The sequence below is a fragment of the Nyctereutes procyonoides genome, unplaced genomic scaffold (assembly GCF_905146905.1).
Source record: "Nyctereutes procyonoides isolate TBG_1078 unplaced genomic scaffold, NYPRO_anot_genome, whole genome shotgun sequence".
NCBI classification, from domain to species: domain Eukaryota; kingdom Metazoa; phylum Chordata; class Mammalia; order Carnivora; family Canidae; genus Nyctereutes; species Nyctereutes procyonoides.
The window spans coordinates 3096989-3240353 of NW_026575131.1; the positions used below are offsets into that span (position 1 = coordinate 3096989).

A 143365-nucleotide genomic window follows, 5' to 3' on the forward strand; every position below is an offset into this window, starting at 1 on the left:
GTCCTCCTTTTTAGTGACAAAGCTTTTATATTTTCAGGAGACTTGTTTAGTAGATTTGGTTAGTGTTCAGACACCAATTTTACTTCTAATAAAAATCGGACTGAACTAGGCAAAGATTTCTTAGTCATAGCACAAAATGAATGGTCCAAAAAGGAAAAAAAATCAATCAATTTGAAACTTTTGCACTTCAAACAGCAGTGGTAAAGACACCCTTAAGAAAGGGAAAGGACCCAGAGGAGACCAGAAAATGTTTGTAAAACATAGGTCCAGTAAAGGACTTGTATTCAGACTTTACAGATAACTCCTACAGCTCAGAAGAAAAACAACCCAATCAAAAAGGGGGCAAAAGAGAGGAACAGATGGTTTACCAAAGAGGATATATGAATTGCCGATAAGTCCATGAAAAGATCTCAGTATCATTAGTCATTAGGGAAATACAAAATAAAACCTCAATGGGATGCTATTTCATACTCATGAGGATTCGTAATAAGTTAGACCCACAATAAATGGTTTCTGGACGACATGGAGACAGGAACCCTCATACTATGATGGTGGGAATGTGAAATGGTGCAGCTGCTTTGGAAAACAGTTTGACAATTTCTCAAAAAGAGCAAGTGTGAAACTGCTGATGTGGAAATATTGGAGTTTAGGAGTGAATGGCCAAGAAAGACGTCTTTGGTGCAAAAAGGTGGTTTTATTAAAGCACGGGGACAGGACCCGCCCCCCACCCCCCCACCCCCGGCCCCCGTGGACAGAAAGAGCTGCATTTGAGTTGTGATGGGTGACTGATTATATACTTTCAAGATGGGAGAGGGGTTAGGGATAGCATAAGTCTCTAAGGGTTTTGGAAACAAAGTTTCTAGGACCTTGCAGGGTGGGGGGTGGGGGGTGGGAGTTAGCTTTTATAAGGAAAAGGTGGTTTATTACTGTCTAGTAAAACCTTAGTGGTGAGACCCTTCGGATGTATATCAGTGCAGCACATGCTTGCAGGATGATTGCCAACATGTATCTTGGGGGTGGAGGGGATGGTAAAGGAAGTTTCCAAAAGGATTTTTATATGTTAAAGGAGACTTTCAGGGTCCTGGAGGTTCGGACTAATATTAAGCCAGGATTGCTTTCTGCCTCTAGCAAAGTGTCTAGAGGCAGCTGAGTTCCTAGAGGAAGATCACTCTGCATGTCTCAAGGACTTGTCAATGGGCTGTAAGTAGTAAAGAAATTTAATTCTTTTTCTTTTGCCTTTGTTCTCTGCATCACTACCGCCTCATTACCGCATGACCCAGCTATTTAACTCTGAGTGTCTACCCAAGAGAATGAACACATTTGTCCACGCAGAGACTTTTTGTGGGTATGTTCATGACAGCATTTTTGATAAATATCTAAATGTTCAACCTCAATGTCCATTAACTGATGAACAGATAGGCAAAATGTGCATCACACAATGAAGCATTATTCAGCCATGAAAAGTAATGGAGTATTGATTAATACTACAGCATGAATGAACTTCAGAAACATTATGCTAAGCGAAAGAAGTCAGTCACGAAGCAAAGCCATATATCACATGACTCCATCTATGTGAAATGTCCAGAAAAGGGATAGGAAGTAGATTAGTGGTGACCTGGGGCTGGGGCTCAGAACAGAGATTAATCGTAAATGTGTATGAAGGGTCTTATTAGGAAGATAAAAATGTTCTAAAACTTATTTGTAGTGATGGTTTTGTCACTTGGTAAAGTCACTAAAAATCATTAAATTCTATACTTGAAATGGATGAATTTTGTGATATAAAATATACCTCAGTACAGCTATTAAAAAGGGGGGTTAGAGATGGCGAGGAGAAGACGGATATAGCTGTTCCCCAAATATGCATCCAGCTGCCAGAGGCTTGGGAGAACTTCAGAAAGCCTCAGGTGCCCATGGAAGCTTTGGCGCTCCCCTACCCTGCGAGGAAGAAGGACACAGTGATTGAATCCCTTCAGATTGCTCTGCACCGTGGCTTTGCCCTTCCTCCTATCCAGATGTGGAGTCTGTTCTTCATCCCCTTGGGTCTTGGCTGGCCCTTGTGACTTGCTCTGGTCAATGGATATGGTGGAAGTGATGCTGTGCCATTTTCAGGCCTAGGTGACAAAGGGCCTTGTAGCGTGCACCCCTGCCCTGAGAATGCCATTGGAGGAAGCCAGTCCAGCCAGGTGGAGCATGAAGGGTGGTCATGGTGGGGACGGAGGATTAAGGTACCCCAACTGCCATTTTGGAGCTTCCAGCCCTATTGATACAGATGATGCAGCCCAGTGAGTGAGTCTGACCCCCACCAGTGGTTGTCCAGCTGATCCACAGAACTGTAAAAAAATAATAAGTGGCTGTTGTTTTAATGCTGTTAAGTTTTGGGATGTTTTGCTATGCAGCAACAGACAACTGGAACACATGCCCTTTCTTCTTTACATGGACTTTGCCTGTCCTGAAGCCATCTTTGCTGACGGAGGTGTGATTTTGGATCCACCTTTCACAGCTGAGCGCCAGGTAGCACACCTTTGCCCTCACTCCATCCCATGACACGCTGGATCTTGACCTCGACACCATTTCTCTCAGGGTAGTGGTTCTAATCCTTGACTGTGGAATAGAGTCTTGGTGGAGGTAATTTTGAAAAATATGGGGGTCTGTTCCAGTTGTTTATTATCATGCAACAAATCATCTTAAACCTTAGTGCCTTTTTTTTTCCTTAGAGCCTTTTTTTTTAAAAAAGATTTTGTTTATGTATTCATGAAAGACACAGAGAGAAAGGCAGAAAGAGAAGCAGGCTCCTCACAGGGAGCCCGATGCAGGACTCAGTCCTAGGACCGAAGGATCACTCCCTGAGCCGAAGGCAGATGCTCAACCACTGAGCCACCCAGGTGCCCCTAAACCTTAGTGGCTTAAGACGAGAATAATTTATGTTGGTCATAAATCTGCAGTTTGGGGTGAACTTGGTGATAACAGCTGATTTTTGCTACACATAGTGTCAGTTGGGGGTGGCTTAAAGGCTGGGAGCTGGAATCTTTGGAAACCTGGCACTCTTGCATGTTTGGTGCTTGGGGCTGGGAGTCAGCTGGGAGCTCTGCTGGTGCTATGGCCAGCACATCTCCATGTGGACTTGCCATGTGGCTGCTTGTGCTTCTTCACAACATAGTGACTGAGTTCTTAGAATGAGCTCCCCAAATGGACAAAACAGAAGTAGATGGAGTTTGTATAAGCTGGCCTCAGAAGTCAGAGTGTCACTTTGGCTGAGATGATCACAAAGGTCTATCTGGGTTCAAAGGGGAAGGGACTAGGCCCACCACTGGATGGGAGGAGTGCCAACATCACTCTAGAAGAAGAATGTGTGGGAAGGAATCTATTGAAGTGACTCTCTTCAGAAAATACCCCGTGTTTACTGGTTCCTAAGCCCCACTGCTGGAGAATCAATGCTGCAGGTCTGGAGCGAAGCCTCAGGATTGAAGTTCTGACATACTCCCTGGTGATTCTGATGCATATTCAGGACCAGGCAATGGTGCTTTGTCTAAGACCTGTGGCCCCTCAATTCTGAGCTCAGAGCTGTCCCCACAGGAGATGCTGCAGAGGTTGCTGCGGTGAGTGGTCATGTGGTATGCTGTTCCCTCTGCTTGGAATACTTTCTCTTGCTTTCACTGCTTGGCAAGCCCCAAAGTTTGGCTTTTGTCACCTCCTCCATGAAACCTGTCCCTGGCTCCTGCCCCCTCTTGCCAGTCACCTTTGTGGTGTGTCCCTGCACGCCAGCGCCTTGGGCATTACATAGTCTATGTAGGGAGCAGAAGCCAGCCTCTCTCACCTGGGGGTTTGGGTGGGCGGGTATTCGCAGACTTTGGAGTCAGTCTGGACTTCAGTCCAGCGCTGCCAGGACACACTCACCCCTGTGGCCTCAGGCAGGTCGTGCCACTAGTCTAAGACTCAGTTTCCTCATCTCTTTAAGGACGTCAGCAACAGAAGCAGAGAGTGTGTGCGAAAGAGGTTCGGGGTAGGGTAGGGTTATCAGAGTTTTCAGAGCCCATGGCTTCTGCTGCCTTTATCAAAGAATGGGACGCAGGGGCTGCTGGCGGTATAAGGGGGAGCCCAAACCCCTGTCCCCTGTACTGTAGGGAAGGGCGAGGCATATAATAGGTGCTCACGTTCAGAGCAGGAATTCCTTAAAGGCTGAATGAATGAGTGGATGAAAGGAGGCCACTAGCTTCTGAATTTGGATACACCTTTTTTGCCAGACCTTGTCTGTGCACCTGGTGGGAGGGGCGGGAAGCCCCAACCCCCGGAGCCCCGCCCCGGAGCCCCGCCCCCGAAGCCCGGGCCGCGCCCGTCTCCTAGCAACTGTCCAACACAATTGCGCTGCGGCGTCCCGCGGGCCTCCCTGCGGCGGTGCGCCGGGCGGCTGTAGGGCAGGTGTGCGAGCGGACTGACGCCCGGGTCTGAGCCCAGGTTGCTGCCCAGCGCATCCCCCTGCAGGTACGGAAGGTCCCCCTCTATCTGCTGCTCCACCTGGGCACCCCTTTCTAAACAAAACCTTAGCTCGGGTTCCTCCTCCAGGGACCCTGAGGCCAGCACTCAAGGCCCACTCGAGTCTCGCCTCGGGGGTTCTCGCCCTCTTCGACCTCTCCAGGCTCTTGCACGTGCTGTCCCCTTGCCTGGTTCGCAGGTCCCCACATTGCAAACCCATCCTGTGCTCTCGCCCGAGGCTTCTCGAGGGGAAGCACCGGCTTCTCTCCCAGCCTTGCGGGTCTCCGTAAGTGCACTTACCTGGAGCTGGCGTTCCAGAGGGCCAGTGATTGATTTGTGAAAGGAGGAGCGGCTGGGGCGGGGAGGATAGACTCAAGTTGGAGAAACTGGGGATACTTATGATTACTGCCAGCCATCATGCTCTGTGGTTCATTGTTGAGTGCCTACTGTGTGCCAGGCAGTGTCCCAGGCCTTGACCCTTCAACCCAGGACAGGGAAGGGAAGGAGGGGAAAAGTGAGTCATCTTGAAAGAGGTGAAGCTTACCTCCTGGGAACAGAGGGAGGTGACAGCAGTGCCTTTATTTTCTTGCAGCCAGGAGTGCCACGCCTGTGGGTGCTCTTCAGAATGTCGCTGCACGCCTGGGAGTGGGAGGATGAGGACAGGGTGAGCATGGGGCCCATGTCCTCCATGGGCAGCTTTTACCAGTCTGGGAGTGAGTGTGATATGGAGGAGTACCTGAAGGTCAAAGCCCAAGTCCAGGAGTCAGACTCTGAGCACCCATTCAGCAGCGAGTCCTCATATGGGCCCGCCAGCACCTTCAACTCTGATGTGCCCCAGGTGGTTCCCTGCAAATTCATCATCTCACTGGCCCTCCCAGTGAACACTGGTAAGTGCTAGAGCTGAATCCCAACACCCACTCAAAAAGGGAGTGCACAGATGACCTTCTCCCAGAGGTTTGGGGCACCTAGGCTCCGTCTACTGTCTCCCCCAAGTGGGGTGCCCAATGCCAGCAGCAGAGCTCAGGAAAGAAACTGCAATTTTAGGGGGTCCACTGTGGGCTAGGCAAGTGAGTGATTAAATACACTCCATGTGCTTAATCTATCGGGCCTAGCAACTGTCAACAACCCTAATTATTCTATTTGTGGATGAATGAATGAGAAAGAGGTTAGGGCATTTCTTCCCATAAACTGGCTATCCATCACCAGGTTCCGTGTTTAAATTCTCAGATGTGCTGAATTAAAATCTCTGAATGTATAGGCATATCAGTTACCTTTTGCCCCCCAAATCCTGTGTAACAAATTTGAACAACTCCCCAAGCCCAGGGCTCCAAATGCAAATCCCTTGTTCTCCTGGATGGGCAGGTGGGGGGATCCAGGCTAGGCTCCCTGTGGTGGCTCTGCTCTGCTTCATGTGTGCCTCTCATCCTTCTGCTGGACATGTGGGTCGGCCAGACACATTCTGTGTGTCTCTGCTTTTCCTTAACAAGAGGGCAAGCCCAAACATCCAAGAACTCTTCAGGTCTTTGGGCACCTCCCGCACCTGCTAACATTTTTTGGGCCAGAGTGAATCACATGATTGAACGCCAAGATTAGGGGCAGAGTAAAGAACTCTTTTAGAGTTCTTTCGAATTGACCTATCTTCTGGGGAACTTGAACTTTTTTACTGCCAAGACCGGGGAAGGCAGGTGAAGCACCTCAGGTGAAAAATTTAAAGAGACACTCCCTCTCAGAGTCATGCACTGAATTTTTGTGCCCTGATGTCCAGTGCAGACCCTGTTAACTCTACTGGCTAGACGGACTGGACCTGCATCTCAGCCCCCAAGCAGGGCAAGCAGCACAGGAGTGGATGTTCTTCCACAGCATCAGGCTCTTTCTTGGTTCTAGAGAACTGTGGAGATGGGTGTACTTTGCCATGTGAGGTTCAAACAAGACTCATTAAATCCATGTCTTCTAGGTTATAAAGGAAAATATACAATTTTGATAGAAAAATATAGGAAACACCCTAAAATGGACAAACCTACTGCAAAGTATCGCCGTTACTACCACATTGAGTATTTCCTTCTGCCAGATGATGGGGAGCCTAAAAAAGTTGACATGGTGGTATTTCCAATGGTGGCCAAAGTGTTCCTGGATTCAGGAATTAAGGTGTGTGTGTACCTTGTATATAGTCTAATACTGCATAAGGTGTGCTTGCTTCCCCTGGAGCTTGCTAGAAATGCAGAATATTGGGATCCCTCCTGCCAGACCTACTGAATGAGAATCCACACTGACCTAAAAATACCAATTACTGAGCTTTCTATTTACATATCTTTATCTAGTAATTTCTTTGGTGGTTCAAAGTTTTTGCTCCTTTTGTGATTTCCTTCTCTGTATGAGTACCTGTGTATATCCATGTGCGCACACACGCCTGCCCGCACATACTCCCACCCTCCTGCCTGTGATCTGACTCTGGGTCAGTGTTTGGAAGTCACCAGAAAGGGCACGGTTTGCAGGTAATTGCTTTGTCTTTTCTGATGAACCCAGAAGTGTGATGGGCTCTAGCTGGGACACTTGTTTCCTGAGTGAGGTGGGAGCTGGGGGCGGGGTTGGGGGGAGCGCTGGGTACAAAAGGCAGGCAGGTGGAGAGCAGGGCTCAGAAGGCTGAGGCTGGCGGGGGTGAGGAATCTCAGGCTGCTGAGCCTCCCAGTCCTGCACACTTAAGGCCTCTCGGTGTTCTTTGACACAGACAGTAAGGCCTTGGCAAGAAGGGGACAAAGTCTGGGTGTCATGGACGCAGACTTTCAACATCAACATGACGAAGGAATTACTAAAGAAAATTAATTTTCACAAAATAACCATGAGGGTCTGGGACACCAAGGACAAGGTTTCGAGAAAAGTCAAGTATTACCGGTTAAAGACAACTGGGTATTCAGAAGATACAGGATGTTGTGGTGAGTCGAGTATTTGTGTTTTATTTGAAACATTGCTAGAGGTGCGTGACTTCTCACCAGTAACAGGAGCAGAGCCACTGTCCCCTCGTTTACTTCATCTCATCTTCCCCAGGGCACATGTTGATTTGTGTGTCCGTGGTGCACCATCCGTCCAGGACAAGCTTGAGCATCAGGAAGTAGCGCCTCATGGAGTTGTGTCTGTGGGTGGGCAGTGTCTGTGCATGCACATTGGTCACCACCTCTGCCTCCACCACATTTCTGGACTTCTGTTCCCAGGAAGCACTCACATGTCTCCTGACATGGGTGTTAGCTACTATCAAAAAAAAAAAAAAAAAAGACACCAAGAAACAAGAGAAAACTTTAAAATCCCATGATCCTGAGACAACCGTATTAGACCTTCTAGATTCTTATTTGGGTAAATATTTTATCAATACCAGAAAGTCTCCTCTTTAGCTCACTTCCAAGGAGAGAGCTAGGAGGAGTGGAAAAATCCAGGCTTTGAAGTCAGCCAGCTTAATCCAACCTGTCTCCCATCTTGAACTAGCCAGTGGCCTTGGGCACCCTTCCACTTCCTCTGGTTATATGCACCTGGGGCACAGGGATGGGAATGTCCCCCTACCTCCAGCAATAAAGAGGGTGTGTGTTGTCGCTAAAGAATTTAGAAGCTGTACTAAAATGCTATCAATTAAACTAGGCCGTGGCATTAATTTTAAGATGTATCCAGTTTTTAGAGATGTGAAAAGGTCATGGCAAGGTGCATCCGAGAATGGATGGAGTATGGTGCTATTATCACTATTGTTGGTGGCTTCAGACAAGTATAGTTACCCCCCAATTTACAGTGAGCAAAGAACACTGACACCTGCCTGAAGGGTGTGAGTCGGAACCCGTTTTTTGTGTGACTAGAAACCCTCTGCTTTCTCGGGCATTCCAGCCTGCCTTCTCGAGGAGCCTTTCTGGCCCTGGGGGCTTGCTGCTTCTGACTGTTCATCTTTCACTTATACCTGAGGTTTCCTGGTGCTGTTGGCATTTTGGGTCAGACCATTCCTTGTTGTGGGGGCTCCCTGTGCTTAGCAGCACTCCTGGCCTCCACCTGCTAGATGACAGGAGTAGCCTCCCAGTTGTGACAACCAAAATTTTCTTCAGACGTTGCCAAATGTCTCCTGGGGAGAGAAGCAGACTCACCCCTGGCTGAGAATCACTTGTTTATATCTACACTACTCATTGTAGGGTTTCTGTGTGAGAAAATGGCATTCAAGGTGACTTTTCTTTTTGGACCAAAGGAAAGACCCGCATCTTCAAAGTGTGGCATTCAAAATCACCTCTCTTAGATGTATTTGGAGTGTGCCTAGATGTAGGTTCCAGGGCCTACCCCAGAGCTGCTGAGCCAGAATTTCTGGTAAACATCTGCCCTGAAGTGAGCTCACATTGGAGCAGGGGTGTTGGGGCGGGTCTATCAGGAAGGCTTCCCTGAGAAGGGGCCAGAGGAGCCGAGTCTGGAAGGGTAAATGGAATCAGCTGGTCAGAAAAGGAAGGAGGCCTTGCAGGGAGGGCCATGGGCCTTTGTGAGTATTCTTGAAATGACAGCACTTGCTCTTCCTCAAACCCCATCTCAAGCCTGGCATCACTGCCTCTTATGTTAAATCATTTTTCCATAAGCTGTGAATGTTCACTTTGAAAAACAATTTAGAAATGACTAGCACCGGGGTGCCTGGGTGTCTCAGTGGCTGGGTGTCTGACTCTTGATTTCAGGTCAGGTCATGATCTCGGGGTTGTGGGATGACAGTCTCTGTGCTCACTGTGGAGTCTGCTTCTCACTCTCCCACTGCCCCTTCCCCATGCCTTTTTTTTTTCCTCTCTCAAATAAAGCAATCTTAAAAAAAGAGAGAGAGAGAAATTGACTAGGACAAGAGAGAAAGAAATAAGATCCCATGATGCCGGACCAGAGATAGTCATTGTTAACATTTCCCTGTGTGTTTTATATGTAAGGAGAACATTTTTAAAAAGATTTTATTTATTTATTCATGAGAGACACAGAGAGGGAGGCAGAGACATAGGCAGAGGGAGAAGCAGGAGGGTCCCCTGTGGGGACCCTGATGTGGGACTTGATACCAGGACCCCGAGATCATAATCTGAGCCAAAAGGAGATGCTCAACTACTGAGCCACCAGGTGCCCCAGGAGAACATTTTGATGAAAATGCATCTGGTGCACGTGTCATCTTAAGCCCTGCCTTTTTTCACTTTTAAAGCTATTTTCTTGATACTCCTGTCTCTCGGGAAGCCAGAAATGGCATGAGAGGTTGGCTCATGTTACAAAGAGGATAGGAAACATATTTGGGTGAACCATAGTTCCCATGTCATAACTTGTCAGTTTTTGGCTTGCTGGTCTTGAATGGAACATCCCATCTATTAGCCTGTCTCCTCTATTAAATCTGCTCAACTTCTTGGTTTCTCAGTCCTGGACAAAGACTATCATTTGTGAAGCCTTGAAGTCATGTGTGGCAACTGCTATGCCCTCAGCTCTTGGCTGTCTCTCTCTCCAACACTTGGTTGGTGCCCTGCCTGTGTTGTGTCTTTTGGGACTTTCTACCCCTTCAGCTGGCTCCTCCCTCTGCATCCAGGTTTCTTCCCTATCTCCTCTCTCCTACCATTGACTTGTCTATATCACTGCTTTGACCTTGGCACTTCATTGCTCTGCACCTTTTTATATTGGTATCTGTCCTTCAACACTGAATCCAATTGCACCTCCTTTTTTTTCAACTCTTTCCTGCATCTTCTATTATCTGCATTCATTCGTTCACTCCCTCGGCGCGTTCATTATTCCTCACCTAGTGGTTGCTGCTACAAACATGCAGAGTCCTGTATTGATAGAAATGAAAGATAGAAGGCTCATCTCCCTAGCTGACTGCAAGGAGTAGTTTTGACTTAATAAGTACCAGCTCTCTGGTAGTTTTGACTTAATAAGTACCAGCTCTCTGACCACAGGAAAGTTATAGAAGTGTCATACTCCCCATCTGTAAAATAGGGCAAGTGGAAGTGCCTTCCTTCAAGTGAAGTGTGGTGCTTAAATGGAACCACACAGGTCAAGTACTTAGTGGTCTCGTTTGGAAGAAGCCATTGCCAGTTAGTATTTTGAAGCAGCCTCCTGTGCAACTACTCCTGGTGGGCAGTGGCCCTGCCTGTCTTACCCACATGCTCCATCTCCGGCACCAGGAGAGTGCCGTACACATGGAAGGTGTTCTGTAAGCATTTCTGATTAACCTAGTCAATGATTCTTCTCCTGCATTCTAGAAGAAGTGAAAAATTTGGTTTTAAGTCAGAGAAGATTGTCTGCACAGGGTCCACACATCAGAGGGGAGTGGAACCAGGAGGATGCACGAGAGAAAACAGAAAAAGCAGGAAAGCACACAAAGTCTTTGCATGGTGAGTGGAGATGATCCCTGCGGACAAGTTAGGTGTGAATCTGGGGCAGGGACAGGGTTGGATTGGTGTTGCTGGTGCCGTGCATGTATACTGCTGTCCCTCGTGTGTATCAGCATCTCCGGCTGGTGCTAGCTCACTCTGGGAAAACAGAGCTGCTCTCAATGCGATCACTTTTTGTCACTGAACCTTTTTCTTTGCTTAATTTTTATTTTATGACTTATAAGACTTTTCTATATATGTGGGGTTTTTTTAGAAAAATTAGTGAAGGACAGCCTGGGTGGCTCAGCGGTTTAGCGCTGCCTTCAGCCCAGGGTGTGATCCTGGAGACCCAGGATGAGTCCCACGTCAGGCTCCCTGCATGGAGCCTGCTTCTCCCTCTGCCTGTGTCTCTCTGCCTCTCTCTCTCTGTGTGTCTCTCCTGAGTGAATAAATAAAACTTAAAAAAAAGGAGTAAGAAAAATTAGTGAATATAGAAAGGTATAAGACAAGCAGAAAAAACAATCTATAGGTCCATCACCAGGAACAAGCATTGCAATATTTGAGTTATTATATAATTTTGGCCAATTCCTTTGTTGTAAGGTTCTTTTTTTTTTTTTTACACAGATGATCTTGTCCTGGATACATAATTTTGTTTTCTGAGATTAATATGTCACCATGTACAGTTTCCTATTTACTTAAGAACTTGGCATAAACTCCATTTATGGTGACTACATAATTTTTCATTTGCTGGTAGCACTGTAACATTCCTTATAGGTGGGAATGTAGAGCTCTTGGGAGTGTTTTCAGTACTAATATAAACAGTGATGAATTGGACACTGGATAAATAATAGACTTTTTTCTTTCTTTCCCCCCCATGTGGATTGTTCTATAAGAAACTAGAGGCCTCCTCTTGCCTCCATTTGTCCAAATAATCATCAAGTCTGTATATTCATTTACTCATTAAAAATTAACCAATTTTTTTATGCTTACCACACACCCATCCCTCTGTCTGGTGACTGGCATTACAAAATGGGTAAAGGGCCCTCGTTTTTCAATGAACTAGAATGGAACAAGAAGTCCATTTGCTAATAAATATTATCAGATTCTCACCCAGCAGAGTCTGAAACTTTTTCCAAGATCTCCGAGGAATATGAAAAGATACTCAAAATGGAAGATCTTACTACAGTTCGGTAAGGATGGACCCATGTTATTTTGGGGAGTGGGAGCAGAACCCCTTCTTGTACAAGCTGTACAGACTCTCACCAAGAATCATGTGGATTTTTAGTAACTTTACTTAAGTCTGAGCTCATGCAATCCAGGTGACATTAAAGGAAGAGAGAAAGGAATGCTTGTGTTTATGAAGGCAAACATGCACCATGCTTTTGCACGTGTTGGTTTATCTCACTTAATCCTCATCATGGACACTCTGTGAAGTGGTGTTACTATTTCCGTTTTCTTCACAACATAACAGAGTGGTTAGCGATTTGCTCAAGGTTTTAAAACTGGAATTCTTGGGAATCTTGGGAGTGTAGGTAAAGCCAGGACTCCAACCCATATCTTTGGATCACCAAGTCCACAGCCTTTCCTGCTGTGAATGCATTTGCTTTTGGAGCCTAAGAAGGACCCGGAGAAAGAGATTCCTTGGATGCTGTGGGGACCAGAGGTAGAATGGAGGCCCAGCTGGTGGCTTGGGAGAATGGGATGTGGAGAACAAAGAGGCTATGTCATTAAAAAATCTTGACTTTTAAAAAATAGTTTTTGTGTTGATTTGAGAAGAATTGACCTTCTTACATTGTGAAGTTTTCCTATCCATGATTATGGTATATCGTTTCACCTAATTCAGCTTTGCCTCTATGATTTTAATAATTATTTTTTTTTCTAGATGTTGGATTGAATTTTGACTGCTTTTATAAAATATATATTATTTTCCATAATATTTCTAGTTGGCTAGAAATTGATAGTACAAGTGTGGTCTGCAGAGCAATAGCATTAGTATTACTGGGAACTTGTTAAAAATGTGGAATGTCAGCTCCACCCCAGGTTACTAAGCCATAACCTGAATTTTATTTAACGGCATTTCCAGGTGATTCGTATGCACACTGCAATTTAAGAAGAATTGGCTCGAGGAATGCAATGTCATTAAAAAAAAAAACAACTTCTCACATTTAGTCCAGTGAATACATTCTTAGATCTGATCTCTGATTTTTTTTTTTTACCTTCATTTATTTTTCTCTTTGGGAATTTTCTAGATGGAGTATATCAAGAGAAACAGCTGTTTCTTTGGGAGCAGTAGCTGGGACGGAGGTGAAGGAATTAACTGAAAGATCATCATTTAGCAGCTTAACAAACATGTTAGAAAAGCAAAAATTTCAAAGTAAGTTAGGATGGGATTTTGGAATTTTATAATATAACTAGACTTGGAAGAATTATGAAATATTTCAAATTCAGAATACTTTAGAAAGATTCTTTGATATCTGACCCAATGTTACTCGAAATTGAAAGAACACTCCATCTCACCTCATCCAGCCATCCCCACCACCCACCCATCCATCCATTTCATCCCATTCACTTACCCACTTCATCCCACCCAACCACACTACATCCCTCCTCACTCCATCAATGTTTCTGTGCTCCTGACTCATGGTGTCATGAACACGGGGAGCATGAAAATCTCTAATGTTGGCTGTAGACTTTCAAATAAATAACTACTGTCCTATTTGACAGATACTAATGTTGGGGAAGCACTAACGAGGTTATGGAAAGAATCTTGGAAGATAAGTTATTTGCTTTCTTTAAAAAAAGAATTTATTTATTCATGAGGGACACAGAGAGAGGCAAAGACACAGGCAGAGGGAGAAGCAGGCTCCGCATTGGGAGCCTGATGTGGGACTCAATCCCAGGACCCCAGGATCATGACCTGACCAAAGGCAGACACTCAACCACTGAGTCACCCAGGTGCCCCAAGTTATTTGCTTCTTATGGTGGAATGAGGGAAATGGCGTCCCACTTTGCAGGAGTCACTCACACAGAAGCTTACAGTCATAGCAACAGACCGAGGGGCAATGGTCCTCATAAGCCACTACATTGATGTCTTCATTCTTTTTTTTTTTTTTTTTAAATTTTTTTTAAATTTATTTATGATAGTCATACAGAGAGAGAGAGAGAGGCAGAGACACAGGCAGAGGAAGAAGCAGGCTCCATGCACCGGGAGCCCGACGTGGGATTCGATCCCGGATCTCCAGGATCGCGCCCTGGGCCAAAGGCAGGCGCCAAACCGCTGCGCCACCCAGGGATCCCTGATGTCTTCATTCTTGACCTTGTTCTCCTCACCAGTTTTTTAGCAAGCAATTAGGTTTCCAGTATGGGGTGGAATATTCTAGAGCTGGTGCACTTGCTGCCTCCTGGGGTGGCCCACTTCCTGTTTGTACAGCTGTAACTGCTACAAATCATTTCCTTAACTCTCTATCAATTAATCTGCTTTTCCTGGTTTGAGTTGAACATTGGGAAACTGCAGAGAGAAGTGACTGCTTGCCGCGGGCTCTCTGCCAGGCTTCACAAACACAGTTGCTCACATTCCTATTCTTAAGGCCCTAAAAGACTAGTTCATACTTTCATATCTGCACACCTTCAACCCTTTCTGAGTTTTCTCTTTTCCAGATTAAACAGCCTTGCTTGGGATCCCTGGGTGGCGCAGCGGTTTGGCGCTTGCCTTTGGCCCAGGGCGCGATCCTGGAGACCCGGGATCGAATCCCACGTCGGGCTCCCGGTGCATGGAACCTGCTTCTCCCTCTGCCTATGTCTCTGCCTCTCTCTCTCTCACTGTGTGACTATCATAAATAAATAAAAATTAAAAAAAAAAAAAGATTTAAACAGCCTTGCTTTTCAAAAAAGTTCCATAAGCATTTTAATGAGCTATTCAAACCATCCTTTTTATTTTGAAACAAATAGAATACACAGAAAATACAACAATGTATTACAATTTAGGTGTTAATATTTTGCCATATTTTCTTAATTTCTTTCTTGCTCTTTTTTTCCTTGCTCTTTCCTCATCTTTTCTCCTTACCCTTCCCTCCCCTCCCTCCACCTCCCTCCTCCTTCCCTCCTTTCCTTCCTTCCTCTCTTCCTTCCTTCTTTTTGAGAAAGAAAAGCTTACAGATACAGTTTGTTTCCTTTGTACCCTGTGCTTTTAAGGAGCATACCCTAGGGTGCCTGAGTGGCTCAGTTGGTTAAACATCTGCCTTTGGCTCAGGGCCTGATCCCAAGGTCCTAGGATCCAGCCTGTGTAGGGCTCCCTGCTCAGTGAGGGGTCTTCCTTTCCCTCTGCCCTTCCCCCTACTTATGCTCTCCTTCTCTTTCTCTTAAATAGTCTTTTTTTAAAAAGCATATCCTTTTTTTTTTAAAAAAAGATTTTATTATTTATTCATGAGAGACACAGAGAGACAGAGAGGCAGAGAGATAGGCAGAGGGAGAAGCAGGCTCCATGCCAGGAGCCCGACGTGGGACTCGATCCCGGGACTCCAGGATCGCGCCCTGGGCCAAAGGCAGGCGCTAAACCACTGTGCCACCCAGGGATCCCTGAGGGATCCTTTTTAAAGCATATCCTATCCTGCATAGAAATTGGTGTGACCCTTCGCTGCCACCCTTTTCTTTCTGACACATCCATACAACATTGTATTGATTTTTGTTTTTATGAGTTACAGAGATGATTTCATACTGTACGTACCTTCCTGCAACTTACTCTTTGCTTTAAGTTTGATTCTGAGATTTATTTGTGTTTATATATGTAAGACCAGCTCCAGCAGCTCCTTCTTTGTAACTTCTGTAGATGCCCCATTAGATGGATGTGCCATCCGTCACCCGTGGACTCCCCACTGAGGGACATTTGGGTTGTCTCCAATTTCCCACTGTCACCAACATTGTGATAGTGAGCGTCCTTGTGCAGGTCTCTATTTGCATGTTCCAGAGAGTCTAGGGCATTTGTCCAGTGGGATCACAGGGCCTGGGAAACGCACCTTGACCCTTCAGGAGATACTGCTGGTTTACTCTCTGGTTGTACCTATTTGCCTTCCTGACAGAAGTCCTGAGAATTCCAGCTTTTTCACGTTATCAGCCATGCTTGGCATGGTCAGGGGCTTACTTCCTGATTCCTCGTGGGGTTGATAGCATCTCATACGCTTATTTGGTCACAATCCTATGTGATTTGCCTGTCCTGTTTCTTTGCTTATTTTTCTGTTGGGTTTTACACTTTTTTAAAAAGATTGTTTGTTATTTATTTATTTATTTATTTATCAGAGCAAGTGCACAAGTGGTATAGGGGAGGAGGAGTAGAGGCAGAGGGAGAAGCAGAGGCCCTGCTGCGTAGGGAACCCGACTGAGGGCTCAATCCCAGGACCCCAAGATCATGACGTGAGCTGCAGGCAGACGCTTAATGGACTGAGCAACCCAGGAGCCCCTGGGTTTACATTTTTTCTCGCTGTTCCATAAGCTCTATTTTTCACATCTTCTGGATAATTACGCATTGCCACTTAGATGCCTGTAAACATCAGAGGCCAGGGTAACTTTTACTTTATGTACGCTGTCTTGTTTTTCACACCAGTCATTAACTATTCCTATTTTGTACTTTTGATAGAGTTTAAGAAATCCTTCCTCATCCAGACATCAGTAGAGCTGATGTATTCTTCTAATGATTTTGAAGTTTTTTGTTTTCCACTGTTAGTCTGCCATTCATTTTGCATATGGCATGAGGTGCCAAGTAATTTCCTTTGCCTCCAAATGGATAGCAGTACAATTAACGGACTAGTCCATCCTTCCCTCTGATCTGAAACACCACCTCTGGCATCTACTGAGTCCCCCTTATGCATGCAGTATATTTCTGGGCTTTTGATAGTCTGTTCCATTGGTCTTTATATATATCACGGAACAACTAGCTCATGGCTTTAATTACCATAGACATATAGATCTTATTGTCTCTTTTTTTTTTTCTGGATCTAAGCTGAGTATTTATGTAGCTTTGCTCATTTACTTCTCTCACACCCTAAAAATTGCTGTTGCCTCCATTCTCCAGATAAGGTGATTGAGGCTCAGAATGGGTAAGGGGGGAGATGTGGTTCTGGAACCTTGTGATTCAACTCCAAAGCCTGAACCTCAGCCCTACACTGTGGTTAAGAGCTGACTTGAGGGAGAAATTTGGCATCTGGTGGTGCTGTGATCATCATCCAACCTCAGCCCCCTCTGCCTGTTAACTGACAACCAGTCAGCTGTCCATATTTAGACCTCTTCAGGGTGCTGGGGCAGGGCAGCAGCACAAAGGCACCTTTCTGAATCTCTGCAGCATGTGTGCATTCACATATGGTAGCTTGTATATGAGCTCCTTTGAACACTTATTTCCTTCCTTTGATTGCACAGTTAAACAGAAGGAGTCAGAGGGGAGAAAGAAGAGCCAGAAGAGAAGGAAAAGATCTCAGGAGGAGGAAGTTGACCTCAAGGTGGAAGGACATTGGAAGCATGGTGCCTTCTCCACTGAGCTGGTGGTGATGCCACTCCTCGCAGGTGGTTACCCCTGGTCCCAACAGGTTTTGGTCATCTTGTCACATATGGCCAGGATGTCCATAAACAGGATGCTTGCGTTGACCAAGCCTCTGTTCCGCCACCTAGTTTCACGTTCACAGTCACTTCAGCAAAGTGGAGGTAAGCGTCTCCACTGTACAGAGGAGAAAAGGGAGGCACAGAGAGGTCACGTGTATCGCTCAAGATCACACAGCAAGTAAGGGTGAGGCCAGGATTTGAACTCAGGACTGATTCCAAAGAAACCTGTGAGAATAACTGTCCTGATCCTGTTTGCTAAAATAAGATGCCGCTTTTTATAAACACCTTCCTGCAGATTGTTATGCAAACATCTAGTGGAGGAAATGGGGAAAGGAGTCAGTATTTCTGCCATCATGTCATTTACTGCTCGAGACAAACTTGGAATCTGCCAGCGAACTCATAGGGGTGCTGTTGGGGTGCCTGTCCCTTGCTCTGGGAGGACTCAAGTCCCAGAAGGCAGAGCAACTCACCTGAGGTCACATAGGTCTGGGACAGAACAGGAGTTTCGTTCTTTTGCTTTGTAAGATCTATCACAATTTAGAAACTAGATTTTCTATGGTTTGACAAATAATAAGTAGGTTTGCATGTTGTATCTGTACGTTTTGATAATGGAAAGCTCAATATATTTTGGGTAAAATTATGTGACTTCATCTTAAAAATAGTAATATGGGGGGAGACCCTTTTTTTCTTTTCAGAGAAAATAATTGCCTGCCTGCTTCCTCGTAAGTGAGTTTGCTTGGGCCATCAGGGTGGATGTGTGCCCTCTGCTGGCCAACCTGCAGAAATTTAGGCTGCTGTCGAGATGGGCAACCCCTGCGGCCACTTGTGATTTTACCTCATAGAAGTTGTCCCGCAGGTGCTGGGAAAAATCACAATTTTCACAAGTTCTTGTGCTGATGTTGATACGTTTTGATAAATACTATTATCTTTTTAGTTTTCACTTTTTTTTTTCAGATCTTATTTATTCATTTGAGAGAGAGCGCGAGCTAGAGAGAGAGGAAACACTACCAGGGTCAGGGCAGAGGCAGAGGGAGAAGCAGGCTCTGCACTGAGCGGGGAGCCTGATGCTGGACTCCATCCTAGGACCCTGAGGGCATGACCTGAGCCCAAGGCAGATGCTCAGCTGGCAGAGCCACCCAGGCATCCCTCTAGTTTTCACTTTTAAATGGATTTTTGAAAATCAGTTTTTACCTAAAGTTGGGCCTTTGAGGCTGTCTTAGCTTTTCACTGACACAGGAGTCTTTTCTGGAGAAGTGAATTTTCAGAGGCTCTTGCCCACTCTGAGGCTGTGCTCCAGGAGGACTCAGCGTCTCCAGCAGTGGTTGCATGCTCCTGCTGGGAGCAGACATCTCCGGGGGATGCTTTGTGGGCTGAATCCCCAAGAGAAACCCCTGCCTTTGGGTGGATGAGCTCCAGATGACCTGCTAACTTTGCATTAAGGTGACTTTGCTTCTTAATTTTGTTGTGAGAGGAAGGAGCAGTTCAGATGGTCTCAACCGGTTTGGTATGACCATTTCCAGCAGGGTGAAGCCAAGAGTTGTCTGGGTCTCCCTTCTCTCCAATTTGTGCCGTCCTGGCCCTGACAGTTATTCCTAGAGCACCAGTGACAAACAGACTTTGAACAAGTTGCCCACTTTCTCTGAGTCCTTCAACTCGCGTTCTCATCTGTAGAAGAGGGGTGAGAATTCCCACCCTAGAGGGCTGCAGGAAGGGTCACGGGAGATGGTGTGTATGAACTGCTTAGCAGGGACTCTTGCACACAGTAGGACTCAGAGAGGTCACTGGTGTGGAGGTGGTAGCTGTCTCTGTCAGAACATTTGGGTGGGCTGGATACAGGGCGCTGGGCGTCCAGCAAGGAAGACAGAAAGATAAACCTCCTCCCTTGTACTGATATCATGGTTTATGGTCAAAAGCAAAGAAGGACCTTGGCTTGGCAGGCTAACTGTATATTTGTTTTTGCCATAAAATAATAGCGTAAGATTATTCCAAAACCAGCATGATCACTTTTGGTAATCATCTTCAATTTCAAATTAGGCCCTTGGCGTTGTATCCCTTAGTGGTGTGTACTGATTGGCCAGGAACCCATTAAGATTCCAGAAAGATTCTGTGTTTGGAATGAACTCTTGTTTTTACTGCTTAGTGGAGAGGCCAAGTATAGGTGGGCAGGGCTGGTTTGGACATGGATTCCATGGCTTATTGACCAGGAGACCTTGGATAATTTCTTAACATCTCTGGATCTCAGCTTCCCTAAGTTTCTGAATGGTGATTTTTTTTTTTAAGATTTTCTTTATATGGGACACCTGAGTGGATCAGCCAGTTGGGTGTCTATCTTCAGCTCAGATGTGATCCCAGGGTCCTGAGATCAACTCTCCCATCAGGCTCCTTGCTTGGCAGGGAGCCTGCTTCTCTCTCTGCCTGCCATTCCCCCTGCTTGTACTCTTGCGTTCTCTCTCTCAGACAAATAGATGAATAAAATCTTAGGAAAAAGAATATTTATTTATTTGAGAGAGAGAGCCCAGGCAGGGGGAGCGGCAGAGGAAGAGGGAGAAGCAGACTCCCCACTGAGCAGGGAGCCTGACATGGGGGGGGTGGTTCGGTCCCAGGACCCCGGGATCATGACCTGAGCCAAAGGCAGGTGCTTAACCCACTGAACCACCCAGGTGACCCCTGAATGATGACTGAGTGCATGTTTGCACTTGAAATTTCTTCTAAACTGGGCAGCCTTTCCCATGAAAATATTTACAACATTCTAGAATACAAATCATGGTTAGTTATGGCCTTAATGGGTTAGCTTTGTTGGAGAGAAAGACATGGGAGCACTGAGGGCTGTCCCCAGGAGCTGCACATGGCCCCATGCTCACGGCCTGTGCACATAGCTGCACACCACTGGCCCATGACTTGTTTTGGAAGGGACTCTTCATTCTGAGCGTGAGTGACTGGGCTTTTGTGTGCTTTAGGAATATGTTCACAAGCATCGTGAAGGGAATAGATCTGGTCTTTTTGAGCATGCACTATGTGCTGGATGGTGTTCCCAGCACCTTTGCAAACATCAACCCTCTTAATCCTCTTCACCCTAAGAATGGCAGGATCTCTGCCCATTTTGCACTTGAGGAAATTAAGCCTCAGAGAGCTTCTAAGAGGTTCAGGATGTGAGCCCAGGCCTCTCTTCTTGAACAGCTGGAGGGTTTTACCTACCCCCATCCTGTCCCACACCAATAGGTCTCTACCTGGTAAAATGCATGGACCCCTTTCATGAGAAAAATATTCTCACAGCTACCTGTGTGCCATGCAGTGGCTCCATTCACCCACCCCTTTCCCTAGTTGTGCTATATAACAAAACTGTCATAGCAGGAGGTGACCGTGCTTGATTTGGCTCCAATGTCCCAGTTCCATTCTACATCAGTACCTATGCTTTTCTCATTGGACCACACCAGTTAAAGTAGCACCATTGGCCACCGTAGCAGAGACACTGGCATTATGTGTTTTTGAATGTGTTCTGTTCTAAAATAATTGCCTAGAGCAGCACTCTCCAATAGAGCTTTCTGCGGTGATGGGACTACTCTAGCTCTGTGCTGTCTGGTCCAGTAGCTCATAGCTACACATGGCTACTGAGCATTTGAAATATGACTCATGTGATGAAGGAACTGCATTTTGAGTTGTCCTTCATTTTAATTTAAAGTTAAGTAGCCACACATGGCCAGTAGTTACTGTACTAGAATGATGGTTCTAAACTGCCTGGGGAGCTTTTAAAAACCCTTGGAGTGGAGGCTATGTGCCAGACTAAGTAAATCAGACTGCTTGAGGGTACCATCCAAGCATCGGTATTCCTGTAGATGATTCAGGAAATGCTTATAATATTACAAGATGATCATCAAAATTAAATCACCACAATTGAATTCTCTTAGGTAACTTACAGGACCTCAGTTTGAGAAACTGGCATATATATAATGTTGCCAGTAGGTGTTTGCCAATTCTATTAATTTTTTTTTTTTTTACGTTTTCTTCTTTTGGTTATAATTTATCATTGGCTCTTCGCAGGTTGTCTGATCCCTCTGTGCTTGTCTTGGGGCTGTCATGAGTAACAGTCTAATGCTGTGTGTGTTTTCCTCCCCACCCCCCAGGATGGCAAACTGTTGTGAGTCGTGGCAGAGGGAAGTCTGCCAGCATTTTAGATTGTTTTCTGACTTTAAAAACAGAAGTTCCTATCATGACCGAGGAGCAAAAGCAGGACTTAAACCCCCTGACCATAAAGATCAAGTGTGTTTCCTGTCTTCCATCACAACCTGTTCCCCACCATGAACTAGAGGTAAGAATGAGCCAGAAGAACTGATTTGAGAGCATTTTTCCCCATCCAGTTGCCCATTACATGTCATCTCTAAATCCCTCCAATGGCCTTATGTGAGATGTATCGTCATCTCCATTTCACCATGTAGGATCTCACAGTGAGACATGACAGATTAGGTTCCTGGGTTTAGGAGCTACCAATTCTTTTTTTTTTTTTAAGATTTTATTTATTTATTCATGAGAGACACACAGAGAGAGGCAGAGACATTGGCAGAGGGAGAAGCAGGCTCCCCGCTGAGCAGGGAGCCCCAGGTGGGGCTTAAACCCAGGACCCTGAGATCATGCGCTGAACCAAAAGCAGATGCTCAACCACTGAGCCACCCAGGTGCCCAGGAGCTACTAATTCTTGATGCCTCCTCACTACACTGCAGGTGTCCTTCAAATGCAGGTAGTAATCCTCCCTTCAGAAGGAGCACCCAGGCTTCATGAACACAGCAAGAGTGCTCCCATAGGAGCTCACTATTTTGAACCAACCGGGTTCAGCACTGATGTTTATCCTGGGAGTTTCCTTTTTCCTCTTCTGGTGGGATCCTTGTCTCCTGGATTCTGTGCTCCTCATGCTTGGTTTGCTATCTGGTTTTGCTGGACCACATCTTCCTGTGGCTTCCTGAGAAACAGTTAAGCTGAGCCACCCAGGGATCCCCCATGTAACTGTCACTGTACTCCAGACACAGAACTCAGGCAGCCCGGGTGGCTCAGTTGTTTGGCGCCGCCTTCAGCTCAGGGTGTGATCCTGGAGACCCAAGGATTGAGTCCTACGTTAGGTTCCCTGCATGGAGCCTACTTCTCCCTCTGCCTGTGTCTCTGCCTCTCTTTCTCTCTACATCTCTCATGAATAAATAATTAAAATCTTAAAAAAAAAAAAAGACACAGAACTCTTCCATCACCATAAAGATCTCTCATCCTACCCCTTTATTGTCACAATTACTTCCAAACCTAGCACCATCCTTAACCACTGTGTTTTCCATCTCCATAATTTTGTCAGTTTGAGAATGTTATTGTTGTGGGTTGAATTGTGTTCCCTCAAAAAGGCATATTGAACACTTAACTGCCAGAACTCAGAATGTGACTTAATTTAGAAATTAGGTTTTTACAGAGGTAATCAAGTTAAAATGTGGTCATCAGGATGGGCCCTAATCCAATATGACTGATGTCCTTATGAAAAAGGGAAATTCAGATGTAGAGACGTAGACAGAATGAAGACTATATGAAGAGATGTAGAGAGAATGCCATGTAATGAAGAATTATGCTGTCTTAAGGCAGGAAATGTCTGGGCCTACCAGAAGCTGGAAGAGGCAAGGAAGGATCCTTCCTTAGCACCCTCAGAGGAAACATGGCCTTGCTGACACCATGATTTTGCACTTTTAGCATTCAGAACAATGAATTTCTGTTGTGCTAAGCTGCTCAGTTTCTGGTAATTTATTATGGCAGTCCCAGAAAATGAACAGTTATATAAATGGAAACACCCAGCATGTGACCTTGTGAGATTGGCTCCCCTGCTCCATTCAGCATAATGCTTTTGCATTTAGCTGAGTCATTTTTATTCACTTTTTAAAAAAAAGATTTATTTATTTATTTATTCAGAGAGAGAGAGAGAGAGAGAGAGAGGCAGAGACACAGGCAGAGGGAGAAGCAGATTCCATGCAGGGAGCCTGACGTGGGACTCGATCCCGGGTCTCCAGGATCACACCCCGGGCTGCAGGCGGCGCTAAACCGCTGCACCACTGGGGCTGCCCATTTTAATTCACTTTCAATTGTTTTTTTAGGCCATTTACTTTTAATGTAATTATTGATATTTTAGAGTTTAAGTCTGTCATTTTAAAAGAAAACAAAGAGAACATTAGCAGGGGGAGGGGCAGAGAGAGGGAAAAGCAGACTCCCCCCTGAGCAGGGAGCCTGACTTGGGACTTGATCCCAGGACCTCAGGATTATCACCTGAGCTGAAGGCAGACACTTAACTGACTGAGCCATCCAGGCACCCAAGTCTGCCATCTTAACATTCATTTTCTGTTTTCTCTGGTTTTTTTTTTGTTTGTTTGTTTTTTTTTTGTTTTTTTTTCTTGCCTTCCTGTGGGTTGTTTGAAAACTTTTTAGAATTCTATTTTGATTTATCTACAGTATTTCTGAATGTATCTCTTTGTACAGGTTTTAAGTGGTTGCTCCAGAAATTACATTATGCATACATAACTTATCACAGTCTACAGGTGTCAACATCTTTCCAGTCAGAGTGAAGTTTAGAAACCTTCAAATCTGTTTACCCTATCTCACTTATAATTGTCTTAAATATTTCCTCTACATAGACTGAGACTCACACCAGATGATGTTATACTTTTTGCTTCAACTGTCAAATGCAATTTAGAAAACTCAAGAGGAAAAAGAAAGTGTATTGTATTTACCTATAGATTTGCTCTTTCTAATGTTCTTTTTTCTTTTCTGATGTTCCAAGATTTCTTTTTCTTTTAAAATTATTTGTTTCAAGAACTTCCTTTAGTCACTCTTTAGGGTAGATGTGCTGACAACAAATTCTCTTAGTTTTTCTTTGTCTAAGGATGTCTTCATTTCTCCTCTATTCCTGAAGGCTAGCTTCATTTGATTTAGAATTTGGGGTTCACATTTCTTTTTCTTCAGCATTTGAAAAAAGTCATGCCACTTTTTTTGACCTTTATGGTTTTTTGCTGAGAAATCAACTGTCATTTGAATTGTTCTTTCCCAATAGAAGTTTGTTTTGTCTCTGGTTTTCAGAAGTTTGGCTCTATGTCTCTGGGTTTATCCTGTTGGGTTCACTCAGTTTTCTGAAACTTAAGGTTATGTCTTTTTGTCAAATTTGGGAGATTTCAGCCATTATTTATTCATATTTATATTTATATTCATATTCATATTTATATTTACATTTATTTGTTTATTTGTTTATTTATTTATTTATTTATGATAGACATAGAAAGAGAGGCAGAGACACAGGCAGAGGGAGAAGCAGGCTCCATGCCAGGAGTCCAACGCCGGACTCGACCCTGGGACTCCAGGATTGCGCCCCGGGCCAAAGGCAGGCGCCAAACCGCTGAGCCACCCAGGGATCCCCTATTTTTTTTTTAAAAAAGATTTTCTTTATTTGAGAGAGAGAGCACATGTGTGTGCAAGTGGGGGGGGAGGGGCAGGGGGGGAGAGAGAGAGAGAGAGGGAGAAAAGCAGACTCTGTGCTGAGTACAGAGCCCCATGTGGGACTTGATCCCAGGACCCGGAGATCATGACCTGAGTGGAACTCAAGAGTCTGAGCCACTCAGATGCCCCAGCTATTATTTCTTTAAATACCTTTTAGCATTTTCCTTTTTCTTCTCTGCTCCTGGGACTCCAATGTCATGAATGTTAGTTCATTTTTTATAGTCCCACAGGTCCCTAAAGTTCTGTTCATTTTTTTTTACTCTATGTTCTTCAGATTGGGTACCTTATATTGTTTTATCTTCTGTTATTGAACTCATCCACTGAGTTTTAAAATTTCAGTCATTGTATTTTTCAATTCTAAGATTTCCATTTGGTTCTTCTTTATATCTTCTGTTTCTTTGATGAAACTTAAAATTTTTTTCATTCGATTCAATCATGTTCACACTTGCTTTAAAATTCTTGTCAGATAATTCCAAGATATGTCACTTTGGTGTTAGCATCTGTTGATTGTCATTTCTCACTTTAGATGGGATTTCCCAGGTTCTTGGTATGATAAGTGATTTTTGAATTATATATTGGACATATTAGATATTAAGTTATGAGACTCTGGATCCTATTTAAATCTTCCATTTTAAATCTGCCAGTGGAAGAAGGGGAACACTGTTTTATTCCCATTAGGCAGAGGTGGCCATCTGGGTTCCCCACTCGGCAACCATGCCCTGGGGACATATACCATACTGTTTTGATTACTGCAGCTTTGTAATAGAACTTGAAGTCTGGAGTTTGATGCCTCCACCTTTGCTTTTCTTTTTCAGGACTGCTTTGGCTACTTGGGGTCTTTTGTGATTCCATACAAATTTTAGGATTGTTCTAGTTATGTGAAAAATGCTCTTGGTATTTTGATAGACATTGCATTAAGTGTATGGATTGCTTTGGATAGTATAAACATTTTAACAGTATTTCTTCTTCCAATCCATGAGCATGGAATGCCTTGCCATGTCTTCAGGTCATCTTGGATTTCTTTCATCAATGTTTTTATAGTTGTAGGAATACAAGTCTTTCATCTCTTTGGTTAAGTTTGTTCTTAGATATTTTATTGTTTTTGGTGTAATTGTGAATGGAATTGTTTTCTTAATTTTACATTCTGTTGCTTCATTATTAGTGTATAGAAATGCAGTGGATTTCTTTACATTAATTTTGTATCCTACAACTTTACTGAATTCATTTATTCTGGCAGTTTTTTTGGTGGGGTCTTTCAGGTTTTCTATATATAGTATCATGTCACCTATAAATAGTGCAAGTTTTACTTCTTCCTTACTTTACTTCTTCCTTACTTCCTTGGGTGCTTTTTATTTCTTTTTGTTGTCTGTTTGCTGTGGCTAGTACTTCCAGTACCATGTTGAATAAAAGTGGTGAAAATGGACATACTTGTCTTGTTCCTGACCCTAGGGGAAAGACTCTCAGTTTTTCACCTGAGAATGATATTAGTTGTGGGTTTTTCATATAAGGCCTTTGTTATGTTGAGGTACATCTCATGTAAACCTACTTTGTGGAGGGTTTTTATCATGAATAAATGTACTTTATTAAATGATTTTTCTGTATCTATTGAAACGATCGTATGATTCTTATCATTTCTCTTATTGATGTGATGAATCATGTTGATGATTTACAAATATTGAACCATCCTTGTAACCAGGAATAAATTCTACTTAATTGTGGTGAATGATTTTTTTGTGTGTGTGAATGATTTTTTTTTAAATGTATTGTTGGAGTCGATTTGCTATTATTTTGTTGAGAGTTTTTGCATTCTATATTCATCAGAGATATTGGCCTATAGTTCTTTTTTTCTGCAGTATCTTTATTTGGTTTTGGTATCAGGATAACGTCCTGAAAGAACTAATTTGGAAGTTTTCCTTTCTTTTCTATTTTTTTAAAATAGTTTGAGAAGAATTGATATTAATTCTGCTTTAAGGGGATCCTTGGGTGGCGCAGCGGTTTAGCACCTGCCTTTGGCCCAGGGCGCGATCCTGGGGACCCGGGATTGAATCCCACGTCGGGCTCTCAGTGCATGGAGCCTGCTTCTCCCTCTGCCTATGTCTCTGCCTCTCTCTCTCTCTCTCTCTTTCTCTCTGTGACTATCATAAAAAAATTTTTTAAAAAAAATTCTGCTTTAAATGTCTGGTAGAATTACACTTGAAGCAAATGGTCCTGGACTTTTGTTTGTTAGGAGTTTTGTGATTACTGGCTTATAATTTCTTTGCTGGTAATTGGTCTGTTCAAATTTTCTATTTCTTCCTGATTCAGTTTTGGTAGGTTATATGTTTCTAGGAATTTATCTATTTCTTCTAGGTTGTCCAATTTGTTGGCATATAGTTTTCATAATATTCCCATAATTGTTTATACTTCTGTGGTGTTGGTTGTTATCTCCCCTCTTTTATGTGTGACTTAATTTATTTGGGTTCTCTCTCTCTCTCTCTCCCTCTTTGTTGTTGATAAGTCTGGCTAGGGGTTTATCAATTTTATTGATTATTTTTGAAGAACCAGTTCCTGGTTTCGTCAATCTATTCTATTGTTTTTTTAGTTTCTATGTCATTTTTTCTCTGCTTTAATCTTTATTATACCTTTCTTTCTGCTGGCTTTAGGTTTTGTTTTTTCTTTTTCTAGCTCGTTTAGTTGTAAAGTTAGGTTGTTTATTGAGATTTTTCTCACTTCTTGAGGTTGGTCTGTATTTTAGGGAGGATTTTAGGCCACATGCTCTAAACATCCTCCCTAAAATCACTTTTGCTGTGTCACAAAGGCTTTGAACTTTGCATTTTTGTTTTCATTTGTTTCCATGTATTTTTAATTTCTTCTTTTATTTCCAAGTTGACCCATTCATGTTTAGTAGCATGTTATTTCACCTCCAAGTGTTTGTGGTCTTTCTGTTTTTGTTTTTTTGTTTTTTGTTTTTTCTTGTGATTGACTTCCAGTTTCATAGTATTGTGGTGAGAAAAGATGCATGATATGACTTCCATGTTCTTGAATTTGTTGAGGCTTGTTTTGTGGCCTAATGTGTGATCTATTCTGGAGAATGTTTCATGTGCACTTGAAAAGAATGTGTATTCTGTTTTAGGATGGAATGTTCTTTTTTTTTAAGGTTTTATTTACCCATTTGAGAGAGAGAGAGAGTGAGCGAGCACTAGTGGGAACTGAGTGACGGAGGGAGAGGGAGAAGCAGGCTCCCTGTTGAGCAGAGAGGCTGACATGGGGCTCAAGTCCAGGATCCTAAGATCATGCCCTGAGCCACAGATAGATGCTTAGCTGACTAAGACACCCAGGTACCCCTAGGATGGAATGTTCTAAATGTATCTGTTAGATCTAGCTCATCTAATATATCATTCAAAGCTGTTGTTTCCTTGTTGATTTTGTTTAGATTATCTGTCCATTGATGTTAGTGGGGGTATTAAAGTCCCTCACTTTTAATGCATGATTATCAATTAGTTTCTTTATGTTTGTTATTAGTTAGTTTTTGTGTTTGGCTGTTCTTATATTAGGTGCATAAATATTTACAATTGTTAGGTCTTCTTGTTGGATTGTTCCCCTTATGATCATGTATAGTGCCCTTCTTTGCTACTTCAGCTTTTTTTGACATCTATTTGCATGGTAGATATTTCTCCACCCCCTTACTTACTTAAAATTCCAGGCTTTAGGTCCCACTGGTTGTAAGAGCTCATGAAATTTGGCCTCTCTTGCTTTTAGTGCCAAATGTTATGGGGATTTGTCTTCCCCTTGTGGGTTCCCTAGTGTGCAAGTCTGTTTTTTGCTTTTCTCTCCACCACTGGCTCCATCCCCACCACAGATGGCCACAGTCCATCTTGTTCCCCAACCATGTCTTTCCCCTTCCTGCCTTCTTTGATGTGGCTTCTTCTCAGCCTTTAGTTGTGGAGATTCTTCTGCTGTCTTCAGATTGTTTTCCTGGGTTGACTCACTGAAGTGAGTGTTATCTAGTTGTATACATGGGAAAAGGTGTGCTTAGAGTCTTTAGCGGGGAAGAGGGAACCTTTTTTTTTTAAGATTTTATTTATTTATTAATGAGAGACAGAGAGAGAGAGAGAGAGGAAGAGAGAGAGGCAGAGACACAGGCAGAGGGAAAAGCAGGCTCCATGCAGGGAGCCCGACACAAGACTCTGATCCGGGGTCTCCAGGATCACGCCCTGGACTGAAGGTGGCACCAAACTGCTAAGCCACTGGGGCTGCCCTGGGAGAGGGAATCTTAAGCAGACTTCTTGCTGAGAACAGAGCCTGACATGGGGTTTGACCTACAACACTGAGATAATGACCTGAGCTGAAACCAAGAGTTGGTTAACTGACTGTGCCACCCGGGTACCTCTCAGATTGCATACTTTCTGTTGATCTGTAGTCAAGTTCACTTATTCATTCCTCTGCCATCTGCATTTTGTTCTTTGGGCCATCCAGCCAATTTTTAATTTCATTTATTATATTTTTCAGTTGTAAATTTCCCTTTGGTTCTTCATTATAGTTTCCACTTTCTGAGACTGGCTACCTCCCATTTGTTTCAAGAATGTTTGCAGTTACTTGTTGGAAAATGGTTATAATTGTGGTCTTAAAGTTTTCATCAGATAATTCCAATATTCAAGTCATCTCAGAGCTGGCATCTGTTGGTTGTTTCTCCCCTTGAGCATTGGTCAGTCAGCATTCCTAATTCTGTGTATATCAAGCAATTTTGGATTGATATATCTTAGACATTTTAAATATTATGTTATGAGACCCTGAGTCTTATTTAAATCCTATGGAGAGAGACACCTGGGTGGCTTAGTGGTTGAGTGTCTGCCTTTGGCTCAGGTCATGCGCCTGGGGTCCTGGGATCAAGTCACACATCAGGCTCCCCACAGGAAGGCTGTTTCTTCCTATTCCTACATCTCTGCCTCTCTCTCTCTGAGTCTCTCATGAATAAATAGATATAATCTTTTAAAAAAATCCTATGGAGAATGTTGGCTTTTTTGTTTTATTAGATAATAACCTTACTTGGGGTCAAGCTGTAATTTCTAGTTTACCTTCTATGACTGTGTTTTTTTTTGTTTTGTTTTATTTATTTATGATAGGCACACAGTGAGAGAGAGAGAGGCAGAGACATAGGCAGAGGGAGAAGCAGGCTCCATACACTGGGAGCCCGACGTGGGATTCGATCCCAGGTCTCCAGGATCACACCCTGGGCCAAAGGCAGGCGCTAAACTGCTGCGCCACCCAGGGATCCCTATGACTGTGGTTTTAAGGCCTGTTCAGTTTTCTAAGATTTTGTAGTGATAGTCAGGTCTTTCCTGCATGTGCGGTACTCAGGGGCCAGTCTGAGACTTGTGTTGTGGTCTCTGTTCAGTTCTTAAAACCCCTGGTATGCTGCTTAAGGCCAGATCCACACACATGTATGGTTCAGGGATAAGCCCAAGTTTACCTATAAGTTTATGGAATCCCTTTCTTGATTTTCTCTCCTTTCTACCCTCTCCAGGTCCTAAAGAGTCCTCTTCCTGGTCTGCTGGCTTGAAAGGTGTACCTTTAGTGTTTCCACTCTGACATGCCCTTTCTGGGACTCAGTCTACCTCTGAGGACAGGTGGTGGGAAGATATGTACACTAAAAACAATATTGAGGGTTTGCCACATGGTTTTTGTATCATAATTCCTCTGCTCAAGTTATTTCCCTCTTCAGGTTTTTAGGTGCCTTCCCAGCTGCTGCCACTGCCATCAGATTGCAGCTTTGGAACTTGAACTTGCATGGGGGCAGGGCCAGGAGAGAAAAATAGCAGGAGATCCCTTCAAACCACTCTTTCTATCCTATGAGGATCCCTCCTTCCATTCCTTAGAGTAGAAAGAGAGGGCTTCTCTTAGAGCTCTGTCCACACCTGGTGCATGATTCTGGGATTCACGTTTCCTTTTGAGACCAGTTTATGACATATAGGAGGAAAATAAAACCCAGGAAACTCATAGCTACACTGTTTGTACTTTGAGTTTGGTTTCCATTTCCAATTTACACATTACCTTTTACTTTACAGAGGCCTCTGATGGCTGCTCTGGTTGCATTCACTGTTCATCTTTTATTATTATTTTTCTTTTTTATTATTGTTTTATAGATGTTCTTTTAATATTCTGTATATAAGTCCTCTGTAAGATGTATATGTATTGTACATGTTTTATGCCAGTCTAGGGTTTAACTTTATTTGATAAAATCCGTTTTATCAACTTTTGGCTGTTATAATTAGTGCTTTTTGTGTCCTGTCAAAGAAATCTTTTCCCATGTTAATGAAGATTCTCTCCTTCTTCTAGAAGATGTATAATTTTAGCCTTTATATTTAGGTCTATGATTCATTTAGAATTAATTGCATTTTCCTATCCATGAAAATTGTACATTTATCTGTTTAGATTTTCTCTAATTTCTCTCTGCAATATTTTGTTCTTTTCAGGTACAGGTCTTAACACATCTTTCAATGCATTTCTTTTTAAGCATTTTATGTTTTTTATGCTGTCAAAGGTGATATTTTAAAATTATTCATTGCTAGTAAATAGAAATACAATAGATTTGACCTTGATGATATTCCTTTTTATACACATAACCAAACAAATATATTTTGTTTATGTATCTTGTCATTCTAATATTTTATGCCTTTGTGCAACCACCTTTGCTAGTAGAATATTTTACCTTTAGATATTTTGTGACTTTTACTATGATTTCACATTTAGTTGAACTTTCTCTGTGGGGATTCTTTGAGGCTTAGGTTGAAAGTGGATGTCTCTAGAAGGTTTATTGATTACTCCTACCAGGTACCTGGGAGCATACCAACCCAGGATTATTTAAAAATAAATTTTCAGTTTCAGTATAAAATAAATAGTACACTTGGAGTGTGAATTCAGATCACAGACTTGCATAAGGGTTAACTTTTGATTATAAGATCTTAACATAAGGTTAAAACATGCAAGATAAACTGTTTTCTGTCTCTCCTTTCCATCTCACTCTCCATGCCCTGTTAAGCCCCAGGGCTCTGAGCTCTTCTTCACCTTGTTGTAGCTTTCTGCTTGGATACCTATTAATATGCCAAAGGTAAGCCCATGCCAACCCTCCAGATGGATGTCTGGGAGATATGGATTACCTTTTCTAAAAACCAGTTATCTCTACTTTTTTTTACACCTAGCCTTGGGCTTGGAAGTAAAAATTCAGATGTGCAAAATGCATGTGGCCTGTCTTTGTGGGACTCAGAGGAAGTATGGCTAATACTTATTAGGCCCCTGTCTTGTTCAACCACCATTTTGGTGCCTTCATATATGTCACTTAATCCTGGGGATGACCTTGCAGAACAGGCTCTCTCATTGATATTTTTGTGGATGAGGAAACCCAGGCCACAGGAGCTGCGGGTGGTGAACATGACACTAGGATTTGAGGTCCCTGTGAGAACCTTCCTTTAGAGGGGAGGCAGAGTGACTGCCACTGCAGCCTACTGATCTCCTGTCACCTCATTCTTTCCTAGAGGCTGTGCACCCCTGTGTACTGCAAGTACCAGTTCTTTAAGACTCCAGTTCACAGAACAGAGGGGCAGCCCCATGGCGTCCACATCCATTTCCAGGACATCAATGTCATCTTTCTGGGGGCGATGCAGCCCAGTGACCTGAGAGAATACCTGGAGGGCCCTCCCATGGTGGTGGAAGTGCATGACAGGGACCGCAAATTAGAGGAGTATTCCCGGAAGCCCACCCTGTTTGGAGATGACCCCCTGGACTCATACCTCAACCTCCAGGCCGTCATCTCTCCAGAAGAGACAGAGAGCAACCCCTTTGAATCCCACAATAAGAGATGGGACCCTTACGGGGTTGCCCAGGTCAGTTTTGCCGACCTTCTCCTCGGCCACAAGTACTTGAACTTGGTCGTTCCCATCCACAGCTGTGAGCCCAAACCCACACGGTGTGGACGGGATGGTAGGAGCAGGAAGGTTGTGGGATTCCGGGTGCCCACAGATGGCTTCCAGCACAAGCCACTGCCCATGGGCAACTACATCGAGGCCAACTCCCTGCTCAAGCTGCGGGTGGACATTGCTGTGCCCCTGCGCGCCAGAGCAGAAGCCCCGGACCCAGAGCTCACACGTAGCCAGTTTGGCCGTGTCATTTTCGTGTTTGACTCCAGGAAGATCTCCCTCCTCTCCAGCCTCCTGCGGGACATCACCATGATCAATGCCAAGGCCCTTGATCTGGAGTCCTACCCTGTCAGGAACATCCAGCAGATCCTGTCAGCCTTTAAGGTGCGGGTGAAGATCCAGGAGAGGCAGGACCTGGATGTGCTCACTGGCTTCCACCTGCTGGACGGGAAGATCCACCTTCTCATTCTGGAGGGTTTGGCTGACCAAGGCTTGAAGCAGCTATGGGACAGCCATCAGAGCCGGTGGGTGGATGGTTTGTCTGTGTTTCGTGTAAAAGTCATGGTGTCTGGATGCTGAGTCAATGGGGGGATCTTTTGAAGCCAGGCTCGGGTTTAGAGTCCTCATCTGCCAGAAGGCCCTGTTGACTCAGTTCCTCTTGGGATTTATTATAGAGCGCTTCACAGGGCTCCATTATTTGCCTTGATCCCAGGAGGAATTGCTTGCCCTTGGGTGAAGGGAAGACTTTAGGACCCCATGGAAGACAGGGTGGTTCAGGAAGGTGGGTGCTCCCTTCAGACTTCTGAGGCGCCTGCTTGGCTAATAGGGAGAAGAAAGCTCTGTATGGCCTGAAGATGGATACCACAGGGAAATAGATTTCCAGGCAGTCTAAGGAAGACCTGATTATTATGAGGCTGGAGAAGCTAGGCTGCAGAAAGTTCCTCTTCCCTGATGGCCTCCAGGAGCACCTGATAGAGGCAAAGTTCAGATTCTGGGCTGGAGCAGGTGGCCCCATATGGTCCTTCCATCCTTTAGTTTTGGCTTCATGACAGTTCTCTTTTCCTTTCATTATTTGCAGGTATCCTAGTTGGGGTTACAAGAACCTCTTTCCTTTATTTTTATTTTTTAGATTTTATTTATTTAAAAAAGAGAGCATGAGTGGTGGTGGTGGGGTGACAGGGTGGCAGAGGGAGAAGCAGACTTCCCGCTGAGAGGGAGCCCAAAATGGGGTCAATTCCAGGACCCTGAGATCGTGACCTGAGCCAAAGTCAGACACTCAGCCAACTGAGCCACCAGGTGCCCCAGGATCTCCCACTTTTAGTCTGGGAACTCCCCGTCTCTGTCTTCAGAGTTCATACCCCAGGACCAGATGCTGACAACAGCAGGTAGTCCTGAGGTTGAGTCCATCCATCCGTGAGAGGGGAGCAGCCCTGTGGGGACCTGTCTCGATGTGTTGGTAAGCCAAGTTGTGCTGTGGAGAAGCTGCATTTGTGTCTAGTTATCTGCCCAACAGAACTGAAAACGTGGGTCCACACAAAAACTTGTATGTGAATGTTCACAGCAGCATCATTTATTATAGTCAAAGAAGTGGAAACAACTTGAATGTCCACTAACCAATGAACAAAATGTGATACATCCACATAATAGAATAATAGCCATGAAAAAGGAATGAAGTACTGATACACACACTTCGCTATGGGTGAACCTTGAAAACCAACTGAGTAAAAGAAGACAGACATGAAAGGCCACGTGTTGTATGATTCCGTTTATGTGAAATGTCTAGAACAGTCAAATCCATAAAGATAGTAGATTAGTGGTTCCCAAGGTCTCAGGGGAGGGATGAAGGAGAAGTGGGAAGTGACTGTTACTGGATACAGATTCTTCTTGGTGTGATGAAAATTTTCTAGAATTGGTGTTTATGATTGCACAACATTGTTAATATATTAAAAACCACTGGATTGTGAAATTAATAAGGTGTGCAGTAAGGAATCTGGCCTTGCCCAGAAGGTCTGGCCTTTGCCTTTTGCTTCTGGGAAGTGATATCTGTCATAGCTATTAGGGGTGCCTTTGCTTAGGTTGGGGGATGACCACACCAGAACTTAGGTTAGGATGGGATCACCTCACCTGATAGTGACCACACACCCTATGTGTCTCTCCCTCTAGCCGATTTTAATCTGTATCCTTTCCCTGTAATAAGCTCTGAGTGTAAGTGTAACAGCTTTCAATGAATTATGTGAGTTCTTGTACCAAATCGATGAGCCTGAGGGTGGTATTAGAAACCTCTTGGACTTCAGTTGGTACCAGAAGTCAGGGCAGTTTGGGGGATTGTGACCTCAAATTTTGCAGTTTGGCTAAGTCAGATGGTATGATATGTGAATTATATCTCAATGAGTAGTTTTTTCCCCAGTAGAATAAATAATATATGTTCACTGACCCCAGTTCAGTTAATCTACAAGTAAAAAGTTGTGAACCAGAAAAAAAATTCATATGCTTAGAAATTAGCAAATACTTCCAAACAACCCATGGATCAAAAGAGAAATTGTAATAGAAATTAGACATTACTGAATTGAACAATAATGAAAATAGAATAATATGTAAATTTGTGGGACGATGTTAAAGTGTTATTAAGAAGAAACTTTATAGACTTAAATGCTTATATTAGAAAAAAATAAAGGCTGAAAATGATAGATGTTGCAGACATCAAAATAAATGTTTTAAACCAGGTCAATAAATTTAAATATGTATAAGAAATTCCAAAAGTAATATCAAAAATATTTTCAGATAAGATAGTTTAATCAGGTCTCTGGATACAAACATTAATGTAAAAATCTATTGAATTTCTGAATAACATCTACATACAAAAAATCATTTTTTTTTAATTTTTTTTTCATTTTTTTTATTTTAATTTATGATAGTCACAGAGACAGAGAGGCTGAGACACAGGCAGAGGGAGAAGCAGGCTCCATGCATCGGGAGCCCGACGTGGGATTCGATCCCGGGTCTCCAGGATCGCGCCCTGGGCCAAAGGCAGGCGCCAAACCGCTGTGCCACCCAGGGATCCCAAAAAATCATTTTTTAAGAAAAGCACTTTTAACGTATAAAATATGAATTTCACATTAATAAATTCAACAAACAGGAGTACAAGATCTCCATCATGAATATAATAGAACTTTTAGGATCGCCTGGGTGGCTCAGTTGGTTAAGTGCCTGCCTTTGGTCCAGGTCATGATGCCAGGTTCTGAGCCCTGATTGAGCCCCGAGTCAGGCTCCCTGCTCAGCAGGGAATCTGCCTCTTCCTCTACCTCTGCCCCTCCCTCTCACATGTGCTCTCTCAAATAAATGAATAAAATATTTTTTTTAAAAAAACTTTGACACATTAAAGAAAACCTAAATAAGTGAAGGAGGACCTATCATGTTCATGGATTGGAACACTCAATATTGTGGAGGTGTCAGTTATGTGCAAACTGGATATATAGATTCAAGGCAATCCCAATTTTAAAATACTAATACCAAAAAAAGAATACTAATACCAACTTTTAAAGAAGTATGGTACTTGAAAATCTGATTTAAAAATGCACATCATCATTCAAGATACACTCTTGAATAAGAAATGTAAGATGGAGCACTTGCTCTACTAGGTATCAAGGCTCATTATAAATCTATGGTGATTAAGACAGTTTATTGGTTCACAGATAAACAAACGGACATATGGAATATAATAGAAAATCCAAAGACAGACCTACATGTAAGCAGTCACACATGACTATGACATGTGACATTGCAAAATCAGTGGGAAATGAATATACTAAAGCCATTGAATTGTACACATTAAAAGGGTGCATTTACATAATATACCTCTTCATACCCACTAGTTTGGCTAGAATTAAGCATGTCAGATAATAGCAAGTGTTGACAAGGACGTGGAGAAATTAGAATTATCATTCACTGCTGGTAAGAAGTAGATGAATTAGATGGTAGAGTCACTTTAGTAAACAGTCTGGCAGTTCCTCAGATGACTGAAGAGTTACTATTTGACCTAAGAGTCCTACTCCTAGGTAAATGCCCAAGATAAATGAGAACATATGTCCACACTAAAAACTGTATAACTATTTAGAACAGTATTATAAGACCCATGAGGTATAAACAGTCCAAATGTCCATTAATTGACTAATAGCTAAACAAATGTGATATGTAAATACAATAACGAACTGTTCCTTGGACATGACAAGGAATGAAACACTGACTCATGCTACAACATGGATGAACCTTGAAAATACTCAGCGAAGTCAAAGAAGCCAGTCACAAAGACCGCATTATTCTATGAGTCATTTATATGAAATGTTCAAAATAGGCAAATCTATAGAGACAGATTAGCCAATATTTAGGGCTGTGGGCCAGGGGTGAGAGTATGGGGTGAGAGGGAGTGGGTACAAGCTTCTTTTTTAGGTGATGAGGAAGCTCAAAAATGGATTGTGATGATGATTGCACATATCTGTCACTAGACTAAAAATGATTGAATTATACATATTAAATGTATGAATTGTATGGTGTCTGAATTAAATCTTAGTTGAAAAATACCTCTAGTGGATAAAAAAAAAATCAGTGAGGAAAGGAGAACCTTTACCAAAAAATGGTGTTGGGATAATTGTTTATCCATAAGAAAAGGGAAAATAATTTCCTGTTCAAATCATTCACAAAAATCAATTCCACCTGGATTAAAGATCTATGTACATTTTCAACTTTTTCTTTTGGAATAATTATAGATTCACAGGAAGTTTAAAGAATATTGCAGAGATCCCACATACTCTTTCCCTCACAGTGGTTACATCTTAACTATAGTACGATATCTAAACCAGGACACCAACACCAGTACAATGTGTGTGTTCTCTGTGCCAGTTTATCACATGCAAATTTGTGTGACCACTAGTATGATGAAGATCTTGAACTGGTGTGCCACGACAGAGATCACTGTGTTTATAGTCACTGCCACCCTCTTTATCCTGTTTTCCATCTCCTTAATTTTTCATCTGTATGTAACCTTACATATTAATGGAATCATACAGTATATGACTTTAGAAGATTGTTTTTCTTCCTACTCAGCATAAAGTGCTAGAGATCCATCCATATTTTTGCATGAATCAATGGTTTATTCCTCTTTGTTGCTGGATAGTATTTCATGGAATGCATGTGCCACAGTTTCACCATCCATCTGTTGAGGGGCATTTTGGTTATTTCCAGTTCTTGATATTACAAATGAAGCTGATGTGAACAACAATGTACAGGTTTTTGTGTGAACATGTTTTCTTTTCTTTTTAATTGACTTACAATATGATATCAGTTCCAGATGTACAGGACAGTGGTTTGATATTTTTCTACATTGCAAAATGATCACTATGGTAGATCCAGTTACCATCTGTCACCATACAAAGTTATTATAATAACACTCTATTCCCTAGGTTGCACATCATATCCTCGTGACTTATTTATAACTAGAAATTTGTACCTCTTAATCCCCATCACCTGTTTCACTCATTCCTACCCCAGTCCCAACCCCAGCAGCTACCACTTTGATCTCTGTACCTATGGAATGTTTTGTTTTGTTTGCTCATTTGTTCTGGTTTTTAGATTTCACATATAAGTGAAATAATACAGTATTTGTCTGTCTTTCTCTGACTTATTTCACTGAGCATAATACTTTTTAGGTTCATTCATGTTACTGCAATGGCAAGATCTTATTCTTTTATACGGCTGAGTAATACTCCATTACACACACACACCACATCTTTATCCATTCACCTATTAATGGACACTTAGAATGCTTCTGTATCCTGGCTCTTGCAAATAATGCTGCAGTGAACATAGTGGTGCATATACTTTTTTGAATTAGTGTTTTCATTTTCTTTTGGCTTAATACCCAGGAGTGGAATTGCTGGATGATATTTTAAAAATTTGAGAAATCTCCATACTGTTTTCCACAGTGGCTGTACCAGTTTGCATTCCCACCAACAGTCCACGAGGGTTCCCCTCTCTCCACATCCTCCATCACCAACAGTTGTTATTTCTTGTGTTTCTGATAATAGTCATCTGACAGATGTGAGGTGGTATCCCATTATGATTGTGATTTGCATTTCCCTGATGATCAGGAATGTTGAGATCTTTTCATTAAATCTACATTGTCTTCTATTCACCTTCTCTGCCCATTTTTTATTTGGGCTTATTTTGTTGATATTAGGTCATATGAGTTCTTTATATACTTTGGATATTGATCCCTTATTGGATATGTTTTTTGCAAGTAGCTTCTCCCATTCAATGGATTACCTTTTCTTTTTGTTGGTTTAATTCACAGTGCAAAATCTTTTTGGTTTGATATAGTTCCATGAGTTCCATTTGTTTGTTTTTTTGCTTGTTGCCATAGCCCGAGGAGACAAAAAAAAAAAATACTTAGACCAATGTCAAAGAGCTTATTGCCTACATTTTCTTCTGGGAGTTTTATGGTTTTATTTTTATTTTTTAGTTTTATGGTTTTATTTAGGCCTTTAATCCACTTGAGTTGGTGTGTTGTGTAAGAATGTGATCCAGTTTTGTTCTTTTGTAGGTAGCTGTCCAGTTTTCCAACATCATTTGTTGAAGCGACTGTATTCGCTTCATCGCCCCATTGAATATTCTTGCCTCCTTTGTTGTGCAGTAATTGACATGTAATCCTAGGTTTACTTCTGGGCTCTTCATTGTGTTCCATTGATCTGTGTCTATTTTTGTGCCAGTACCATACTTTTTTGATGACTACAGCTTTGTAGTATAACTTGAAGCCTGGAGTTGTGATACCTCCAGTTTTGTTTTTCCGTTTCAAGATTGCTTTGGCTATTCAGGGTCCACACACATTTTAGGATCATTTGTTCTAGCTATGTGGAAAATGCTATTGGAATTTTGATAGGGATTGCATTAAATATGTGGATTGCTCTGGGTAGCATAGACATTTTAACAATATTTGTTCTTCTAATTCATGAGTATGGAATGTCTTTCCATTTCCTTGTGTCATCTTCAGTTTCTTCCTTTCCAATCTGTATTTCCTTTGTGTGATAGTGAGGACTTGTGGTACTATTATACATGTAAAGAGTGGTGACATCCTTGCCTTGTTTCTGATCTTTAGTGGAAGACATTCAAATATGATGTTAGGTGTGGGTTTTTTTGTAGATGTCTTTTATCACTTGGAGGAAGTTCCACTCTGTTCCTGATTCACTGAGACTTCCCTAATTCGCTGTTTCACACAATTCACAAAAATCAATTCCAGGTGGATTAAAACCCATCTGGAATACTTACAGATCACAATAAGTTGCAAAAATAATATAGAGTGGTTCCGTGCACCCAATACCTAATTTCCTCCAACAGTGACGTCTGACATAAATAGAATGCCTTATTGATGGACAGACACAGTGCGGTCAACTGGACCACAGTTACCTGGTCTTTTTCAGAGTTCACCAGAAAAGAAAAATCCGTTTTTAAAATGCAAAATTATAAAGCTTTTCTATTATTAGGATAAAGATTTCTTGAACAAGACAGAAGTACACAGGACAAAGGAAAGAAATGCTGCATCCGGCTACGTTAGAGTGAATAACTTGTTTATCCAAAGATCCCATAAAAATTGTGAAAAGACAAATTGAGAAATTTTTTGCAGTGTGTGAAGCTAGTCTCCCGAATATGTAAAAACACCCCTGAATCAATAAGAAAATAAAGCCAAGGGAAGAGTGGGCAGAGGGCTTGAACAGGTACTTCACAGAAGAGGAAACCTTGTGACCAAACACAGATTCACCAAGGGCACAAGCTGACTTTCCTCAGGTTGCACAGGGTGTAGGAGCAACGTGTGCACCACGGGGGAGTGTGTTTAGACCCTCTGCCTGGATGTGAGTGCCAGGGAGTCAAGTGTGAGCAGGGACGGGGGATGGGGGCAGGGGCTAGGGGCAGGACAAGAGGAAACTGAGGCAGGTTTCAGCATTTTCACTGCCACAGTTTGGAAAGATAGACGTTCTATTTTTTTTTCAGATGATTTATTATTAATGCATTCCTTTTGTGTGTTTTTAAACAAGTAAAAAGATGAAAAGAAAAAAGTTCTGCCAAAAGGGCAAGACTGCACAGCGTTCCAGGAGGCCGCGGGGCAGAGCTGAAGCCCCGCCCCGCCCCGCGGCCTCCTCGCAGGGCCCCCGGAGCCGGAGCCGGAGCCGGAGCCGGACTGGGCAAATACAAAGCGCTCTACAACTCGGCGCTGCTGTTCCGCCAGCGCCTCTACGCGGACCTGGAGACCGTCCTGTACCAGGTGCACCTCTTCAGGCCCCTGTCACAGCTCGTGAAGCACTCGGCGCTGTACATCCGCCACACCGTTTCCCAGAAGGCCTTCCAGGCCCTGAGCAGGTGCGCCAGGCGGCCTCGGGGGTAGGGCTGCCTCCCTGGGGGCACCCTCCAGGTGCAGTTTCTATTCACATTTTTTAAGGTTTTATTTATTGGAAGGAGAGCGAGAGCACAAGCAGGGAGGAGGGGCAGAGGGAGAGGGAGAAGCCGACTCCCCGCTGAGCAGGGAGCCCCACGTGGGACTCGATCCTGGGACCCTGAGATCATGACCTGAGCCCAAGGCAGACACTTAACCCACTGAGCCATCCAGGTACCCCAGTTTTTGTTATTCTTATACCCAAAGGAGCCAGGCCCGGAGTGGAGTACAGTTCCAAGGGGCCCAGAACCTGTGTCATTCCCAGGGACTGGTGCACATGCTCTCCCAAGGGGGTTTTGGAAACAAGGGAACACAGGTCACACAAAGCTATCTGCTGTTCTTGAGGAATAGCCTAGAATAGCCTGAGCAGTGAGTAATGAGGACCAGAAGCAGATCCACCGGAACTGCAAGTTTTCTCTACCTGAATGCTTGCCTTTGTTTGCTTCTTCCCTCACCTCCTCTCCAGAAAGTCATCCTCCAAGATCTCAGTCTTACACTACGTGCGTGCCTTTACCTGTGCTGTTCCCTCTGCTCCAGCGCTGGTGACCCTGGGGAACCGTGTGCTTCTCCCGCTGGACTGAGCGTGGCTCGTGCCCTGGGAGGGCCTACTCCTTTCACGTGGGGAGCAGGAGGGCCAGGCGAGACACACCCAGTTTGGCAGTGGAGACTGACTGAGCGTGGTGCAGTGGGGTCCCTGGGACCGTGCATGGCCAGCCGCACTGGGCTTTGTGGGACAGCGAAGGGCAGTGGCCGGTTCTTTCAGGAAGTCAGCAGGGCCTGACCTAGCGCATCCGTGGCAGGCCTTCCTCGGGTGGACAGTCTCCTCACTCTAGTCTGGGGCAGGAGGTGCACACCATCTCTTTACACTTTAAAGTCAGTAACAGCCCTGGCTGAGAGTTGGCTCCCAGCTTATCAAATGTGTTAATAAAGGAGAGGGTGGAAGCAGGAGGAGAGAAAAGGAGAGAGCCCAGGGACATGGAGGAAAGGGACTTAGTCCTATTATCCCCCACCTGGTCACCTCAGGCACAAGCGGGCTACGGCTGGGCACCCCACGACAGCAGGCTGAAGCTGCAAGCCAGGAGGGGTGGGCTGTCCAGTGGGCCTCAGCAGGCTCATGCTGGGGAGGTGCTGGAGCATCTGGGTGTCTAGAGCTTTGGCTGTCAGTGAGGGGAGGCTGGGCCTTGCTCTGCCCTGCTAGGAGATGGCTGGGGGTCGGGGGTGTTAGGGAAGGGCAATAAAACTGCTAGTAAGTGCTTGCTGCATCCCACGTAGCTGCGTTCATCATGGCTTTATTCCAATCTGAAAAGTCCAGGGGCAGGCCAGGGGCCTCAGCTGGTAAGAGGCAGAGACCGTGTCTCCTGGCTGGACCTCAGAAGTATCAGAGACAGTGAGCAGCAGCAAGTGACAGGCCCTGGCATGAGGCTACAGAGTGTCAGCGTGAACCAGTGCCCACAGTACACCAGGCCCCCGGGAGAGGAGAGCAGGGAGGACTCTCAGGGCAGGGCCTGGGAGGGTGGTTGCTCAGTCCTTGAGCTTTGCTGAGATCTGAGGCTGTGTGTGTGGTGTCCTCTGTGTGGTAGGAGCTCTGAGATCCACACTCCTGGTGGCTGGCTGGTTGGGGCTGCTCCCAGGTGGGATGTGGGGAGGTGACAGGCATGGAATAAGACCACAGTAGCAGAAAAGTAATCAGAGTGGATTGTGGGAAGTCCTTACCTTCCGGGGGCTGGAGGGGAGCGAAAAGGAAGCATTCTCTTTTGTGGGCTGGTTCAGGTGCACTCTCAGCTTGGCATACGAGTTCTGTGATCTGGGACCAGCTAAACAACTTCTGAGCTTCATTTTCTCTTGTAAAACGGGGCTGGTTTATGTATCTTGAGAGATAGGTAAGGCCATGCGGGTGGCCCTCTGCCTTGCAGGATCTACTGCATCTGCCATCACAGCACCAAGCTCAGAGAGGTGATCACGAGAGACCTGCTGCCATCCTCCGCCATGGTCAAAGACTTGAGCCAAGAGTTGGGGCTGCCCATTTCTCAAGAAGATCTCACAGAAGGAAAACTGTTGGCCTTGCCATCTCAGCACACCCTCAGTCTTGAGCACTTCCTAAGTCAGAAATCCACCCTTGCTTACGAGATCCAGGCCCACCAGGAGAAGTATCTGCAGTGGCGGAACACCATGGTGCTAAAGAACAAGGGCCAGGAGTCCAGCCTGGTCCAGGTGGGCACTCTCTCCTCCCCGAATCAGGGGCCCCAGGCCTTCGCCTCAAGTGGGGCTGTCCAGTCACTGGTGGGGAGATACAGGGTAGATGACCAGTTCTGTATCTGCTCTCCCGGGATCCTGGGCAGGGTGGGCAAGGAGTACTGGCTGTGGGACTGAACCAGGTCAGAGGCGTGCATTCCAGCCCTCAGGTCCCTATCCTTCCTGAAAGTGACTAGGAATGCTTTTATGTGGCCCAAATGGCCAAGGAGAACCTCCCTCACTCCACGCCAACCAAAAAGGTGTGACTTGAGGCTGTCCACTTAGGGTCTCTGTGAAGCACCCCCACCCCAACCTCTAGTAAAAAGAAAGTCTCTTAGAAGTTTATAAGCTTTGAAGGTGTATATTGTTGGCTTTTTAAAAGCTTTTGTTTATTTATTTGAGACAGAGAGAGTGAGCACACAAGCAGGCAGGAGTCGGAAGGAGAGGGAGAAGCAGGGAGCCTGATGCAGGGCTCGACCCCAGGACCCTAGGGTCATGACCTGAGCCTAAGGCAGAAGCTTAACTGACTGAGCATCCTTACCTTTTTAGCTTCTTGAGTTGACTACTTCATTCATTTTTATTCTTTCTTATTTAATAAGAAAGGCTACACATTTTTCTCTGTATACATCCTTGGCCAAATTTAGTGAAGTGTTATATGTATTGTGTGTTCCGATTGTTATTTGCCTTAGATTCCATACAAATTATAAAACAAGACTGAGGTATAAGCCTATAAAAAAGTCGAACAACTGAGAGTATAAAGTACAGTGTCAAATAGGAGTGGTAAGAGCAGACATGCTTGTTTTCTTTCTGATCTTGAGGGGAAAGCAACCTTTGGCCATGAAGTTGGATAGTAACTGCAGGTTTGGGGTACACTTTTTCAGTTGAGGAAGATTTCTTGTAGTCTTAGTTTGTTGTGAGTTTTTATCATGAATTAATGTTGGATTTTGTCAGATGCTTTTTTTCCCTGTATATATTGTGGTTCTCTCTTTATTTATACAGTGGATTACGTTACTTGATATTTGGATGTTAATACGATTTTGCATTCCTGGGATATTTCTCACTTGGTAATGGCACATGATCTTTTATCTATGTGTTTCTGAATTTAGTTTGCTAATATTTTGTATTTTTCTTGTGATAGCTCTGTCCAACACTGGTACCTGTGTAATATTGGTCCTGTAATGAGTTGGTGTTTCCTCTCCTATTTTCTGGAAATAACGTGACATGTTGGTATTCATTCTCTCAGTATTTTGGTAGAACCTACCAGTGAAGCCATCTAAGCCTGAGCTTTTCTTGGGCAAATTTTAAATGACTAGTTTTATCTCTTTACTTGTTATAAGTCTATATTCAGATTGTCTCTTTCTTAAAACAGGTTTGATAATTTGTGTCTTTCCAGGAATTTGTCCATGTCATGTAAATCACCTAGTTTGTTCACATACAGTTGTTCATGGGATTCTCTTATAATCCTTTTAATTTCTGTAAAGTCAGTAGAATGTCGCCTCTTTCATTCCTGATTTTACTAATTTGTATCTTTTCTCTTTCTTTCTTGAGCAGTCTAGCTAAAGATTTGCCAATGTTGGTGGTCTTTTTGAAGAACTACTTTTGGAGTTTGTTCATTTTCTCTATTTTTCTATTTCATGTTTTTCTATCCTAAACTGTATTACAATTTCTTCTTTCTGCTTATTTGGATTCAATTTGCAACTCTAGTTTGCTAAAGAGTAAAGTTAAGTTTCTTAACTTTTTATATACATGTATTTACAGCTACAAATTTCCGCCTAAACACTACTTTAGTTGCATCCCATAAACTTGGTATGTTGTATTTTTATTTTCATTCATCACAAAATATTTTATAATTTCCATTGTAGTTTTTAGAAATTTAGAATTTAATTTTGTTGTGACTGGAGAACATACTTTGTATGGTTTCTATCCTATGAAATTTATTACAATTTCTCTTATGGCCTAGATCCATCTTTAGGCTTGAAATGAATATATATTCTCCTGACACTGGGAGGAATGTTATATAAATGACAGGAGCTGGTAATAGTGTTTTTCAGGTCTCCTGTGTTATTGATTTTCCTTCTAGTTGTTCTATCAGTTGTTGGGATTGAGGTATTAAAGTCTCTATTCATGGTTGAATCATCTGTTTCTCCTTTCAATTCTGTTGATTTTTGCTTATTGTATTTTGGGGCTCTGTTGTTAGATATGTTTGTGTTTATAACTATATCTTCCTGGTGAACTGCCATTTTAATCACTATAAAACATCCCTTTTTGTTCCTAATAACATTTCTTGTCTCAAAAACCACTTTGTATTATGTTAATTTACTCACACCGGCTCTCTTCCGGTTTGCATACTACATATTTTTTCCACCCCTTTGACTTTCTTTTTTTTTTTTTTAAGATTTTATTTATTTATTAGAGATACAGAGAGAGAGAAACAGGCAGGGGGAGAAGCAGGCTCCATGCAGGGAGCCCGACATGGGACTCCATCCCGGGTCTCCAGGATCACGCCCCGGGCTGAAGGTGGCGCTAAACCTCTGAGCCACCTGGGCTGCCCTCCACCCCCTTTGACTTTCAAACTATTTATGCCTTTGCATCCAATATGCGTCTACTTTAAACAACAAGTGGCTGGATCTTTTTTTCAAAAAAATCCAGTCTGACAATCTTTGTTTGATTGTCCATTTATGCATAATATAATTATTGATGTTTTAATTTATGTCTTTTGTTTAATGTATTAAGTATTGATTTTGATCTTCTGTTGTTTCTTTACTGCCTCCTTTTTGTGTTGAGCAGATATTTTTAGTGCATCATTTTAATTCCCTCATTGATTGTTTTCCTTAAAGTTATTTCTTAGGGGGCAGACCGGGTGACTCAGTGGTTTGGCGCACCCTTCAGTCCAGGGTGTGATCCTGGAGTCCTGCGTCTGGCTCCCTGCGTGGAGCCTGCTTCTCCCTCTGCCTGTGTCTCTGCCTCTCTCTCTGTGTGTCTTTCATGAATAAATAAATAAATAAAATCTTTAAAAAAAAGTTATTTCTTAGGGGTTTCTCTAGGATTCTTCTATAATATGCATCTTCACAATCTACTACAGCTTATTACTAGCTTTATTAGAATAAAATGTAGAAACTGTTCTATAATATAATTCCATTTCCTCCCTTCCTTTATACTGTTATTGTTATGTTACATATATATGTATATATATAATATGTTATATAGACATATAACAATCTCCAGATATAGTGTTATTGTTTTATGCAATCATGTCTTTTAAAAGTTGAGAGAAGGAAAATGCATTTATGTATTTTATATTTATCATATATTTATCTTTTCCAGTGATTTTGTTAATGTAGTTCTTAGTTATCATCTGGTGTCATTTATTCTCAGCTTTAAAAGACCTCCTTTAGTATATCCAAGAAAGCAGGTACTACCAACAAATTCTACCTTTATCAGAGAATATTTTTATTTCACTAGAATTTTTGAAAATGACTTTTGTTAGACATAGAATACTTGGTATTTACTGAAAATTTTTTTCGGCACTTTGAAAATATTATTACACTGTGTCTCTATTCTTTCTGATGGACATTAAGCCATTAATCATATTGTTTTCTTGTACATGATGAGTCATTTTTTTCTTGCTGTTTCCAAGATTTTCTCATTGTCTTTCTTTTAGCTGTTGGACTCTAATATGTACAGGTGTGGATTTCTCTATATTTACCCTCCGTGGGGTTCATTGAGCTTCCCTAGATCAGTAGATTAATATTGCAGGTCTTAATTTCTTCTTTTTTCTGTTCTTCCTCTCTCCCCATCCCCTTTGTCAGACTCCCATTATGTCCATGTTGGTTCACTTAACAATGTCCCACAGATCTTGAGGCACTATTAATATAAAAGATTCTTTTATTTTTTTAATTTTTATTTATTTATGATAGGCACACAGTGAGAGAGAGAGAGGCAGAGACACAGGCAGAGGGAGAAGCAGGCTCCATGCACCGGAAGCCCGATATGGGATTCGATCCCGGGTCTCCAGGATCGCGCCCTGGGCCAAAGGTAGGCGCTAACGCTGTGCCACCCAGGGATCCTAAAAGATTCTTTTATTTCTATTCCTCAGACTGGATAATCTCTATCTTTAGGGTTCATATTCCTTTGTCACCTTATACCTGTTGTTTCCCTCTAATGAGTTTTTCATTTCAGTTACTGTACTTTACAACTGCAGAGTCTTCATTTAGCTTTTTTTTTGAAAATATCTTTATTAGATGATCTATTTCTTGACTCGTATACTTTCTTTAAATTTTTAAAATAATTTTTAAAAATAATTTTCTTTAGTTTGTTAAATAACAGCTGCATTGAGGTCAACCAGCTGAACCCACTGGACAGTTTGTATTGACTGCTTTATTTTATTTTCCTGAATAATGTTTATGCTTTACTATTTCTTTGCATGTCTCCTAATTTTTGATTGGAAACTGGACATCTAAAATGCATTGCAGCAACTCTGGATTCTGCTTTTTATCCCTAAGGGTGGTGGTATCTGTCATTTAATAACTTGCTTGCACAAAATCTGTGGACTGTCTCCTCAGTGGTCTGTAGCAAGCTGCAGATAGCAGAAAGCTTGCAGATAGCAATCTTTGCTGATTTTGTTTTTGTTTTTTAGAGAGAGTGTGTGTGCACCCGAGTGTCGGGGGAGGGGCAGAAAGAGACTCTTAAGTAGGCTCCATGCCATGGATCTCACAACTCTGAGTTCATGACCTGAACTGAAATCGAGTCCACCCCTTAAGTGACTGAGCCACCTAGGTGCCCCTCTTTGTTTTTAAATTGTTTTTATTTTAAGCCTGTCTTCCTTGAGGTCACCACTGTGTCTGCATCAATCAGTCATCAGCCAACAAATGGTCAGAAGTTGCACACCTCTAGGCCGCCAGGTTTTCAATCTTTATCAATGGATCTGTGTGTGGGTAGGGGCATGCATTCAGTTTCTCTGGCTTTGACTTTTCACTGGGTCCTCTCATGTCTCCTCTGCATGTGCAGGCAGGCAGTAACCAAGCATGTATGAAGAGCATATCAAGGTCCTTTGTGACAATCTCATTTCCTGTATCTCCCTGTTAAATTTTGATTAATTGCTTGCCTGTTGCTTGCCCCACATAGGATTGCAACCTCAGGCCTGCTGAACAACTGGCCTGTTCTGTTTGTTTGCAGCTGACATTGCTATTGTTGCATATAATTAGCCATGCACATGGGGTTTTTCAAGCTGCAGTTCAAATCAAGTAAGTCGGGATCCCTGGGTGGCGCCGCGGTTTATCGCCTGCCTTTGGCCCAGGGCGCGATCCTGGAGACCCGGGATCGAATCCCACATCAGGCTCCCGGTGCATGGAGCCTGCTTCTCCCTCTGCCTGTGTCTCTGCTTCTCTCTCTCTGTGTGACTATCATATAAATAAATAAAAAGAAAGTATTTTTAATTAAAAAAAACAACAACAAATCAAGTAAGTCTGCATTTAAGCAGTACAGCCACTGATTTTCATGACTTGCACACCCTAACAGAACCACTGCTGTAAGTGCCCAGGGGTGGCAGGAGTGACACCAACTCCTACTGTTCTTACCTGAAGTTCAGCACATTTTTATGAATAAACACTTCTAAGTTTTTTGTATGTCTTTGCACAATTTCCAATGGTTGCTTTTGACAATTTTGTCCAGTTTTATTGTTTTTTGAGGAAAGGATTGAGCTCCTTACTCCACCATACTAGAACTCCTTGCCAACTACAATTTTACTTGTTGGCTACAATGTGTGCATATGTGTTTGCAGGGGTGGGGGGGCAGAGGTTGTGTCTACTTTATCCTTTGCTTTACTATTTCTTTTCTTTCAGAAAGTCTTTGTGGATAATAAACTTTCAAGGTGCTTGTAGGTCCATGGTTATCATTGTCTTTGCTCTTGAACAGCAGCTGAGCTATTTGTAAGATTATACTTTCAAATCTCTGTACACAACCCTCCCCACAACCCCACCAAATCTGCTTTCCAAAATCAAGAATTGTAGGTAAGTCTGATGCCCATCTGATCCTTTTTCCTTTTTAACTAAACGTTACTTCCTCTGGAGTCTTTTTTAAAAACTTTCCTTTAATCCTTAGTGTTCACTCTAGGTATCCAGGTAGGATCTCGTTTTTCATTGGAACTTGAAAGAACTTTCCTCCATTTTGTTTTCCCTCTTAATTTGTACTTACTGGTATTTTACATTGTGTTCTGCTTATCTTCCACTTCTTTAAATTGATCTTTCCCTGTGACATCTATGTTAATTTATAATTTTAAATTGCTTCAATCATGTTTTGTTTTGTTTTTTAAAGATTTTATTTATTCATGAGAGACAGAGAGAGGCAGAGACACAGGCTGAGGGAGAAGCAGGCTCCCTGCTGGGAGCCAGATGTGGGATGGCGGGATCATGCCCTGAGGGGATCACGCCCTGAGCCAAAGGCAGGTGCCCACTCACTGAGCCACCCAGGCGTCTCTGCTTCAGTCGTGTTTTTATAGGAATTCTCACAAGTTCCTCTTTTATTTTTATGAATAAGTTGTTTTGTTAACTTTTATTAAATATACATATAAGAACATAAATGTGTGTACTGTTAAAAATAAAGCCAATATCCTATACCCACTAGCCAGCTTAAGAAATCAAACATTATCAATACTTCTATAGTTTTTTGTGTGCTGTTTTCCACCTCTTACCCCTTACCCAGAAGTTACCACTATCCTAAATTTTATCTATTACTTGCTTTTCTCTTAAGGCTTACTGTCTATATTTGTGTTTTTGTGTGCTTCTAATTTTATTTTATTTTATTGCAGTATTGCTGATACTACATGCATATATATTCATAGACATTTTTTACATTTGCATATCTTTGAATGCTATAAAATGGAATAATACTGTATATAATTTTCTTTAAAGATTTTATTTATTTATGAGAGACACAGAGAGAGAGAGAGAGGCAGGGACACAGGCAGAGGGAGAAGCAGGCTCCCTGCAGGGAGCCCAATGTGGGACTCGATCCTGGGATCCTGGGATCATGCCCTGGGATCATGCCCTGGGCCGAAGGCAGGCGCTCAACCGCTGAGCCACCCAGGTGCCCTGATACTGTATATAATCTTATGCAATTTTAATTTTTACTCAGTATTAATGAGATTCAACCATATTTATGTGTCTAAGTGTAGGAATATACCATAATTAGTGGGCATTTATATTCAGATGTTTTGCTATTTAAGCAATTACATATTTTTAACATATCTTCTAAAATGATATGCAAGATTTCTTTGAGATGTAGACTTAGGATTTGAATTGTTAAATTGTACTTCCACTTTCTTGGGTAATACTTTATCTTCCAAAATGTTTATACTATTATAAACCAGCCAGCGATGCGTTGACTTTGTTTTCCTACTTCCATGCTCACATCTGTTACAGTAAGACTTAAATTACTGCTAATCTAATGCATAATAGTATCTCATGAAGGTTTTAAGTTGCATTTCATTGTGTAGTTGAATATATTTTCATAAGTTTGGTAATTTCTTTTACAAATGTGTTCTTTTGAACTTTAGGTGGTTTTGGTTTAATGTTCCCAGTGCTAACAACTGCATTTTATAAACACTGCAAATCTCTTTTGGTACTTGACTTCTTTTCACTCTCTTACTGGTGTCTTTTAATGGATAAAAAAGTTATTTTGTAAATTTTACATTTCCTTTAGGACTTACATTTTTTGCTTTACTTAAAACCTTTCTCACCCTAAAATTATAAAACTAGTCTGTGTTTTCTTCTAATAAGATTTAAATTTTTATCATACTTAAATTTTGAATTTATCTGTAATTTATTTTCCGTATGAGGGTAGGAATCTAATTTCATTTCTAGCCTATCCCTCCCCAATGATATATACTGTCAGTTGTGTCAGATCAAGTTGCTATTTACACATGAGTTTATGGATATTTGAGATCTTTATTGAAATTGCATTTACAAATGCATTATTTCCTTCAAAGAATCAATATCTCTGTTACTTTATTTACATATTATACACTTATTTTCTATTTCACTGATTTCAACTCTTTTTTTTTAAGATTTTATTTATTCATAGAGACAGAGAGAAAGGCAGAGACACAGGCAGAGGGAGAAGCAGACACCATGCAGAGAGCCTGAGGTGGGACTTGATCCAGGGTCTCCAGGATCACACCCTGGGCTGCAGGCGGCGCTAAACCACTGCGCCTGATTTCAACTCTTACTCCTTCCTACTTCGGCTTGAATTTGCTCCGCTTTTTCTAATGTCTTCAGATGGATGTTTAGATAATTTTCAGACATGAATCATTATAATGTATTCATTTTACTAAAAACTTCCTATGACCATTAAGTGCATCCCCAAGTTTTTATACATCATATTTTCATGATGATTCAGTTAAAAATATTATCTATTTCCCATTTTCAATTTGTTCCTTGATCCGTGGGTTAGTGAATTGTGTAATTTCCAAATACTTTAGAATTTTTGTTACTCAGTTTTACACTTTGACTGCATTGTTATCAGAGAATATATTCTGTAAATTTCTATCCTTTGTTGCTATTTGATTTATGGTCCAAAATAGGCTAGTTCTGGAAAGTGTTCCATAATACTTGGGGAAAAAAAGTATCCTGTAGCTGTAGATAGTGTTCCAAATAGATCAACGTTGTTTTTTGGTGTTTTTTCCCCAAATACGTATCTTTATTTTTAAATTCTGTTTCTTTTCTCAGTTACTAGGGGAAGTCTGTTAAAATCTCCAAATATGATTATAGATTTTTTTATCCTCTGTTTTTGCTTTATATATGTCAAGTGATGTTTTAGATACATACAAATTTTGGACCGCTTTATCCTATTGATTTCTTTCATAAGTATGATAGGTCTCTTTGTCTCTGATAATACTTTTTATATATATGTATTAAATATAGTAAAATGCATAAATCTGAGGCGTTCAGCCTCATTCACTTTTATCTATATAGATACCCGTGAAGCCATCACACAGATCAGGGTGTAGTTGATTCTATCACCCCAGAAAGTACCATTTTTCTTCCCAATTAACTACTATCTTGAGGTTTACTTTCTTAGCAACTTTCAAACATACAATATAGTACTATTAACTATACCACGCTATATGTGACATCCCCATGATTTACTTATTGTATAACTGAGTTTGTACCTTTTGACCACATGTATCTATTTCACCCACCCCCCAATTCTAGCAGCCACCAATCTGTTGTGTACTTATGAGTTCCTATTTTTTAGATTCCACAAATAAGTGAGGTCAGTCAATAGCTGTGTTTTTTCTGTCTTATTTGATTTAGCGTAATGCCCTCAAGACCCATCCATGTCGTCACAGAAGGCAGGATTTCCTTCTGTTTTATGGCTAATATTGCATTGTGTACACAACACACACAGACGCCCCATCTTCTTTGTCCAATCACCCACTGATAGGTTTCTTCCATGTCTTGGCTATTGTAAAGAACACTGCGATGAACATGGGGATGTATCTATCTTCTTGAGTTAGTGTTTTTGTTTTCTTCAGATAAATACTCAGAAGTGGAATTGCTGAACCATATGGTAGTTCCATTTAATTTTTTGAGGAATCTTCATACTATTTTCCATAGTGGCTGCACCAATTTACATTCCTACCAAGAGTGCACAAGTATACCACATCTCCAACTGTTTTTTTTTAAAGATATTTATTTATTTATTTATGAGAGAGAGAGAGAGAGAGAGAGAGAGAGAGAGAGAGAGAGGCAGGCAGAGGGAGAAGCAGGCTCCATGCAGGGAGCCTGACATGGGACTCAATCCTGGGTCTCCAGGATCATGCCCTGGCCCAAAGCAGGCGCTAAACCGCTGAGCCACCCAGGGATCCCCTATTTGTTTTTCTAATAGTCATTCTAACAAGTGTGAGATGAAATCTCATTGTGGTTTTGATTTCCATTTCCCTAATGATTAGTAATGTTAAGCACTTTTTCACTTACCTATTGACCGTTTGTTTATCTTCTCTGGAAAAATGTCTATTCAGATCCTCTGCCCATTTTTTAATCAGGTGTGTTTTGTTGTTGTTGTTTTTTTTTTGTTATTGAGTTACATGAGTTATTCATTTTGGATATTAACTCCTTATTGGTTGTATCACTTACAAATGCCTTCTCCCATTCAGTAAGTTGCCTTTTCATTTTGCGGATGATTTGTTTCCTTTGCTGTGTAGCTTTTTAGTTCCAAGTAGTCCCACTTATTTTTGTTCTTGCTGTCAAATCCAAAAAAAATCATTTCTAAGACTGATGTCAAGGAGCTAACTACCTATTTTTTTCTTCTAGGAACTTTACCGTTTCAGGTCTTAGGTTCAAGTCTTTAATACGTTTTGAATTAATTTTTGTGTATGGCCTAAGATAGAGGTCCAATTTTTTTGGTATGTGGCCACCCTATTTTCCCAGCACTATTTATTGAAAAGACTATCCATTCTATATTGTATATTACTGGCTCCTTTGTTATAAATTGACTATACACGTGGGTTTATTTCTGGGCTCTCTATTCTCTCCCATTGACCTATGTGTCTGTTGTTACGGCAGTTATCACACGTTTTGGTTACTATAGCTTTGTACTATATAGTTGAATCAGGAAATGTAGCCTCCAACTTTGTTCTTTCTCAAGATTGCTTTGGCTATTCGATGTCTTTTGTGGTTCCATAAAAATTTTAGAATTGTTCTATTTCTGTGAAAAATACCATTGGAATTTTGATAGGGATTGTACTGGATCAGAAGATTGACTGTGTTTCTATTAAATGGTGAATGCTGCATAGGAAAAACTGTAGAGGCTCTTGACACCTTCCTCCAAAGAGGATTTACTTTTCTTCTGGCAGGCAAATAAAGGACAAATCTCTTAAACAGGCTTATCCCTTGTTTGGCCTTATTTCTAAAGCATAGATATTCTGAATTCTGAATTGTAAGCTTAGGGTATAACCTGGTGCCTTCCTCCTTGGCACACTCTGAAACTCAATTTTTGTTTCCCTAGCATGGTGACATTTTCCAAAGGATCTGCTGCATTCATCTCATTCATGTGCAATTTAGGAATCAGCAAATACCTTGTGAACAAATTGCGTAGGAGAGGAAAAAGGATTCAGTGTACTTCCCTTCTCTCTAGATTCTTAGCCCCTCAGATTCTTAGTTCTTTGCTTGCTCTCCAGTGATGTCAAGCAGATACTCATTTTTCTTTGCAAACCTGTCAGTTGTTACTTAATGTATTTTGAGACTACATTGTGAAGTGCACAACCTTCATGATGGTTATACCTTCTTGCTGTTTTTCTCAATATACAATGTCTATCTGTGCCTCTCGAACATTTTTATCTTGAATTATGTGGTCAGATGTTAAAGATGCCACTCTAGTTTTTGTCTTGGCTTTGTGATTCTTTTTGCCTAGTTTATATTCTTGCTTTAATTTCAACACTTTTTGTCTAAAGCAGTTTTTAAGGGATTTACTTTTTTAAGCAATCTCTATACCCAATGTGGGGCTTAAACTCAGAGTTGCACGTTCTACTAAGTGCCGCTAAAGCAGTTTTTATAGACAGCATACTGTTAGGTTAAAAAAATCCAATTTGAGATTAATTAATTGGCAAACAATCCACTTACTGAGAATATTGTTAGATTAGGCTTTTGAGGGACCACCTCCTTTTCTTTTAAATTCCTCCTATTCTGCTTTCTTTTGGTAGACCACGTTTTTTTTTTTTTTTTTTTTCTGATTTAAAAGTTTACATTCTTTGTTTCTAAGGTGGTTGTCCTGAAGACTACATTCATTTTTATATATTCCTACTGAATTCTGAGACTTTTTATATTGCGTTTCCTTTAAAAGACAAATAGCACACATATGCCCCTTTTTATCTTTTCCTACTCCCACTCTACCATCCCTTTTATAGATGCAGTCTCCAGAATTTTAGTTCTAGGTTACTACACTTTCCTTGTAGTTTCCTTGTAGACAAGAAAACTATTAGGATACCGACACCATCACTTGCTACCTTTGTCCAAACATTCCTGGGTTTTCATCCTCCCTTTTGTATTTTTTTCCAAGTGTGTTTTCAAAGGAAAGTGTCTGGGTAAGCTTCCCAAGCCTCTGTGTGAGACGTGTGCCCCTGACACACTGCCATCAGTGGACTGGCAGTCTGCCTGGGTGTCCAGTCTTGGGTCGAAGCTCCTCACCTTGTCTATGGTATGGTTGCTGTGGAATCAGAGGCCACTGTGGCACTTCTCCCGTCACAGGGGGGCTGCTCTTTTTCTGGAGGTTTTCAGGATTTGTCTCTGCCTTTTATGGTCTTACATGTAGCAGATAGTGTGCCCGGGCTTGGAATTCTACTTAAAATGTCCTACTCCTGCTTTCCCTGTCCTTTTGGGGCTTGTTATTTGGATATTTTCATTTTGGTTCCCAGTCTCTAAACTCAGGCTAATTTTATCTCAAGCTGGTTTCCAGTTTACTGATTTGTTCTCCATCTGCCCCACTTCCACAGGGTGTCTCACTCACTTGCGCCCTTTATTTATGTAAATAAGTATTATGTAAATATTTATGTTTTATTATGTAAAACTCTAATGTTTTACACTCAATATTTGTTTCTTTAGTCTTTTAAGAACGATTACATTTGCCTTAAATTTCTACCCCATCCCTTCCAATAGCTTGGCTTCAGTTGTTTGTGTCTGGGGTCTTTTGTAACTGGTTCTATGTCTCAGGCACCTAGTTACTTTGGCTGTCAGTCCAGAGTTCCCTGCAGCCTTCAGCCCCAGGGCAGAGAACCCCAGATGTCCCGAACAACTGTTGACCACTGTTCTCACCTCACCACGTGATGTCTTTTGGGCAGAACTTCCACTTTTTTTCCCAAGGCTGTAATCCACTAGTAAGGTTTAGAAGGAGCAGGGAACTTGCACTTTTGTGAAGGAGACTGACTCGTTCCGACCAACCCTCCCACTGGGAACCACCAGAAAAACTGGAGAGAATACTCAGTGCTCCGATTGAAGCTAGGTGTGCACCGCTTAGACCTCAGTCGCGCTTAGATGGCCCCTCTGGCACAGTCATCTTGAAGGTGCTCAAAGACAGGTGTTTTGTCCCTCATGCAATGAATGGTGACCAGTCTTTGTCTTAAGTCGCTGTTGCTTCAAGCCACGGGGGTCTTGTTGCCTTGATTTTTCACACTTTTATGTGAGTCACAGATTTAACTTTCCCTTGATTATTTTGCATTCTCTTACAGAAATCCCTCAGACTCCAAAGCCAAGACACTGGGGCTTGGCCTAAATAAGTGGTTAATGTGAGTCAAGGTCACTATCTTCAGCTTTAAAAATTTTTGTTTTGGGCAGCCCAGGTGGCCAGGGCGTGATCCTGGGGACCTGGGATCGAGTCCCACGTTGGGCTCCCTGCATGGAGCCTGCTTCTCCCTCTGCTTGTGTCTCTGCCTCTCTGTGTGTCTCTCATGAATAAATAAATAAAATCTTAAAAAAAAAATAAAACTTTTTGTTTCAAAATAGAAGATGGTGATTTTGCTGAAAGTTAATAGACAAGTGGTGGGCAAGCTACACCGCAATAGAGTGCAACTTTCTTTTCGGGGTCTCAGCCACCTCTCCCTGCAACACTGCAGCTTTCACCCGCAAAGAAGCTAGCTGTCAGACCATCTTGGGGGCTCCGGAGAGAAGGTTGACACTCCCTACGTAGCACTTAAAGGTGACCATGGGCAAGGATGGTAGTCCTTGCTGCTTTAGGTCATAATCTCCCCTATATATGCTATGAAAGCTTCAAGCTTCTCCCACTTCTGACCATCTGAGCCTCAAATTCTATCTGTGGCTGGCTCTTGTGTTCCAGTTACTTTAACCTTTGGCAAATCTCATCCTGGTCCTGAGTTCCACCATGGACAGCGAGGGGTTAGAGCAGGTGGCCCTCTGGTAGCGTTCTGTGATTGAATGGCAGCTCTAGTATTCAGGACTTGGTATGTGCGCTATAGCCTGGTCCCACAGATCATCTTGCTCACTACACGCTGGAAGCTGGTATTGAGGGGACTATAATGATTGGTGTCTCTTTCCACAGAAAAATATTACTAGAGCCTACCAGGTTAGTAAGAAGCCTCCAAAATCTGTGGTGAAGGTGATCAGAATTTCAGCCCCTACCAAAGATGCGGTTTATAACTACAGTATCCAGACCCTGAATTCCACAGAGCTTGCTAAGAAGGAGCTATATCGAGAGATGGCCAAGGTGAATGGGAGGCCCAGAGAGGGAGGCTGGCCGTCAATGCTTGTAACTCCAGACAGAAAAATAGTAATTGGCTAATCCAGTGAGCTCTCTCCTTTTTTGACTATACTGCCAGAGATCACCAGGGATCTCTGGTGTGCATAAGAAAGCCAACCAATGGGAGGAAATAGGCATCAGGTGCTGGGGGAGACATGTTCTGTTCCCACACTATGTAGGGATCCTCCACACTTAAGGGTGAGCCAACAGATCCTCAACGTATGCTCATATGTGCCTGGCTGCAAACCACCTTAGCATTCTGTTGTTGTCACCATGAAGGAAAAGCCCTGGCTTAGGCTTCCAACATGGTAGCTTTAGAAAAGGGTTGCTCTGTCAAAGAGAATATGAACGTGACCCTCACAGTTGTTACTCTGAATGGTCCTTTACATTGTCAGGAACGGTGCCACCATTTCTAATGCTTGCCTGGAGATGGGAGGGCTAGTCAGCCCCATCCACATCTGCTGCCAGCCCTTCTATCCTCGTGTCTGCCCCTTGTTTCCAGGAGCCAAGGAAGAGATTCACATACTCCCAGAATTACCTCTCAGCCATGGTGGAGCCTCAGGACTCAGAGGAAGAGGAGAAGAAAGCCAGGAAGAAATCCCGCCAGGCCTGGCTCACAGCCAATGGATTCCAACTGACTGGTCTTCACAGAACCACTGAATGCGACCATCACCTCAGGCTGCCGCCCATTAGCACTGATCCAGAGCCGAATGAGGTCCACAGGGTGGAGAGGGGCCTCCAGTGGGGTGTCTACAGGGACCTCCATCTTAACTTACTGTGTTGTTCTCGACGTAGGAGTGGAGGGAAAATGCACAGTCTGCTAGTATGCTGGATCGAGAGAGGTGGAGCTGGGACCAGCGCCACCAGGACTTTGACCTGTATAAGCAGCCACCACTTTTCCTTGAGCTGCCCCGTCCTCCAGCACCTAAGCCTGTAACAGGTAAGAGACCTCTGCAAGGCTCAGCCTCCTGATATGGGCAGTCAGGACCTCTGCTGCTTTGCATCTTTGGCAGTACCCTTTTTGTTTTAGCTGTTCTAACTTTCTAAGCTAGGAAGTCCAGAGTCAGAATGGGTCTGGCATTAATGTGCTAGGCTGGAACTCAAGAGCCCTGGATTCTAGCTCCAGCTGTGATACTAATTTGCTGTGGGTGATGTTGGACAAGTCCCTTCACTGTTCCTGGTCCCTGCTCCGTACAAGCTTATCTTACAGTATGCACAAGTTTGGAGAGAGGCAGTGGGAGAGGGAGAGAATCCTCAAGTAGACTCCTTGCTGAGTGAGGAGCGTAACTTGCAGGGCTTGATCCTAAGACCCTGAGATCCTGACCTATGCCAAAAATCAAGAGCTGGCCGCTTAACCAATAGAGCCACTTAGGTGGCCCCTCTAGGCCCGGTTTCTTAGCTATCAAACTTGTAAGTTGGGAGACAGGTCTAAGGGCTGTCCGCACCCCAACACGCATTACCCAGGTCTAGATGCCTGGCCAGCAGCTGGGGGCAGAGACTCTGGCCACCTCTGGGACCTTCTGACTCCATTCCTGCTCCAAGATGTTGCCATCTCCCACTGTGTGTGGGAAGGAGGGAGTTTAAAAGCATGAGTCCCTCTCATCCTTCTGTTTATAAAGATGGGCCTCCAGATCATTTGTACGTTTTCAGAGAACCAAAATCTGTTGGTTGCCAGAACCTTGGTTCAGGGAGAAAGTTTACCTAGTGACAAGGTTTGCCAGAGAAACCTTTCTCAGAAAGCTAGACCAGATAAACAAAATGGATTTCTTTCCTTCTCTAACTCTCAAAGGCAGCTGGTAACAGCTCCATGAAACAGGAGGAAGTGCCAACAAGCTGCTGAAATTTGTCTCCCTCCTGTCTGGCCCCTGCTGCCTTCCCTTCAGAACAAGCTCCAGGCTCTGGGACTGCATGGTCAGTCCTACCTGTTGGTACAGACCAGCCCAGCAATGCCGGGCTTACCTCCTTGGCCCGAATGCTGCCACTGAACTCCACTGCAGGCCTTCCCAGCACACATTCCCTGGGCACAGACGCGCACTGAGGCCTCTCCTCCCCACCATGTTTAAAGAAACCTTGGAAATGGTAGGGGGGAAAGGGAGATTTGAACCAGGGGTCCCAGCCTTTGAAACTCAGCCGAGTGAAGACAGAACCAGCCGCCGACAGGGGCGTCCATACTGCAGGGAATACAGTGAAGCCCCCTTTCCTGAATGGAGGTCCCGGGGGCATGGGGTCTGGACAGCTGCTTCCCAAGCTTCCCTGGCAAAGACCTTCTGTGCAGCCTCTGGTCGCTGGCATTGAACCAGATTAGTATTCCCCTTGCCAACAAAACACCCGAAGACCTTTAGGTTTCACTGGTAACTTAGCTCCAGTGCCTTAAGATTTGTCAAGTTTTACCTTTTGAAGATTAGTTATCCAATCCCTGGCAGAGGGCTCAGGCCAGCCCAGTGTTTGCATAGCAGACTGACTTGTACTTGAAAAGAAAGGAGGGACGCCTGGGTGGCTCAGCAGTTGGGCACCTGCCTTCCGCCCAGGTCGTGATCCTGGGATCCAGGATCGAGTCCCGCATCAGGCTCCCTGCATGGAGCCTGCTTCTCCCTCTGCCTGTGTCTCTGCCTCTCTCTCTCTCTCATGAATAAATAAACCTTAAAAAAAAAAAAAAAAAAAAAAAACAACAACAAAAGGAAAGGAAAGGAAAGGAAAGAGGAGCCTTGTCTTTTCTTCCCACCTCAGGGTGACATCTGTAGTGGGGTTTTCTGGAGCCCCAAACCACCTAGAACCAGAAGAAACCTCAAAGCTTGCCAGTGTGAGCATGCTGTGACGCAGTGTGGGGAAACAGCAGCAGAAAGGAGCCTAGACTAATGCAAAGGTCTAGTCGTGCCTTAAGATTCCTTTTTGCCCCCCTCTTCAGGAATAGAGGCCAACCTCTATACAGACAGCAGAAAGGTCCCAGGCAGGAAAAAGCATGTGTTATCATGTATCAGACCATAAGAAAGACCAGAGACAGGGCCTTAAAAATCCCCAGGGTACTGTGGTCTGGGCTGGGCACCCACCCCTCACCATCACCAAAGGGGGAAACTCAGCTCTGAGGAAAAACATGCTCAGTATACAGCATGAGGGCTAAAAGGGTAAACTAAACACAAACTGCATTTTATATTTGTTGTCAGATGGTTCCCAGTACACAGGTTAAGTGCATTTGTTCCATGAACACAGCTGGTCTTGCAGAAGTAGCTATCCATGCCTGCAACAGGTCCCCACCAACCTCCTGACGCAAAGGCAGCAGCAGCACAAGCCCGTTGCCACTGTACGTCTCCTATAGACTAGCAGAAGCCCCTTAGCTCCCAGGTGTCACCAACTGCATTCTCTCTCCTGTCTCTTCAGCACCTGGGATCAGGTCAAGTGGCAGTGCCTGCAGGGCAAAGCCTAAAGAAGCTCTGCCCCCAGGCCAGGAGAAAGTCCTTCTGGTATATACTGGGAAGAAACATTTCCACTTGTAAAAATTCCAAGTGCTCCACCTTCCGGAGAAAGAGCTGACCAGCGATGGGTTGTGGCTTCAGGGCAGTAGGGAACACTGTCCATTTGCTTCAGGACGTCCTGTCCAGAGGGTGGGCACAGATGTAGGCTTGCTTCTCTAGGACCTGCTGGGACACTTTCTTAATCTGCTCATCTAGATTTTCTGGAGAATCTGAAAGCAAAAAATATTAATAGGTTTGTGAGGAGAGAAATACTGCTGGGGTGTGGCCTTTTTTTTTTTTTTTAAACAAACAAAGTAGACCACCCACTGTGAAGGAGCCCTAAAGCTAACTTTCCTCCTCCAAACCCTCAGGAAGTGTCATTCTGGCTGTAGGGAAAAAGAGGGATGGGGCTTCATCCTGAAAAACAAAGGGCTCATCTTGTTGATCCCTCAGAACTCTGGATCTTGTGGGAACAGGGGCTGGAGAAGGATCCTCTGCCAGTCAAGCCTTTAGAAGAGAAACCATGTCTCCCACCACAGAATGGAACACAGATGCTAGCACCCAGAGCCAGAAGCTGCACACAATCATGTACTCCTCTTCTCAGCACGTGCCATGATGGCCTCTTCTCCATCTCTTGGCAACAGAGCTGGGCTCTACAGCAGGGGACACAGAACATGGACCCTTGAGGCCAAAATGACTGTAAGGGTCAGAGGAATCTGAGCCAGGTCCTCTCAGACATAGCCATGTGGCTACGGGAGAGGAGCATTCTAGACAAACAGCCCTATGTGCCAAGCCCCTGCACAAGGTAGGGCCAAAGCCTGAGACACCTGCTAGAAGGGCAGGTTTATTTTAGCTGGAGTGTAGGGGGTAAAGAGGCAGATAAAATGCTTCCCTTCTTTGTGGAACATCACTGGGCGGCTGCTAGGTGGCCAGGCATGCTGGGTCACACCCTGGGAGGCTCTGATAGTCTTCACCTGCAGGTATGTGCTCCTAGCTGGCAGGCCCTGCTGCAGGTGAACCTGACCTTAGCAGCCCTCACTCAAGGGAGAGGTTTGTGAGCAGCCAGCAGGCCCTGGGAGCCTGGCCATCAACAGTCACCTAGACTCAGGCCCACCTTCCCTCCTTAGGCCACCCTACTTACATTTGTCCAGCTGGGACAGGGTGAAGAGATTCTGGTAATAAGCTTCTGCACAGAAGATGTTGGCCAGCAGAACCTGTCAGAGCCAAGGATGAAGAGGATGACACAGGGCACCCCTTCCCTGGTGTGTGTGTTTCAAGAACTCAGCCAAACTAAGCAGCTTGGCTTGGGTCAAAAGGCCTGGCTTGGGGGTCAGTCTTAGGTTCTAATTCCAGCTCTGACCCAAACAGCTCTGTCCCCAAGAGCAAATTACTCAACACCTCTGGGCCTCAGTCTCCTCTATGGCAGGAAGGCCATCATAATGCTAGTGCCCAGAGGCTACCGAGGGACAATAAAGACCCAGCACACAGCAGGCGCTTAGTGACTGCATCTGGCCCCTCAGGCAGGGCAAGGAAGGCAGATGCGGTGAAGGCACAAGGTTTGGGACCCCATCACTTACTCTTTTTTCCTCAGATAGAAAAACAAAAGGGAGTGGCCCCATGTCCTGAGCAGCACAGACCTTCGCATTGGAGCTGACCACTGGTACTGGCCACAGCTCAGCAAACTTGCCAGCCTCCTGGGACCACCACTGGACCAAAGCCCTGACTTGCCCAGTCCCTTGCTCCTGACTGAGCGTTGCCACCCACTGACCCCCTTCCCCAACCACAGGTCTCATTAAAGTGCAGAGGATAAAGCTGGCAAGGGCTTATTACCTCATGGTCGTGGTTTCGGAGCCCCACTCGGATGGAACGGCTGGCCCGCGACAGCACGGCTGTCATGCCATACAGGTTGATAAGGATGTTGGCTACCCGCTTCAGGACCATCTGCTCCTCCACGATGGTCTGCCAACACAGAGCCCAGGGTGGAGACACGCAACACAGGAACCTCCCTCCCCGGGCCCATCTTCAGCCATCTCCAAGACTCACTTCATGCCTCAGTAGAAGGGGGTTAACACTGCCTCTCCCTTTGGGTTGTGGGAGGCTGACTCACTGGCTGCCTTGTTTTCCCTTCTATCTAGATTTGAGCATGGATCAGGCCAAGACCAGGTCCCAGAAACCTGGTTGAGATCACATGCTGCTGGTTACTGTGCTTTATGTCAGCCTGAGCAGCAGCAGCCTCACAGATCAGGGCCCTAGATTTGGGCTCCCCTCCCTACTCCAAGGACATCTACCCAAGTGCCCCCTGGGACAGAGAGCCCCCACCCATCCATGGTGACCAAGCTTTCTTTCTAGGCTGGGTCCCAAAGGTAAAATGCCCCATTCTCCCTGGCTCCCAAGATGGAGGGCCTGCCATCCCCAGATCTGGCAGGGGCCCAGGTACCTTGCCAAAGCGGAGAAGCAACGTCTCCACGGTGCGGCCAAAGTAATACACATTCTCCTCGAGCTTGTTGGCACTGTCCTAGTATGCCAGAGGAGAGACTGCTTGGTGCCACTCCCCACGGTACCCATCCCACCCAGCCCAGGGCTCTGGGGCCCAGGCTCTGCCCACCAGGCTGGGCCATCCTCCCAGATGCCCTGGTCACAGCCCTCTGGAAGAGGATACCCACCAGGAGGGCACCCACATGGGGGGTATGCCAGGTGTGCCCACTCACTGCGACACTGGGGTGCACAGCTCCCAGCTTCCCTGTCAACCCCAGGTCCACGGTTCGGCCCAGGGAGTCTCGAAGCCTCTGGCTGACAGTCTCGATGACAGTGGTCACATTGCCCCGTTTAAGCTCGCTGCGGAAAGCCCACAGCCCCGTGAACTCCGGCCTCACTGCTAGTTCCCACTGTTGAGCAATAGGGTCCCCCTTGGCACCCCAGAGCTACAGGTACCTGGTTCCCTCTGGTGATCCAAGACAGTAAAGGGACAACTCAGGACCTACATGCTGCTCTACCCTAGCCTGGGCCTGCTGGATGCCTGAGACCTCCCAGCCAGTCTCTGAGGCAGAGCACACAGAGCCTCTCTACAAGCAGCAGTCACAACTAGCCCCCAGGTGGTGCTCTGGGGTAAAGGAGTCTGCAAGATGCTCTCAGCAACTCCACACCAGGCTCCAACAATGATTTCTAGTTGTTCTAGCCCCATGATGGGGGTTAAGAGGAGCAAGAGAAAGAGCGAAGAAAGTGGTCTCATGTTAGTCTGGGAGCCCAGTGCCTGTCTGAGGGATAGCTCTCAATCCCTAGGCTCTGAAAACAAAGCTCCCTGCAGCATGGGAGATGGAAACTGCCAGGGGAGGAGGGCAATGAGGGCTTCCTGAGGCAGCTGGCACCTCCTATCACTTGTAGGTGAAGGCCAAGCTCTGCAGTCTGGCTTTCAGGGCTCCTGTCCCCTTCTTTCCCTCTAGCCAGCCTATGACTGAGCTGAGCACTGCACGGCTCCATGACCCCAATTCTGAGGTGTATCCCAGGATGGGGCCCGAGGAGCAGACAGTGGGGCTGGCACCTACTTGATCCTTGCGGTCAGGATGCGGCCAGCATGCTGCAGACCTGTCAGGGCAATGTACATCCGGAGAATCTCGTTGGTTCCCTGTGGCCAGGAGTATGGAGGTTAAAGTTGGCTCCACTAGGATGGTGCTTGTTTGTGCTGTGCGTGTAACTGGGTAGGCCACCCCACTGCCCGCTTGCCAGTGCCACGGAGGCTGCCGCTTTGGAAGTAGCCTCGCAAGGGAGCAGGGCTGTGACCTGAGGGTGAGGGCAACACGCTAGCCCCACCTCTACAGGGATGAGCAGGTTGCCGACCAGACAACCGGGGACTCCCTCAGGATCTACCACCTTTCTAGGACCAAACACAACGGAGTCACTTTTTCCAAGCCTCCAATTTGGTTTCTTTATAATTAATGGGAGAAACTCCTTTCCCCGAGGGGAGGGATGCCGATGCCCAGGACGCAGCAAGTGCTCCCAGGTTCCTCAGGGGAGCCACTGATCTCTAAGGACGAGAGCTGGCTGCCCCCCCAGTACGGGGTATCAGTACCCAGAGGGCCACCTCTTCCCTGCTGCTGTGCACACTGTTCCCCTCCCAATCTCCTTGGGATTATTTAAGGGAGGTGGGCCATGGGTCACAAAGCCAGTACTGGACACTGAGCCCTGCAGCCAGCCTAGCCAAGGACAGGGAGACACCCCTGGGAAGACTGCAAGTCAAGGTGTGCCCGGTCCTGCATAGTCTCCAGATGGGACCATCTGCCTCACTCTGAGGACTCCGCAGCCCTCAAAGCTGCTGCCCCATCTAGTCACACGGGAGCAAATTCAACCAGGTCGAGGGGAAGGGGCCTTGGAAGCAGCAGTCCTGGGGCAGCCCTTGGGAAAGTGCCCCTGGACCCTCAGGCTGGCCACATCCTGCCCGTCCTCCAAGGAAGGAGACCACAGGGCTGGCATGTGGGGGGCATGGCGAGAACTAGCAGCCATGAGGCCTTTCCCTGGGTTGGGGAGCCTGGGAGCCGGGCATCCAAAGGTGCCCTTCAGAAACCACACAGGTTGCTCAGGCTCCAAGTCTCGTCTCTGGGCTTGCCTCCTGCACACCCTACAGCCATCCTAATTCCATCCCTCTCTCTGCACGGCCCTCTCTCCTACTGTGTGCACCTGGCCTCTGGTCTTACCTCTGCAACTCCCACGTCAGCCCCAGGGAATTTCCCAGAATGGGAATGCATTCAAGTTCTTCCCTGCTCAGAAACCTCTAATGGCCTCCAGTGCCTGCACAGTAAGATCCAAACTCTTTTGCCTACTGGCCAAGGGCCCCCAGAGTCTAGTTACTTGGCTCCCCTTCTCATCTACCCTCTGCCCCCACCCCACCAACTTTTCTACCACCTGCCCCAGCTCTGCACCTACCAGGACCATCCACTGCTCCCACAAAGATATGCTTATCCTACTCAGTGCGGCAGGTAAGGCCCTATCTGGGGGTAGCATGTTCCATCTCCCTATCCTTGGCTCAAACCACCTTCCCCTTGGCCAGGCCAAAGTCATTTCTGTCCCCAAAGGCCAAGTGCACTGGCTTCCTGAGACACTAGCCCACTGAGGGAGAGATGCAGCTCAGGCCCTCCCTGCACTGGTGTTCCGTAGTCTACCCTGGTCAGTCAGGCCACGAGCTCTTCATCCCCCTTTGTTATCCCACCTGGGGTCACCCCACTCACAGAATTCCCTCTTTTGGCTTGTGAGCCCATGGAGGGGGCAGCAATTAGGGAGGTGTCAGGGCTGGGAAAGTCCATGGAGAGGACCCTGCTGAGGTGCCTGTACTCTGGGGAGGAAAGGCAAACCCAGAGTGAGCCCTGGAGGCACAACTGGGCCGCCCGTGAGATCTCTGTTTGTCCCACCACAGACAACTGAAGGGACAGTCTCAGCAGAAAGGGCACTCGCTTGGCCCCTCAGCCTCACCTCCACCCCTGGAGAATGGGGCCACACAGAGGCATGAGGAGGGACAATGAGACTACTTGGGGGGGTGAGGGGGTTGGCAGGGCGGCGGGCACTCACCTCGAAGATGAGCAGGATGCGGCTGTCACGTAGCAAGCGCTCATATGGGTAATCCCTCATGTAGCCTGAGCCGCCGAGGACCTGCAGTGCCTCACTCACGCACTGCCAGGCACCCTCCGAGCTGAACACCTGCCATGGAGCCAGGACACGGTAAGCACAGGGGCGACAGGGCCAAGTCCCTTCCACGAGGGGGAGGGGGCCTCAGCCAGGGCAGGGTGGCTGGGGATGGAACAGGCAGCTTGACATGGAGAACCTGGCTCTAGGATGAGACCAGCCCAGGTAGGAGCCCTGTCCCAGTCTCACTGGGTGGCCTCGGACAAGTCCTTTTCTCTCTGGACCTAACTGACCAACTGTGGCTCCCCACCCACCATGACTCCTCCTATCTCTAAGGCTTCCCTGGGATGCAAGAGCCTACTCCACACCTTCTACACTGAAGAAACTCCTGTCTTTTTTTTTTTTTTTAACTCCTGTCCTTTTGAAACCCACTTCAGATTCCCTCTCCAGGAGGCCTGACCCTGCCCACCTAGTCCCGTTCACCTGCAGCTTGCCTCTCCACATGTAGGTGAGCTGCTTGGCCCAACATGTGCCTGCAGGTGACACATAAAAGTGGAAAGCTGTACACCCACAACAGAAGTCCTTCCCAAGAAAGCTTGGGTGCTTTCATACTGATGGGAAATTATAATATGTGGCCTGTATTTTCCCCATCTGCTATAGACTGGTGATGACTTGGCTCCTATGGAGCCACTGACCTGTCCTATAAATGTACTCAAGTGGGCACTGCTCTTTATTGTTTCTCCCATGCCATGTGGGCCTCTCCAGGTGCATCTTGGGGCCAGGTCTGTCACATGGTGGGGTCGTCATAAATACTGGATAAGCTGACCTATAAGCTAAGGAGAAGAGGAAGGTGGCAGGCGACACGGGGCTGAAAGGCCACAGCTAAGGTCTCCGAGGCTGTGCAGGGATTACCTTCACCATGGCAGCCTCGATGGAGCAGTCGGGAAACCCTGGTTGGTCCAGCATCCCTGCAGTGAGGTAGGCCATACTTTCCATTACATAAGTCTTCTGAGCCATCAGGGCAAACTTTTCCTGGGGTGTTCAGAAAAAAAACATAACCAAGAAACAATTTTCATGTGCTGAGACCCAGATCCTCTGCCAGCCAGCAGAGAAGGTAAGAGCCCAAAGCTTCCATGCCCGAGGGAACCAAGCCCTCATAACAGGGAGCCACACTAAATATAGCCTTATACTCGTCTTCTGAATCGCTGTGTGGGCGTCACAAGTACAGACCACACACTTTTAATGCCCACCTGTGAAACCAACACATGCAGCACCCAGAACCTTTGGTACCTGAATAAGTCCATATTCACTGAGGTTCCTATTGAACTGTTTCCTCGTGCAGGCATATGCAGCAGTCATTTCTGAAGAAGAGCAGAGTTGTTAAAAAGAACCATTTTCAGGCTGTCCTAAAATGATTTCCGAAGGCTATCATCACTACCCTGTGAACACTCAGGACAGAACTATGAGAAACAGGTTTGCGACAGTATGAGACCAAACACACTACAAGACAGCACTGCCCCTTCCTAGCGTTATCTGGTCAGAGGAAAGCCTGCTCATGCTCAACAGTGCCTATGGCAGTAGACAGCAACAGAAGCCCAGAATTTAGAGTCAGGCCTGAACCTGGCACTTTCTCTTACTAGGTAGTAGGCTGGGCCAAGCAACTATCTACCCTGAACAACACTCCCAACCTCACAGCACTGCTGCCAAGGTTACCAGAGATGCAGAAGGAAGAAAGGCACCTAACATGGAGCCAGGGCTCTAGAAACATCCGACATGAGGTGCAGGCCCACGCCTGTCACAGCTGTCCATCACCAGAGGAGGGTCATGTGTAGAGCTGTGAACAGGCACCCAGCGCTGGAGGCACCCGAGAGAACGTGGCGGCCTCCCAGTGGCCAGCAGCAAATGCCAGCCCCTCCCTCTGCAGTTAGTCTCATCAAGGGTCTACATCCTTTGGGGACAGGTGAGGAGAGCCTCCACGAACCTCTTGCATGGAAGAGTTTCCGTGATGGCGAAGCAAGAGGCCTGGGGGCTTCAGGGTGTTGGGGGGAAGCTCAGCAAAGTGAGACAAGCCCTGAGTCTAGAGTCTCACAATACTGACTTACAGGCAGATGAGTGGCCTTGGGCTAATTGCTTACTCTCTCTGAGCCTCATCTAAATGGAAGTAAGAACCTAAAACAAAGCTTTCCTGTCTCCACCTGGCCCTGAACTCTGAGGAACTTCATCAGCACTATACCAGCCCCAGGTAGCCCTCACCCCCCACCGGCAGGGCCCTGTGCCTTTGCCAGCAGTCACTTCCACTTAGCTGAAATGATAATGACATCTGTGTCCAACAAAACCCCATAGGGCTGTTCTAAATTCACAGACCAAAGACTCTTACTTTCAGGTATTCTAACAGAAAAAAAAAGGGAAGATCCTGAGACTGAGTGAGTAGGAGTTCCACTCCTCACCCACGGAGCCTCCTACAAATCGGGGATCTTGTGAAAGCACCAGTGTCTTGCTCACATCTGGATGTTTAAGTAGCTCTGTCCTTAGTTGTCAGAGCAGCAAACCCTCCTGACTCTGATGGACCGTCTACTTCCCCACTCCCCGGATCCTTTGTGAGTAGGTAAGACATAGAAGTGTGAAAAAGGAACAGTAACCACCTGGGGGCAGACTGACCACATTTTTTGGTCTAAACTGAAGTCCAAATCTCAGACTGCAGCTGGGCTTTTTCCAAAGGCCTGGCTCTGCACTGGCCTGCTAGGAGGACATGGCAGGGCCTCCAGGATGGAGGGGGCCGCAGGGCAAGCCTGTGCCACAAATGGCTCCTGTCCCCGACTTACCTACCCATCAATTTCTTGAGCATCCCGGCCACAAGGCTGCCCATGCTGAACCGCCCACTGTTGAGGATGTTCATGGCCACCTGGAGAGAGAGAGGGCGCGGCTCACTGGGACTGCAATCCTAGTGTCCGGGAGGACCACAGGTGACAGACCACAGTGCTGCTTGTCTACTTTTACCAGGTTTCTTGAGGACAAAAGGCAAGTCTCTAGAGAATTCTGTGCCAGCACCTGAGAAAGTTAATCGTCCTGTCAATCCCCACCAGGCTGGAGGAGAGTATAGTCCCAACACACAATGAGGTAATTACTCAGTCACAAACATTCTTGGGAGTCACCCCGATAAAGGAATGGGACAATGTTATCACAGAACAGGCCACCTCTTAGTCCTCAGAGGAGAGCAGAAACTAAGACCTGGTGGGTACACCCTGCAAACTACCTGGACTTTCCCACCAGCATGAGCCTCCTGAAGGACAGCAGTGACCTGTCAAGCCCCTACCACACCTGTGGTGCCCAAATCGGAGACTTCAAGGACCGGCTGGGGCTGAGGGCAGAAAGGAGTCTGTGAACATCACTGTTTTTCCTAAAAGCTCAACTTCAAACATATTACTGCTATTCACTCCATGCGTATTTGTGACTTGGTTGAATAAATCATGTAACGGATTCTGAATTTATGATCGCTTGCTATTCCGAATGGGAGAATCTCAAAGCAGACACTGCGAGGTAGGAAACAACGGTTCCAATGACAGGGTGTGGGGGGGTACTGACCGTACCTGCTCAGTCCTAGGGGCTGGGGAATGTGGAAACAAGGGGGAGAGGGTGAGGTTACGTCCTACTACAGTGTGACACCCAAATCCTGCCCTGCCTCCTCCTGGGGCCGTGCCTCTGACCTCAGACTTCCTGTGCCTCAGGCGGTATGTGGGCACTGGTCTCCAGACCTGCTGGGACTATGAGGAGGAAGTGAATTCTCCTACCTCATTCCCTCTGCCCACACAGGCATGCAAAAGCTGGTTCATGCTTTATGAGCAAAGTCCATTTCATGGCCCCTTCAGAATTTATTCTTACCCTCATTAAAAAAAAAAAAAAAAAAAAAAAAAGATTAGGGACTAGATCTCATTCCCTAGACAATCAAAGATGTAATAGATTTCACCCTTTCTCAGGAAGGGCTCCTGAGCTCAAATATCAACCCTCCTACTCAACCCTGGGGCCTCCCCTCCTGCCTGGATGGCACCTGTACACTTTTAGCTTCCCTGCTGATGTCTCCTGCCATTTGTACAACTACATTCTACACTGCAGCTTGCCAGAAGCTAGATACTATCCATATTCCCAACAGCCTCTGCCTGACACCTAACTCCTTCCCTGCCTTGAAGGTCTGAAAGACCTGACTGCTGGCTCTTTTCTCTCACTTTAGCCAGGTGATTTTCACCTGGCCTTTGATCATTTTGCAGTCTCCAGAATCACTCATGGTTTAGCATTTAGGCCAAATGACAAGTGATCCTACTAATAACAAAGAAAGGACTCTGGAAATCTTTTTCTTTTTCTTTTTTTTTTTAAGATTTTATTTATTTATTCATGAGACAGAGAGGCAGAGACATAGGTAGAGGGAGAAGCAGACTCCCTGTGGGGGACCCAAAAACAATAGTTTTAATAGGCGAAAGAAAATAGATTTCCAGGGACGCCTGGGTGGCTCAGCAGTTGAGGTCTGCCTTCAGCTCAGGGCGTGATCCCAGGATCCGGGATCGAGTCCCACATCAAGTTCCCTCTGCCTATGTCTCTGCCTCTCTCGGTGTCTCATGAATAAATAAAATCTTTAAAACAATTTTTTTTTCATCTAACACAGTGGGAAAATGTTTTAATTCATGTGGAAAGGACTAGGGCAAGGGGCATTCCCACAAAGGAGCCAGCCCGACTCCCCATAAGTGACCTGGCAGTGGGCCAACAACTAAAACTGCCCTCAGACATGGAAAAGCCTACTGCTGGGTGTTGAAACTGTGGAAATAATCAGACGAGTGTACACAGATACAAACAAGGAGATATACCACACAATAAGATTCTGAGTAGAAAGAGAAAAGTGTTAAATGCCCAATCCTAGGAACAGTAAATGTGCCATCACCACACAAAGAAATACTCTGCAGCATTAAATATCAGCAGTATACATTTACTGGCATGAAGAGTTAGGATTGCTTGGTATGTGGAAAAAAAAAAAAAAACAGAAACAAAAATGCAGGCTATATTAAACAAATGGTATTACCAAATGTTTAGAGATGTATACTCTTTAAAAAGGTCTAGAGAGGGGCACCTGCGTGGTTCAGTTGGCTAAGCTCAGTTGGCTAAGTGTTTGACTCCTGATCTCAGCTCAGGTCTTGATCTCAGGGTCATAAGTTCAAGCTGCATGCTGGGCTTGGAGCCCAGCATGGAGTCTACTTTAAGTAAATAAAAGGGTCTAGAAAGATAAGCATCTAAATTGAATGATGAATAGCAACTCTGCTGGTGCTAAGCTTCAGGTAATTTCATTTTTTCCACCTATATTCTCTCATCTGCATATAATATCTGGGTTAAGCAAATAACAAACATACCACTGTGCACACACTGCTCCCTTTTTGTCCTTTCACCTCTCAAGCCCTTTGGTCAACACTCACCAAGCAGCCTCAAGTCAGTTTTGTTTTTGTTTTTTGTTTTTTTTATTTTTATTTATTTATGATAGTCACACACACACACACACACACAGAGAGAGAGAGAGAGAGAGAGAGAGGCAGAGACACAGGCAGAGGGAGAAGCAGGCTCCATGCAAAGGGAGCCCGAAAAAAAAAAAAAAAACAAAAAAAAACAAAAAAAAACAAAGGGAGCCCGACGTGGGATTCGATCCCGGGCCTCCAGGATCGCGCCCTGGGCCAAAGGCAGGCGCCAAACCAATGCGCCACCCAGGGATCCCCTCAAGTCAGTTTTGGATAAATGCATGATCAGATTCTCATACCAGGAAGGGAGAAAGGTACCTGCTGTGATTCCTGCTTCACAGCCAAGGTGGATGGGGCTCCCCAGAGTGAGGATAACTTGCCCAGGTCACCTGATAAATTAAGGTAAGGCAACAACAAAGAAAAATAATCAGGGGCGCCTGGCTGGCTCAGTCAGTTGGGCATCTGCCTTCAGCTCAGATCATGATGCCAAGGTTCTAGGATCAGGTCCTGTGTTAGGCTCCCTGCTCAGCAGGGATCCAACATCTGCCACTCCCTGTCAGTTACCCTCGCTTGCATTCTCTTTAAAAAAAAAAAAATCTTTAAAAAGATTTTATTTATTTGAAAGAGAGAGAGAGAGAGAGAGAGAGAGAAAGAGAAAGTGAGTTCACGAGCAGGGGGAGAGGCAGGCAGAGGGAGACGGAGAAGCAGACTCCTAAGCAGGGAGCTCAATGAAACAATAATGACCAATGACAAGGGGCTCAATCCCAGGACCCAGAGCTAATGATCTGAGCTGAAGGCAGACACCCAACCAACTGAGCCACCCAGGTGCCTCTAAAAAAAAAAAAAATCTTTAAAAAAAAAGAAGAAAAAAAATGACAAATAGCCAGTTTAAAAATGGGCAAAGGAGGGGGTAACCAGCTGGTTCAGTCAGGGGGAGTGTTGCCACTCTTGATCTCAGTCATGAGTTGGAGCCACATGAGAGGTGTAGAGATTACTTTAAAAAAAAAAAAAGGCTTTATAAAAAAAATAGGCCAAAGGATTTCAAAATACATTTCTCCAAAGAAGATGTATAAATGGCCAGTAGGCACATGGAAAGATGCTCAACCTAGTCAGTCACTAGGTAAATGTAAGCCAAACCATAATGAGATACCACTTCACACTCCCTGGGATGGCTATAATTTTAAAAATGCACAATAACAAGCACTGGTGAGAGGATGTGGAGGAATTGGACCCTTCCTTCTACTCCACCATGGGCAATGAAACGTGGTGCAGCCACTGTGGGAAACAGTCCGGCAGTTCCTCAAAAAATTAAACATACAGTCACCATATGATCCAGCAATGCTGCTTCTAGATGTATATACCCAAAAGACCTGAAAACATACAGTTCACGCAAGGACTTGTATATGAATATTCACAGTAGCATTACTGATAATAGTCCCCATGTGTCAACAGTCCAAACGTCCATGAGCTCATGAACAAATGTGGTGTGTCCCTGCAATGGAATATTATTCAGCTACAGAAAGGAATGGCAAGTGCTACAACGTGGATTAACCTTGAAAACATTATGCTAAGAGAAAGAAGCCAGACATAAAAGATTGCATATAGATTCCATTTACATGAAATATTCAGGGGATCCCTGGGTGGCGCAGCGGTTTGGCGCCTGCCTTTGGCCCAGGGCGCGATCCTGGAGACCCGGGATCGAATCCCACATCGGGCTTCCGGTGCATGGAGCCTGCTTCTCCCTCTGCCTGTGTCTCTGCCTCTCTCTCTCTCTCTCTCTGTGACTATCATAAATAAATAAAAATTAAAAAAAAAAAGAAATATTCAAAATAGGCAAATCCATAGAAACAAAGTAAAGTAGCAATTGCCAAAGACTGGGAAATGAGAAGATTTCTTTCGGGGGATGAAAATGTCCAGTTAGGCCACGGTGATAGTTGTACAACATAGTAAATAAACTAAATAATGCCAAGTACATTTAAAAATTGTGTATTTATGTGATGTGAGTTATAGGTCAATTAAACAAAATAATAATCTAACTCCAAGAAAAAAATTAGGGAAGGGCTTCAGGACCCAGGGTTGTGCATTCAGAGAACCTGAGCTGCTTCAGTGCCCACTGGCCTGCTTTCTTTCACTCGTCGGGAGAGAGGAATCCTTTCCCTGCTCAAGGCAAAGGAAGCCTCACAGATGACACACTCCCTCTTCTGGGAGCTAACTTTTCCATTCTGCTAATTTCCCACCAAAGAACTCTGCACAGTCATCTGGCAAGCACGCGCTGGTCAGCTAAAGGCAGGGATGGGACAGGAAGTTGGGGCCCACAAGCTGTACCATGAACCCACACGCTGCCCTCACAGGGGCTGCTTTCACGACGCACCTTAAACCCGCCTCCGACTTCTCCAAGGACATTTTCGATGGGCACCTTGGTGTTTTCAAAATGGACCTCGCAAGCTGAAAAAGATGAAATTGAAAGCCTTATGTAATGAGTACAGACTACTTGCACTTGATCATGAAATGTAATTCATTCATTCATTCAACTCATTCTCCAGCTACTGAAAGACAAAGGTCCTGTCCACATGGAGCTCATATTATGCTAGGGACATGATGGATGTTCTAAGTACTACAGTGGGGACAGAGGTCAGAGAGAGTAAATAGTATTTTTGTTAAGGGCTTCCATCAGGCTTTTCTAAGAGTACACTCAGCAGAAGTTTGAAGGAGGAGCACATGCCAGAGGAAGAACCATGAAAGTGGATGGCACAGACTTTCTGAGGTCCCTGGACTCAACAGGAGGATGGATCCCACTTAACTCGGATGTAGTCACACCCTGCACTATGCCTCTGTGGAAACAAACTGCCTTTCCCTGCCTTGTCCCTCCAGCTGTCACCAGGGACAAAGAACCCACCTGACACGAGCCGTGGCCTTCCCAGTGCTGGGTGGTCTGGCTCAGCCCCCAGACGCTCCTGTGATTTGCTATGAGAACAAGCCCTAGCATGGTACACAAATGCAGCAGATCGGGATCCAACCACAGCCCGGAGCAGGCCACCCAGCACCTGCAGACTGAGGGTGACAAAGGCTCACCCTCTCAGATAAGTGCTGGGGTGGATTCTCAGACAGGGTGACAGTGGCAGACCTTGAAGTAAGGAAGCGCTTAGCGTGCAGAGGCAGGCAGAGAGGGGAAAGGTGCCAGTGGCAAGGACAGAGGCAGGAGGCAATGGGGACTTTTGCACCATGTTTTCTGTAGCAGCATGTCTTCGCATGCTGTCACATCAAGACTGCAACTCCTGGCAACTTAACACTGGAGTAAAGGGAGACTCAGGACAAAGGTCATGGCTCAAAAGTAGCCAAACAGCAAGCAAGCTAGGTGTGAGCAACCAGGTCTGCTGACTATTCTATTCCAATTGCTTGGTTGTGAAATATAATGAAATCATTTCGGTAGCTGCTGGCTCCTTTTTTATGACACATGGGCTACAGGGCCAGGCCCTTGTCCTAGGGGCTCTAATTCTTTCACAGGCTACTTTGTGTGGGGAGGACCCTCCTCACTGACCTCACCTGGGCCACTCGATCCACTCTTTGTGGAGCTGCTGCATCCCAGGGGCACCACCTACCCTGACTTCACTATGGACACTGCCCTGGCAGTGGTGCAGGGCTACCACCCTGCTCTCCCCCTCACCTGGGTCACACTGACCATCTTCTCACCAGCACACCAGGCTCTTTATCTTTTGCCTTTGAGAACACTCTTTCCTCTGCTGGAATGTTCTATGTATGAATAAGCACAACAGTCTGGTGGTACAACTTGCTTCCATGTGCATGAAAGCACTGTACAGGCATCCAAACACTCCTTTCCCAGGTCACATCGCTATGTGCGTTATCACCCCTTTGCAATAGGTGAGGAAAAGGAAGCACAGGAAAGTAAACTAGCTTGTCTGAAGTCACGGAGTTTCTAGGCAGTGGAGCCAAGTCAGAGCTCAGGGTCCTCTGACCCCATCGAACCAGGCCGAGGTAGCAAATATTGCCATACAGAACCCAGGATCTCAAGACGGGATGGCAAACAGAAGCGGGTCTGGAGGCGCCAAGGGCAGCAGGCAGTCCCCTGCAGCACAGATACCCCACGATCTGAACTAGGAGCCCCAAGAGGCAGAGTTTTGTGAGGACTCTCTGACAGTGCTGGTCAGGACAAGAGCCACTTACAGGACACCAGCCTCAAGGGGACCAAGTGCTGTCCAGGAGCTGCAGGTGGGCCCGGGGGGGGGGGGGTGGTACGAGGGAGAGCAAGAGGCAGGAGGTTCCAGGCAGGAAAGATATGGTGTCCTGCAGTGAAGTGTTTACCTCGGATACCCTCTGCCTCCTTGGTGTCCACTATAGCCTCCCCCATGGGACAAAGTGCTCCACAAGGCTGCAATGAGCTCACATAGAGATTAGTATGCCTGCTACATGGAGGGGGATACAAGCAACATGTGTTGATAGAGTAAATTAGCTTCAATGAGCTCCTCCACACTGCCATGGAGTCACCATGGCATTCTTAATGTGATTTTGCTGACATGCTTATGTGGAACCAAAACTATTTACATCTCATTTTATCTTGAATTTGGATTGGGTTGAGGGGTGCCCCCCCGGGTGCCCCCTCCCCCTCACTACTTACTGTTGGAGCCACGTATGCCTAATTTATCCTCGGGTTTCCCATTAGTGACTCCACCGAAGTCTCTCTCTACTATGAATGCTGTGATTTTGTCTTTTACGGAGCCGTCAGAATCCACAACCTGTGTCTTTGCAAACACAGTAAAAACATTGGCGATTCCTCCATTGGTGATCCAGATCTGAGCAAAGAAAGAAAAAGGGCTTTGGAGAAAACTGGACTGTCATACACCACCTCTCAGCTCCACCCTTTCCCAAGAGACACCCCAGCTGCTTGTCAAACCTCAAGCCAGAAGCATAAAGATCTTGGTGCTGGAAAAGCCAAGCCTGTGTGGACAGAAGACAGGGGCTCACCCAGTCTCCCCAGATCAAGGATTTCCCCAAGAGGCACAATGTCTGGGTGTGTGCACAGAAGTGAAACCAATAGTATGGAGACAGTCCACGCTCTTAGAATCAAGGAGTCACGTGTCCTCAAGAAAGCAAAGCAGGCAGGCAGGAATAAGGAGACAGGAAGGATGGTGGGGGGGGGGGAGATAAAGGGATTTTTCAACGAACTGGGATGTATGAAACTTATTTGGCTCTTGATTCAAGCAAATTGTTGGAAAATACAAAGGTATGAGACACCAGGAAAACTGGAATGCTGACTAGACAAAGAAATGATAAATTTTTAAATGTGTTAATGGCATTTTGACTTTGTTTTTTTAAGTCTTATCTTGTAGAGATGTGCTGAAACTCTCAGGGATGCGATGCAGGGATGCTGAGCAAGGAAACAAGGTGGGTTAGGAGCTAGTTAACTGCTGAAGCTGGTTGCCGGCTGCGTGCAAGTTCATTACACTAACCTTTTGTATGTATTTGAAAGTTTGTGTAATAAATTAAAAGAACACACAACAGCAGCTCAGGGAGGTAGCTGATTCTGCATCAGCATGTATACTCTGGAGCCAGAACGCCTTGCTTCCAACTTGCTTCCAATCCTGGTTCTGCCACTGAGCAGACACAGGATGCTTGCAAGACACTTTACCTCTCTGGGCCAGTATCTTCTTCCAAAAAAAAGAGAATAGCATCTGGGTGCCTGGATAGCTCAGTTGGTGAAGAATCTGCCTTGGGCTCAGGTCATGATCCCAGAATTCTGGGATCGAGCTCCTGCATCAGGCTCCCTACTCAGTGGGGAGTCTACTTCTCCCTCGGCCCTTCCCCCACAGCTTGTGCACTCTCTCAAATAAATAAATAAAATCTATATAAAAGAGAGAGAGAGTAACATCCATCTGAGAGCTGCCTCAACAGCATACAAGAGATGATGTGCATGTGCTTTAGGGCCCAAGGCGTGTGGAGGTGGTCAGTGCGCAGTGCAGGCCATAGCTAAGATGCTCAGCAGGCCACAGAGAACTACCTTGGAGCCATTGAGGATGTAGTGTTTCTTATCCTCACTCAGCGTGGCCCTGGTCTTGATGGAGGCTGCATCACTGCCACTGTGGGAACAGAAACATGCAGTTGAGGAGAGCGATGCCAGGGATGGAGAACAGTTCTGGGGCTAAAAATGGAGGGTTTGGTACTTTAACACAGGGGTTGGCAAACTTTTAAAAATAAAGGGCCAGATAATAAATGTATTCAGCTTTGCAGGCTATGGGATGTCTGCCTGCCTGCTCAACCCTGCCACTGTGGATGAGGGGGCCAAACACCCTGTGAACAAACAGCGTGCTCTAGTAAGACCTTATTTATGAAGACAAGCAGCTGGCTGGATCTGAGGGCCCCTGCTTCATCACACGAAAAAGAGTGGCAGTGTAAACAACCTGGCCTTAGGCTGAAACCTGGGAATGTGCGTGCAGAATGGGCTCATCTGAGTTCCTGCGAGGAGTGTGGGGCAACCTCGGTTCCCAAGTGAGGGGAAGTAGGATGGAGCACGGTCCAAGTAATGGATCTGTCAAAAGTCCTAAGTCCTAAGCGGGCTGTGTGACCTCGGGCTGATGATACAACCTCCTTGAACCTCAGTTCCTAACCTGCTCATGGACAATACTGCCAGCCCTATACATCTGCAAAGCTGCTTGGAAGCCTGAATGCATTATCCTATATAAGGTGTACTCAGACCACAAAGTAATTATTTGACGGGTGCTGTTGGGTACGTATCTCATTTCAAGTCTGAGACAGAGAAATAAGGTAAAGAGAATTGATAAGAAAAGTTGCTGAGTCAACTCTCTAGCAGATTCAAGGAGAGAAGAGAGAAAAGACCACCTATTCACCAAAACCCACAACCCTCATCCTAGGGCGCCCTGGAAGATGCCCTGGAGGCTGCCATGTGGCACCTCTTGCCAGGGGGCAGACCTGGTTGCCTCCGTCAGACAGAAGGCAGCGATGTGCTCCCCCGATGCCAGTCTGGGCAGGTATTTGGCCTTCTGCTCCTTGTTGCCTGCCAAGATGATCCCCTAAACCAAACATACACAGGCCACTATCAGCTGTGGGGAGAAAAGAATGTGTGAAAGGTGCTTACAGAACACAACCCCTCCTGGAGCAAACATCTCAGGCAGGAGAGGGATACCCCAAGCGCAGAGCCAGCAGCCCCAAGTGGGAAATGGAGAGCTGTTGACAGGTCTGAGGAGTCAGGCTGCTAAGGAGCCACCCCGAAGTGCACGCTCCAGCGGGGCCTGGGCCTGGAGCACCAGCATGGCTTTGGGTCTGACTCAAGGATTGTCATCACTGCTCCTCCGCTTCCGGGCTGGGTAAACTTGGGCCAGGATGTCCCTCCTCTGAGACTCCATCCTATCAATTCCACATGGGATAATCCTACCCACGGGAGGGGTGTTTAGATGACAATACATGAAGACACAGGAATGCTAGAGCCACACCTAGGATAGAAGTGCACAGGCAGTGTCAGAACTGTCCCACCCCTTCTCAGTCAGTGCCATGAGGAGAAGTCTGCTCTTTTACTGGATGACTGTGGGGAGCAAGTGCTCGGGGGTGGGGGGGGGGGGGGAGAGGACAGGCATACTGTTCACTTTCTACCATGAGCAAAGCCAGCCTTGAGTAATGAGATGGTCACTGAAAGCTGTGTGACCATGGACCTGCCCTAAAATGCTCCAAGCCCAAGGGTAAGGAAGACATGCACACAAACAGCAGGAAGGACACTCAGGCCCCTCATGACTCAAGAGCTCAGCAGGGGAGGCTTGCTTCCAGCGGTAAGGTGAAGACAGGCTTCTTGGAGGCAGTAGCATATGATGTGAACCTTGAAGGATGGGTAAAAGGCATTGGGGACAGGAGGATGATTCCAAGGGGACAGTGTGATCAAAGCAATACTGCTTGTGTGGGGGCCATGTACCTCCAGGTGTGGCTGGGGAGAGGAGGTGCACAGGGGAGTGCTGCAGGGCCCCCCTCTAAGATCCTGAGACAGCAAGCCCAATTCACTTGCTGGTAAAAGTGAGCAAGCCTCCTGCCCCCATACCACCACATGACTCCAGACCTTCAGAAAGCATCAGATGGAAACCCTAGACACTTGACCTTGAGGCCAATAGCCTGATGCGCCGCCAGGGTCACAGCAATCGACCCATCCAGGCCAATGATCTCTCCTAGACGTGCATACATGGTGTTAGAGAGGCCCAGGCCACCTAGGGAAGAAACAGATCAGCTTTACTTATGGTCCAGACCCAAGTTCCTCCAATTAAAGGCAAAGGGCTTGACTGTTATAAAGTAACACCACATCACCATTTCAAGAAACCATAGTACAGAAAAGTATAAAGAAAACAAAAATTATCCGTAAATTTATCAGAGCATTGTGTACACCCTTTTAGATTTTTTCTAGGCATATAAGCATGTTACCATAAAACTATAATATTTAATACTGAAAGAGTACCTTCACACATATTAAATCATTTAAAATGTTGTGAATATCTTCTGTCATGGATATAAATCTTTATAAACCTGACAGCTATCTGGCATACCATTCCTGGTATCCAGTGAGCTCTAGGACAGGTTTTCCTTTTTTTTTTTTTTTTAAAAAAAAGATTCCATTTATTTATTCATCAGAGACACAGTGACAGAGACACAGGCAGATGGAGAAGCAGGCTCCACGCAGGTAGCCCGACGTGGGACTCAATCCCGGGACTCCAGGATCATGCCCTGGGCCTAAGGCAGGCACTAAACCGCTGAGCCACCCAGGGATCCCTAGGACAGGTTTTCTTGGCCTCAGCACTACTGACATTTTGGGATGGATTATTCTTTGCTGTGAGGAACTATCCAATGCACTGTAGGACATTTGGGAGCATCCCTGGCCTCCACCCACGATATGCCAGTAGTTCCCTCTCCCCTAGTTTTGATAACCTAAAAGGTCTCTAGACATTGCCAAACATTCTCTGGGGAGGTAAATCAACCTGGAGAGAAATCACTCTTCTAGGGGTGCCTGAGTGGCTCAGTCGGTTAAGTGTGATTCAGCTCAGGTGGTCTGGGGATTGAGCCCTACATCAGGCTCCCTGCTCTGTGCGAGGTCTGCTTCTCTCTTCCTCTCTCCCTCTGCCCCTCCCCGCCCCTCCCCACTGCTCTTTGTCTCTCTCAAGTAAATAAAATCTTAAAAAAAAAAAAAAAGAAAAAATGAAATCACTTTTCTAGGAAGACAACAAAGATTAAAAAAAACACAGGGCTTATGTATTTGGCATTAAAAATTTTTTTTCTTAAAGATTTTATTTACTTATTCATGAGAGAGAGAGAGAGAGAGGCAGAGACACAGGCAGAGGAAGAAGCAGGCCCCGTGCAGGGAGCCCAACGGACTCGATCCCAGGTCTCCAGGACCACACCCTGGCAGCACTAAACTGCTGAGCCACCGGGGTGCCCCGTATTTTTGCATTTAATCTTCAACTTCTAGAGGCAGCTGAGTGGACTCTGCGCATCTTAAAAATGATAAAGTAGGGTCTAGGGTCATATGGCCAACAAGCAGCAGAACTGCGCCCTAAATTCAAGTGGGGGGCCCTGGAGCCACTGCACAGCCCAACTGCAGGGGGTTCCACTCACACATAAAGGGAAGGGTGGCCTTGCTTGATGTGTAGTCCCCTGGGTTTAGCGTCCCATTTCTCCCCCTGTCCCACCCCTGCCTTTACACGAAAGTGTAAAACGAAACACTTTTGTTCTTATTTTGTATCCTGAGGGAGGCAGTACTGTTTGTTTAAAAAAAAGAAACCAAAAACTTTCCGATGCTTCTCCACTAATGGAAGTATCACCAGAATGATGGAGGAATAGCAATCACATGAGGACAGATGACAAGCAGGTGGAGACTGCAAGCTTGGGAGGAGCTGAGGGGAACTACACACTGAGCCGCACGCAGGGAACCTGGGGAGAAAATCCAGGCTTGGTTGCCAAAAGGGCCTCCATTTCCCAGGATGGTGGTTTCCGGGACCTTTAGAATGCTCCACACTGGGAACATTTCCCCCCAAATTTTGGGGCACAAACAAAAGGTTGCTGTTGTCCTCTTTTCTCAAGAAAAGATAAAGGAAAAGAAAAGGAAGGTGAAAAAGCCCCAAACTTATCTCAGGAAAGAAAGAACATTTTCACAGAAGACAGTAGGACAGAAAACAAGAATAAGGGGTGCAGAGTTGTATCATCTCATGCCAACAAACACACACCACCCACACATTGGCACAAAACACATGCAGATGGAGAAAGATGTAGCCCAAACTGACACACAGTGTTTGCAGGAAAAATTAAGTATTTTTCACCAATGAAGAGGTAATTTAAAAATGCTTCCGAAGGGGAAATATATATTATTGCTAATCTGGCTGTGTCCTAGAGGCTTTCTTGGGTCACTTCTGTTTGCTCCAAGCACTTGTTTTTTGTTTTAAGCTGATGACAGACCCACCATGGCTCTCTGGCTCTGCCCCCACCTTCATTCTGTTCTACGTTCACTGTGGACTACACAGTAGGGCAGACAATTCCTTGTCCCCTGTGAGCTAGGACATGGACGAGCCTCGGCTATTTGGGCAGAGCTCAGTCTCCATGCTGCACACAGAGGATGCAGCTTTGGGCAAGGAAACAGAAGACGTGTAGCTTCCTCTATGGGGGCTCAAGCCACTGTGTTCCACCAGGAGGGGAGGCAGCAGCACTGACAGTTTCTTGTCTTCTTGCAGATGGGGCAGTGTTGCTTTTACACATTTAGAAATGTGAGGAGAGGTAGATCATAAATGCAAGTAAGATACATTGTTTAAAAGCTTAAAATGCTGCAAATAAACATCCAAATGAACTAAGATGTAACCTAATCAAAATATGACTCAGAATCAAGTCAGGCATGTACTAATTGGTCCTAAATGTTCACATTCAGTCTCAGACTGGATCAGCTCCAGGCTGCATATCAGTGGGAACTTATTCTACAGACATTGAGGGTTTCCCAACCCTGGCTGCAGAGGTGGGGGAGGAACAACACAGACCTAACTTTAGTCTCTGGAGATAAACCAAGCAGGGAGACAGAATGTCAGGAAGAGCTCCTGACTTCTTTGTCTTGCTTTGCAAAACCTAACTCACAACCTGGTTGGAAAAACACCCAAAATATTAAATGTCCAAATGACCAGCTCAAAGGTATGAAATAGGCCCAACCCCTTAAAGCACCATCAATAGTTCTTTCCCGCAAACCTGACTTGTAGCTGGTGAGAGGGCTCCAGAGACATCTCCGGCAGAGGGCTCATAGAGCAATGGGTGGTGCGGCATATGGGCGTATGGGCTTAGGAAACCAGAGCCACACTTTTATGTCAAAGGGGACGGAGAGTAAAATTAAATGGTGTGTGTGTGTGTGTGTGTGCGCGCGCGCGTGCGCGCACGTGGATCCATGTGTGACTACATTCTGCTCCTGTGCCGCATTCTCTGCCCCTGTTCTCCCTAGCCCCAGCCCCACTTCTTGCATCCCCGTAGTCCCATAGAATTTAGATGACCAACTCCAGGTTAGGCAGAAGCGAGACAGTGAGTGGTAGTGACTGGCCAGGTCTAAGAAGGCAGCACACTGGGATCCTGGGGAGAAAGGCCAGGTCTTTCATCTGGGGTGTAAAAACATCACTACAGTGATGTTGGGATTACGAGGTCAGAGCACAACGGGCCCTGCTCCAATGTTCTCAGAGATCCAATCTCCCACCTCAATACATGTGTCCTACAGCCATGTGCCTTATTCCTCTGCACCAGGAGGAAGCAGACTGGTAGACCCTGACACCTGAGCTTTCAGCCCACAGTCATCCCTCCAACAAAAAGGGCTTGCATCTCTGGAGCAATTCCTCTATGGAGAGACCAGAGGGCCTCACAGTGCAGAGGACACTGCAATTGCCTGACATGGCTTTGAGGTTATACACACCCCCTTTTCCACCACCCCTGGGGACCTGGAGAGCACAGACATCCTGCGGTGGTCTATCCATGCCAAACGAACAAAATGCAGGCCAACAGTTCTTCCCGTTCATTTGTCCCTTAGTCCATACTACCCTCGATTTGGTCCATGTGTGTTTTTATTAATTCCGGTGGTTTTATACTTTGATCCTGGATATACTCCATTTAAAGACCACCTTTCCTAACAGAACCCTTTCCTGGATAAATACGGAGTGCTTTCTTAAGAGCCAAATCAGCAAGGTGGTGTGTAGTGTTTTCCTTTACTTACCGTATTCTTCTGGGACTTGCAGACCAAAAAGCCCCAGGTTCTTCAACTTCTCTAATGTTTCATTTGGGATTTTTCCCTCCCGGTCAATTCTTTCAGAGTCCACTGCCAAGAGGAAATCTTTTGATTAAATAAAATATAAGCTATATCTACAAAAATAAAAGTAAAAAGTTTTTATATAGCATACAATCCCAGGAAGAGAAGGTTCAAAACTGACATGTCTAGTCAGTTATTCACCATGTATTCAATTTCTCCTAAACAGCCTAGCCAGCATTATATTTCAAAAAACGGCCAATACCAGATAGTGCTCTGTTTTTTGACCTGGGTGCTATTCACATGAGTGTATTTGTTGTGTAATATTGCAGTAGATTATACAATATAAACTTTTCTGAAGGCATACTATATCTGAATTTTTAACTTACCATTACCTTCTAGAAAATTAGAAAATAAGAATGCAACTTTCAGAACTGTCCTAAAATGTCAGCCTAAATAGCCAAACTGTGGTAATACCTGCCAGGTAGGTATAACATCTTCCTAGTTTTCAGAAACTAGGACTCTTCCACCCTAGCCCACAGATTCTGAGGACAATTTAATCTGCTTAACACCTAACTCACATCCATCAGAGCAGAATGGAGCAATCACTAGCATCAGGTCTGTAACTATATACCTTGTATGTACACACTTTGCCTGAATCAAGTTAATTAAAGTCTTCTTTCAAACTGTCAGCATATTATACTTCACTACTATTATAAATTTTAAAAACCACCGTAACATATGCTTGGGAATTTTTACGCATGTGGGTCACTAATGAGAAATATGCATTCTCCAAGAGCCCAAACTTCTCATTTTTTTATTTGCCTTTTACAACTTTATTGATATATACAAATGGCATATAATAAACCACATATTTATGATATATAATTTCTTGAGTTCTTACATGTTTGCCCATGAAACTACTCCCACCAAATAATAAAAACTTCCGGGATCCCTGGGTGGCGCAGCGGTTTGGCGCCTGCCTTTGGCCCAGGGCGCGATCCTGGAGACCCGGGATCGAATCCCACATCGGGCTCCCGGTGCATGGAGCCTGCTTTTCCCTCTGCCTGTGTCTCTGCCTCTCTCTCTTTCTGTGTGACTATCATAAATAAATAAAAATTAAAAAATAATAATAATAATAAAAACTTCCTTTTCCACAAAAACTTTCCTCAGGCTCTCTTGTGATCAATCCCTCAATCCATTTTTATCTCCAGGCAACCACTAATCATCTCCTTTTTGTCTATAGATTAGTTTGCATTTTTGAATTTTAAAGCACACAGCAGGTATTTTTTTGATCTTGGCTCTTTGATTCAGTAGGATTCTGAGATTCATCCATATTAAATACTTTATCATAATACTTTTATTGTTCAGTATTCTGCTGTATGGGTATAGAACAGTTTATCCATTCACCTTTTGATGGACATTGAGATGGTCTATGAGCGTTCACATTCAAGTTTTTACACAGCTGTTTTAATTTCTCTTGGGTCACTACTTTGGAATGAAATGGTTGGCCTGTACAGCAAAGTATGTATAATAAGAAACGGTCAGGATCTGGGGAGACCCCTGCTTCCAACCAAAATGGAGTAAGAGAGACCAGAATCATCTCCTTGCCTCGACATACTAAACACAGAGGGCACTGGGCACGGCATGCAGAAAAGCAAAGAGCAACCTATTGCTAGTAGAGAAGAATTAGCCCTAGGCTATGAATTCTCAACAAGGGCAACACCACCGTCAAAAGTAATAAAAACTGATTCTGGAGTGGGGCCGCAAAAAATATATTTTTTAATGTACAGAGAAGAGAAATATAAATATACAAATAATACAGATATATGGTATAACTGTGGGATTAAAATTTCATGAATGAGATGTAAATAGGGGAAAACATCTAAAAAAGGGGTGGGGAGGGACAATAATGAAAAACAGGTTGAGAAACACTGCTCTATAGGATGCTCTACTCCCACTTAAGAAGCCTTGACTAAAACCAAAGACCCCACCAAAATTAGATGTTCTTGAGGGAAAAATGATGTAAAAATCTTCAATTAAATATCAACAAACTGAATTCAATAATACATTAACTGGATCATTCATCATAATCAAATGGGATCTATCTGGGGATGCAAAGATGGTTCAACATCTGAAAATCAATGTGATTCATGACATTAACAAAAAGAAAGTTAAAAATCATGATCACCTCAACTGATGCAAAAAAAAAAAGCACTTAATAAAATTCAACATTCATTTCTGATAAAAACTCAACAAAGTAGGTATAGAGGGAATTTAACTCAACATAATAAAGGCCACATATGACAAACTCTTAGGTAACATCATACTCAACTGTGAAAAGCTAAGAGCTTTTCCCCTAGGATCAGGCACAACACAAGGGTGCCCACACTTCGCACTTATATTCAACATAGTACTAGAGGTCCTAGCCACAGCAATCAGATAAGAGAAATATATAGAAGGCATGAAAATTGGTAAGAAAGAACTAAAACTGCCACTATTTGCAGACTACATGATATAATACATAGAAAATCCTAAAGACTCCTCCAAAAACCTATTAGAAAAAAAATGAATTCAGTAAAGTTGAAGGATATAAAATTTACATTGAAAATGTTGCATTTTGGGCAGCCCAGGTGGCTCAGCGGTTTAGTGCCGCCTTCAGCCCAGGGTGTGATCCTGGAGACCTGGGATTGAGTCCCATGTCGGGCTCCCTGCATGGAGCCTGCTTCTCCCTCTGCCTGTGTCTCTGCCTCTCACTCTCTGCGTCTCTCATGAATAAATAAATAAAAATCTTAAAAAAAAAAAAAGAAAAAGAAACCGAATTAGAGGTGCCTGGGTGACTCAGTCTTTTAAGCATCTGATCTCAGCTCAGGTCATGACTTAGGGTCCTGGGATTGAATAATGTGAGCATTGGCTCTGTGCTCAGCGGGGAACCTGCCTGTCCCTCTCCCTCTCCTTCTGCTCCTCCCCTTGCTTGTGCTCTCTGCTAATAAAATCTTTTTTAAAAAAATTCAATTTGTTAAAATTTTCCCATTAAGAAAACTCAAGGCTCAGAAGGTTTCACTGGTGAATTCTACCAAATATTTAAGGAAGAAATAATACCAACTTTTACACAAAATCTTATAGAAACTGGAAGAGGAGGAAACACTTCCTGACTTAGTCTATGAGGCGAGCATCATTCTAATTTAAAAACAAAAAGGGACAAAAATGTCACAGAAAATGAAACTATGGATCAATATGTCCAAGAACACAGATGTAAAAATTCTTAAAATTTTAGCAAACTGGACCCAACAATATAAAAAAACATAATACACCATGACCAAGTATGCATTATCCTGGAAAGGTAATAAGCATCAGCAATCCGTGTAATTTACCACATCAACAGATTAAAGTAAAAAAAAAAAAAAGATCTCAAGCATATAGAAAAAGCACTCTAAGAAATTTGATACACTTTATGATGAAAACCCTCAGCAAACTAGAAATAAAAGGAAGCTCCCCTAACCTAATAGAGAGCAAGTAACATCACAGCTAATGGTAAAAGACTTTTTCTCCCTAAAATCAGGAAAAAGGCAAGGAAGTCTGCTCTTTCTACTCCTATTCAACACCGCACTGGAGGTTTCAACTACCATGATAAAACAAATGAATGGGAAACCAGACTGGAAAATAAGGAAAAAAAACCGTCCTTTACCAATACCACCACTGTCTATGTAGAAAACCTTCTGGAACCTACCCCAAAACTCCTAGCACTAATAAAGGAGTTTAATAAGGGGTTTCTTTTTGGTTTCTTTCTGTTTTCTCTTTATTGACATTTCCATTTTGTTCATACATTCTTGACTTTCTTCATGTCTTCCACTGGTTTTATGAATATCTTGAATACAGGGGTTTTAAAGTCTTTGTCTACTAGATTCTCTCATCAAATCTTTTTTTTTTCCCCCCACGCACAGGCCTTACTTTTCTACTTCTTTATATATATCTATTTTTTAACCAGACATTTCGACTCTAATACATTAATTCTGGAAATCAAATCTTCCCTCTTTTCCAGAGTTTACTGGTTTTGCATTTTTTAAAAAATTGAGATATCCTGGATATGTAGCATTGTGTAAGTTTAAGGTGTACAACATGTTGAATACATTTATGTACCACAATAGGACTGCCATTGTAGCTGTGGCTAACACTTTTGTCACATCACATTACTGGGTTGTTTGTTTTTGTTTTGTTTTTTGTGGTGGGAATAAGGCCTAATGTCTTAGCACATTTGGTGTTTATAATATGGTTTTGTTGTCTATAATCACTATACTGTTCAAGATTTATTTATCTTCTAGTTGTAAGTTTGGATCCTTAAACATCTCTCCTCTAGCTTCATCTGCTGGTAACTACCATTCTCTTTTTAGGAATTTGGCTTTTTTAGGTTCCACATAAAAATGATATCATGTAGTATTTGTTTTTCTCCTACTTATCTCACTTAGCATTATGCTCTCAAGATCTACCCACACTGTTGCAAATGGCAAGATTTCTTTCCTTCCCATAAATTCCATTGTGTGTACACATACACAATATACACACTTCTTTTCTTTATCTATTCATCAGTTGATAGACACTCAGGCTGTTTCCATAGCTTGGCTATTGTGACTAAAGCTGCAATAAAAAGGGGAATGCACATATCTCTCTGATATCCTATTTTCATTTTCTTTGGATACATACCCAGGAGTGGACTGCTGAATCCTAAGGTAATTCTATTTTCCTTTCTTATTTAAAGGAGGCTCCACACCCAGTGTAGAGCCCTAACTCACGACCCTGAGATCAAGACCTGAGCTGAGATCAAGAGTTGGATGCCTAGCTAAGCCACACAGGTGCTCTTAATTCTGTTTACAAGGAACCACCACACTGTTTTTCACAGTGGTTCAACCATTTACATCACCACCAACAGTGTAAAAGGATTTTCCTCTCTACATGCTGGTCAACACTTTTAGCTCTTCTCTTCTTGATGACAGCCATTCTAATAGGTGTGAGGTGGTATCTTACTGTGGTTTTAATTTGCCATTTCCCTGGTGATTGGGGACATTGAGCACATTTTCATGTACCTATTGGCCTTCTGTAGGTCTTCTCTGGAAAATGTCTATTTAGTTCCTCTGCCCATTTTTTAAATTGGATTATCTGAGGATTTTTGTTTTTGCTACTGAGTTGCAGTTCTTTATATATTTTAGATATTAACTCCTTATCTGAGAAACGGTTTACAAATATTTTCTCCCATTCCTTAGTTTTCCTTTGCTGTGCAGAAGTTTGAGTTTGCTGTAGTCCCACAGGTTGATTTTTGATTTTGTTTAAAAAAAAAAATCAAAAGTATTCTAAATTACTGCTGGTTATGTCTGTGCCAACATTCAGCCCTAGGTATGTACCTAAGGTCTTCTTCCTAGGTCTTTCCTGAGTCTATGCCTTTCCCTGGGCATGTGTAGTGACTTTATAATTCCCCCTGTATATGTGGTTGCTTTTGAATATCCTAGTCTTCAATCCAGCTCCCAAAAGAGGAAAAAGAAAAATGATGGGGGAAGGGAGAGAGACAAAAAAAAGGCACAGGCATCTTAAATCCCCTGAAGTCACTTTTGGCCATAGGGGTAAGGGCTTGCAACAATAAGAGAAGGCAGAAAAATGGCCTCTGCCTCTTGGTCTGTACTTCAGCGATAAGAAGCAGCAATGAGAGCACAGATCCTTAATATTTGATGGGGAAGGTCTTTTTTTTTTCCCCCTACTCTGGCTCCCAGAAGCCGTACGCAAGCTGCCCCAGGAACAAGTGCACATCTGGCAGCTTTGGCACTGGAGGTGGAAGATGGGTAGCTGCTACTGTGCTCAGAGCTCACTGACCAAAATTAGCTAGATACTATCCATGCTCCCCTGGAACTCCAGCCTTCCATAGACGCTGCAGTTCCCAAGACAGTTATGTCACACAGATGCCACGGTGGTTGTTATCCAGGTGGGAGACAGGTTCCTAGTGCATGTCTACTGCTACTGCCCCAGAATCTTTCAGTCAACCGATATTTGGCAAAGGTACCAAGTGAATTCATGGGGAAAGGATAAGCTTTTCAACAAATGTTGCTGAAGCAACTGGTCAGTTACATGCAAAAAAATCCTCAGATTTTACCTTACATCATATATAAAATTAACTGGAAAGGGGTCATAAATCTGAATGTTGAGAGTTAAAAATATAAACAAAAACCACTCTAACCTTGGATTTGGCAAATTTTTAACATAAAATACACACCAAAAAAAGCTTAACTACAAAAGAAAAGATGACTCTTAACATTAAAACTTTTCCTAATAAAATGAAAAGTCAAAGTCAAGCCACAGACTAGGAGAAAATTTTTGCTAAACACGTAGTAGAAGACTTGTATCTAGAATAAAGACTTCTGGGATCCCTGGGTGGCACAGTGGTTTAGCGCCTGCCTTTGGCCCAGGGCGCGATCCTGGGAATCCAGGATCGAGTCCCACGTCGGGCTCCCGGTGCATGGAGCCTGCTTCTCCATCTGCCTGTGTCTCTGCCTCTCTCTCTGTCTCTCTGTGACTATCGTAAATAAATAAAAATTTAAAAAAAAAATTTAGAATAAAGACTTCTTATAACTCGACAATAAGACAATCCCATTTTTTAATACATAAAATATTTTAAAGACATTTTACCAAAGAGGATATATGGATGGCAAATAAACACTTGATATGATGCCTAACATTATTACTTATTAGGGAAGTGAAAATTATAACCACAATGATACACCATACATAACACACAGAATGGCTAAAATTAAAGACTGACCATACCAAGTGTTAGTGAAAATGCGAAACAACTAGAACTTTAACACACTAGTGGGAATGTAAAGTGGTAACCACTTTAGAAAACAGTTTAGTGATTATTTAAAAAGTTAAACATGCAGACGCCTGGGTGGCTCAGCGACTGAGTGTCTGCCTTCAGCTCAGGGCGTGATCCTAGAGTCCCGGAAACAAGTTTCACATCAGGCTCCCTCTGGGGAGCCTGCTTCTCCCTCTGCCAATGTCTCTGCCCCTCTCTCTGTGTCTCTCATGAATAAATAAAATCTTAAAAAAAAAAAAAAGTTAAACATGAACCTATCTTATAATCCAGATATTCCATTCCTTCCTATTTCCCCAAAAGAAATATGAGTATACGTCTACACCCAGACTCATAGAAAAAAGCTCCCATCTTTTGCAATAGCTAAATCTGGACACATACTGAATGTCAATTAATAGATGAACGAATAAACAAATTGTGGCATATCCACACCAAGAAATACTACTCAGTGTTAAAAAGGAATGAAGTAGGGACACCTGGGTGGCTCAGCTGGTTAGGCATCTGACTCTAGATTTTGGTTTAGATAATGATCTCAGGGTTGTTAAGACTGAGCCCTGTGCTGGGCTCTGTGCTGGGCATGGAGCCTGCTTAAGATTCTCCCTCTGCCCCTCCACCTCCTTAAAAAAAAAAAAAGGAATGAACTATTAGTACATGCAACATGGATGAAACTCAAGATTATATCAGAAGCAACCAGCCAAACACATATGTAATGCAGAACCCTATTAAATAGAATTCCAGGAAATGCAAACTAATTTACAGCGGATCAGTGGTTGTCTGGAAACAGGAGGAGATGAGGAGGAGATAATAAGGGCATGAGAAAATGTTTAGGGGTAATGAATATGTTAACTTAATTGTGCTAAGGGTACCCTTGGGGGTACATATATATCAAAATGTATCAAATCCTATACTTAAATATGTGCAACTTATTAAAAATCAATTATACCTCCATAAAGCTTATGAAAACCCTGACAAATGAGACAGTAAAAGTTTAAGTAAAAGAACAAGGAACTAAGAAAAGTTACAAGAAGATAACTATGAGAACAAAAACAAATATTTCTAATAAAAGATATTTATACACAACAAAGCAACTTTTAAAACAGCAACAGAACAAGAGTTAGTAATGTAGAATTTTCTCCAAGTGTGCTGGGGCGGAGGCGGGGACCACAGGGCCAAAGCTATTTTAATAGAATTAAAAAGGAAAGAATATTTTACTACTAATTCTGTCATGAGTGTACAGTGGGGTTTTCCAGGGACTACAAGAAATATATCGTAGATTAAATTCAGAAACAGTTATGAGAATCTAGCTGGATTCTACTTGGTTCTAGCAAGATTCTGATATCTGTTGTTGCAAGTAACAATAAGCTGAATATTAAAAAGATCTACAAAACTGTAAAACCATACTCCTCACTGTATTTTTTCATTTGTAAATAAATAGAATTTCTTAAAATAGTTTCTGTTAATATGTAATGAGCCTTTCATTATTTTTAAGTAATAAATGAACACAGGATTTTTTTAATTTCTCAGTTTTAATCTCCTAGCAGGGCACATATTCATAGATAAAGAAGAACTTTTTGGGATTCTCAGTGCTAAAGAAATACAACTGTCAATCAATCATCACAGAAGTCCCCAGAAAGCTCCCACCAAAGGCAATGCTGTCAAAGGGCTGGACAATGGGTCTAAGGGAGAGATCTTGCAGGCTACACTGGTACCCTCAACCTGTGGTGTGCCGTCTGTAGACTATTCCTGGTTCACAACAAGTTAATAGAGAGTAAACCTTTGAAAACATTTATAGCAGTTTTACATTGCCACACAACCAAGCACATGATCAATGGATTTATATTTTGTAGGTCTTTGGTTTTGTTTTTTGTTTTTTTTTTTTCATTTTTCTAGTCATTCATTTTATTATATTTTATAAAAGTGTTGTTTTGCAAGTCTAGAAATATTTAAAAAGCAATCATTCACCACACACGAGAACGAGAAACACTAGACATCTAATAAATCATTCATCACACATACAACAAGAAACACTAGACAATAAAATCACAATTGGGATGATTCTTTTCTTTCTAGTTTTTAATTTAAATTCAGTTTAATTAACATATAGTGTATTATTAGTTTCAGAGGTAGAATTTAGTGATTCATCAGTTGCACGTGATACCCTGGGTTCATTATATCACCCATCACCCAGGTACTGTATCCCCTTACCTCTTCCCCTCCAGCAACTGTCAGTTTGTTCCCTCTAGTTAGGAATCTTTTATGGTTTGCCTCTCTCTCTAATTTTGTCTGATTTTATTCTTCCTTCCCTTCCCCAATATTCATGTTTTGTTTCTTAAATTCCAAAGCAATTGGGATAATTCTTGGAGCAAAATATTATAAATAGATATTTCTATATGATTAATGACATTCAAGAGAGCTTCCCCCATGTGTATTGCTTTTAATGCAAGTATCAAAGTAACCATTCTTAATATGGAAATTAGTAATGATAAAGAAGATCATACATACCCTCTTCAGTGAAGAATTTCTCTAGAGGTCCCACAAACTGATTGATTTCATTAAGTTCATCTTGGCTAACTTCTGGAAACGGGAAAACTTCTTTCTAAAATGATAAACATTTACTAAAAATTTAATTTTTAGCAACCAACAAATTGGTTGGTAATAGCAATCAAGAGGGGAGAAAACAGAGTTGCTAGATTCCGTATCTGGTAGGCAGGGCATTACTCACTGAAGGAAACACAATACAAATCCTACAATAGGAACTGTGCAGTAGACTCCACCACCTAGACAGCTCTTCTGCCCAACTCAAGCAGGTTTATTCTTCTGGTCAGCATTCCCTATCAGTAACAAGTTACACTGAGTGTCCCCTGAAACAAAGAGCCCTAACATTTCAAAGCCCTTGGTTTTGTTCCCTGATTTGCAGCCTCCTAGCTTGGTGGCCTCAGCCAAACCCCTTCCCCTCTCTGTGCTTCTACTGTCTCACCTGTAACACACAGGTAAATAGTTACTCAAGAGTGTTGTGAGGATCATGAAAGGCAACAGGAAATCTCTCTACTGAAATGTAAAATTCTACACTGGTTATTCTGGGGGTTCAAAGATGCTGCACTAACTAGAATATATGGTGGTGGGATGCCTGGGTGACTCAGTTGGTTAAGCATCTGCCTTCTGCTCGTGGTCTTAGAATCGAAGTCCCCCATCAAGCTCCCTGCCCAGCGGGTAGTCTGTTTCTCCATCTCCTCCCCGCTTGTGCTACCGCTCTCTCTCAAATAAATAAAATCTTAAAAAAAAAAAAAAATACACCGTGGTAACAAAGCCTCATCTCAGGTTCTCACCCAACTGTGCACTCCAGCCTCTGTCTCTCCTGTTCCCAAGACATCCATTACTTGCAGAAGAGGATCACTGCAGGAGACCTAGCTGTGGAGTCAGATCAACCTGAGTTCAACTATGGCTCTACCACTTATGTGTGTGACTTTTGGCCTCAGGGTCAGCTTCTCTTCTGTCACAGCTGACCCCTCAGAAGGTGAGGCTCAAAAGACAGAAGGTATGTCCTGGAATATGAGTAATTACTTGTAAAAGATACTGGCTCTGTTCTATTTCCACCTCACAGTGCGGAAAACAGCTGAGCTTCAAGTCCGTCTCAAACTATCAAAAGGCCAGTGTTCCTGGCTGGCCTATGATTCCTCCCTGGATCATCACTATATAGTGCCTAAATCCTCCTGCTGTGTCCTTAGCCGCTCTGGCTTTCTGGATTCCTACTACTCCTTCAGCTGCCAGCACAACACGAGTACTTGGATGAGTACTTAGATTAGGTCTCGCAATCGCTTAGAAGTGATGTCCCATGGCACAGATTGCCAGCCCCCAGGAGTCCTGCCTCTCCTCACAGCACCTCCCACCAAGTGTTCAAGAAAGGTCTCTAAAGCAGCGGAGTCCTCAATCTTTCTCCTCTAGCCCCTTATGTATTTAATCAACCACTGAAGGCTGTCCATTCTGCTAACATGCTCCCAAATCTGTTTTCTCCTCAGGACCCATAACTACAGGTTTGTGGTGGGTCCCTACCCAAAAGTGACAGCAGACTTAAAGGCATTCCTGTCCCCCAAGCCATCCCTGACCCTGCCCTCAAAGGGTCTAGATGGAAAATATGCTGAGACTTTCATCATTCTGCAGCCTCTTAGAATAAAGCCAGCTGCTTAGCCAAACATACGGAGGTTCAATCCAGGCCCTTCATGGCCTCATTGTTCCTGTGGGCCTTGTGCAACAGGTGGTATCAGAGGAAGATTATTCTGTTCTCATACCAGTAAGCACACGAGGTGAGAAAAGTGAACAGCCTGGCAGCTAGTTGGCCCTCACCTACGACCAAAGAAAGGGATTTTGAAGTGCATATAAGAACAAATCTCTGATAGCAATGTTCAAGAACCCAATGGGGTGCTTCATGGGTGTGGGCTTGATTTCTATCAGCAGGTTTTAAATTTTTTGAAACAGTGGAACCGGTTTTTCAAATAAACCCATTACAGAAACCAAATATGTAAAATAGATAAAAGCTGAGCTGCTTAGGTTGAGGCTGCAGACAGGGAGGTCACCCAAATGCCTCCCATTCAACTCCTTAGTGGTCCCTGCAGTAGCCCCTGAATTTCTATGAATAGCAAGGGTCCAACCCAGGGCAATGTGACAGCTACATCCCTATAGGATCTTGAAGGTTTCTCTTTATTCAGAGATTCTATGCACCTCAGAGGCTATGTTCCTGCTCAAACCCCAGTAATACTTTGAGAAATGATGTTGGCTTGAATCAGGGCAGTAGCACTGGAGGGGCTTAAAAGTAGTCAGATTCTAAATATATCCCGAAGGTATAGAAAACAGGATTTGCTGTTGGCTTAGATGGGATTATGAGAACAAGAGGCATCAAAGGGGATTCCCAAGTGTCTGGCCTGAACAAGTTGAACAACAGAGCCACCTGCATCTGCTATAAAAATGACTGGTGGGAGAAGCAAGATTGAGTGGCAACATCAGAAACTCAGTTTCAGATATGCTAAATCTGAGGTGTCTATTAAACATGAGTGGAGCTTCTGGGTAGAAAGGTACACATGAAAAGCCTGGGGTTCAAGGGAGAAATCGGAGCTGGAGAAATATATTTGAGTCATCAGAATGATGATATTTAAAACGACAATACCATATAATATTAAAGGAAGAGTTGTGAATAAAAAGAGAAGTCTATAGATTGAGCCTCAGAAAACCTCAACTTTTAAAAAGACCCAGAAATACAGAGAACAAACTAATGGGTGCCAGAAGAAAAAGTAGAAGGATAGGAAAAATAGGTGAAGACGAGTGGGAGATACAGGCTTCCAGGGATGAGAGGTACAGCATAGGGAATACAATCAATGGTACTGTAATAGTGTTGTATGGTGACAGAGAGCGGCTATGCTTGTGATGAGAGCAACTATAGACTTGTCAAATCACTATATTGTATACCTGCAACTAATGTAACATTGTGTCAACTATACTTCAATTATAATAAAGAGATACCTGAAACTAATACAATACTTTAACTATACTGGAATTAAAAAAAAAAAAAAAAGGCAGGGGCACCTGGCTGCCTCAGCATCTGACTCTTGAACTTGGGGATAGAGCATCTGACTCTTGAACTTGGGGTCACGAGCTCGAGCCCCATGTTGGGTATAGAGATTACTCAAAAAAAGGGGGGGGACCCATGACCCAGTAATTGCATTACTGGCTATTTGCCCCCAAAATACAAAAACATGAATTCAAAGGGATACATGCACCCCTGTGTTTACTGCAGCATTATTTATTATAGCCGAATTATGGAAGCAGCCTCAGTATCCACTGATAGATGAATGGATAAAGAAGATGTGGTAATATATACAATGGAATATTATTCAGCCATAAGAAAATGAATCTCGCCATCTGCAACATGGATGGAGCTGGAGCATATGATGCTAAGTGAAATAAGCCAGAGGACAAATACCGTATGATTTCACTCATAATGCGGAATTTAAGAAACAAAAAAAAATTAGCAAAGGGGTAAAAAAAAGAGACGAACTAAGAAAAAGACTTAACTAGGGACACCTGGGTGCCTCAGCAGTTTAGTGCCTGCCTTCGGCCCAGGGCGTGATCCTGGAGTTCCAGGATCGAGTCCCACATCGGCCTCCCTGCATGGAGCCTGCTTTGCCCTCTGCTTGTGTCTCTGCCTCTCTCTGTGTGTGCCTCTCATGAATAAATAAATAAAATCTTAAAAAAAAGAAAGAAAGAAAAGAAAGAAAAGAAAGAAAGAAAGAGACTTAACTAAAGTGAACAAACAAGATGGTTGCCAGAGGGTAGGTAGGTGGAAGGATGGGTGAAATAGGTGCCAGGGGATTAAGAATATGCCATGATGAGCACTGAATAATGATTAGAATTGCTGAAACACTATATTGTACATCAGAAACTAACATATATGTTAGCAGATTGTTTAGCAGATTGTTAAGGACAAAAGCCTGATGGCCTTAGTTCAAGATGCAGTAGAGAGGGAAGAATCACTGATGTAGATGAGAAAGGAGGGAATTACTGGATCAATGGCCTTGAGCAGGTGAGATGGCATGGGGTCTAGTGAATGAGGCCAGTCTTTGCTAAGAGTAGAGAGTTCATCCATAGTAACAGACTGTAGATCCTATGGGCACACAGGCTTGGAGAAAGAAAAGCATGAAAGATTTGGGTTTTTTTCACCAATGTGCTGGAAGGTGTGACAGACGTCCCAAGATGGAGTGCCCCAAGAGCCTTGGGTTCTGGGGAAAAATGGTTTCTCAGACGTTAAAAACTAGCTTTGCACTTCCCAGCAGGGCAAACCACTCTTGAGTTTCAGCTTCTGCACCTGTATAATGCCTGATTGGAGGAACAGTCTAAAGAAAAATCAGGGAATAACTCCTGAAGTAATACAGTGCCAGCCAAAACTTCCGCCTACCTCAAAGCATTTTACACAGATTTTTTTTTTCTTTGCTTTGCACAGCACCTTTAGGAGAGAGCAAGTACCAGTTTTACCATTGTGTAGATCAGCACACTCTGGCACAGGAAGGTGAAGTGACTAACCCAAGGTCACAAAGCGAGTAAGTGGTGAAGCGGGCAATCATTACCTACTCTGTCGCCTCTTGCATCTGCACAGTACCTGGCCGTTTAAATAGCATGTCCGCGAGCTACAAATCTCACTATACAACACATGTGTGAGGCAGTACATATAACTAGCTCTATTTTAAGGCTGAAAGTCACAGAGCCAAGGTCAACGCCACTAAGAGGATGGTGAGTGCTTGATAATGCAGCTGTTCACTATGGAGTAACAGCTAGGTGACTACCGGGTGGCAGGGATGGGACGGGGCGGGGAAGGCACCTTGGAGCCAGCCTGCCAAGGGGCCTAATGGGCAGCGGGTGAGACGCCGGAACTCAGGCTCGGAAAGCTAAGGGGCCCACTGGAAACTGACAGACGAGCGCCAGGTCCGGTGTTCAGGAATCAGAGGGCAGGGCCCGCGCACTTGGGGCCGGAGCAGTTGACGGGCGCTTAGGCCCACCCTGCCTAGGGTTTCCCCAACTGACCAAGGAAGTCGCTCTCAGAGCCGTAGACTGATGCCGAGCCCCGCGGCCTTCTTCCCTTTCCCTGGAGGGGTTCCAGGGGGGCTCAGGGGCTTGGGGGTTTCAGCACCCCCGCCCGGCGGGCGTATCTGCCAGCCAGGTGTGCGGACTCTCACCTGGACCCCTCCTTCCTGCTAAAGGGCGGAAAGCGGGAGGCCAGCGAGCGAGGCTCGGCCAGGGCTCGGCGTTACCTTCTCGATTTTGCCGAGGAAGAGCTGCTTGGCGAAAGCTCGGCTGGGCGGACTGGTGCGCAGCAGGCGCCGGCTCGTGGCGAAGGCCACGAGAGCCCGGCAGGGACGCGCCGCCAGCGCCTGCCGCAGGAAGAGGACCCCGGCGCCCATGCTGCCCGACGTGCTGCACGCAGAGCCCGCCGCGACGAGTCTTTCTTAACGCCTCAGTCACGTGCGCCTGGCTGGCGCTGCCGGATGACGCCACCGGCCTGAGCCACGCCCCTGGGCCGCCGCTCCCCGCCCGCCGCCGTTGCGCATGCGTGGCCTCCCACGTGCTGGCGGTGGGGGCGGGGCGAGGCCGAGGGGGCGGGGGCGGGGCCGGCGCCCTGTTGGCGTCTTCCTGCCGCGCTGTCGGTGGCCGCGGGAAGGCGTTGGTTTCCAGACGTTGGTGGGTGGCGGTCCGGGTCCCTACCGGGGGAGGCTTGTAGGTGCGTGGGAGCCCTCTTGGCAGTTGGCGCGACGGGGACTTGGCAACGCTGAAGGAAACGCGGGGGTGGGGTCGGCGGTGGTTCACGATATTCTTTCTGGAGGGGAACCCAGTACCGGTAACCTTGCGGTTTTTATTTTAATTTTTATTATTATTTTTAAAGGTTTGTTCATGAGAGACAGGCAGAGACACGGGCAGAGGGAGAAGCAGGCTCCCCGCGGGGACCCCGGGGCCCCGATGCGGGACTCGGTCCCGGGACCCCGGGGTCACGCCCTGAGCCTCCCAGGAGTCCCAGGGTTGCATGTTTTAAGTGAGTGATGGATTCCTGATGATTCCTTTTGATCCGTCGCTTTCGCGTATGTTACATTTACTTAGGTTGGAAGAGGAAAATAAAAGGCTTGTTCTGCCAGAAAGAGGTATGGATGTGACAGTGAGTCACAGCCGTCCTTGGGACGTGGTGAGGGAGCGGAAGGCAGGCTAAGGACGGAGCACCAGCCGACCCCTGCGCACCCCGCAAATTGCCCCGGATCCTCCCCGCAGGTGGGGGAGCTGTGGCCTTCCTCAGCCCCCCAGGCTGCCCCAAGGCTAAGGGGATGTATGGAGGTTACAGCCTTGGAAGACACGAGCCTCCCTCGGTTTGCAAATGTCTCCGTGATTTACAGAAAGAAAAGCATTCTTACCAATAACCCAAATCCCAGGAGAAAATGTGGATTAAAGTCAACCCGCAGCCGTTGGCAGATGCTTGCGGCAGAGTATCGTGTCCCTCCTGTCTTAAAGCCTTGCTAGAGGGAAGAGCTGCCTAGGTCGGACAGTAGCAAGGCCTCAGGGCTCCTGGGTGGATTCCTGTGAACCCCTGGGAAACCGGGGAAGTCTCAGTAATCTTACCGTGCTTTGCCTGCCCGCCCAATAAAAGGCGGAGTTGGGATCCCTGGGTGGCGCAGCGGTTTGGCGCTTGCCTTTGGCCCAGGGCGCGATCCTGGAGACCCGGGATCGAATCCCACGTCGGGCTCCCGGTGCATGGAGCCTGCTTCTCCCTCTGCCTATCTCTCTCTCTGTTATGACTATCGTAAATAAATTTAAAAAATTAAAAAAAAAAAGTGGAGTTGATGGCACAACATCATGAGGAAAGAAATCAGAAACTTGTTTGGTTGCATAATATTTGCAAGCATCTTCTGCAATCCGAGTTATTCTGTAGCTTTGAAAGGTTTGACAGCTTGCTTTTTTTTTAATTTTTTATTTATTTATGATAGTCAGAGAGAGAGAGAGAGGCAGAGACATAGGCAGAGGGAGAAGCAGGCTCCACGCCCTGGGAGCCCGATGTGGGATTCGATCCAGGGTCTCCAGGATCGCGCCCTGGGCCAAAGGCAGGCGCCAAGCCGCTGCGCCACCCAGGGATCCCGACAGCTTGCTTTTCATCAGTGTTCAGCACGTGCTTATTTTAGCACTTGGCTTCACAAGAAGGCCTTTGGAAACAACTGCCTTTGAGTTAACCCCACAGGAAAACAAAAAGTGAGATTACAAAAACTGGGTTTCAAGGTTGAGGTGGTGTAAGTTTTTGCCAAAACATGGCCTATCATTCAATCTGATAGTCTCTCAGGTCCTGTTAGTGGACAGAGGTCTCCCTATATTTAAGCAAGTGAGAAATTTAGTGGCACACGGTTTCCAAAACAAAAATTGGGAAAAGTTTAAGGCATAAGTACTCTAGTAGCATGTGCGGTGGAAGAAGAGTTTTGAAGTTCTACTACTTTGCCAGTTTGTAAGTTTGGTTTTCTCTTCTGTAAAAATGAAGATAATGCCGCTTATCTCATAGGACTTGTAGGGATTAAAATAGTATGAAAGCATCTAGCACAACAAATGATCAATGGTTGCACTATGTAATTCTCATCGTACACTTGATCAGCCTCTAAGAAATAGGATGCTATTTTTAAACAGTTTGCTTGAGACATAGAATTTCCTACATTCAGTGTTTGAAATACTCTGAGTATCTCTGAATGTCCTTCCTGTACGGTCACATCAACACAGCTGATTTCCATATGTAATTTAACCAGCAAATAAGTTGACACTCTTCCATGGCTCTAATGTTAGTGTTAGTATATCAAGATGCTTGGCTTTAGGTCTCAGGCACATTGAGTAGGAAACTATTCCTAGATTCCTCAGTGTTAAAGCTTAGGACACCTGGGTGGCTCAGCACTTTAGCACCTGCCTTTGGTCGGAGCATCATCCCGGGGTCCCTTTGTGGAGCCTGCTTCTCCCTCTGCCTGTGTCTCTGCCTCTCTCTCTCTGTGTCTCTCATGAATAAACAAATAAAATCTTTAAAAAAAAATAAAGCTGCAAAGCTAATGGAGAGATTTACTTACACAAATCAGGGAGAAGGGGTGGAGTTGTCTCCTGTTCCAAGACTACAAGATCAATGATCAGTTCTATGAAAAATGAGTTAGTCTAGCCAAGGTTCCTGCCTCATAGCCATCAATATCCTAAGGAAAGGGCTCACAAATAAGTTGTGCAGATTTTATCACCAGTTTATTTCCTGCTGAGAAGTTGCTAACGCCTTACTGTTCAGAGATCTAACTTCTCTACATAGATACATGTCCGTCAGGGAATACTTTTCTACGCTAAATTTTGTCCTTTTGCTACTTCTTTTTTGATGTATATTCATTCCCATTTGGGGTATATTAGTTATTAGAGAAACATGGAAGTCACTGGCTTGTTGAAAGCCACAAAGATAATGGGATATTATGGACTAAATTTTGTACCCCCAAAATTCATTTGTGGAAGTCCTATTCATAGTACCTCCAAATATGACCTTATTCCATCCTGTTGCTGACATAATTAGCTAAGTTAGGAGGAGTCATATTACAGTAGTATGAGCTCCTAATCTGATATGAACTGGTACCTTTTTAGGAAGCGCCCTTATAGGAAGGGAGATTTAGACGTAAATATGCACAGGGAGAGTGCCACGTGAGAGGATGGAAACATCATGTGAAACTTCTATAAGGCACAAAACACCAGAGATTGCCAGAAAACTGTAAGAAGTTAGGAAACAAGCCTGGAGCAGCTATCTTCTCAGCCTTCAGAAGGAATCAATTGTGCCAACATCTTGATCTTGGATTTCTAGTCACCAGAACAAGGAGTTAAGTCACTCATTCTGTGGCTCTTTTCTTTCTCTTTTTAAAAATACAGATTGAAAAGGGCACCTGCGTGGCTCAGTGGGTTAAACATCTACCTTGGGCTCAGGTCATGATCCCAGGGTCCTGGGATAAAGCCCCACATCAGGCTCCCTGCTCAGTGGGGAGGCTGCTTCTCCCTCTGCCTGCTGCTCCCCCTGCTTGTACACTCTCTTGCACTTTCTATCAAATAAATAAAATCAAACCTTTTTTAAAAATAAACTATAGATTGAGAGGTTTCTTTAAAAATTTGACTTTCCTAATTATAGACACTGGCGAGTCTGAAATCTGTAGGCATGCCAGCACGCTGGGAACTCAAGTAGGAGCTGACACTTGAGGCCCCTCTGGTTTTTATCAGAGCAGCCCTAGCAGAGTAATACAAGAAGTGTGATTCTTGGCACAGTGTTTTTGGAAATAAATAAGACCTAATAGTGACTGCAGAACTGAGGCTATGTCTTAGGACCTATACACCCAGGGGTGTCTGGGTGGCTCAGGTGGTTGAGCATCTGACTCTTGGTTTCAGCTTGGGTCATGATGTCAGGTGGTGGGATTGAGCCCCATGTCGGGGTCCATGCTCCGCCTGGAGTCTGCTTGAATTTCTCTCCCTCTGCCCCTCTCTCTCACTCTCTCTCAAATAAATAAATCTTAAAAAAACAAAACAATTTTCCCCATTCTCACTGGTGTGAGGTGGTATCTCATTGTGGTTTTGATTTGTATTTCCCTGATGGCAAGTGATGCAGAGCATTTTCTCATGTGCATGTTGGCCCTGTCTATGTCTTCCTCTGTGAGAGCTCTGTTCATGTCTTTTGCCCATTTCATGATTGGATTGTTTGTTTCTTGGGTGTTGAGTTTAAGAAGTTCTTTATAGATCTTGGAAACTAGCCCTTTATCTGATATGTCTTTTGCAAATATCTTCTCCCATTCTGTAGGTTGTCTTTCAGTTTTGTTGACTGTATCCTTTGCTGTGCAAAAGCTTCTTATCTTGATGAAGTCCCAATAGTTCATTTTTGCTTTTGTTTCTTTTGCCTTCGTGGATGTATCTTGCAAGAAGTTACTGTGGCCGAGTTCAAAAAGGGTGTTGCCTGTGTTCTCCTCTAGGATTTTGATGGAATCTTGTCTCACATTTAGATCTTCCATCCATTTTGAGTTTATCTTTGTGTATGGTGCAAGGGAGTGGTCTAGTTTCATTCTTCTGCATGTGGATGTCCAATTTTCCCAGCACCATCTATTGAAGAGACTTTCTTCCAGTGGATCGTCTTTCCTCCTTTATCGAATATTAGTTGACCATAAAGTTGAGGGTCCACTTCTGGGTTCTCTATTCTGTTCCATTGATCTATGTGTCTGTTTTTGTGCCAGTACCACACTGTCTTGATGACCACAGCTTTGTAGTACAACCTGAAATCTGGCATTGTGATGCCCCCAGCTATGGTTTTCTTTTTTAGAATTCCCCTGGCTATTCGGGGTCTTTTCTGATTCCACACAAATCTTAAAATAATTTGTTCTAAGTCTCTGAAGAGAGTCCATGGTATTTTGATAGGGATTGCATTAAACGTGTAAATTGCCCTGGGTAACATTGACATTTTCACAATATTAATTCTGCCAATCCATGAGCATGGAATATTTTTCCATCTCTTTGTGTCTTCCTCAATTTCTTTCAGAAGTGTTCTATAGTTTTTAGGGTATAGATCCTTTACCTCTTTGGTTAGGTTTATTCCTAAGTATCTTATTAACAAGGCAGGAAACCACAAATGTTGGAGAGGATGCGGAGAAAAGGGAACCCTCTTGCACTGTTGGTGGGAATGTGAACTGGTGCAGCCAGTCTGGAAAACTGTGTGGAGGTTCCTCAGAGTTAAAAATAGACCTGCCCTATGACCCAGCAATTGCACTGCTGGGGGTTTACCCCAAAGATACAGATGCAGTGAAACACCGGGACACCTGCACCCCGATGTTTCTAGCAGTAATGTCCACAATAGCCAAACTGTGGAAGGAGCCTTGGTGTCCATCGAAAGATGAATGGATAAAGAAGATGTGGTTTATGTGTACAATAGAATATTCCTCAGCCATTAGAAACGACAAATATCCACCATTTGCTTCAACGTGGATGGAACTGGAGGGTATTAAACTGAGTGAAATAAGTCAGTCGGAGAAGGACAAACATTATATGGTCTCATTCATTTGGGGAATATAAATAATAGTGAAAGGGAATAGAAGGGAAGGGAGAAGAAAGTGGTAGGAAATATCAGAAAGGGAGACAGGAAAAAGAAAAAAAGAAAGGGAGACAGAACATGAAGACTCCTAACTCTGGGAAACGAACTAGGGGTGGTGGAAGGGGAGGAGGGTGGGGGTGGGGGTGAATGGGTGATGGGCACTAAGGGGGGCACTTGATGGGATGAGCACTGGGTGTTACTCTGTATGATGGCAAATTGAACACCAATAAAAAATAAATTTATTATTAAAAAAAAAAGGTCACCCAAGGAAAAAAACAAAACAAAACAAGAACCCATACACCGGGTGCTCAGCCCTCCTCTCTTTTCCCCATTATTGGCTGACCTGAAATATGGCCAAACTAGTCTAATGGATAAGGTCAGGAGTCCCATCAGGTCTTTTACTCTTCACCTCCACCAAGTCATTGAGGGTAATAGTACCTTTAAGGCAAGATTGCACTAAGGGGCAAGCACAGCACCCAGTATACAGTCGCTCATTGTATGTGTGTTCTGTTCCTTCTTGGGTATGATCATCAGTGTGAATATTTTGGACTCATCTAACGAGTCTTTCTGCCTAACAGTGTATTTTCAGACAAGACACATTGTCCTGTTCTTCCCACTCCCTCACTGCCACCATGCCTTGGGCAAGACGTGACTCATCCCACAGTCTCAGTTTCCTAAACCCTAAAATGATGAAATCAACACACAGTATGTATTTTTAAACAGGACTCGATGGACTAATACTGACTTCTCTCATTTCACCCACCATAGATTTCAGAGTCTAACGATTCAGTTAAAAAGGAAAAAAAAAGCATAAAAATAGACACTTTTGAGTTCAGATTTGGTCCTCATGATGACGGTCTTTCAAAATCTCAAGAGAGCTGAAAATATTAAAAGCATTAACAACAATAAAAACAAAATACTTGGGGATCCCTCAGTGGCTCAGTGGTTTAGCGTCTGCCTTTGACCCAGGGCTTGGTTCTGGAGTCCTGGGATCGAGTCCCATGTCAGGCTCCCTGCGTGGAGCCTGCTTTTCCCTCTGCCTGTGTCTCTACACCCCCCCCCTCTGTCTCTCATGAATAAATAAAATCTTTAAAAAAAAATACTTTTTCTCTTATGTTTCAAAAGCCAACATCGCCAAAGATCCAAGTTCTAGAGCACGTAGCCCCCATCATTCCAGTATGAAAAGTGTGTGAAATAATACAAATGCTGTGTTGAAACTCCTAGAATTCCCAAGCAGTTGGTATAAGTAAGAGCCAGGTAATCGTGTTAACTTACTGGGGTCTTCTGTACCTGTAGGAAAGCCAGGAGAGCGAAATCTTATTTCAAGATGGCAAGGTGGCAGCACCAGTATGGGAAAGCCTTAACTTATGGGAGACTGCGCATCAAGAAGATGCAATGCCAGTCCTTGCTAATGGGGCCCATTTTGGAGTCTAGCAGTCCCTAGCGCCCTCCATCCTCAGTTTCACTTCCTGTGGCTTCAGTACCTGTGGTCAACTGTAATCCAGAAGAGGATGGTCCTCCTTCTGATGTACTTTCAGAAGGTTGATAGTCAATGCTAGGGCATAGTGCCTACACCATTCCCCTAAAATATCTCATGTGGGCATTTTATCATTTCACATCATCACATGGGTGAGTACAGTACAATGAGATATTTTGAGAGACAACATTCCTGTAACTTTTATTGCAGTATATGGTTATAATTGTTCCAGTTATTGTTAATATCTCTGTGTACCTAATTTATAAATTAAGCTTTATCATGGACATGTAGGTATAGGAAAAATCTCTGTATATAGGATTTGGTACAGTCTGCGGTTTCAGGCATCCACTAAGGGTCTTGGGACGCATCCATGCCGTGGATAAGGAAGGACTGCTGTATACCTCTTCAACTCAAACAAATAAATACTGGGAGACATATTTGGGAAAGTGTAGTTCATTACCCTGGCGCTTGCAGGAGTGGAATCCTGACACACAGCGGGTCATCGTCAGGAAGTGTTGCAGCCAGCCTCTTCTCAGAAGACTCTTAGGGCTATAGCAATGGCATTTAGCACTCAGCGCTAACATTTCTTTGAAACTAATAACGATATTTTTTGTAATCCTCTGAGCCAGTGCCTAGTGGGACTGCAAACCAGATAATCAAGCACGATGTGGGGAATTCATTTTAATGGTTCACCCACTGAGCACAGAAGGTAGAAACAGCTCAGTTTCCCAAGTCAGTGCCTGCATTTCAAAAAGCTTTCAGTGCTCACGCAGCAGTTAGTTGATGAAGAATACAGTTTGCTCGACATTAGAGCTCAATAAAATACCTAGGAGATGACAATGTGATTTCCTATGCAGAGACTGATAATCAGCTCTGTTCTCCATGTTCATTCATTTATCATTTCTACCCTGCCTGCCTCCACGAAGGATCTGGAGTGTATATTCACACGCGATCAAAGGAATGAAGTGCATGAAAAACTCCTCTGGGTTGTTCCTGGAGGTTCTAAATGCAGATTATGGGACCATGGAGATTTGGCATTAAGTCAAAAATTATTGATAATTACTGGGTCTGTTCCCTTTTAAAGACAATTACTCCTTTAATCACTTAATAGAACTTGGCATTTACTTGGATTCATTTTTCTTTCAGCTGTAATTTATAGGAGAGATAACACAGTGAAACTCATCTGAGGAACTAATTTTATACTTTCCTCTGCAATACATTGTAATTAATAGGGTTTTTTCTCCTTTTTCCCCTGAAGATCCAATATTCTATTGCTGGCCAGGCTGTAGTCTGGAAACTCTTAGGTGCCCAGCACTGCCCTACAAATGGTATACAACAATGAGGTTTCTATATGTCCAGCCAAAGGTGTCAGACATCTCAGTTGGGATTCCAGGTCACAGTGAAAGTGTCATTTGGGGTGCCATATAGTAAGAAATATTTCCCTAGAATGAAGGCTTATTTCTTCCTAGTTCTTGCCACATGTGAATGAGTAAGTACCTCCCTGAATTGAACACAAAATCCAGTTAAGTATATGGATTCAGCCAGTGAGATAAAGGAGTATATTCAGGCACCAACATTTTTTACCATGGATACCAAAGTGTTTTCTTAAAACTTTTATTATGTAAACTCTACCCCCAATGAGGGTATCAAACCCATGACCAACAGTTGCATGCTCCACTGACTGAGTCAGACAGGCACCCCTACCAAACTGGTTTTTAAGGGAATAAAAACTAATTGTAAATATACATATTATAGGTTGTTATAAAATACATTATTTCCTTATGTGTGTTAAGGATAATGAATTTAGTTTGAATTTAAATACGTGAAATGGGTTTTAACTCGAAAAGTGAGAAGGAGGACTACGGGGTAAAGGATGGATTTTTAAAACATTTTATTTATTTGTTAATGAGGGACACAGAGAGAGGAAGAGACATAGGCAGAAGGAGAAGCAGGCTCCTTGCAGGGAGCCTGATGTGAGACTCAAGACTGGATCCCAAAGACCCAGGGATCACGACCTGAGACGAAGGCAGATGCTCAACTACTCAGCCACCCAGGTGCCCCTGGAATAAGGGTTTTTACAAGAACAGCACAAAAGATAAATCCTTAAAGTTGCAGAGAACAGGAGAGAAGACAACATGGTAAAAATCTGGAAGTTGAAAAGCAGATGGACAAGTTGTAAGTGACTTAGTACACAGCCCAACCTTGAGCTGCCAGTGGAAAAAGCTGGGAAGCAATCTCTAATAACACAGATTTCTCAAAAGGTCAAGAACTGGAAAGGCTAGTCTTTCCTGAAATGTGGGTAAGGAATGTCTAAAATACAGAGGATTAGGTAAAAGGGGTTTGAGAAGAGTTAAATGGGTCTTTTTCCAAGTCTGCTGGGCAGTCATGTGACAGTTAATTTCTCAGTAAAGTGAGGCAAAGAGGCATTTTCAGACATGCAGAGGCTCAAATAATTTATCTCCCATGATGCATCCTTTTCCAGGAAGCCATTGGAGGATATGCTCCATCAAAGCAAAGGAACAGACTGAGAAAAAGGCCATGACACCCAGGAAACAAGGGACCCAGTACAGAAAGGGGTCCTAGAGGGCAAGCACTTGATATTTAAGATTCAAACATTTGTAACTAAGGAAAGTGTTGGGCTCTGTATCTGTATCCATCTATGAGAATAACTAGGAGCTAAGTTCTATTGATAAGATCCACAAAGATGGTGAAATATGACTGAGAATGAGTCATGACATAATAAATCGTGACGAAGATGTACACAACGTGGATGCTTGTATTGAAGCCTCGCAGCTCTCAATATTTTGGCAAGAACTTTCTGATTTTCATAGATGTTATATCGAAATAAAATATAAATCTGCCTGAACAAGAAGAATTCTCAATCACACATGCACGCTTTAAAAAAAAAAGGATTTTATTTATCTATTCATGAGAGAGGCAGACACAAGCAGAGGGAGAAGCAGGCTCCATGCAGGAAGCCTGATGTGGGACTTAATCCCAGGACCCTACGCTCAACCGCTGAGCCCCCCCCCCCCCCCAGGCATCCTTCACACATGCGTTCTATGCAAGAATATCTCTGGAAGGAATCCCAAGAAGCTGGTAACAATAGTGTCCTGGAGGCGAGATTTGGCAGGCTGGGGAGGCAGGGAGCCCGATGTGGGACTCAAACCCACGACCACAGGTTCCCGACCCAAGCCAAAGGCAGATGCTCAACTGCTGAGCCACCCAGGCATCCCTAAAAACCATTTCTTGCTGCTGGTTCTGCCCATAGCGGAATCTGTGAATCTGAAGGTTCTGAAGGAAAGGAAGAGCACATGACTAAGACCCAAACAGAAGAAGGGTTCCATTCCTGCTCCTCTGCTTCCTAATGCTGTAACCTTGCACAAGAGACCAGCTCTCTGAGCCACTTTCTTCCTCTAAGATAAGAGCGACTGGAGAATATAAAGCTAAGAGGCAGATAAAAGCAGCCAGCAGAGTGCCAGGGAGGGGGAGAGGGAGGGAAGAGACCCTTTTAAAGCCTCAGGAAGATCCGAAGGAGTAATTTTGACAGGTGCCATGTTCTTTCTCTTTGCCATTCTTTCCTTTAACTTGGAAAATTTGAAAAATAGGATTCTTCCCCATGCCTAAGGAATTTCCCTGGCAACCTAATAAGCTTTTCTACTAAGGCAGAAATAACAATAGTTCCACCCAATTTACGGTTCATCTTTAATTGATCAATATATTCGCCCCTGAAGGGAGAACAGGGTGAATGGGAGTGTGGCGGAGCCTCTGAGGATGGGCCCCAATAATCCCCAACTTCACAGTAGTGCATAACCCCCTCCTGAAGGTACCACTCTTGGTCTGTGTGACCAACAGTGCTGGGATGCTACCTCTGAGATTAGGCTGGAGGCACTTCAGCTAACTTGGGGTCTCTCTCTCTCTCCCTGTATTATATCACACACTCTGGGGGAAGCTGTGTCATGACACTTGGCCCTATAGAAAGATCTCGCCTGGTGAGTGAGAGAGAGAAGCCTCCTCTGGCCAACAGCCACTCGAGTGAGCTCAGGGGCAGGACCCCCAGTCCCACTTGAGCTGCAGCTCCTGCTGACATCCTGTCTGCAGGCTCCCAAGAAGCACGGAGCCACAATAAAATTTCCAAAATAAGGAAGCTAACTTTGATGCCTTACCACGAGTTAATCCTCAGATCTTCTGTTTTTTTTTTCCAATCATCCCGGCAAGATCTTTCCAACAAAAAGAAGGAAGCCCCCAAACCATGTGTTGCATTTAGTTCTTTCAGTCTAGAAACGGTGCCTTGGCCATTCCTTTACTTTCATCACTTTGGTTGTTTTACTTTCATATTTTTGAAGCCTATGGGCTGGTTATTTTATACAACATCCCTGAGTGTGGGTTCATCTGATGCTTCGTCATTAGATCCAGAGCAAGCATCTTTGGCAAGAATATCACAGAAACAATGCTATGTTGTCCTCACTGCATTTTCCTGGGTGGTGCATGACCTAGGTGGTATCTGCCCAGCTCCTTTACTGAAAGATTGGTCTTCTTCCCATTGTAACTAATAAGTCTGTTGTAAGAAAGTACTTTGTTTCATCTGGTGCCCTCTAAGATCCAGTCATGTTGTTGCAAACAGCAAGACTTCATTCTTTTTATGGCTGAATAATACTGATGTATATATATTTTTTGTCTACACACACACACACACACACACACACACCACATCTTCTTTATCCATTCATCTATGGATGGACACTTGGATTGCTTCCTTATCCTGGCTACTGTAAATAATGCTGTAATAAACATAAGGGTGGTAGGAAGGTACATTTCTGTAAAGTTGGCTCTAACCCAACATGCAGCTTGAACTCACAATCCTGTTATCAGGTCTCATTCTCTGGGGCACCTGGATGGCTCAGTTGGTTAAGTGTCTGCCTTTGGCTTGGGTCATGAGCCCAGAGTCAAGACCCTTCCCAGCCCTCTGCTTGGAGGGAAGCCTGCTTCTCCCTCTCCCTCTGCCATCCTGCCACTCCCCTGTTTGGGCGCTCGTGTGCTCTCTCTCTGTCAAATAAATAAATAAAATCTTAAAAACAAAAACAAAAACAAAAGAATCACATGCTCCGCTGACTGAGCCAGTTAGGTGCTCTGAGTACTTTGAACTATGTAAATATCCCAGTCCTTATGAGATGTTTAATTAATGCATTTTAACTTGATAATATGGATTCCTATTTTATTAAATGTTTAGTATAATCAATTCTATAATTACTTATTTTTAAAACTCAAATTATCCCATATTTTTACAGTAGGAGCCCTTTCAGGCTGGCTTCTATGCCATTTTGAGCATGTCCTTACTTTCTGGTACAAAAAAGTGCTCCAGACTCATCTAGTATTTTCTCTGTCCTTGCCCTGGAATCAGCCATTACTCCCTGGAGCCCTGGTTCCTGTTCATGGAGAATAGTGTTCAGAAGCCAAGATCTGGGCACTAGGTACACTCCTGACTACGAAGTCTTCAATGCTCTCAATTCCTCTCAGTGAACACAGAGAATACACGTATTTCTGAAATATTTACTTCTATATTTATTTATCTTTCTATATTGAAAACCTTGAATTTACACCAAGTGGTAGCCAGCATCCAAGATGATCCTCCATGACCCTGCCTCCTGGGATCCATGCCCTTGTCTGAAAGGCACGGAGACTGTAAGAAATGAAAAGAGGCCTTTGGACATCCAAAATTCTACTGGCAGGAAACAGGCTGAGAAAATCATACAGCTGCAAACACATACTACCTGTCATGAAGAAGGAAGGATGACCCAGAGGGAAGAGCCAAGAGCAATGGGAGTCACTCTCCATTGTCACTCTAGGGCAGAAATAGGACCAAGTCCCAGCCAATGAGCTTCCAACATTTTCTTTCAAAGTGAACCACTGACTGCTGTGTGCCTCTCATTTTCCCCCTTTATGAATAGGTCTACAGTGGCTGTCCTATGTGTATCTCACAATTGTGCATTGCATGTGTGCTGTGTGGGGGTGGGGGAGCTGGTAACTTACCTCTTCAGTTCAGGAGACAAAGGAATTGTGTTTGAAGAGTCTTATCTGAACCTGAATGACAAGATCATGAAGATAGGATGACATCTGGGAAAGAGGGGTGAGCATATTTTGCATGTGGGATGGATAGGAATCATTGGAGATTAAAGGGTAGATGTAGATAATGACAGGCAGCCCCCAGGATGGTCCCCATTCTTACCCTAGTGTAATTCCCACCTAAGTGCATGTGGGCTGCACTTAGTGACTGGCTTCTAATGAACAGAAGTCAGCAGTGACCCTGTGTCACTGAGACTAGATCATAGAAGACAATGTAACACTACTTTGGTTCTTATATCACCCATTGTAGGGGGAAGCCAGCTGCCACACTGGGAGCAGTGCTGTGGAGAGGGCCACATGGTGAAGAGCAGAATCCCCCAGCCAACAGCCATGTAAGAGAGCTTGAAAGCCCCAGTCAAGCCCTGGGAGGACTGTGACCCTGGCTGACACCATGACTGCAACCTGGTGAGAACCCTAGGTCAGAACCACCAGCTAAGAAGTCCCCGCATGTCTGACCCACAGGAACTATGGGATAATAAATATGGATTGTTGGAAGCTGCTAAATTTGGGAGTAACTTTTATGCAACAATTAATAGCTAATACAGGGGTGCCTGGCTGGCTGAGTCAGAAGAGCATGTGACTCTTGATCTCAGGGTCATGAGTTTGAGTCCTATGGTGGGTGTAAAGGTGATATTAATAAATAAAACTAAAAAAAAAACCCTGAATACACTGCAATATACCCAATTTCAGTCCATCACTATGGGGTTCATTCTTAATTTCTCTCTTTCTATGTTTGTAACCCCCTTCTCTGACAATGAGAAGCCTGGCTCCCATTTTCCTTAAGACAGCAACTTATTTGTCAACTCCCCTCCACATAACCAATCTCCTTTGCTGTTGCCACTTTATTCTTCCCTGTTGTCATCCTCTTCACCTGTTAACACCCTGATAAGGTTGCTGCATGCCTCCTGTTCTACACATAGATGTCCTTTTTTACCCTGCTCCGGCCTGCGGGACTCCTTCCCCAACCTTGGCTGGATACCTGTCTTGCTTGGCCCCTTCTAATGACCTTTGGACTGTATTGCCCATGAAGGGGGAAGAAGGAAGGATAAGGCAAATGGACTTTCTGAAGACTCTAGACCAGAATTAGATCTAATTCTGTTTCCATCATGATTACATCTAACCTTCCTATTCCCTTTAATTGCTGCATTAGAAATTAAGTCTAAATGTTTGTCAAGATTCAGGTTAAACCATTTGGCAAAAGGTGATGCTATGTACTTCATATCAAATCACATTACGAGGTGAATCCCCGGGTGGCTCAGCGGTTTGGCGTCTGCCTTTGGCCTAGGGCGTGATCCTGCAGCCCCAGGATCGAGCCCCGGGCTCGAGTTCCATGTCTGGCTTCCTACATGGAGCCTGCTTCTCCCTCGTCCTGTGTCTCTGCCTTTCTCTGTGTCTCTCATGAATAAATAAATAAAATCTTTAAAAAAACACAAAAACAAATCACATAACGAAATGCTTCAATATCTAGTTGTCCCATTCCTGATCACTTTGTTAATGTGGTGACAACCAGATCACTCCTGTAAAACTATGTTTTTCCCCTTTACTAGTTAGCAAGTTATCTATGTGGTGATATTCTGGCACTGTACAAATTATCTTGTTCCCCAACCACCTTTCACTGCTGGTCTTCGCATGCATTGATGTCCTCACCTGAATCAATCAATTCATTTACATTTACTAGTTGGGATTCTTCTGTTAAAAAACAAACAAACAAACAAACAAACAAAAAACTAAAGAACCCAGGCTTTCTTAATTAGGGATGAATTATAGTTCCTCCAAATGAGATAAGGTAAATAATTCTTTCCTTTTTTTTTAATTTTCAGATTCAATATCACTAGGATTTTTTTAAAAAGATTTGTTTATTTATTCATGAGAGACAGAGAGAGGCAGAGACAAAGGCAGAGGAAGAAGCAAGCTCCCTGAGGGGAGCCCAATGGGATTCATTCCCAGGACCCTAGGATCATGACCTGAGCCAAACGTTCAACTGCTGAGTCCCCCAGATGCCCCTATCACTAGGATTTTTTTTTTAAGATTTTATTTATTTATTTTAGAGAAAGGGAGTGAGTGAGAGTGGGGGTGGGGCAGTGGGTGAGGTAGAGCTAATCTCAAGCAGACTCCACACCAAGCATGGAGCCTGATGCCAGGGTCAATCCTATGACCCTGAGCTCATGACCTGAACCAAAATCACGAGTTGGGGGCACCTGGGTGGCTCAGTCGGTTAAGCATCTGCCTTTGGCTCAGGTCATGATCTCAGGGTCCTGGGATCAAGCTCCACATCAGACTCTCTGCTCAATGGGGAGTTTGTTGCTCCCTCCCCCTCTGCTGCTCACCCTTGTCCATGCTCTCTTGCTCATGCTTTCTCTCTTTCAAATTAATAAAATCTTAAACACACACACACACACACACACACACACACACACACAAAACAAGGACACCTGGGTGGCTCAGTGGTTGGGAACCTGCCTTCGGCTCGGGTCGTGATCCCGGGATCTGGGATTGAGTCCTGCATTGGGTTCCCTGCATGGAGCCTGCTTCTCCCTCTGCCTGTGTCTTTCATGAATAAATAAATAAATCTTTAAAAAAAAATCAAGAGTTCGGTGCTTAATTGACTGAACCACCCAGGCATCTCAATAATTCTTTCAATTATCAATTTTCAGAAGAAGAAATTGGTGTCCTTATGTTTATTGGGAGAAAGTGAGTTTCTCTAGTTTTTGTGTATCCTTATGGACCCATGGATTTTAATTTGTTTGAAGAGTTATACTCAATTACATTCATTACTATTTTATGCTCAAATTGTTCAGAGGTGGCCACTTAGAACTCATTCAAGCTAATTCTTGTGTTCTGCCAACATACTCCTATTAGTCTCAATGTTTCCTTACCTTTTTAGCAAAATAGAATGTCTCAGGCTCCTCCTCTCTACTGAAGACCTAGAATAAGCCATCTGTCTGATGGGGTCCTTTATCTTTCCTAAAGAGGAGCAGTAACACTAAAATCTGGGTGCTAAAAATGTTCATTGCTCCTGGTGGTGGTTGAGGGGAGCGTTCTTATTTCTAGGTTCCTGCAATGGACAGATCTAGAAATGTCTATTTTTCAAAATCAGGAACGATTAATAATTCCAAATCAAATTTACATTATAGAATTTTTCTGAATTTCTTTGATATATTCATATCTTTCTATTTATATTAAAATATCAGTTTTATTAAGATTGATATATTTGCTTTATTTAACAATGTACATAGTTTCAACTTAAAGTAACAATATTAACCAATTATAATAAAACTGAATGAAGTTTAAGGTTTATTGGCAGTTCCCTTTGTCCTTGGACTATATCCCACTGAGCATATACAGTCAATAATGGGTTCAAAAGTCACTAGAAATTGCCATGTGGGTGGCTCAGTGGTTGAACTGCCTTCGGCTCAGGGCATGACCCTGGAATCCCGCGATTGAGTCCTGCCTGCATCAGCTCCCCCACCACCCAGGGAGTCTGCTTCTCCCTCTGCCTGTGTCTCTGCTTCTCTCTGTGTCTCTCAGGAATAAATAAAAAATAAATAAATAAAAAGAAGGGAAAGAAAACATACTCTCAACAAATACCAGTGGTCTGAAAGAGATGCCCGCCGAAGAAACAAACCTGTGGGTAGGAAGGCCGTTGCACTGCACGGGAGGCTGGCATGGAGAAGGTCCGGTTGCAGGCCACCGGGTTGCCCTGGACCAGAGCCGGACCGCAGTTACCAACCTGGGAAGCAGGCAGGCTGGGGAACCAGGGGCTGGCAGGGGCAACAGGACACCTCCCATCAAGGCGCAGGTGGGCAGAACCTGATGGGTTTTGAACTTCGGGCCACGAATTGCAAGCAAGAAACTCTTGGGTGGAGATGTACAAAAGAGTGCACGCAGGGCATTGCCCCCTACAACTCCTAAGCAGGAAAAAGAGTCACCTGCCAAGCAAGTAAGACAGAAACTCACCAGAACCTGCCCCTCCAGCGCCCTCTATCGACAAAGGTTAGCATCGTGCCAGGTGGCGAATAGACTCCGAGCAAGCAAGGCAAGGTCGCTGGATTTGGAGCTGAGTCAGTACGTTGGTGGTAACGGAAGGATTGTAAGTGAAAACGCAAGATGCAGAACAGTGTGCCCCGTGTGCTATCTTTTGTGGAGGAAAGGCTGGGAAATTGTATCTTTGCTTAATTTTGCACAACAAAACACTGGAATGATACACCTAGAAACTAGTGAAAATGGTTGCCAATGGAGCAGCTAGGAGTGAAGTAAGGATGGGGGAATGGTTCTGGAAGCAGGATTTTCTGAAAATGTATGTGGTTTTGACTTTTTGAACCATGTATTTTGTATGTCCAAAAGTAGAATTAAACAGAAAAAGTTAAAAAAAAAAAAAAAGAGCAGACCCTAACTGGTTTCACCATATATCCATCATCACCAAGGAGCAGTTTGCCTACATTAGAGGAGGAATGGCTTCCTGAAAGTTACAGAGCCAGCTGGGGGGACACTGCCGTGGAAGGACAGTTCTGTGCTACAGGATGCAGGACATACTTTGAACCAGACTCCACTGCATGCTGGTGTCTCCTCCATGGTCAGAATACACAGGTGCCAAAATGTAGGGGCAGAAGCAGGGGCAGCCTCTCTCACTGTTACACCTAGGACCCTTGCACAGAAATGTGACTTTCTGTCCCAGCAACTTTGAGCTCTGCTGATTTGGAGCTCTTCATTCCCAAGGAGGAAATGCTTCCACCAAAGGAAAGAGCAGATTCTGCTAAATAGCAAGACAAGACTTCCACCTGGCCATTTTGGGGCTCCATATGGCCACTGAACCAAAAGGAAGACAAAGGGTTTATTCTATTGGCTTAGAGGGATCATTGCCAATTACCAAGCGGGGGAAGGTTGAGCTGCTCTATACAGGGCGGGAAGGATTATGTGTGCAACCCAAGGGTTCTCTGGGGCACCTGCCAGCAACGTTTAATGGGAAACTACAGCAACCAAAGCAGGTAGGATACTTGAAGACTCAGGCCATATGGGAAGGATGGCTTGTTAGTCCACTCTGACCATCTGAAATTTAGCCTGAGGGCAGGGGAAACATGGAATGGGCAACAGAAGAAGGAAGCCATCAATACCAACTGCAGCCTCAGGATCAATTAAAAAAAGAAGTCTCTTGTCATGTGTAGGTGTTTCTTTGCATATGCTGTTTCTGTCTCCCCCTCCTCCTTCCCATTTTTTTCATTGTCATGCAAGTAGTGGGGGGTTTTAGCTTTGCAATTTTGTCTTTAGGTAACAGATATTCCGTGGAGCTTCGACAATTTGAGGGTCTTTAATATGGCCCACGATGGGTACAGGGACTGCTTGGGCCGTATGGCTCCTCATTCTGGGGAGAAAGTGACAAACTGCTTCCCTTCTCTGCAGCATGGTCATATACTTGGCAGGTGGAGACACAGTTGTTTTATTGTACAGAAGGCCAGATGCGTGTAGGAAGGTGCATAGGGAAGCTGAGTAGCCAAAGGGGTGGACCATGGTAGATACTGATTTCTCGTCTGTCAGCTCCAAATCTACTCTTCATTCCTTATTCTGTGATCATGGAGTTTGACTTTGTAACTGTTCTCCTTTGCCAGTTAGCAGTAGATGGCATTGGGGTGGGGTGCTGCAGAAGGAAGAGGTGTACCCTCCTGGTTACACTATGCGTCCATCGCTTTTTTTGCACTGCAGCTGCCTTGGCCTGCCTGAGCCCTGGCAGGGGTGGATCCCTTGGGTGTGTGTGCCAGACCTCTAGCTCCTCATCACAGGCCAGCACCCTGGCAGGGGGTCACCTACCCGCCAGCCTCAGCCCAGTGGTGACTGGGCCAACTCTGGCCTGGAGCAGCTCAGCACACTTCACTGAATGAGTTGCAACCACTTCTCCAATGAGATTGAGCATTGGGATCAGAAGAATTGCCCAGCCAACCCTTAGCCTCAAGAGAAAAATTGTTGCTGTTATTTCAAACCACTAAATTTTGCCGGTGTTTTGCAGCAAAAGCTAACTTACCCACCATTAAATTTTAAAGTCATTTCCCCAGCGATTTGTGATGCCATCTTTATTATATACTAAATTTCCACACAATTGGGTCTACTTCTGGACTTTCCATTCTGTTCAACTGGTCTGATTGTTCGTATATCAATGCCGTATACTTAATTATGGACATGTTACCATAGGCTTTAAAACCTGGTCATACCACTAACCTTAAAAAACAAAAGAACAATGAAGATTATGCTGAATATTCTTGTCTTTTAAAAATATGAACTTTAAATTTTCTCGCTCCACCTTTTTTTAAAGGAGTATTGACATTCCTATATTAAACTGTGTTATTAAAGAATGTGGAATGGGAGTACCTGGGTGGCTCAGTCAATAGAGCATCTGATTCTTGGTTTTGGCTCAGGTATTGATCTTAGGGTTATGGAAGTGAGCTCCACATCAGGCTCTAAGCTCAGCACTGTCTGCTTGAGATCCTCTGTCTCTCCCTTGGTCCTTCCTCCCTGACCTTGCTTTTGTGCTCTCGCTCTCTCTCAAAAAAATTAAATCTTAAAAAAAAAGCATGGGGAATGTTTTCAATTTGTTTGATTCCAGTTTTTTGTTTTTGAGCATTTTAGTTGCATATATTGTGTGACTTTTCCTCACATATATTTTGGTTATTTTTTTTAGGTTACTCTCAGGCATTTAAAAAATTACTCTCAAAATGTGGTATTTTCCCCATTTTTTTTTGTTCTGGTCTTTAATTTTTTTTTTTATTACGTAAACTTTATGCCCAACATGGGGCTCGAACTCATGACCCTGAGATGAAGAGCTGCAGGCTCCCCCTTGACTGAGCCAGCCAGGGGCCCCTTGTTCTGATTTTTAAAATATATATGTGGCTCTTTATTCTGTATATTAAATTCATATCCAATCATCTTGCTAAGTTTCCTTATTCATAGTTTTTTCCTGTAAACAGAAATCATTTACCTCTCCCTTTCCAATCCTCATGCCTCTAACTGTATTTGATTGTGCTAACTAGAACCTTCACTGCAACATTAAATGAAGACAGTAGTTACCCACATTTCCCCCCTGGTTTTCATGGAATGCATTCACTGTTTCTTGAAGTATATAACAGTGCTAGCTTTTGGATAGAGGTGCATACATTTTATCAAGCTAACAAAGTATCCATTTAGTAAGTACCTGCATAGCAGGAATGGGTCTGGATTTTGTTGAAGGCTTTTTGGCAACCCTGGAGTTGATAAGATTTTTTTTCTCATTTCAATTAAGAAGATACATTATCTTAGTGGAGTTCCTAACACCGAACCATTCTTGCATTCCTGAAATAGACCCTACTTGGTCATGAAGTATATTAGTTTACATTTAGTGTATGTACCATTAGAGATTTGCTGTTATATTAGTTACAATTCTGCATTGATGGTCTTATATTTGTGCAAACTTTATCAGGTTTAGAAAGCATTGCTATAGTAACTTCTTGAAAGAATTTGGAAGTTTTCCCACTGTAATCTGAAATAGTTTAACTCGCATTGAGATCATCTGATATTTGAAGTTTTGGATGGATTCTCCTATGAAGCCTGATGGGCCTGGCAGGTTATTACTTTTTCATTTTTCTTATGGGAATTTGTCTGCTTAAGATTTCTCTCTCTCAGGGATCCCTGGGTGGCGCAGTGTTTTGGCGCCTGCCTTTGGCCCAGGGCACAATCCTGGAGACCCGGGATCGAGTCCCACGTCGGGCTCCCGGTGCATGGAGCCTGCTTCTACCTCTGCCTGTGTCTCTGCCTCTCTCTCTCTCTCTCTCTCTCTCTCTCTGTGTGTGTGACTATCATAAATAAGTAAAAATTAAAAAAAAAAAAGATTTCTCTCTTGAGGTCAGTTTTGGCTAATTATCAATTTTATCTGAATTTTCCAAATGTATTTGATAAATCTGTTCAAAGTAGCATCATATTAAACATTACCTTCATTTTATAAAAACCATTTCAATAGCTGTAAAAAACATTTGAGAAGGTATAACATTCATTTTTGATAAAAGCCTTCAACAAAGAGGGGACATACCTCAACATAATAAAGGCCTTATATGACCATAAGGGAAAAGCTCTATAAGTATGTCAGGAACAAGACAAATACGTTCACTCTCACCATTTTTATTCAACACAGTATTGGAAGCCCTAGCCACAGCAATTAGACAAAAAACAATAACAACAACAACAACAACAACAACAACAACAACAAAAATGAATAAATGGCATCCAAATTGGTAAGGAAGAAGTAAAACTTTTACTATTTGTAGATGACATGATACTATACATAGAAAATCCTAAAGACTCCACCAAAAAACAACTAGAACTGATAAATGAATTCAGTTAAGGTTCCAGGATACAAAACCAATTCACAGAAATCCATTGCATTTCTATACACTAATAATGAAGCAGCAGAAAAAGAAATTAAGAAAACAATCCAATTTACAACAGCACCAAAAATAACAAATGCCTAAAAATAAATTTAACCAAAGAGATGAAAGATCTGTACTCTGAAAACTATAAACACTGATGAAAGCAACTGAAGATGACACAAACAAATGGAGAGACATTCCATGCTCATGGATTAGAAGAATGAATATTATTAGAGTGTTCATTCTACCCAAATATTGCATTTAATGCAATCCCCATAAAAATACCAACAGCATGTATTCATAGAACTAGAACAGACAATCTTAAAATGTGTATGGAGCCACCAAAGACCCCAAATAGCTAAAGCCATCTTGAAAAAGGAGAACAAAACTGGAGGTATCACAATTTCAGACCTCAAGTTATATTTCAAAGCTTCAGTAATCAAAACAGTATGGTACTGGCACAAAAACAGACACATAGATAAATGGAATAGATTAGAGAGCCCAGAAATAAAACCACAGTTATATGGTCAATCTTCGACAAAGGAGGCAACAGTGTGAATGGGAAAAAGATAGTCTCTTCAACAAATGGTGCTGGGAAGACTGGACAGCTACATGCAAAAGAGTGAAACTGGACCATTTTTTAAATGCCATACACAAAAACAAACTCAAAATGGATTATGGACCTAAATGTCAGACTTTTAACCACAAAAATCCTAGAAGAAAAAACAGGCAGTAATGTCTCTGACATTGGCCATAACAACATCTTTCTAGATATATCTCCTGAAGCAAGGGAAACGAAAGCAAAAAGCAAAAATGAACTATTGGGACTTCATCAAAATAAAAATCCTCTGCACAGCAAATGTAACAACCAAAAAAAACTAAAAGAAAACCTACTGGGTAGGAGAAGATATTTTCAAATGCCATATCCGATGAAGGGTTAGTATTCAAAATACATGAAGAACTTACTGGAAAAAACAAATAATCTAACTTAAAAATGGGCAGAAGACATGAACAGACATTTCTCCAAAGGAGACATCCAGATGGCCAACAGACACATGAAAAGATGCTCAACAACACTCATCATCAGGGAAGTGTAAGTCAAAATCACAATGAGATATTATCTCACACTTGTCAGAAGGGCTAAAATAAAAAAACTCAAGAAACAAGTGTTGGCAAAGGTGTGGGATAAAGGAACCCTTGTGTATGTACTGTTGATGGGAATGCAAACTGGTGCAGCCACTGTAGAAGGCAGTATGGAGGTTTCTCAAAAAATTAATAGAGCTACCCTGTCATCCAGTAATCACACTACTGGGTATTTATCCAAAGAATATGAAAACACTAATTTGAAGGGATACATGCACACCTCTGTTTAGAGCAGCATTATTTACAATAGCCAAATTATGGAAGCAGTCCAAGTATCCATCAGTAGATGAATTAATAAGAAGATATGATACACACACACACACACATATACACAATGGAATATTACTCAGCCATAAAAGAATGAAATCTTGCCATTTGCAACAATGTAGATGAACTAGAGGGTATAATACTAAGTGAAATAAGTCAATCAGCAAAAGACAAATACCATATGATCTCACTCATATGCCAAAAAACAGACTCTAACTACAGAGAACAAATTGATGGTCACCAGAGGGGAGATGGGTGGGGGGATGGGTTAAATAGGTGATGGGGATTAAAGAGGGCACTTGTGATAAGGAGCAGGTGACATATGAAACTGTTGAATCAAATGAACTAGGGGTGGTGGAAGGGGAGGAGGGCGGGGGGTGGGGGTGAATGGGTGACGGGCACGGAGGGGGACACTTGACAGGATGAGCACTGGGTGTTATTCTGTATGTTGGTAAATTGAACACCAATAAAAATTAATTTATATAAAAAAAAGAAACTGTTGAATCACTATATTGTGCACCTGAACTAATTACACTATATATTAATAAGCTGGAATTCAAATTTCAAAAAATTTCCTTCAATAGTTGCTTCCCTCTTCTTTTGTGTTTGTGCTTTCTTTCCATCTTGACTCGGCCAACTATCAATTTGTCTACTTTGCTTAGTCTTTTTAAAAAATTTTTATTTATTTGAGAGAGAGAGCAAAAGACAACACAAATGAGGGAGAGGGAGAACAAGGTTCCTCCTGAGCACGGAGCCCAATGAGGGGCTCAATCCCGGGACCCTGGGATCATGATCTGAGCCAAAGGTAGAAGCCTAACCAACTGAGCCACCCGGGAGTCCCAACTTTGCTTATTCTGTAAGAACCAACTTTCTAATCTGTGTTACTTTTTCTCTATTTTCTTTTTATCTATTTTCTAACTCACTAATTTTTCTATTAATTTTCTAATACTTTTCTATTATTTACTTTTTTCTGCTTAGTTTACTTTGTTCTCTTTCTGAGTTTGAGATTTCTTTTGATTCTTTTATTAAAGGGATCCCTGGGTGGCGCAGTGGTTTGGCGCCTGCCTTTGGCCCAGGGCGCGATTCTGGAGACCCCGGATCGAATCCCACGTCGGGCTCCCGGTGCATGGAGCCTGCTTCTCCCTCTGCCTATGTCTCTGCCTCTTTCTCTCTCTGTGTGACTATCATAAAATAAATAAAAATTAAAACATATTGATTCTTTTATTAAAAAATTTATTTATTTATTTATTTATTTATTTATTTATTTATTTATTTATTGTGCAGAAGCAGGGGGGAGTGGCAGAGGGAGAAGCAGAAGCAGACTCCCTGCTGAGCAAGGAGAGTGATATGGGGCTTGATCCCAGGACCCTTCCATTCTTATCCATTATATTTTAGTCTTCCATCTATATTTAAGTAAATCCAGTGCTCATCATCAGTCCTTTTGCCCAGTCAGATCTCTTGGGGGGATGGTTTATCCTAAAACATTCCTCAGGACTCATAAGTAGTATATTCACTCTTGTATGTTCGAAACCAGTTTTAAGGTACTTGTCTGGAAAGCTGGAAGTCAGCTTGGCTAGATACAAATTCCTTGCTTCATGCCTTTCCTCAAGTCTCTTAGAAATGCTGCTCCTCTGTTACCTTGATTTACACGTTATTTTGAGGAACCTGAGACCAATATGATTTTCCTTTCTTTGTATCTTTTTTTTTTTCCTTTCTTTGTATCTGGCCTGATTTTATTGCCTGCAGGTCCAGCAAATTTCTTATTTATCTTCAAAGTTCACCAATTTTACCAGGATAGGTATCTTAGTGTTGAAAACTCTGGGTTTGCTTTTTTCCCCAGGGACACAATGGCATCTTCCAGGATGAAGGCTCAGCTTTTATTATAGAACATTTTCTTTTTAAATCTTAGTTCTGTTTCATTGTTTTGTTTCTCTTCTTCAAGGACTTCAATTACACGAGTGTTAACTACTCGTTTTCCATCTGCTACATTAATACTTCCTCTTTGATTTCTAACACCTCCTGCAGTTTCATTTTCTCAGGTCCTGTTATTTCCATCCTGTGTCTCTTTTCCATACTTCCAGTTATAACTATTCTCCTTTGAGCACCGGGATAAGTTGGTATTTTTCTTCAACCTTTTCCTTGAGTTCCTTGAGCTCCCATAGCACATATTATTTGTCCATTTTTATTCTGAGCTTGTGAGGCTACGATTTGTTGTCCTCCTTCATGTGATACTGCTTAAGTGTATCTAATTAATGATGGGAGTGTTGTTATAATTCTTGGCTTTTACTCCTGTTTGCCCAGATCGTGTATTTCTATTTGCTAAAAAGTTTTCTCATTTTTCTTCTTAAAGTACTTTATATGGGTACTTTGTGTTTGAATTGCATTTCCTTTAATAAGATACTTTTTTTTAAGGTCTGTCTTCGGATTGGATTATTATTATTTTTTTAAATATTTTATTTATTTATTCATGTAGGCAGAGGGAGAACCTGATGCGGGACCCGATCCCAGCACCCCGGATCTGGGGATCATGACCTGAGCCAAAGGCAGACAGACACTCAACCACTGAGCCACCCAGGCGCCCCCGGATTGGATTTTTTGATAGCGTCTTATTTGTCTTAGCTCCTTCTTTCCCTTTACCACCAAGCCTCCACGGGAAGTCTAGGGCCAAGGTGCCCCCTCTTCTCCAGCAGTGCCTTCTGCCACCTATGGCCCCAAGCCTTTCCATATCTTGTCCTTTTGATCCCACCAGGTCTCAGTTGTCCTCTCAGCATTTGTCCATGCAAGGTGGGTCTCTCTCCTTACGGCATGAGTCCTAGGTGTTACCTGTTTTTCTCTTTCAAGATTTTTATTCATTTATTTGAGAGAGAGAGAGAGAGAGAGAGAGAGAGAGAGAGAGAGAATGAGCACAAGTGTGGGAACAGCAGAGGAGAGGGATCACACTCCCTGCGGTCAGGGAGCCCAACGGGGGGGCTTGATCCCAGGACCCTGAGATCATGACCTGAGCCGCAGGTAGACGCTTAATCGACTGAGCCACCCAGGGCCCAATGTTCCTGGTTTCTACTGCCCTCAGGACCGTATCATTCTCTCTCTTCCGTGCACTCCACCCGGACCTATGTTCTGGTCTGCGACTTGATGTCAGTTCTGCTAGTCGAAGATGCTTAGTTTCCCACTGACCTTCCATTGGAATGCGTGGTTTTTGCTCATTCTTGGGAAACTGTTGGTCTGAGCCATGAGTGACTTTTTCTTTTCCTGCGCAGTTCTTAAAGGATGTGGGGAGAGAGTCCAATTGAGGTGGCCGTGATGACCCGCAGGCATTTTTTATTTTGGAATGGTTTCTTTCCTACTGATCCCGTGGGAGATGAGAAGTGACACTGGGCACACCGGAGGTGGGGGTGGAACATGGTTACAAATAACAGGAAGCAAAGAAAAGATTCCTCTAGAAATGCCTCAACAGGCATGAAGCTGCACATTAGAAATAGGGAAATTAGCCCCCATGACATCCCTGCCACGAGCCAGCCAATAAATCTTTATTACAGCCCACTGTGTGTGGGGACGTGGGATGGGCTCCCTTGGGAAGCGAGCACCGACTTGAATACACTCACTGGAGTGGCATCTCAGCTGAAGCGAGGCTACCCAGAGTTACCAAACTGGTGCTGATGTTCATCCCAGGAACACGGCACTAAAGTTAGATTCAGGGGTGTCCAACTTCTCCAGGGCTCACCTCCTTACCAGAACCACCAAGTCCACTCAGAACTCTATGATGTCCTTCTGTCTGTTCCTTGCTCACTAAAATAACACTCTCCATGTGTCAAGTACATCACGGAACATGCATCTGATGGGCCATTACGCAGACATTATAAACCATTGAGTCTTTTGTACTAAGGGGAAATAAAGAATAAAATTTACATACAGACTGGTTACTAAACTGTTTGCTGTAGAGTGCAAGAGTTCCACAGCTCAGGTAAGTTTGGGAAACATGGCACAGATTTCAGAGAGTCCCAATGCACATCATCCTTTCAAAGGCTCTGAGAAGTCCTGTGGTAAAAAAAAAACCAGTTTAGCTTTGTCTAATCTGGCATTTCCTACATGTTGTTGCTTGTGAACTATTTGTTCACGATGGGCACCAAAGAACACTTACAGACACTTTGGGACATATACAGAAGATCTGAAGCAGGTAACTAAGGACACGTGTGAAGAGAAAAGAGAAAGCAAGTAGACCTAATAGTTATAACTGTTTTTGGGTGGTGGGATTATAGGTGAGGATTTTCCCTTTGTACGAGTCTATTCACTCCAAATGCTCTAAATGTTAAAACACATTTGGTGAAAGCTAAAACACAAAGTAAAAGCCTCCAACTACTGTCCCAAGTGCTCCTGGAAGTAGTGAGGAATGCCAGTAGTACTGGTTGGCCTCTCCCCAGTACCCTGGCCCCATGCAGCTTCCCTAAGATCTCTGCTCTCATATTGAGCCATTAAATTGCATTGTGCATTTTAGCGCTAAGTTCCGTCTTTGGTCCTAGGGTGTTTATTTATTTAACAAACATTCATGGCAGTTCTGCTTGTGCGGTGTGTGGAGATGACAGCGGGGTGCAAGAGCCACCACTGTCCTGACCTGGTGACTTCTGCTGTCGCAAAAATGATCACACCATTGACTATACAGCTACAAGGGATGCATCTCAGAGAGACTAATGGCTCAACTACAGTTTGTTGTATGAAGTAGGAACTAACTACACAAAGATGGGAGGAAAAGCATTCCACTGTTGGGGAGGCCCAGTGGCAGGAGGAAACACAGCTTGCCTGGGCACCTGAAAGGTTGGAGAGCAAGGTGAAAGTGAGGGTTATGGGGTCAGATCATGAAGGCCACGTTAAGGATCTTCTTATTTTTTTAATCCTAAGGACAATAGGAAGCCATTGACTTGGCTTTAAGTGGGTTGCCCCGTAAGAAGATTCCTCTGATGCCACATGGAGAATGGGTTTTGGGGGAGCCTGTTATGGCAGCTGGGAGACCAGTCAGGGAGCTCTAGGCCAGGGGAGAGATGTGCAGAAAGGGATGGACTCCACATGTCGGAGGCCAAAATCTAAAGGGCTTGGTGACAGAATGGACTTGGAAAGTCAAGGGGAAAGGACAGATGTAAAGAACAGTTAAGTTCTGGGGATACCTGGGAGGCTCAGCGGTTGCGCATCTGCCTATGGCTCAGGTTATGATCCTGTGGTTGCGTATGGAGTCCCATGTCGGGCTCCCTGTAGGGAGCCTGCTTCTCCCTCTGCCTATGTCTCTGCCTCTCTCTCAGTGTCTCTCATGAATAAATACTTTTAAAAAAAAAAAAGAACAGTTAAGTTCTGGTTTGTGTGACTCAATGGTGGTGCCATCTGCCCAAAAAGGGAACACAGCAGGGCCCCTGGTTTCAGGTGTGTCTGAGACCACGAAGCTGGTGGCGGACGTAAAGAGTTGGGGGCGTGACTGAAAGATCCAAGGGAACACAGTGCTCACAAGAGAGGTCTGGGCTGGTCACTCAAATTTGGAAGCTGTGGGTACACAGAAGTTTGGCTGTCAGTAGGCCTGGAGACAGAAGTAAAGGAAGAGACTTGGTCTGGTCCTCAAACCAACATTGCACAGCTCTACAGAGGAGCATTAGCCTGTGAAGAAGATGTGAGGGTGTCCGTGGAGAGGAAGAATGGGGTGGAAGATACGAAGGAAACAGTCATTCAAGGAGTGTGTGAACAGTACCGAAAGCTGCCCAAGGCTCAATAAAATGAGGGCTGGAAACGGCTGGTGTGAACCACTCTTGCAGAAGTCTGACAGTGTCATGTGTGTCTCCAGCTAGACTTCTCCACGTCAGGGTGGTGAAGGGCTGAGCAAACAGGCTTCCATAAAGTTTTGATGGTGGTGGTGATTTACACACGCTAAGATCAGCCAGCAGCTTGGCTGTGCCCTCCCATTCTCCCTTCCAACCATCAGCTCATTTTGCATTTTGACGAGACTGGTCCTGTGTTGGTCTCCAGACACAGTGAAGTGGATCAAGTGCAGCCCTCATCCCCAAGGCACTCACAGTCTGGTGCAGGAGACAAATGCAAACCCCGGAGAATCATCACTTCCAAGCACAGGCTTAGCAGCTCATTGCACCAAGTGGCTGGCGAGTGCAGCCCCATGTGTGCATCATGGCATCAGACACAAAACTGCAGCTAAGTGTTTCAGGGAATTTCAATAACCGGCTTCACCTCCCGAAGAGCCTTGGGGTAGCCGGGAAAAGGGATGGCCATGGTTGCAGAAGTCTGAGAATATCTTTTGATCACAAGTCACTTCTCTATGAGGTGTGGGCCACAGCTAACTGTGGTCAGTAAAGTTAACCTTGTTTTCCACAAATTAGATCTACCAGTTATACTTCATTTTAAGGTATGAAGTGGAAATTTCAAGGCCGTATTCTCTGGAGCTGAATTTGGTTCCAGGAAAGGAGAAATCACACAAGCCAATCTTGTTCTCGCAGGTGAAGCAGAAGTCACCTTCCTGGTTTTTGCACATCGCATTAACCATCGAGTGGGAAAATGGTCTGCCTGGACCTCATAAAATAATCTCTCCTCTATCATTTGGGGGCTTGCTCCCCCCATGGCATTCCCAGTTCACCTCAACACTCCAAAGGAGCCAGCTCCTAACTCAATGGAACCATTCAAATGTATTGAAAGCTGCTAGAAATTATATCTTTGAAACCTTCCATCTAAGCTGACACTGGGATATATAGTTTTGAGTCTAATATCAGCGCCCTCGATTAAAACGAGTCCCACGTCTTCCAGGAGAGCTACTGGCCCTAGCAGTCATGACAAGGACAGGCCAAAGTGGTTAGCTGGAGCGCTCTCTGTGTCCGCTCAATAGGGAAACAGCTGGACTTTTCAGAGAAAGTAAAAACCCGAGAGTTTTAAAGGATTTATTTGATTTCTCCACATGATCACAGCTATGGTTTTACATCAATAGAGTCTGTTACTACTCACAAACAGAATGCATATTAAAACAAAAGCACTCCTTTTCTGCCCAAAGTTACACAGCGGGTGCCGGGCCTCTCATGAGCGAGGTATCTCTTGGAAGTCTTTGCACGGTCTGCATTCAAGACCTGATGCTACTTGTTTAAAGCAACTAGAAGGTGAACGACAGTTCCCAGGAGGAGAAGGGTCCTGGCGCAAGACCTCGATGTGGCCACAGTTACACTAACATGTGTGCGGTGTGGGTAAGAGGTACACAGCTCCTCCCGTCTGGCCCTCTCCCCCACCCCCACTTCACACCGATTGGTTTCGTCAGCTTCTTCCTTGGTTATTGTTGTTATTGAAGACACTTTACAAAATTACTCAGTTTTCAGGCAGGAAGGGTGATGATTGTTTACAACGAAACTGTAAGATGCATGCTTACCTGTAGAGACACAGCTTTATAGGGAATGCTGAGTCAACACCTAGGGTCATGTTTAAGTATCTGCTGTCTTTTCAGATCATTGTGAAGAAAAAACAAGAGGCTTCTGCTGCATGCAGCGCGTGATGGAAAAATCGCTCTATACTGGGTGACTGAAGACATTTTTAAGCAAGATGTGCACATCATATTAGGATGAACTTTATTTTTACATTGTTGTACAATTCATTTGTAAACTTAAAAAAAAATTACAAATACATGATTTAATTGTTGTCCCAGAAAAGATTTCTGTGATGCTATCAGCCGCTTCCTCACGGGTCTCCTACTCCTGTCAGAAATTACTGTTAGGCACAATTTGTGCGACTTAAGAAAAGCGTCCCAAGTGTATCCTGACAGTGGTGAGGGCTGACACAGACATCCTGTGGTGCTCAGCCTACTGCCGCCTATGGGGGGCTGGAGGGGTCAGGGGAGGTGGGGTGGGGTTGGGGGGTGACGACGGGCCCCCACAGCTGTGACACTGTGGCAGGCTGGGGTTTAGAAAGAACAGTCCCATGAAAGCAACACAGGGGTTGGGGGGGAGGGGTACAGCAATTGGTTTGAAGCTTTTGGTGCCCAAAACATGAGATTTGGGCAGTGTGGCTCCAGCTCCCTTAATGGAACAATGTACCTTCTGGAAACCCCTCCCATGATGTTTGTAAATTTAACACAAAGTATGAGGAAACCTCACTGACCTGAGCCCAACACACTCAGTGAAGCTGGAAACATGGGGAGAAACAGAATTTGTTCAAGAAACCTCCTTTCGCTAGACCCAGCCCCATGATGGCGGGACAAAGCTTCAGGACACACAGACGGCAGCTCTGGAGATGGGGATTCTAAGTGGTCTGCGGGGCACGAAGGACGGCAGGGAACAGAGCCCCACTGCCTGCCATCGGCTTTGCCGTCTGTTCTTTTGCATGTGCAGTTGTCCCTTCGGAAAGGGCAATCTGGTGCCAAACAGCCTATCTTTTCTGGAACAACCTTGAGTTTACAGTGAGACTCTACTATTGGTACAGAGGGTGAAGAAAAGCCGACATATTTCATATGTTATCACTTTACTTCAACTATTTGTCAACAGTAACACTGATATAGTTTGCAAATACACAAGACATAGAGTGTGCCCTTGCACGACTGACGCCAGATGGCATGCAGTACAATTTGGCTTATCCTGGTAACAACAACATCCTTTAAACTGCAAGACAGAGAATGCCTCGGGGAGCCTGACTCTGCCGGGAAAACCAAAGAAATTTACCGGCTGGCGGAAGTGGGGAGCCTCCCACCAGCCTGGCTTGGACCACATCAGACACACCCGTGCTTTTTCACTTCTCTCCTGCCAGGCAGGTGCCCGGGAGAGAAACACGACACCGATGGGAAGATAAAGGTGGGCAGGTTAAAGTCACACTTCTTTAAAAAAAAAAAAAAAAAGGCTAAACTCTAGATCGCTGTATTTGCTCTCTGTGGAGGTTAACAAAGTGCTCGGTTTGCAGATTTGCTGGTATGGTGGCCTGGATGATGTGACAACGGGGTGGGTGGGGAGGGAACCGGCAGGCCCCCCGCCCCCACCCCCGCCGCCCGCCAGGTGGGTTCCCCTCGGTCTCTCGCCGCCATCTGGCCACGGCGCGCCACGCCGTCCACGGAGCACGGAGCCCCGGGCCTGCAGAGTCCTGCAACTAGCTTCGCCCTTTCTGAAAGGGCTCTCCGCCGGGGCAGGGGCCGTGGGGCAGTCCTCGGGTCCCACGGCTTAGGAGCACAGCACAGGCGGCTGCAGTGGCTCGAAAGGCTGAAACTACAAAGTACGGCCCGTGGGTGACTCAGTCACAGAACCGGACGCGTGAGGCGCCCGGCCCCGGGGCAGCGGATGGTGTCACCACAACACGGAAGCGACAAGAGCACAGCTGAGAGTCATGTGATGCCCTGGCAGCTAACTGGACCATGAGAAGGCAGCGGGGGGGCGGGGGGGGGTGCTTCGCTGGCGAGGGCCAGCACTTGTCAGCCGGGGTCACGGGGGCCACGGTGATGACACGGGGGGTTGTGCTAGCACATGGCCACATGGAATCACGATGATCACGGCTACCGCTCAGAAAACAAAATGGAAAACACACACACCGCCCTGGGTTGCTACATGCTAGAACCAGCCTTGGGGTTCGGAGCAGTTCCTGGTGGGAACTCGCTCAGGGGCTTGTGCCTGTTGCGGTTGGAGACAGGATGAGTAAGTTATGGTGTTGGGGAGACGAGGATGGGAGCTGGCCGTTTTCATGTTGGAGATGAACGCTTCTGCCGTGGATGGGTGCCCCCCTCGGAGGGGCTCAGAATGAGTGTGCATTAAATCATATGCATATAAAAGAAATATGGATCATGGAAATTCACAGTTATCGCAGCCATTAAAGTGTCTAAGAATCTGTGTAACCAATATCCTCAGACAACCAGTTCCTAACTAGTTGTCCCGAGTTGCTACTGTAGAGTTTACTGCATTTTTATCTATTTGCTTACCTGAAATAACAGAGCAGTTATAATACTGATTACTTATGATAGTTTTCTGTTAATAAAATAAGGATTTATACAAAGCAATATTGGACTTTTTAAACAGTTAGATGCTATGTTACTTGGCACAGTTAGTAATGATCGTGTAAAGATCTTAGCCAGTCCTGGAGGGACTTCTCTTCTTTTTATGAAAATATGGAAGTATCTGAATTTGTTCCTAGCATTTACGTTTTTGGTTTACTCTCTCACACATTCATGTAAGGTACTGTCTTCCTATCAGGTAAGTGGAGCTCCTTGTAAAGTCTATATTGCTAATTTTGCGGACTGAGACGTCTCCTTTCACACACAAATACTACCTATACAGTATATATATATATATATTTATATATTTATATATTTATATTATATAAAGTTTACTTACGTTATTTTCATCAACCATATCAGGTCTACTTAATTTTTTGCCCATTGTCAATAAAAGAGCAATAAATGCAGCAAGTTTTGGGTTTTTGTTTTGTTTTGTTCTGTCTCTGGTTTTTGTGTCTCGTTTCTTCTTTTCCTAGGCTGGGTTTTCATCTGCGTGTACATTTAGGGAGCAGAGCTGAGGGCTGCTTTGGGGTTGGGGGGGGCAGTTCAACATCTACGTGGCCAGTGGCACCGTTTTCAAGGCTGATGGTGGCCGAGGCCCACCCCTGGGGTTGAAGTGGATGGAACCCGGGACGCCCATGCTAAGTGAGAGCAGGAGCTCTGTTCCCTACAACACAAGCCCCGTGGGCTCAGGGGGCTCCATCCAGGCCGTGGGGAGCGGAGGGGAGAGATGGAAACAGAAGTGCCCTGGGTCTGGTCTGAGGCTGGCCGCCCCTGGGCAGGACTCTGTGTGGTGTGCAGTTGTCCAGGGAGTCTGGGACCCCACCCAGGCTGTCTACACAATTGTGCTGATGCCGCTGGGTTTGGCCTTGCTGCTGGTGGGGGGCGGCGGGGCGGGGGGCTGCCCGTGGTGGTGCGCTGCGTGGCCCGGGTGGCCCGGGTGGCCAGCATGGGCCGAGGGCAGCGGTGGGTGGCTGTGCACATGGGCCCCATAGGGTGGATGCCCCCCGTGGGGACCGTGGTGGTACTGGTGTGCATGCTGGATGTGCTGGGGGGGATGGTAGTGGTGGTGGTGGTGGTAGGGGGGCGGGTTCTGCTGCATGTGGCAGTACTGGGTGTGGTGCCCATGCACCTGCGGCAGGCCCTCCACAGGCCCCTGGTGGTGGCTGGCCATGGAGTGCTGTGGGTGGGGCAGGCCTGGTGGGTGGGGGGGCAGCTGGGGAGCGGCTGAGGGCGGGTGGGCCTGGGGAGGGGGCTTCCCTCTCTTACTCCCAAATAAGGAGCCCAGGAGGGAGGATGAATTAGGCATAGTCTGGTGTGGGCGAGATGGACACTCTCGTGTTGATGTAGCTCTCCGGCGCATGTGAGGACTGCTAATGATGGACCCCTAAAAAGGAAATTCATAGAAATCAAAATTAAAAGATCTTAAAGTACTTATGTCAGAATGATTCTTTTTTTTTTTTTTTTTTTAATGTAAAAAGTTCACCCACTGACTGCTAAGCCTTAGTTCAACTCACTGGCTGCAGAGGGCGGGGCTGGGTGAGGCTGAGTCAGCGTCACCCCTGCTCATGCTACTGGGGGGGCCGCCGGGACCCAGAAGTGGCTTTCCACTGAGAGAAGTGGGAGGTGGGACACAGGATGAGGGACCCTCCTGTCTGTCTGGTTGCAGCAGCAGCAGCAGCACAAGTGTGACTTCTGCTCTCGTCCTGACACGGAAGGCGGTCTGAACTTTCGGATCAGAACGATTGGCCTGGGGGTGCCTGTGCGCGGCATGTGCTGAGTGGAGTGGGGTGGGCTGGTGAGCATGAAGAACAACCCCCTTCCTGCTGAAACTGCACCCTATGCTCTCCTGGATCCTCTCTGCGGTGCGAGGGCATTTTCTCTGCCTGTGTGGGCTCCAAGGTCTTTCGGGAAGCTGCTGGTAGGGACAGGAGGGGCTTGGGGAACCTCATCCTGGGTGGGTGGGTGGGGGGTGCCTAGGCATTTCACTGCAGCTACCTACTGCAAACCAAACAAGGAAAAAGAAGGAAACAAAAAGGTCTGCAAGCTGAGGTTAAGATGTGAACAGTAATATATAGAGATGGTTGGAAGATGAATGAAATCTCATGAAATCCACACCGAAGTTTCTTTCTCTCATGGCTCTCCTCCCCCGAGCTAGCTAAGCAAGTCCATGGTGCCCTGACTGCAGACACACAGCAATCGAAATTCCAGGAAGGAAGCGATGGGGATGGCGGAGCATGGAAGTCAAGAGATCGGCAAAACCACCCCGGACAGCACAGGTGGAGGGTGCATGGGCGCCTGGCGGCGGTGCCTCCCGCCCAGGAGCAACGCCGGCAGGTCGGGACCCCGGGGCGGCGGGGGTGGGGGGTGCCGGGAAGCCGGATGTTAACCATGCTCGGGGCCACGGTGGGGTGGGGGGAGCAGGGTTAAGCGGGAACTAAAACACAGAATCCATCCAGAACCACCCCCCCGGACCCCGCCCCAACAAGCGGTGAGAGGCACAGGTGATGTAGGCAGGAGAAGCTGGCATGCACCGGGCTGAGGCAGGCATGGGGGCCGGGCGTGTCTGCGCCTCTGTGCGGCGAGGGGGGGGAGCAAAACAAAACAAAAACGGGGGGAAAAGACAACAGATATAAACCGAGGATTGGGGAGGCAACACACGACAGCCAGCTGGACGTAGGCGCTTCCTACTTACTTCCACATTGCTCTCTAGCGATCCCGCACTGCTGCGACGCCCTCGCTTCCCTGCCCAGAACATGCAATACCAGAGGTTAGACACGGACACGAGGCCGGGCCGCCGCCTGCCTGGCCCTGAGCCGCCGCCGCCGCCGCCACAGTGCCACCGCGGACCCAGGTGAGGGTCGGAGGGCGGGCTCCGCAGGGAAGCCGGCGGCAGGGCAGTAACAAGTATTAAAAAAAAAAAAAAAAAAAAAAAGAAAAGAAAAGAAAAGGGAGGGTGGGGTTTAAAGAAAAAAAAATCTCCTTCAACAAGCCCCGGCTTTATACCTCTTCTCCTAGACTAGCAGTCTGTTGGGGGGAGGGGGTGCCTCCAGGTGGGCTGAGGCGCGCGCACAGGTAGGGCTAGCCCAGCCACCTGCCAACGGGGGACGACGGGACAGGGGCAGCTTCTCTGATGGCTCAAAACAAACAAAATGTGGTCCTGCACAGCCCTGACTGTCCGTGGATTTCATATACGTATGTATATGCATATGCATACATATACATGTCCCCCCTCGCAGGCAGGGTGGGGTTGATGGTTAGGAGGAGACTCGACTTGGCGTCCTGTCTTTTCCTCCTGGGTAGCTCAAATGTGCTGGTGCCTCTGGAGACTGTTGTTTGGTTTGTGCAGTGCCCTGGCCAGGGTCAGGGTCAGAGGGCCCAGGGTCCTGCTTCCCTTCTGTGGGCACCATCCCCCTGGATGCTATAAGCATTCCCTCGGCTGTGTGTGCTCCCTACCAATGGCTTTTTAATATCCCCAGCACATGGCACACAGTAGGCACTCAATATACATTGACTATGTGAGAGGACAGCTGTGTCTTCTTCTAGGTTCTGGATGCCCAGGGTGAGTGCTGGCCTCCACAGTCCCTCAAGAAGCCATCTCCATGGATTTCTGCAGGACATCCAGGATGGCCGGAATAATGGGTGCCCAAGCTTCGGGGGCCAGTCTCTGACCACCTCTCAGGAAAGCAGATGGGAAGAGAGAACAGAGAAGGGGCCTCCCACTTGACGTCCTATAATCTTCCATCCAGGCAGCCCTGGCCATGAGCCGAGCACGGTCGTTCTCTGTATCAAGCCCGTAGCAGTGCAGGACAGGTGTCCATGCCAAGGAAGAGACACATGCTCTGCTTGGTGGGCTGACTGGCCCAGTTGCCACAGCAAGCAGGATTCACACCCAGGTCTGCCTGTTCACCTCTGGGGCTCGGAAGCTTGGCCGCACTACCTTCTGAGCTGAACCCGGGCCAAGCCTAGCAGCCTGCTACCTGCCTCTCTGAGGCCTACACCCTAGTCCTGTGCTGGGTGGAGAGCATCGTCTGAGGGTCCTTCAGGCCTCATCTGGCATCTGAATGTACTGGAGTGTGCCTGGGACAGAGCCTTGATCCTGGACATACCACAGCAGATGCGCGGGAACATCCGGTCCCTTTGCTTTGCCTGTCAACCTCCAAACCTGAGTCCAGCTGGGAGCCTTGCTTGACTCTGGCACGTGTAAGAGGGCCTCAGTGCTCGCTCAGGACAGGGCCACATAGATTAGGGCAAGACTGTTTTCCACCAATTGCTGAGGTCCATGGAGAATCAAATAGGACCCGGCCCTTATTCCCAGCTGGAAGAAAAATGAACGTCACATATCTTTCAGCTGGTGTGAGAAGAGGGGCTGACCTTCTTCCTTCCTGCTTTTTGTCTCATGGAGCAGGAGGAGGCTCTTTGGCTGGAGAGGTGGCCCCACCTGGTGCTCCTTCGATTCTTTTTTTTTTTTTTTGCTCCTTCGATTCTTTACCTCAGTTTCAATATCTGTAAAATGGGCATGCCCCTTCCTCCAAGTGGGCTGGACATGAGCATCAGACACTCAGGAGATCGTGGCACCATGCAGAAATGCTGATAGTCAGGTCTCTGCTGTCTCTGGGGTTTTAAAGTCAGTTTAGAGGACTCCCTTGACTGAAAGCCAGAGACAGAGGAAGGCCAGTTGCCTACCCCATCCTTCCAGCCCCCACCCCCTGCCAGTGCCCAGCAGTGTTGTCTGGCTGGCCTGCTTCTCCCAGTGGAGCAAAACTCCCTTCCTCTTGCTCCTCCCTCTGCCCCATGTGGGCATGACTTAGGACAGCTTTATCTTGGATGTCTTTGAGTGATGTTAAGTCTCTTAGAATTCATCTTTTCAACTTCTCAAATCAGCAGGAGATGTGGGGTATCCCTATAGGAGCGCTCTGCAGTCCAGTCCCAGAGCCCCTTCTCACAGGCACCTGCTGACTGCAGACCCGTGTCTGGGTATGCACACGCAGGCACACCCCACGTACTAATGGAGGTGAAGCATGCCAGAATGGTGGCTCTTGCCCATGCACCCAGGCTATCCCTCACCTGCGCTCTGTCTCCAGGTACACTCCCTCTGGGGATCTTGCACTAGCCACAGGTGAGCCCCCATCCAGTGCCTCTCCCAGAACCAGATCAGGCACTGCCAGGCCAACCAGGGGCAGGATCAGGAACCATGTCTGGAAAGGGCTCCCAGCACGGCTCTTTACAGCCTTCCCCTGCTTCTCAGTGTCAGCACAGGAGGCAGCAAGGGCTCTCTTGACCCAGGGTCTCACTCTGTGGCCCTTAACAGTGCTGGGGGCCGAGCAGGTGCTGCTTTGGACACTGGCCAGCGGCAGGAGCTGCCAACTCTCCCCTGAGAGGGCTGCCTTGGTACAGGACATGGCAGGTCTCTGGCTAAGACCTGGAGCAATGACAGGGGCAGGCGGGTCCTATTGGCTTCTGGGAGACATCCTCTCTCCGGAGACTGGTGTAGAGTAGTTTGATCGGGAAGGGCAGGAGGAGGTGGGGCGCTTAGGGTTAGCGTCCACCATGACTTGATTGATCTGCGCCAGGGGATAAGGCCCAGTCACATCTGTGTCCCTGGTCCTTACAGGTCCTTGGTCTCAGGTCAGCAGGGCGTTTGGTGCCACTGAAACGAACACAGTTCCCAGGCAAAGGAAGACCACATGGAGAGTGTTGGGAGAGGCTTCACAGCTTGGACCCCTCCCTCTACCTCTCAGAACAGCAGGGGATCCTGGCGGGGGTGGGGTGGGGGGTGGCGTGGGGGTGGGCAGGGGAGGGTTCCTGGAGGCCTCCTAGTGTGCCAAACTGTAGCTGTCTCTTGGGTCTCCAAGGTCAATGTCTGAGATGTGTGGTCTCCTGGAATGATGTGTGATCACAGATCCAGGGTAGCTGCTCTTGGAATGGTGACATGCCAACCACTGAGTGCTAGCTTTTCTGAGGGAAGGAGGTGCCCTGAGGCCTGGTCTCTTCTCCACAAGCTTATCTTGGTGAGGGCCACACTGGGTGGAGTGACGCTGCCTCTGGAAAGCTGTACCCTGACCCAGTCCAGAGCATAGAATTCCATCTCCAGCCGCTGAGCCCAGCATCTTCCAGGCTGGATGTCGACCCTGGCCAGTCTCCCTCTGGAGATCACAGGTGGCCCATTCCTATTCTGGGGCCGTGGCAGCTTTCTCAAACACCCCTTGCCTTGGCCACCAAGCTTCCTGGGTAGAGGGGGCTTTCTTCCCTGGGGATTCTTTTCATTGTCTCCCAGGAAGACTTCATCCCTAGAGTTTTTCTGAGCTCAGAATGCCCAAATGATGATGGCAACAGTAACAATAAATGGAAAGCAGCCAAACCTCAGAGCTCTGTCTCTCCTGTGGCCATGGGCCTGGGCATGTGGCTCTATCTGACTCCCAGGAGCTCGGCCATGAAGGCCATCGAGGCCATGTTGGGAGCCTCAGTTTTGACAGAGCCACTGTTATCTGAGCGGCTGCACAAGACCCCTCAGCCCTCTAGGTGCTACATCAAGGAACAGAGAGGCCAACACTTGTCTTACTGCACAAACTCAAACAGAGGCCCCAGCACCCAGCCTGCAGAGGCCCAGAGCAGTCCAGTCATGTTTAGCTGGGTTTAACAAGCTATAGGGAAAACCAGTGGTTCTCAACCAGGGTCAGTTTTGCCAACAAGGGGTGATTTTTTTTTTTTTTTTTGCTGTCTCCCTTGACCCCCCCGAGGACAATTGGAAATTTCTGGAGACATCACTGACCAGGGGAGGTATTCCTGGCATGTCATCGGTAGAGGCCAGGGATGCTGCTAAACAAACTGCAGGGGGCAGAACAGCCCCCACAGCACTCGATGTCAATAGTGCTGGGGTTGAGAAACTCTGGATTAACCCTCATGCGGGCAATGGATTTCTGATTTTTACTATGGAAAAAAAAAATGACAAGACAAAGCAAAGGAAAAAATCCAACTTAAAAAAAAAAAAGAATGAAAAAAAATGAGAAAAAATTTCTGGGAAATGAATAAGCCAAAGGGAGGCAGCACTGCTGGAGGGCAGGTATGGGATGGAGTCCTGAGCAGGCTCTTGTAGTGGGGCCCAGAGGTGGCCACATGTGGTGATGTCTGGGGTGGGGTGGGGTGGGGTGGGTGAGCCCCTGGGAGGGGAGGGTGCTGGTCTCGGCCTGAGAGGGTCTTCTCCAACAAACCAGGGCCTCTCATCAGGCTCCTAAAGCTGGGATACCCAGGGCCTCAAGGCAGGTAGGGCCTACAGGGCTGGCATAGCTGTGTGCCTCTGTGTGCCAACATCCTGCAACCTCTGTTCCACTGTAGCCCAAGCCTGCTCCCTGGAGAAGCTGCCTGGTTGGATGTGATGTGGGGGGCAGGCAGACGTCACTCCACAGCTCCTCTGACAGCACTGCAGGCAAAGCAGGCCGGAGCAACACTCAGGGGCGGCTGGCCCCAGATCAGAGGACCTGGCTGGGTGAGGGCTGTCCGTAGAAGCTCCCTGATGCTCTAGACGCACCCCCTGCCCTGGGAAATCTGGGAGGCTTGAAAGATGCTGCTTGCTTGGGGGTTAAGAGGCTGGCAGCAAATAAACACACACAGAAACAAAGAAACAGCAACAAAAATCACAGTTCTGCTGGGGGTTTCCCCTGACACCCCAGGGCAGCTGTGGCCACTGCCTCCGGGCTGGATGGGGGGGCCTGGGTTCCCCAGGAAGGGAGGCCTCTATGAGGGAAGCAAGACCAGGGACAGCGGGACAGGGGGTTTCCAGACACAGTTTAGAGGGCTTCACTCTATTTCATTCATCAGCATAAAACACAGGGACGCGGCAGCACAGAGGACAAGGGACACATCCATCAGCGGGGCCTGGCTCGCTCTGTGTGAGAGCAGTTTCCAGAAAATAAATAAAAGAATAAACGGAACCCCTAGAAGAAGAAAGGGAGAGTGGGGGTAACCTCCTGGCTGCTCTGCCTTAATGAGTGGGTCCTGCTTCCTTAGGCCTTCAGGGGACACCCGCTCTGCGTGGTCAGATGTCACTACGGTTTGGGGATGGCTGCCGCCGGCCGCCACCGCCGTGCCTTCCTGGCGCACGACGTGTGCCCCGCTGCCTGGTCTGAGTCCTGCATGCGCTGGGCTAGAAAGGGAGGCCCGGCCCGGCTCTTACCCGCTTCTGAGAGGTCCCTCAAGGAGCTGCTGAGGGCGCTGCGCTTGAGGCCCTCACCGCCTGCATAGCTGTCATCCAGGCAGGCCCGGCTCAGTGTCCCGTTGCCCGACTCCTTTTTGAGGCTGGAGCACTGGGACATGCTGGGCCGCACGACGCCCTTCTGCTTCTCAAGCTCAGCTGAAACAGATGGAGTGAAGGGCCGGTGAGCAGAGCACGGCCCAGGGTGGGCAAGGGACCAGGGCCCTGCATGCAGGCTTGGCATCGCACCCAGCTGCCATCTGCCTGCCATGGGCTGCCTTAGGAAAGAGGGGGGTATCAATGCTGTCTTTCACAAAAGGGAGTCAGGAGGAAACCCTGGAAGGGAGGCTGGAGAGGCGCGGGCCTTGGGTCTGCAGGAAACACCGTCGCTTTGTAGGCTCGAGGGCTGACAAGGGAGACTGGTCTGTGTCTGAGATGAGCAAGGGGTAACCTGGCCTTGCCCTGGATGGGGGCCAGAGGTGGGCACAGCCACTGTCTCCAGGGAGCGAGGCCTGGAACCAGGAGAGGAAAGGATTATAACCAGCTTGGATGGAACCCAGGGGAAGAGCTCGGCTGTGACCTTCTCCGTCAGTTGGGCTCTGATATGGAACACAAACAAATAATAACCACACCCAAGTGCAAAGAGCTCAGCTCCAGAACCTGGGAACTCTTCTATCTGGGACAGCTGGGAAACCAGGGCCCTTGCAGGGTATGCCATGTGGTCCCATAGCAGGATGGGCCTGGGCTGCTGGAAGCCCTGGCTCTCCCAGGGAGGCCACCTCCTCTGGCCCAGGCAGGTGGGCTGTCCTGTCACAGGGTTGTGGGAAGGACAGGCAAGGCCAGGGCACCTCATCTCTCTGGACCCACAGAGGTGGGGGCTACTGGCTCTTCTGGTACACAGGGCCTGCCACTTACACTCTATCCTGTGCTTCTCCATCTCCTGCACTTCCGCAATGGATTCCCGCAGGTCATCAGTGAACTTTTTTCGGTCTTGAGGATTGGGAGCATTAAAGTTTATTAACACTTTGATGTCAGCTCCGGGGACAGCAGATGTGAGCCGGATGCCATTGGGGTAGTCTGCAAAGAAGGAAAAGAGAAGAATCCATGGGTCCCTGTGTGATCTCTGCAATCTCTCTTCTGGTCAAGAAAATATTAAGAAGTCTGGGAACCAGGCTCCCAGCAGACGTGTCTAGCCAGGAAGGCAAAACATCCACAGAGGAGACCACAGGGACTGCTGGGAAATCCTCACCTCCCAACTTGGGTCTGTGTTGTCCTGCCTATAAGTCGGAGACAGATGTGGCTGATCTGAGTGGAGGCCAAGGACCCCATTTTTCCTTGACCTGGAGGTCATGGAGCCTGGACCGTTCCATTCAAGATCCTTGGTCACTGCCTGAAGGTTGGAGAGTAGCCAGGGGTAGAGTCCAGGAGGAGTCGGAAATGGTGTGCTGTGCTGGGTGGGGAGTTTTATCTGGTCATCTTGGACAATTCCGAAGGTATACTGAGCTCTGCTCTCTGCCAAATGGCCTCCAGACCCTCAGTTCCCTTGGGCACGTCATGGGCGCACCATGCCCAATGCACTCTATGCTGAGGGCAGCGTCATTCTGCACAGACCTGCCTGGTGCCACTTCTAAGCTTATAGGGTCTCTGTGGCTTTGGTCCCCTGGAGTACCTCTCTCCTCAGTGGGAATTAAGCATCAGCCACTGGGTGTTTGCAGGTTCTTGGCTCAGACACCAATCCCACTTTGGCTCAGACCTCAGTCAAGGCTGGGAACTCAAATACTTGGAAGCTTGAACATGTTCCTTAAATGCAGGAAGCAAACCACATGAGACCGAGCAACCGAGTGAGTGGGGAGAGGGGCGTGCAGTCCGAGACCACCACATGGGAATGTGGGCCTGGCAATGCCAAACCTCAGTTTTTAAGAGAAGTTATAAATAATTAAAAATTTGATAGGAAGATTTAAGTATCAGCTTGATGAGTTAAAACAAATCTATAAATGGAATGAATATAACATAACTGAGCTGGGACTGGCCCACAGCTACCACTTTGAGATCCCTGGTATGAAGGCAGATCCCACAGAAATGTCAGTGTCAGTTCTGGGGCTCTTGCCAGCCCCTTGTGTCCAGGACTGAGGGCTAAGCCCTGGGAATCTAAAAATGATGATGGCACAGCTTGTGCCTGAGGATTCAGCCTGGTGGGGTCCACTGCTGTGAGCATCACTACCACAGCCTCTTCCAGAGGGGACCTGCTGGTCAGGATGATGTGGGGTGCCACCACCCTCCCTAGGGCCACCTGGTGGAAACCTTCTGGCCTGAGGGATAGCAGACAGAGCAGCAGGAGACGGGGAGACGATGGGGTTGGCATCCTGGGCTCCTCGTGGCAAGGAGCCCCAAGCCTTCAGGACCCATGGTTTGGGATGGCCCAGCCACAGGTCCCTGCTACTTGCTCAATCTGTCGATGGAAAGCTGATCAGATGGGACCTGTGGGAGAGGACAAGGGCTTCCCCACTGTGGGAGACACCATGACACTCCACTGGGGCAGGCCTCCCCCAGAGCAGTTCAGAACCGCAGGGCAGCAGGACCCAATCCCTATCCCCATCTCAGGAGTCTGGCTCAGCCTGCAACGCAGGGGCCTCCAACACGGATGTGACAGGGAGAGAGAGAGAGGAAAGGGGAAAGGCTTGGGTTTTGGAGAAGAATCCGGTCAAAAGAAAAAGTCGGGGGGGGGGGTGTCAGCTCCCCACCCACGACATCCCCAGGCTCCCTGTCCTTCCCACAAC

General features: G+C 45.1%; 3 protein-coding genes across 13 annotated transcripts in view; 1 reads left to right on the plus strand and 2 right to left on the minus strand.

Moving 5' to 3' along the window:
- The first annotated feature begins 5095 nt into the window (after positions 1-5095).
- On the plus strand, positions 5096-62979 carry CFAP92 (cilia and flagella associated protein 92 (putative)). The gene is made up of 16 exons (XM_055343902.1): positions 5096-5357; positions 6425-6615; positions 7196-7409; positions 10692-10820; positions 11902-11989; positions 13049-13173; positions 17205-17348; positions 21506-21690; positions 32396-33300; positions 38794-38813; positions 41005-41179; positions 43166-43463; positions 57531-57695; positions 58231-58443; positions 58524-58668; positions 62769-62979. The coding sequence occupies exons 1-16, from the start codon at positions 5096-5098 to the stop codon at positions 62801-62803; spliced, it is 3294 nt and encodes a 1097-aa protein (XP_055199877.1). The 3' UTR covers positions 62804-62979.
- Positions 60852-99379, minus strand: ACAD9 (acyl-CoA dehydrogenase family member 9). 2 transcript variants are annotated; one of them, XM_055343903.1, is made up of 18 exons: positions 99179-99378; positions 93888-93981; positions 84503-84604; positions 80389-80495; positions 79219-79319; positions 78290-78368; positions 76910-77084; positions 74648-74721; positions 69614-69689; positions 68078-68148; positions 67700-67819; positions 66734-66862; positions 64720-64799; positions 63886-64012; positions 63615-63692; positions 63008-63136; positions 62319-62391; positions 60852-61407 (listed from the first exon to the last, which is right to left on the minus strand). In XM_055343903.1, the coding sequence occupies exons 1-18, from the start codon at positions 99326-99328 to the stop codon at positions 61307-61309; spliced, it is 1866 nt and encodes a 621-aa protein (XP_055199878.1). In that variant the 5' UTR covers positions 99329-99378; the 3' UTR covers positions 60852-61306. The 2 variants fall into 2 exon arrangements, with proteins under 2 accessions (XP_055199878.1, XP_055199879.1); XM_055343904.1 differs by lacking the exons at positions 78290-78368; positions 79219-79319 and having other exon boundaries at positions 99179-99379.
- A 29933-nt stretch (positions 99380-129312) lies between these two features.
- The window catches only part of IQSEC1 (IQ motif and Sec7 domain ArfGEF 1), a 376008-nt gene continuing 361955 nt past the window's right edge, over positions 129313-143365 (minus strand). For 7 of the 10 annotated variants that reach the window (XM_055342623.1, XM_055342625.1, XM_055342632.1 and 4 more), the window contains 4 exons: positions 141504-141665; positions 140571-140747; positions 135093-135142; positions 129313-133784 (listed from right to left, as the gene is read on the minus strand). In XM_055342623.1, the coding sequence (XP_055198598.1) occupies positions 133233-133784; positions 135093-135142; positions 140571-140747; positions 141504-141665 (941 nt within the window). In that variant the 3' untranslated portion in view covers positions 129313-133232. The remainder of the gene's footprint in view (positions 133785-135092; positions 135143-140570; positions 140748-141503; positions 141666-143365) is intronic. The other 3 variants (XM_055342628.1, XM_055342627.1, XM_055342629.1) reach the window with 3 other exon arrangements.

What these genes read in the sequence shown, in the direction of transcription:
- CFAP92 (XM_055343902.1), top strand. Translation starts at nt 5,096, where the DNA reads ATGTCGCTGCACGCCTGGGAGTGGGAGGATGAGGACAGGGTGAGCATG. An exon ending in AGAAAAGCAAAAATTTCAAA is followed by an intron (nt 13,174 to 17,204) that starts GTAAGTTAGGAT and finishes TTGATTGCACAG; the next exon opens with TTAAACAGAAGGAGTCAGAG. An exon ending in AGCACCTAAGCCTGTAACAG is followed by an intron (nt 58,669 to 62,768) that starts GTAAGAGACCTC and finishes TTTTTTCCTCAG; the next exon opens with ATAGAAAAACAAAAGGGAGT.
- ACAD9 (XM_055343903.1), bottom strand. Translation starts at nt 99,328, where the DNA reads ATGGGCGCCGGGGTCCTCTTCCTGCGGCAGGCGCTGGCGGCGCGTCCC. An exon ending in GCAAGTCCCAGAAGAATACG is followed by an intron (nt 80,496 to 84,502) that starts GTAAGTAAAGGA and finishes TTTCTTCCCTAG; the next exon opens with GTGGCCTGGGCCTCTCTAAC. An exon ending in GTGAATATGGACTTATTCAG is followed by an intron (nt 67,820 to 68,077) that starts GTACCAAAGGTT and finishes TGAACACCCCAG; the next exon opens with GAAAAGTTTGCCCTGATGGC.